Raw genomic sequence first — 122,845 nt, forward strand, 5'->3', positions numbered from 1 at the left:
ATTCGTACACCTTATTCCGAATACTCCTCGCATTGAGGCACAGAGTCTTCAGGCTTGTCTTTTTAACACCTTTTGCCCCTTTAGGATTTTGCTTTACAGTGGCCCTTTTTGCTTTTTGCCTTCCACTTGTACTTTTCTTCTTTCTATCTTTTGCTTCTGCCCCCATTCTACTTCCCTCTGTCTCCCTGCATAGATTCCCATCCCCCTGCCATATTAGTTTAACCCCTCCCCAACAGCACTAGCAAACACTCCCCCTAGGACATTGGTTCCGGTCCTGCCCAGTGCAGACCGTCCGGTTTGTACTGGTCCCACCTTCCCCAGAACTGGTTCCAATGTCCCAGGAATTTGAATCCCTCCCTTCTGCACCACTCCTCAAGCCACGCATTCATCTGAGCTATCCTGCGATTCCTACTCTGACTAGCACGTGGCACTGGTAGCAATCTTGAGATTACTACTTTTGAGGTCCTACTTTTTAATTTAGCTCCTCGCTCCCTAAATTCGTCTTGTAGGACCTCATCCCGTTTTTTACCTATATCGATAGTACCTATATGCACCACGATAACTGGTTGTTTACCCTCCCCCTTCAAAATGTCCTGCACCTCTAGGTGTAGTCTACAGATCACCTAATTATGGAAGGGAAGTGGAGGAAGAAATATGCAGACAAATTAGGGAAATGATTAAAAAACGTAGAATAATAACCATGGGGTACTTCAACTACCCTGATATTAATTGAACAGAAGAGGTAGGTTAACAGGATAAGGGAATGGAGTTCCTATAATGTGTACAGGGCTCATTTCTAACCCAATTTGTAAAAATCCCAACAAAGGGAGGATTCAGTATTAGATCTAGTAATGGGGAATGAAACAGAGCAGATAAGAGAAGTAAAAGTAGGGGAACATCTAGACAATAATGACAATAATATCATAAGCTTTAAGATGATAATTGAGAAGGATGTATGTATGACGAAAACCATGGTAACAGATTGGAGAAAAGCTGATTTTGAGGGCCTGAGAATAGAACTTGGGAAAATAAAATGGGCTAAAATATTGGCAAAACAATGTAGAACAGCAATGGGAAACATTTAAAATGGTGTACAACAGAGTGCAGGAACAATATATTCTGTTAAAAGGAAAGAACAAACTAAACACTAAAGAGACTCCATGATGAATAAAGCCATAAGGGAACAATGGAGGGTAAGGAAAGAGGCATACATTAAGTACATAGACAGCAGGGGAGTGCATGATGAGGGAGAATATGAAAAGATTAGGAAAAATGTAAAAAAAAAAAACAATTGGGAAGGCAAAGAAGAACTATGAAATTAAATTAACAAGGAACATAAAACAAAATAGTAAAATATTTTACTGGCACATCGATAAAAAAAGGAAGGTTGGGATGGAAATAGGACCATTAATGGATAGACAGGATAATACCACAGGTAATGATAGAGAGATGGCAGAAATATTAAATAATTATTTTGCTTCAGTATTTACCAGGGTGATAGAAGAGATGGACATGACATTGGAAGATGAGATTAGTAATGAGATAAGTACATTTAAAATAAATAGAGGGAATATATTAAATAAACTAATCAAACTCAAACAGGATAAAACCCCTGGTCCGGATGAATTGAATCCACGTATTTTAAAAGAATCTAGGGAAGAGATAGCAGAGGCATTACTACACATATTTAATAATTCATTAGACAAAGGTGTAGTGCCAGAGGACTGATGGATAGCTAACGTAATATCTATATTTAAGAAGGGCGATAGAACATGTCCAGGGAATTATAGACCAGTCAGCTTAACATCGGTGGTAGAAAAAATAATAGAATCCCTACTAAAGGAGAAAATAGAAAAACATCTGGAAACTAAAAATATAATAATGAATAGTCAGCGTGGATTTCAAGAGGGAAAGTCTTGCTTGATCAACCTCATTGAATTTTTGAAGCGTTAACAGAGAGATTAGACAATTGTAATGCAGTAGATGTAATTTATCTAGGATTTTCAAAAGGCCTTCGATAAGGTACCCCATAATAGATTGATGAACAAGGTCAGATAATGCAGAGACAGGAGACAAGTAGCAGAATGGATAGCTAGCTGGCTTCAAGACAGAAAGCAGAAAGTAGGGGTAAAAGGTAGCTATTTACAGTGGCAGAATCTGGGTAGTGGTGTTCCACAAGGATCAGTGCTGGGACCACTGTTGTTCACAATTTATATTAACGATTTAGACTTTGGAACCAAAAATACAATTACTAAATTTGCGGATGACACCAAATTGGGGGCGATAGTCAATACTGAGGAGGACTGCAACAAATTACAGGAGGTCATTAATAAACTTACAGAATGAGCATATAATTGGCAAATTAAGTTCAACACAGATAAATGTGAGGTGCTACATTTTGTTGTGAGTCTAGATGGGGTGAGTCTGGGTGAGGTAGAGGAACAAAGGGATTTCGGAGTACAAATACACAAATGACTAAAAGTTGCGACACAGGTTAGCAAGACCATTAAAAGAAAAGGCAAACCAAGCACTAGGGTTTATTTCTAGAGGGATAGAATTGAAAAGTATGGAATTTATGCTAAACACTTAGCAAACCTTAGTTAGACCACAATTAGAGTACTGCGTACAGTTATGGTCACCATATTATAAAAAGGATATAGAGGCACTGCAGTGGGTGCAGAGAAGATTTATAAGGATGATACCAGAAATGCGAGGGTATACCTATCAGGAAAGGATGAAAAGGCTGTGTCTCTTTTCTTTTGAAAAATGAAGGGCTGTGGGGTGACCAAATAGAGGTCTTTAAAATTATGATAGGTTTTGATAGAGTGGATAAAGAACAAATGTTTCCACTTGTGGGGAAGAGCATAACTAGCAGCCATGAATATAAGATAGTCACTAAGAAATCCAATAGGGAATTCAGAAGAAACGTCTTTACCCAAAGAGTGGTGAGAGTGTTGAACTCGCTACCACAGGGAGTGGTTGAAGCGAATAGTATAGATGCATTTAAGGGGATACTTGGCAAGCATATGAGGGAGAAGGGAATAGAGGGTTATGCTGATAGATTTAGATGAGGAAAGACGGGAGGAGGCTCGAGTGGAGCAAAAATGCCGGCATTGACTGGTTGGGCCTGATGGCCCGTTTCTGTGTCATATATCCTATGTAATCCTATGTAACATCATTCGCTGTTATTACCCCTTTGAAACTGACCACAACTTCAGGATGTAGCACAGTGCTTCCTAACGCAGAAATCCTGAAATTGCAGTCATTCACTGCTCCGACACTTGTTGTGCTGTGCCTCCCCCCCGCCCCAACCCCCATACCTGCCAATCAGTGTAATCAGGGAAATCAGTGAAACTGATGAAAGCTTGGGCTTTTCTGCAGTAATATCGCTGTTAAATAGCCCATTAAAAGTTAGACCTTGTTGAATTAGGTGTAACTGGGGTTTTAACAGCGTTTTAACTTCTAAGCAAATGTTATGGCCTTAAAAAAACTAATTTTAATTTTGTGGTGTGTCAAATTTTTCCATTATAATAAAAATTACAATTTTTAATAAATTACATATTTTTAAAGTTTGTTCATGTTTATTTCAGGTTTACCTTTTCCCCATGTGAGAGCCCCAATCTTTGTTTTGCTCTCTGTAACAGTTTTTAAAAGTCAGTATAAAAACAACTTCTTTATTTCCTGCTTCCCTATCTTTGAGAATGCTGCATTGTGATTGGCTGCTTAGACAGCTTGTTGACATCACAGCTGCTCGCATTCGGGATTCCCCATTAACTTACATTGATCTCAACTAAACGAAAAAGGCAAACTTCTCACCACAGAGATTGCAAGATCTTTATGGGCAGCTTTCTTCGGGGCCAGTAGCAAATTACGGGCCCAACTCCGATTCTCTGCGCCATGTTCACCACCGACAAGGCTGAAAACGCAGCATGATCTGTGTTAAAAACACCAGCATAAAGGCTTTTTTTTCAAACTTTTATTGAACCATAAACTGAAAGCTGTTTTCAGTTACACTACATGGTCGATAAGCAAACAAAACAAAACAGCAACATTTCTTTTAAAAAGGAAGCATGTGTTTCCCGTTAGAATAAGTAAAGTTAAGCTTATGTTCAGTCAATGTATATTGATGGCAGAAAGTTTCTCGTTTTCTTATCAATATAAAAATAAACTGATTATTTGAAGGGGTGCTGCCTTCATCATAAAAAAGTTGCCAAACATTTAATGGAAAGCACTGCCGTAACAACATCAAAGTACATGGGGGCGGGGGAGGGGGTGGGGGTGAATTTCTACAGAGGTTCTGTCACTCGTCCACCGTAACTTTGGTGGAAGAGCCATGGAAAGCATCAAAAAAAACGTTTAAACGGCAGAAATTCATCCCATCATCTCGTCACATGCATATAACAGTAAATCCACTAAACCGTAGTGAGGAGCAATGGTCAATGGGAGTATGTGTAGAAGAATCAGGGCGACGGTATTGTAGCTTCTACTCATGCTCTTCCCCAACATGGCTCCCCAATGGGAGCAGCGGATAAGTGAACTTATCCTACAAAGATCGTATTATAGGTTTGTATCTCGTGTGTTGAGGTTTACCCAACAGGAACACATTCCAGGAATTCATGTACAGCTCCCATGATTTTTCCATCCATAATGGACAGTAAACCATGAGGAGTTACACCGAACAAAAGGTCATCGACCTGAAACGTTAACTCTGTTTCTCTCACCACTGATGCTGCCTCACTTGCTGAGTATTTCCAGCATTTTCTGTTTTTATTCTCAGATTTCTAGCATCCGCAGTATTTTGCTTTTGTCCCGATATCGACAGCTCTGCTTCAAAAACACAAAGCTGTAAAATTACCCCTATAATGTCATGGCACACGGCTACTCTGACACTCTCCTCTTAGCAAACAAGTGCCTAAAATCAGGCTGTGTGGTATAAGCAACAAACAAAGTAAATAAATTCATTCAATACCAATATCATACAGTGCAACTTCCAGGCAAAGGTTTGCAAGCTATGTTATCATGAGAATCATATTATTACCTGACTTTTTCACTATTCTGTGTCATACCAGCTCCCATGTCAAACAGCTATTGAATCAGACAGAACTAATAAAAACTTTGAGGAAGAGGCTCAAAGGCAACAAGCCCAGTAGAAATTGAAGTTTGAGTTGCAATGACATTTCTAAAACCCCATCGAAACTTACTTATAAACTTCCCAATAAATATACAAATAACTGAAGCCCAACACTGACACTTGAAGTACAGGCTGCTGTAATCAATACCAAAAACAATGCCAAATAGACTCGCATCATTGCGATTTTACAATAGCATCGTTTTCAAGGACGTTGTAATGGAATCGTCCACTACAGAGTGGTTATTTTTGTTTAGAATGTTGTTTATTGTAAAATTGTGGTGAAATCGATAGCTCTATCACAATTTTCGGTGTCACAATAGTCAGAACCTGAGCCAGTCCTGTTTTCACAATCATTTCTTACTTGTAAGCTAAAAATGTAAATCAACATGGACTTTAAACGAAATAGTATTCCAGTAGAAAAAGTTGTTACACAATTGCATCAAGATTTCTGACTAAGGCTTCATTTAGGAGGATCGAATGTAAACCAGGTTAGTCAATCCAGTCTAATATTTTGTGCAGTGTTTCTTGTTTTTTTAAACACTGATTAATGTTAATAGTGAACCATGATCATTATCCAAGCAGTTTCAGGATGGACATCAGTTCTTAAAAGGTTTTCTGATACTTCGGGCCCAAGTTTCCACACGATAAAAAACGGGCATCCCTCCGAGCTGGGCGCCCGTTTTTCGCGCCGAAAACGGTGCCGGAAAAAAAACGCGTGATTCTGGAGCGCCCTGCAGCTCCATGTCTGCTTGGCGCGGTGCCCAGGGGGGCGGAGCCTACACTCGCGCCGATTTTGTAAGTGGGAGGGAGCCGGTACTATTTAAATTAGTTTTTTTCCTGCCGGCAACGCTGCGCGTGCGCGTTGGAGCGTTCGTGCATGCGCAGTGTGAAGGAAACATTGGCACTCGGCCATTTTTGTAGTTCTTTGTAGCTGTTTAATTTTTGAACATTTTTTAATAAAAGCACATTGCCATCAGCACATCAGCACTGAGGCTTCCTGCAGCAGTGAGAAGGCTGCAGGAAGCCTCAGAAGTTGAGGCAGCCGTTTCCCTCTCCCCCCCCCGCGGGAACGGCTTCCTCCTCCCCCCCCCCCCCCCGCGGGAACGAACAGCTTCCCCCCCCCCCCCGCGGGAACGAACAGCTTCCCCCCCCCCCCCCCCGCGGGAACGAACAGCTTCCCCCCCCCCCGCGGGAACGAACAGCTTCCCCCCCCCCCCCCTGCGGGAACGAACAGCTTCCCCCCCCCCCCCCGCGGGAACGAACAGCTTCCTCCTCCCCCCCCCCTGCGGGAACGAACAGCTTCCCCCCCCCCCCCCCTGCGGGAACGAACAGCTTCCCCCCCCCCCCCCCACGGGAACGAACAGCTTCCCCCCCCCCCCCCGCGGGAACGAACAGCTTCCTCCTCCCCCCCCCCTGCGGGAACGAACAGCTTCCCCCCCCCCCCCCCCTGCGGGAACGAACAGCTTCCCCCCCCCCCTCCCCCCCCCCCGCGGGAACGAACAGCTTCCCCCCCCCCCCCCCCGCGGGAACGAACAGCTTCCCCCCCCCCCCCCCGCGGGAACGAACAGCTTCCCCCCCCCCCCCCGCGGGAACGAACGGCTTCCTCCTCCCCCCCCCTGCGGGAACGAACAGCTTCCTCCTCCCCCCCCCCCGCGGGAACGAACAGCTTCCTCCTCCCCCCCCCCCCCCCGCGGGAACGAACAGCTTCCTCCTCCCCCCCCCCCCGCGGGAACGAACAGCTTCCTCCTCCCCCCCCCCCCGCGGGAACGAACAGCTTCCTCCTCCCCCCCCCCCCGCGGGAACGAACAGCTTCCTCCTCCCCCCCCCCCCGCGGGAACGAACAGCTTCCTCCTCCCCCCCCCCCGCGGGAACGAACGACTTCCCCCCCCCCCCCCCCTGCGGGAACGAACAGCTTCCTCCTCCCCCCCCCCCGCGGGAACGAACAGCTTCCCCCCCCCCCCCCCGCGGGAACGAACAGCTTCCCCCCCCCCCCCCCGCGGGAACGAACGGCTTCCTCCTCCCCCCCCCTGCGGGAACGAACAGCTTCCTCCTCCCCCCCCCCCGCGGGAACGAACAGCTTCCTCCTCCCCCCCCCCCCCCCGCGGGAACGAACAGCTTCCTCCTCCCCCCCCCCCCGCGGGAACGAACAGCTTCCTCCTCCCCCCCCCCCCGCGGGAACGAACAGCTTCCTCCTCCCCCCCCCCCCGCGGGAACGAACAGCTTCCTCCCCCCCCCCGCGGGAACGAACAGCTTCCTCCCCCCCCCCCCCCTGCGGGAACGAACAGCTTCCTCCCCCCCCCCCCCCTGCGGGAACGAACAGCTTCCTCCTCCCCCCCCCCCGCGGGAACGAACAGCTTCCTCCCCCCCCCCCCCGCGGGAACGAACAGCTTCCCCCCCCCCCCGCGGGAACGAACAGCTTCCCCCCCCCCCGCGGGAACGAACAGCTTCCTCCCCCTCCCCCCGCGGGAACGAACAGCTTCCCCCCCCCCCCGCGGGAACGAACGGCTTCCTCCTCCCCCCCCCCCCGCGGGAACGAACAGCTTCCTCCCCCCCCCCCCCGCGGGAACGAACAGCTTCCCCCCCCCCCCGCGGGAACGAACAGCTTCCTCCCCCTCCCCCCGCGGGAACGAACAGCTTCCTCCCCCCCCCCGCGGGAACGAACAGCTTCCTCCCCCTCCCCCCGCGGGAACGAACAGCTTCCTCCCCCCCCCCCCGCGGGAACGAACAGCTTCCTCCCCCTCCCCCCGCGGGAACGAACAGCTTCCTCCCCCCCCCCCGCGGGAACGAACAGCTTCCTCCCCCTCCCCCCGCGGGAACGAACAGCTTCCTCCTCCCCCCCCCGCGGGAACGAACGACTTCCCCCCCCCCCCCCCCGCGGGAACGAACAGCTTCCCCCCCCCCCCCCTGCGGGAACGAACAGCTTCCCCCCCCCCCCCCTGCGGGAACGAACAGCTTCCTCCTCCCCCCCCCCCCGCGGGAACGAACAGCTTCCCCCCCCCCCCCCTGCGGGAACGAACGACTTCCCCCCCCCCCCCCCCCTGCGGGAACGAACAGCTTCCTCCCCCCCCCCCCGCGGGAACGAACGACTTCCCCCCCCCCCCCCCGCGGGAACGAACGACTTCCCCCCCCCCCCCCGCGGGAACGAACAGCTTCCTCCTCCCCCCCCCGCGGGAACGAACGACTTCCCCCCCCCCCCCCCGCGGGAACGAACAGCTTCCTCCCCCCCCCGCGGGAACGAACGACTTCCCCCCCCCCCCCCCGCGGGAACGAACAGCTTCCTCCCCCCCCCCCGCGGGAACGAACAGCTTCCTCCTCCCCCCCCCCCGCGGGAACGAACAGCTTCCTCCTCCCCCCCCCCCGCGGGAACGAACAGCTTCCTCCTCCCCCCCCCCCCGCGGGAACGAACAGCTTCCTCCTCCCCCCCCCCCCCGCGGGAACGAACGACTTCCCCCCCCCCCCCCCGCGGGAACGAACAGCTTCCTCCTCCCCCCCCCGCGGGAACGAACAGCTTCCCCCCCCCCCCCGCGGGAACGAACGACTTCCCCCCCCCCCCCCTGCGGGAACGAACAGCTTCCTCCCCCCCCCCCCGCGGGAACGAACGACTTCCCCCCCCCCCCCCCTGCGGGAACGAACAGCTTCCTCCTCCCCCCCCCCGCGGGAACGAACGACTTCCCCCCCCCCCCCCCTGCGGGAACGAACGACTTCCCCCCCCCCCCCCTGCGGGAACGAACAGCTTCCTCCTCCCCCCCCCCCGCGGGAACGAACAGCTTCCTCCTCCCCCCCCCCCCGCGGGAACGAACGACTTCCCCCCCCCCCCCCCGCGGGAACGAACGACTTCCCCCCCCCCCCCCGCGGGAACGAACGACTTCCCCCCCCCCCCCGCGGGAACGAACGACTTCCCCCCCCCCCCCGCGGGAACGAACGACTTCCCCCCCCCCCCCCCCGCGGGAACGAACGACTTCCCCCCCCCCCCGCGGGAACGAACAGCTTCCTCCTCCCCCCCCCCTGCGGGAACGAACGACTTCCCCCCCCCCCCCGCGGGAACGAACGACTTCCCCCCCCCCCCCCCTGCGGGAACGAACAGCTTCCTCCTCCCCCCCCCCCGCGGGAACGAACGACTTCCCCCCCCCCCCCCCGCGGGAACGAACGACTTCCCCCCCCCCCCCCCGCGGGAACGAACAGCTTCCTCCTCCCCCCCCCCCCCGCGGGAACGAACGACTTCCCCCCCCCCCCCCCGCGGGAACGAACGACTTCCCCCCCCCCCCCGCGGGGAACGAACGACTTCCCCCCCCCCCCCCTGCGGGAACGAACAGCTTCCTCCTCCCCCCCCCCCCGCGGGAACGAACGACTTCCCCCCCCCCCCCCCTGCGGGAACGAACAGCTTCCTCCTCCCCCCCCCCCCGCGGGAACGAACGACTTCCCCCCCCCCCCCCCGCGGGAACGAACGACTTCCCCCCCCCCCCCCGCGGGAACGAACGACTTCCCCCCCCCCCCCCCTGCGGGAACGAACAGCTTCCTCCTCCCCCCCCCTGCGGGAACGAACGACTTCCCCCCCCCCCCCCCGCGGGAACGAACGACTTCCCCCCCCCCCCCCGCGGGAACGAACGACTTCCCCCCCCCCCCCCCTGCGGGAACGAACAGCTTCCTCCTCCCCCCCCCTGCGGGAACGAACGACTTCCCCCCCCCCCCCCCCGCGGGAACGAACGACTTCCCCCCCCCCCCCCGCGGGAACGAACGACTTCCCCCCCCCCCCCCCTGCGGGAACGAACAGCTTCCTCCTCCCCCCCCCTGCGGGAACGAACGACTTCCCCCCCCCCCCCCCGCGGGAACGAACGACTTCCCCCCCCCCCCCGCGGGAACGAACGACTTCCCCCCCCCCCCCCGCGGGAACGAACGGCTTCCTCCTTCCGCCCCACAGAATTCTCCCTGGCTGAAGCACTTTCACACAGGTAGGAAGATGGTTTATTTAATCTTTTCTTTGCTTATAAATGTTTATTCAGGTTGGATTTATTTGTATAATATTTGTAGAAGTATAAATAAGGATTTATTATAGAATTTAATGACTTCCCCCCCCCCCCCCACCCCCACCTCGTTCTGGACGCCTAATTTGTAACCTGCGCCTGATTTTTTAATGTGTAGAACAGGTTTTTTCAGTTCTACAAAAATCTTCACTTGCTCCATTCTAAGTTAGTTTGGAGTACGTTTTCACTGTGGAAACTTTGAAATCAGGCGTCAGTGGCCGGACACGCCCCCTTTTGAAGAAAAAATTCTGTTCCAAAGTAGAACTGTTCTACCTGACTAGAACTGCAGAAAAAAAAATGTGGAGAATTGCGATTTCTAAGATAGTCCGTTCTCCACCAGTTGCTCCTAAAAATCAGGCGCAAATCATGTGGAAACTTGGGCCCTTCATGTGTATAAGACAGTAGAAAAAAACCTACAATGTTTTACTTTTATATAAACACTTGTTACCATTGTGTGTGTCATTATTAACTGTCATTCAAAACAAAATGTCAACTCTGATCATTTTACTTATCTTAATTTGTAAACAGAACAAAGTAGTCGATAAGGTACACAAAAGGCAGCCTTCAAAAAATCTGTGGATTTGTTATAAATGGAGCGTCTGCTGCAGGTGTAGGACAACAGGGTTTATTTATCATTACGCAAGTAGCTGAGACTTATCTTTGGGTATTACCCAGCGTGACTTTGTGCTGACACCTTTATATGCTGGTCTGTGTACTGTCTGCCTTAACACAAATGGCGCACAAGATATTTGTCATTTCCTTTGTTTCTGCAGCTACACAAAAAATAGCAATAAATTGGCACTTTTCAAAAAGCAAAATATGTTATCTATTACAGGCTATAGCACTGATATTTTATGAACTATTTTTAATCAAATTAAAATAAAACTCCAGATTAGCTGGCCATACTGTATTTACATTCCATTACCTAAAACTTAACAGCAGATTTAAAACAAATTATGTTTATAGACACAGAATAAAACCCAGGTTTAAGCAGTCACCAATTAAATGACTTTAACTCTATGTTTACACAATTTTATAGCCAATTTATGAGCTGTGTTTACATTGCACTAGACCCATTTTAGTAGGGCCAGATCCTGACACCCAGGTTTTGTGTAGCCAACTGATATCTTTAATTACTCGGCAGGATTTGCTAAGATTTTCGGCTGGAAAGACCTGGTAAAAATAGGACTAGTGGGTCTAGTGGAAGTTTATTTTTAGATTGAAGCTGGCTGGGCATCAGAAGCCAGCACCTTGCTCAGGTCTTAACACCATAATGTAAAAACAGCTATGAAGCACAACACTGGACCAATGAAAAAGCAAGCTTGTACAATGGTTATGTTGCCTCCAGGGGTGACAATGAAACTCACCTCTTTGAATGTCATGTCAAGTCTGGAAGTAGCAACACCACTTCTTTTACTTTACTGTGAAGTTTAGACAGCTGAATGTTCGAATGCCAATGCTGGGGCAAAGGGAGAGGGAAGTGTACAAGAGGCAAGAGTCAGAGAAACAGAGAGTCCTGGGGGTGGTTGTAGAGCGGGAGAAAGTTACGGTGAAAGGGGAAAAGTCATGAAGGACTTTAAACACATGGATGAGAATTTTATGTTTGAGGCGCGGTAGGACCAAGAACCAATGTACGTCAGCAAGGACAGAAATGATGCATGAGCAAGACCTGGTATGGGGTAAGATTCAGGCAGTAGAGTTTTGAATAAGCTGGTATATACAGAATGGAGAATGGGAGGCTGGCCAGGTGAGCATTTGTATAGTTGAATCTGAAGATGGCAAAGACATGGAAGAGAATTTCATCAGCAGTTGAACTGAGGCAGGGTATAGGCGGGTGATGTTATGGAGGTGATGGAGAGAATATGGGTTGGAAGCTTAGATCAGAGTTGACTAACAGGATGAAGTAACAAACTATTTGTTCAGTCTAAGGCAGTGCCTGGAACGCGGTTTATAATTGGTGGCAAGGGTATAGAGTTTGTCGTAAGGGCCGAAGATGATTTCTTCAGTCTGCCAATGTCCACCTTGTTAGAAATCAGGGGTTCAAAATGTAGAAAACTGACATGAAAAATAAGAATGTTGTGTTTTAATCATTGCTTAGAACTGGAGATGAAGTGTCTACTCAGAATGCTTAGAAATGCTAATGTTTTTGTACCATGCTGAGATGTTATAGCATTCTGCACTATGACAACCATTATCTGTGGTTTTCAAGTTAAAACTTCAGCTTTGTTTATGTATCTTTAAGACAATTTGTTATAGAAAGACTTAGAATGGATGGGAGTTTCAGGAGTTAAAGTAAACATGTTGCTACATCATAAAGTGGATAACAAGCTCCTTTGGAGGTTTAGCCTCATGGGATCAAAGGAGAGAATAAGGACAAGAGAGATTAAATGAATTTCAAAGAACAAACTCTGGAAAGTATAAACAAGAAAGACATGTGGCCAAGAAAATTGTAAGAATCTTTAGGGTGGGTTCTTGAAACAAGAATCGAGACAAAGAACATGATACGGTATTGGATAGCAAGTTTTTAGGGAAACCTCTATAGGTCAAAAGGTCTTGTCAATATCCCAGGTCAGGTCCACCCCTAAAAAGAAAATAAAAGTAACACTTAGAGATCTTTTCAACACAAACGGTGTGAGGGGAGAGTGAAACAAAGTTGAGCTGGTTGAACACTCTTCGAGTGATCCCATGCTTTACCGAAGGAAGTTCTAAACAGAGAAAGAGACTGCAAGCCAGAGAACTGTTCTTTGTCCGATTGGTATTGGTATCAACTATCTGTTATGGTCATATGTTTTTGCTGTATAACTAATGTGTTATATTCTATCTTAAACTCTGATTAAACACTATCATACCTACCAGATTGGTTTACAGTCAATCCTGATTATTAAAGTGACCAGAGATAGCCATAAACTTGGCTACTTCTAACAACCTGGAGGAAATTGCAGCTCATCCAAGATGCCGTAGTGCAATCTCCAGCAAGTTCTGTTCTAAAATAAGGTGGCTGTTTCAACCTGTATTTAAATGTACTTAAAGTGATGACAAGTTTAATTAACCCAGATTAGAAGTTCTGGAGGCTGCAACTCTTTAGCTGTTGGTAAATAAATTGCTCATTGCACCACCTCTAATGATTTTATACTGTAGGATACACCAATTGTATATGTGTAGTCACTAGTCAGCTATTTATAAGCCCAGGTCGCCGTTTAGTGCGTAGGCAGGAACATCAGTGGGGTCCAGGTACAGCAGAGGAGCAGGAAGGTCGGGACGGATGAGCGGCAAAAGATCATGGCGGAGGTGCGGCGAATGATCGTGGTGGAGGTGCGGCGAATGTTTGGTGCAGAGGTGCGGTGAGAGATCATGACGGAGGAGCGGCAAATGAGGGTACAGGGCCCAGAAAAGCCGAGGGCCCAGCGACAGCATGGGCCAGCCCTCACTGCGATATTTGTGTGCACTAGGTCCGTGCAGCAGAGCAGATCGCCAGTCGTCCTGGTTAATTCTTGCCACTGGATAAAGGCCATGTAGTGGCTGATGTGCAATGGTCACCACACATTAAAAAAATCCATGCACAGGCATCTTCCACCCCTGGAGTTCAGGACTGGAATATCAGGTCCTTCATTGAAACATCTGCGAACTCATCCCTTTTGGTGTGGAAGCAAGTCATCCTCGTTCAAGGGACCGCCTATGATGATGATTTATAGCAGTGTGAAATACAGCCTTAACTATTTAATTTAGTTTTCAACTAAATACTTAAAAATCAGATTCGTGGATCTCCCATAATATTCTCATGGTACATGCATGGGTGCCCATGATAAGCTGCTACTATGACCTTCCCCCAGACTCCCACCAACTGGAGGTTCTGGGGGCAGTTTGAAGATGTGGAGTCAAGTCAGAATTTTAAAAAATGTTCCCCCTGCCGCCCCGGATTTCTAACACTCGGGGCCTTCTGAGAGGCCTTCCCCTGTGCTCCAATTTCCTCTCAATTCTTCTACAAACATGGCCCAGGCAGAGGGAGGCCTGTGCCTAACATCCGCCCGCGCCAGTGAAATGTTCACAGAAAAGGACAAATTTGGGCAGTTGTTTTCTCACAGGCACAGCGCACTTGTCAGCTGACCAGTGGGTGACCATAGAGGAAAATCTGCCTTTACTTATTATGCTGCTAAGACAGAGGTTTTGTCACTAGTATATTGTATGCACCTGTGAGCATGCTCACAGGTTTGTAGAGCTGTTGAGTCCCCCAGATCGGGGGGCACTTGATCTAATGTTTATTTTGTTCCCCACCCCAAAAGAGTTGTAGAGCTGTTGAGGGCACTTGAATGAAAGTTTCTGGCATGTGACCCCCCCTTTAATCAGGGGCACTTGATGTAAATTTAAAGTTGATTTACAGGTACAACAAAATTGTTGTAGAGCTGTTGAGTTGTGAGTGGCTCAACCAGTCACGTGATGTTCACAAGACTCAATAAAACCCCAGCCAGTTGGGTTCAGGTGATCAACGATGAGGCAGGTGGTTATGAGCCTGGTGAATGAACTGGTAATTTGTAGTGTGATCGTTGAACCTTTTGCTAATAAATCAATTAAGTTCTTCATAGCAATGTGTTGCTATGAATTCTTAAGCAAATAACCCATGAAGCAAATACATTACAACCGGGGTTTCCTTTCGACAGCACAAAGTATAACATGTTATAAATCAGGACCTCCCAGGGTCAGTTACAGTCTAATTTGTTCTTGGCAAACCCTGATGTCAATTAAAGGCTACTTTTGTTCACAGGATTCTCTGTATTTAGACAAATACCCAAGTCAGAAAAATTTGTCAGCAAATGATTGGGTTTCTTTCTTTTATACTTTTTTAAGTGTGACAGCTAAATGTATATGTGTGAAAAAGTACATGGTCATTTCTGTGTTTCATACATAGCCTTAGAAATCTACAAGAACTTTATAACAGCACATATTAAATTTCTGTATACTTCAAAAATATCAAGTTATATATATTGTAGAATACAAAAGGGTTAACATTTTGTGATTTGTTATGAGAAAATATATGGGGTATCACAAATATTAACTTGGCACATGATCTATAATGTATCAGGAACTTTCTCTTAATTTTACATTTGCCAGTTTTACATTTTCTTCTCCAATGGGTGGACTGTGATTTTCGGGCTCGAGGTGTATTCCAATCATTAGCTGATATACCAGAATACCAAGTACAGAACCAAGGAGTGGGGCAAAAATGGGGATCCAAAACCAGTAGTTTCCAGCACTGGAAAAAATAGAAATATGAAGAAACATTAAAATTGAGGTTAAACATCACATTTAATGCACCGAATCAAAATGAAACTTACCAGTGTTATATACTGTAGTATTATAATTGTATTACTGCAGAAATCTATTGCCAATGGCATGCTGTGTTCTACACACCCTCATCCTACAATTTATAAAATGAATAACTGGTGTACCTAAAACATTGACAAAATCTGAAGGCCATTATATGATTGATTTTACATCCCCTGTTTCCTGCTTCTGCTGCTCACCATGTCACTGCTGCTCACCCAACGAGAACTCAAACCAACATTTGTCAGTTGTCCAATGACCAACAAGTGACTGTACTCTTTGGTGAAGCGGTAAGTGGAGTTTGTTTAAGCTTGAATTAGCTGCAAGGTGACACGCCTGGCAAAGTAATTGGTAAAAGGTTTAGAGGGAATTTGAGGGGACATTTCTTCACGCAGAGGGTGATGGGGGTCTGGAACTCACTGCCTGAAAGGATGGTCAAGGCAGAAACCCTCACCACATTTAAAAAGTACTTGGATGTGCACTTGAAGTGTCGTAGCCAACAGGGCTACGGACCAAGAGCTGGAACATGGGATTAGACTGGATAGTTCTTTGTTGGCCACCACGGACACGATGGGCCAAAATGGCCTCCTTCCGTGCTGTTCATTTCTATGATTCTATGCTTGGAGATTGGCATGGGAGTCAATCCTCTCTGGCAGGCTCGATAATCTGCATCCTCAGTTAGGAAAATCCTCAGAGCTCCAGGTCCCTTGATTGAACCAGACTGGCTGGTCAGTTAATCAAGGGACCTGGAAAAGCAGACTAGTCATTCCCATTCAGCTTCAGCTAATGCTGCAAGCTGATAACAGGTAAGGTAACTGGCTTAGTTGGACAAGTGTTCTGTGCTGATAAATTGTACAGTTTTAGGCAGTTAAACTACAGCAGTGCCTTTGCGTACATTTGGCATTCCTCAAATATTTATTGTTGCCAAACTGCATCTAAGAGTCCAGAAGTTGGGATACTGGGAGAGCAATTTTGGGATAAAAGTTTTACCATTTAGTATGGTAGGACATGGATTCAAAATAATGAAAAACAAATCTAGAACTGATATCAAGTTGTGCTTCGCCATTGTGTGATCAACACATGGAATACATTTTTAGGTAGAGTAGTGGAGGGGGACTTTCATTCCCTGGATGGATAAGATGGACAAAATGGCTTACCTCATCAGAATGGGCCAGAATTTGCGGTTAGTATGCAGTCATACCACCTTTGAAATGGACAGTAAATTCCGGATTTCTGCATTGCTCTGACATTGAAATCCTAATTGCTGCTGCAGAGTCATACTAATTGCTCACCAACTGCCCAGCAATTACATATGAAAATTTTATGGCTGGTGCAAACAGGCGCAGGGCCTGTTTGCACAGTGCAAGGGGATACCTCCTGACAAGATCATTAAGAAATTGCACTCCATTAATTGAAAAGAAAGGTTAAACAGTAATACATTGTGGTGAAAATAGCTTTCCAATTTGTACATGAAAAATAAATGATTTGCTTAGATGATTCTGAAATGCATATTATGGAAGATTGAGCATAGTTCAGAGAGACTATAGGAATTCCACTGTATATAAGAAAGCTGCACTTCAAATTTGCTTTGCAGAGAGAAAACTTCTCCAGCTCTACTTGCAGCTGGGGTCAGTCCTCTCTGGATGGAAGCATTCTAACTGCAGAACACTTGGTTGTGTGTAGCCCAGAAGGGCAGTGGTGATTTTCAATCTAAATTATTGGAAATGTAATTTGTTCTAAATCAGTACTTTTTAAAAAAAGCAAAGTAGTACCACCATATCGAGCTAACATGATTTTTTTAAAACACCCCAGACCCCAAAATCACAGTATAGTATATTTTTGAAGCACTGAAGTGTAAGTGGAGAATAGCCCTATGATCTCTAATTGCTGATTGGAGCGCCGGACCACGTGATCCCAGAAACGCTTCCGTACATGGTGCACCCCTGGGATCCCTGGACCACTACGCTGGCCTCTACTATGCAGCATCTGACAGCAACTTCCCAGAGAGGATTCCCAGCAGGTAATTGCGCATTCAGTTTTCGGAATCCTTCGTTATGCCATCGACCGTGGTTCAGTACAAGATGCTAATGGCAGTGTTCATTGAGTTTTTTTAAGTACATTTTTGATATCCAATGCATCGCTGGTAGCTATAGTAACATTCAAGTTGTCATTATTACATGTACAAAAGGGCCCATAATCTAAATGACTCATGTTAATCTTACTCCCGAGAATCCAGCTGGTCAATCCAAGTAAAAATTAATGGACAGTAAAACTATAATAACTGATAAAAACAACATACATGAAAACCTCAGCTCCCCAGCCAGCCAATGCTGTAAACAAACGAGGTCCAAAGTCTCTGGCAGGGTTCACGGCATACCCAGAGTTGAAACCCATTGACAAGCCAATTACCAGGACGGTAAAGCCAACAGTAAATGCCTCCAGTCCCTTTGGCACCGGGTTATTGAATTTATCCACAATGCTAAGGATGCAAACAATGAGAGCGGCAGTTCCAATCAGCTGCATTTGGAAAAAGGAAAAGCAAATTCAGACTCATAAAATTATCATGCTTATATTCAATACAGGTTGAACGTCTCTTATCCGGCACCCTTGGGACCTGGCCTGTGCCGAATAAGGGATTTTGCCAAATGAGGGGAGGTCAGCATTTCGGCCCCAGCTTCGGTGCCTCCGCGACGCTTGGCCTCCTCCTGCCCCAGCGTGGCTTACCCCATAGGATATACCAGCACGTGCGTCTCCAAGACTCCTAGGACATTCAAAGTAATGAATAGGTCTTTTCCTTTTGTTTGGCAGAGCACCGAGGGCAGCGGGGAGGGGAGGAGCAGCCGGCCCGAGGACGTGGCCCACCGGCCTGACCCCGGAGGGAGCGCCGAGGGCAGTGGGGAGGGGAGGAGCGGCCAGTCCGATCCCGGAGGGAGCGCCGAGGGCAGTGGGGAGGGGAGGAGTGGCCAGTCCGATCCCGGAGGGAGCGGCGAGGGCAGTGGGGAGGGGAGGAGTGGCCAGTCCGATCCCGGAGGGAGCGGCGAGGGCAGTGGGGAGGGGAGGAGCGGCTGGTCCGAGGATGTGGCCCACCAGCCTGACCCCGGAGGGAGCGCCGAGGGCAGTGGGGAGGGGAGGAGCGGCCGGCCCGATCCCGACCAAGGCGCTGGAGTCAGGTCGATGGGACTCAGTGCAATCCGTGTGCTGAGCCGGGATCACCTTAAGAGCAAGCCCGCCCAGCGTAATCGGAGCTATGGCTGCTCTGTGGCTGCAGGACAAGGAGGAGGCAGCCAGTAACCCCGGCATCGAAGAGAAAGATAGCGGCCAAGCTCGGCAAAGCCAGAAACTTGCCAGAGGGTTTAAACATATTTCTTTAAAACAAAAATATAACTTTTATCAAGCTTTTATTTATAATATAATTCAAAATATAATTATTAGTAGTATAGGTTAAACCTCTTCTCCTCCCACAGCATCCCCCCCCCCCCCATCCGACTTGAATACCCACCCTCAAGGCCACTTAGTGCCTTCGAAACCGGACCCAAGGAAGGAGTCTCCGTCTTCTGGAGGGCAGAGAATATTGGTGAGTACAAAATGTTTTTATCTGTGCATGTGCCCCCTGCCCCACTGGGAATGATGCCGGATGAGGGAGGGGGAGAGGTGGTGCCAGATAAAAAGAGTCCCGGATAAGAGCGGTTCAACCTGTATAGCAAATTCACATTTTGAATACGCTGACTGTTAAAAATAAATGTTTCTATGCTGTAGGTTTATATCCTAGAATGTCATTAACATTGGCATTGTGTGTCTTATGAATGAATCTGCCATAGATACTTTCTCGGGTTCAGTGGCATCACTTGCTTCACTCGTCTGAGTATCTTAGTTTTCTAGGAGTTGACACTGCTCTATATCTACTTGTACAGTAGCGTAACCCAGGGATGGAACAATAGCATCCCCTTGTGATCTGGACTAGATAATCATGTCTTCTGCATGTATAATTCTTCAATCTGTCTAAAAGTAGACTGAGTGAACACTTGGTGACACCAGGCTTGATACGATTCACCAGTCTGCTTTATTTCATATCAAGTGAGAATACAGAGCAACAGTTATGATCAAATTCCTTAATTTAATCAGTACAACTGGGGTAACAATATAAAATAATATACCCACCAAGCTTTTGTACACCAGTGGGTCATCCTATTAACAAAAACAGAATAACTCCTTCGTATTCTGGCCTACAGTCCTATGGCAGAACCTTCTTTCCCTGCAGTCTCTTGTCTCTTTCTTTCTGAGCCTGCCTTTTGCTGCCGGACTGCCTGTGCAACATCTTGTTTCAAATCACAGATCTCGTTTCACAGACCGAGATCAAAAGACTTTTCAACACGATGTATTTTGATTACCATGATAAGCTAACAAATTGCTTATTGTTTAGTCTCGATGGAAAATAATTTATTTTAAACTTATGACAATTTGCTTAAAAATATATTAAAAGCTAACCTTTTTCTAAATCCTTCCTATGGAAAAATGATTTTATGATCCTGGAATGTGGCAGTGTATAATGTATTTAAGGAACAGCAGATTAGTGCTGAACAGTAATAGACATCGGGCTGGATTTTCAGGTTTCTGTCATTTTGCCCGTTTCTGGGCGCAAATCACAGGGAAAATCTTTTGTTAGCGTTAGCACCAGAGCGCGCAACTTTCGCCAAATGAAAGTTCGCAACAGGCGGTAGCGCTAACTCTGCCTTTGCTCGACAGAATTTGTGTGTTGGAGCCAAAAGTTGCGAACGGGAAAAAAAAATTGTACGTTCTGCACATGCGCAAATTTTTTTTTCCCCGCATTTAGGCTCTACTGTCCGATTGCAAACGCTAATGCAGGGCGCAGCCGTGCGCATGCGCAGTACATTCAGGGCTGAATCAGCCATTTCACTTTTTGACTTTCATGATGGAGGAGCAGGACAACAGGCAGCGTGCTTGAAGATTCAGCCCAGAGGCAAATGAGGCTCTGGTGGGGGCAGTGGAGAGTAGATGGCCTGAGTTGCACAGGACGGGTGGATCTAGCCCCCTCCCATCAGTATTTAAGAAGATATGGAGGCAAATTGCAGAGGAGGTCTTTGCCTCTGACACTGTGCAAAGGACTGCATCACTGTGCTGGAAAAAAATTCAAGAATCATTCTAGGGTCAGAGTGAGCAAAATTGTTTTTGATGCACTCCTTCATTACTTAAAATATAAATCTGACACACAATTTGTTCACATGCTGTTGCTGTCTGTGAGCACTGTGTGGGTTGCCTCCTAAAATGCATAACACATAGTGATAAGCTCATAATAAAGGATGAAACTGAGTACTATGTACAATGAGCAAGTGTGACCTTAGCTCCTTTAATAAGACTCCAGAGTGCAGGTACCTCATGGGTGGCCTGCTTATATACCGTGCTCCTAAGGGATGCTGGGATCCCTTGGGATTCCAACAGGTAGGCCCTCTGGTGGTAGTGTAATACGAGTTAAATGTAGTCCTTACTACTAGGGGGATCAAGGGGTATGGCGAGAAAGCAGGAATGGGGTACTGAAGTTGCATGTTCAGCCATGAACTCATTGAATGGCGGTGCAGGCTCGAAGGGCCGAATGGCCTACTCCTGCCCCTATTTTCTATGTTTCTATGTTTCTATGTTACAAGGGGTTAAATACATAACATCACTCCCCAGTGGTCAACAGTACACCTTTTTACAAGGTGAGACGATCTGGGGCTTTACGTTCCCTTGTCGATTGTCTCGGTACAAATGAGGGTGTGGGTGGGTTGGTCAGTTCTTCACTGGGCTGTTGGGCAGCTGGCCTTGCTGGGCTGCTGGGGATGGTGAGTTCAGCTTCGTGGTCAACTGTGATGTCAGTTGCCACTTGTGTGTGTGTTGGAGGGTCCAAGTTGGTGGTGTCTTCTTTGGGTTGTTCGTAGCTGTTGGTGAACCGCAATTTGATTTGGTCCAAATGTTTTCTGCACGTTAGTCCATTGGCCAATTTGACCTGAAACACCCTACTCCCCTCTTTGGCTGTGACCATGCCAGCGAGCCATTTGGGACCATGTCCATAATTGAGTACAAACACAGAATCATTGACCTCAATATCACGTGACAAATTTGAGTGATCATGGTACATACTTTGTTGATGCCATCTGCCCGCCACGTGATCATGGAGATCAGGGTGGACAAGAGAGAGCCTTGTTTTGAGCACCCTTTTCATGAGCAGCTCGGCTGGGGGAACTCCGGTGAGTGAGTGGGGTCTGGTGCGGTAGCAGAGTAGCACTCGGGACAGCCGGGTCTACAGGGAGCCTTCTGACACACATTTCAAGCTTTGCTTGATGGTCTGAACTGCCCGTTCTGCCTGGCCGTTGGATGCGGGCTTGAACGGGACAGATGTGACGTGCTTGATCCCACTGCGGGTCATGAATTCCTTGAATTCAGCACTAGTGAAACACGGCCCATTGTCGCTGACCAGGACATCAGGCAGGCCGTGTGTGGCAAACATGGCTCGTAGGCTTTCAATACTGGCCGTGGACATGCTAACAGACATTATCGCACATTCAATCCATTTTGAGTAAGCGTCCATGACAACCAAAAACATCTTACCTAGAAATAGGCCCGCATAGTCCACGTAGATCTTCGACCACGGTTTGGAGGATGACAACTACAAACTTAGCGGTGCCTCTCTGGGTGCATAGCTCAGCTGAGAGCTGGTGTTGTACTGGCGCACGCATGACTAAATCTGAGTCGATGCCGGACCACCATACATGGGATCTAGCTTTGGCTTTCATCATTACAATGCCTGGATGGGTGCTGTGCAGTTCACAAATGAACGTATCTCTGCCTTTCTTGGGCAAGACCACGCGATTGCCCCACAACAGACAGTCCACCTGCAGGGACATTTCGTTTTTGCGCCTGTGGAACGACTGAATCACCTCCTGCATCTCCGTTAGGACGCTGGACCAGCTCCCATGGAGGACACAGTTTTTTTTACCAAGGACAGTAAAAGATCCTGTCTAGTCCAGGTCCTGAACTGGCAGACCGTAATGGGGGACTTTTCGTTTTCGAATGCATCCATTACCATGAGCAAGTCCGCTGGCTGTGCCATTTCCACCCCAGTAATGGGCAATGGCAGCCAACTGAGAGCATCTGCGCAGTTTTCTGTCCCGGTCTTTAGCGGATTACATAGTTGTATGCCGACAGTGTGAGCACCCACCTTTGGATGCGGGCAGAGGCATTGGTGTTAATCCCTTTGCTCTCAGAGAACATCGATATGAGCGGCTTGTGGTCAGTTTCAAGCTCAAACTTAAGGCCAAATAAGTGCTGGTGCATTTTTTTCACCCCGTAAACGCACGTCAGAGCCTCTTTTTCAATCATGCTGTAGCCCTTTCGGCCTTGGACAAACTCCTGGACGCATAAGGGACCGGTTGCAAAATCCCCGATTCGTTAGCCTGTTGTAACACACACTCGACCCCGTATGACGACGCATCACAAGCTAGCACTAATCTTTTACAAGGGTTATACAGGACAAGCAGTTTGTTTGAACACAACAGATTTCTGGCTTTCTTAAAGGCAGCCTCTTGTGAATTCCCCCATACCCAGTCGCCTCCCTTGCGCAGTAGCGCATGTAGGGGTTCTAGCAGGGTGCTTAAACCAGGTAGGAAATTAACGAAATAGTTAAGGAGTCCCAGGAATGACCGCAGCTCCGTCACTTTCTGTGGTCTCGGCGCGTTCTTGATGGCCTCTCTCTTGGCGTCGGTGGGTCTGATGCCGTCTACTGCAATTCTTCTTCCCAAGAACTCGACCTCCTGCACCAGGAAAACGCACTTCGAGCATTTTAACCTGAGCCTCACGTGATCCAACCAACTAAGAACCTCTTCCAGGTTCTGCAAATGTTCAATGGTGTCCCAACCTGTAACCAATATGTCGTCCTGGAAAACCACGGTGCGAGGAACCGACTTTAGCAGGCTCTCCTTGTTCCATTGGAAGATTGCCGCCGCCGACCGAATCCCGAACGGGCATCTGTTATAGATGAACAGACCTTTGTCCGTGTTGATGCCTTTCGAAGACTCCTCCAGCTGCTGTGTCATGTAAGCCGAGGTCAGGTCTAGCATGGTGAACGTCTTCCCTCCAGCCAGGGTCGCAAATAGGTCATCTGCCTTGGGTAGCGGGTACTGGTCCTGTAGCGAAAACCAGTTCATCGTTACTTTATAGTCCCACAAATTCTGACCGTGCCGTCCTCTTTAAGTACCGAGACAATCGGACTAGCCCACTTGTTGAATTCCACTGGCGCGATGATGCCTTCTCGCTGCAGCCTGTCCAGCTCAATTTCCACTTTCTCACGCATCATGTACGGTACCGCCCGTGCCTTGTGGTGGATGGGTCGTGTACCAAATGGAACCAAATGGATCTGCACTTTTGCCCCCGAGAAGCTTCCAATGCCTGGCTTGAACAACAATGGAAACTGTTATGTATTGAATAAAGAATCTGACCAGATACTATGAGCTCAAAGTAAGGTGTGACCGCAGTCCTTTATTACCGGTCTCCAGAATGCCTCTCCAGCCTGTGAGGCCTCCTTATGTACAGGTGCTCCCAAGTGATTGTGGGATCCCTTGGGACTCCAGTGGATGAGCCCTCTGGTGGTTAAATAAGGTATTTACAGGTTTACATAGATAACAGAAAGTTGCCCAGAACCTGGGCACATGAGGCGTCATTGTCGGACGAGAGCGCTCGGATGCCGTCCCAGTTCCAGCGGATTTTTCCCAGCCAGCTTCTGCCAAACAATGTGGGGCCATCCCCTGGCACAATCCACAGCGGGAGTTCATGTACTGCTCCATCATAGGAGACTTTGACTTCTGCACTGTCAATTACAGGGATTAGTTCCTTAGTGTAAGTCTTTAGTTTGGTGTGAATGGGGCTGAGCTTGGGCCTGTGTGCCTTGTAGTGAAGACAGAACCAAATACTTTAGTTCTGTCTTCACTAAGGAAGACACGAATAACATCCAGAAAATACCAGGGACCGAGGGTCTAGCGAGAAGGGGGAACTGAGGGAAATCCTTATTAGTCAAGAAATGGTGTTAGGGAAATTGAAGGGACTGAAGGCCGATAAATCCCCAGGGCCTGATAGTCTGCATCCCAGAGTACTTAAGGAAGTGGCCCTAGAAATAGTAGATGCATTGGTGATCATTTTCCAAAATTCCATGGACTCTGGTTCAGTTCCTATGAATTGGAAGGTAGCTAATGTAACACCACTTTTTAAAAGAGGAGGGAGAGAGAAAACAGGGAATTATAGACTGGTTAGCCTGACATCAGTGGTGAGGAAAATGCTGGAATCAATTATTAAATATGTAATAGCAACGCATTTGGAAAGCAGTGAGAGGATCTATCCAAGTCAGCATGGATTTATGAAAGGGAAATCATGTTTGACAAATCTTCTAGAGTTTTTTGAGGATGTAACTAGTAGAGTGGACAAGGGAGAACCAGTGGATGTGGTGTGTTTGGACTTTCAAAAGGCTTTTGACAAGGTCCCACACAAGAGATTAGTGTGCAAAATCAAAGGCACATGGTATTGGGTAATGTATTGACGTGGATAGAGAACTGGTTGGCAGACAGGAAGCAAAGAGTGGGAATAAACGGGTCCTTTTCAGAATGGCAGGCAGTGACCAGTGGGGTGCCGCAGGGTTCAGTGCTGGGACCCCAGCTCTTTACAATGTACATTAATGATTTAGACAAAGGAATTGAATGTAATATCTTCAAGTTTGCAGATGACACTAAGCTGGGTGGCAGTGCGAGCTGCGAGGAGGATGCTAGCAGGCTTCAGGGGGACTTGGACAGGTTAGGTGAATGGGCAAATGCATGGCAGATGCAGTATAATGTGGATAAGTGTGAGATTTTCCACTTTGGCGGCAAAAACAGGAAGGCAGATTATTATCTGAATGGTGACAGATTAGTAAAAGGGGAGGTGCAACGAGACCTGGGTATCATGGTACATCAGTCATTGAAAGTTGGCATGCAGGTACGGCAGGCAGTAAAGAAAGCAAATGGCATGCTGGCCTTCATAGCGAGGGGATTTGAGTATAGGAGCAGGGAGGTCTTACTGCAGTTGTATAGAGCCTTGGTGGGACCACACCTTGAGTATTGTGTGCAGTTTTGGTCTCCTAATCTGAGGAAGGTCATTGAGGGAGTGCAGCGAAGGTTCACCAGACTGATTCCCGGGATGGCAGGACTGACATATGAAGAAAGACTGGATCGACTAGGTTTATATTCACTGAAATTTAGAAGAATGAGAGGGGATCTTATAGAAACATATAAAATTCTGACGGGATTGGACAGGTTAGATGCAGGAAGAATGTTCCCGATGTTGGGGAATTCCAGAACCAGCAGTCACAGTCTAAGGATAAAGGGGTAATCCATTTAAGACCGAGATGAGGAGAAACTTCTTCACTCAGAACCAGTGGAATTCACTACCACAGAAAGTTTTTGAGGCCAGTTCATTAGATATATTCAAAAGGGAGTTAGATGTGGATCTTACGGCTAAAGGGATCAAGGGGTATGGAGAGGAAGCAGGAATGGGATACTGAAGTTGCATGACCAGCCATGATCATATTGAATGGTAGTGCAGGCTTGAAGGGCCAAATGGCCTACTCCTGCACCTATTTTCTATGTTTCTATGTTGCACCACAGCCTTTTTATTCATTATGGACTGACTCGCATCCGTGTCCAGTTCCATCGATACTGAAATTCTGTTCAGTTCAACTTTCAACATTATTGGTGGACATTTCATGGTGAATGTGTGTGTAGCCTGTATACTTCTGCCTCCTCAGTTCGAGTCTCCAATTCAGTCTGATCCCCAATGGATCGATCTTCCTCTGCAACGTGATGGTTTGCAGGGTTTGCAGCTCGCCTGCACATTCGTTGGAGGTGTACCATTGTTCTGCAACCGTTGCACGCATAGTGCCTGAAGCGGCATTGATGGGGCCGATGATCACCTCCACAGTGCCAACATGGTGTTAACTGCCTCGCATTAACGATTGATGGCGGACTCTGGGTCATCTGAGGTGGGGTAGCAGCAGCCGGCGTGTACGTTCTGCCATGTATATTCCTGCTCGAAAACGACGTTACTTTGTTCACAGTACTGGCCAAAACTTCTTTACTCTGCGAAATTTGTTCGGTGTTGTCACTGGTGGACATAAATGCCTGGGCTATCGTTATGGCTTTGCTTAGATTCGGAGTTTCAACGGTTAACAGTTTGCGAAGGATTGCCTCATGGCCAATGCCCAGTACAAAAAAGTCTCTAAGCATTTGTTCTCGGAATCCCTCAAATTCGCAATGTCCTGCGAGGCGCCTTAGTTCGGCGACATAGCTCGCCACTTCCTGGCCTTCCGACCGTTGACACATGTAGAACCGATATCTCGCCATCAAAACGCTTTCCTTAGGATTTAGGTGCTCCCGGACCAGCGTACATAATTCTTCATATGATTTAGTTCTTTGTTTTGCCGGAGCTATGAGATTCTTCATGAGGCCATAGCTTGTTGCCCCACAGACAGTTAGGAGGATCGCTCTTCGTTTGGTAGCGTTCTCGTCCCCTTCCAGCTCATTGGCCACAAAGTATTGGTTGAGTCTCTCCACGAAGGCCTCCCAATTGTCCCCTTCTAAGAAATTCTCCAGGATACCAACTGTTCTTTGCATTTTTGCACGGTTGTTCGTTACCTCGTCGCCAATTGATAAGCTCATAATAAAGAATGAAACTGAGTACTGTGTACAATGAGCAAGTGTGACTTCAGCTCCTTTCATAAGACCCCAGAGTGCAGGTACCTTGTGGGTGGCCTGCTTATATACCGTGCTCCCAAGTGATGCTGGGATCCCTTGGGACTCCAACAGGTAGGCCCTCTGGTGGTAGTGTAATACATGTTACAAGGAGTTAAATACATAACACATAGGTCATCATCATCAACATCATCAAAACGAGGATGACTTGCTTCCACGTCAAAAAGGGATGAGTTCACAGGTGTTTCAATGAAGCACCTAATGTATCAGGTCCTGAAGGACATGCCTGTGCGTGGATTTTTTTTAACGTGCGGTGGCCATTGCACACCAGCCACCACACGGGCTTGGACAGAGCTTGGTCTTGGTCCAGTGGCAAGGATTAACCAAGACGACTGGAGACCAGCTCTGCTGCACGAATCTAGTGCGCACACATATGGCAGTGTGGGCTGGCCTGTGCTTCCCCTGTGCCCTCTTCTGGGCCCTGAACTCACATCTCTCCTGGGCTCCGATCACATCACACTACGATCTCTTGCCGCTCCTTCGTCCCGACCTCCCCGCTCCTGCTGTACCTGCCTGCACTGCAATCAGCAACCTGGATTTGGATGACATCAAATTGAGTCGCTTCTCTTCGAAGTCGTCACACTCCTGCAGCAGCACACCGACGCACGCTGCTCCCTCTAATGGTCCCGGCCTGCTGATGGTCTTGCAAGCCGGGACTGAGCCGATATCTGGGCCGAGCCGCCGCACGCTGCTCCCTCTAATGGCCCCGGCCTGCTGATGGTGATGCTGTTGGAGAGGGCAGGGCAACAGGCCATCTCTGTAGAGCCACCAAGCAAAGTGCGGCGGTGTGGCCTGGAAATCGACATATCGGTAAGCTTAGTGAGGCACCCTATTTGCCATGAATGATCTTTATACGTTATTAAGATTGCTTTCTGAGATCTCAAAAGATGTTTCCGCACTTCAATATCCTCCTGATGAACCACGCGCAACTTCCAATGCCAGTGGTAAAAAACAGTTGGAGCAGGGTTTGTTGTTTTGTTGCTGTGGTTATTATTTTATAAAAGTTTTCAAAGTTTCCTAATTCTGTTAAGTTATAAAAGTTCACAAGTTTAATAAATGTTATTCCAGTTTCTCAATTACGTTTACAATGTTTAATAACCAGGGGACATAGTCTCAGAATAAGGGGCCGCCCATTTAAAACTGAAATGAGGAGGAATTTCTTCTCTCAGAGTGTTGTAAATCTGTGGAATTCGCTGCTCCAGAGAGCTGTGGAGGCTGGGTCATTGAATATATTTAAGGTGGAGATGGAGAGATTTTTGAGCCATAAGGGAATAAAGGGCAGTGAAGTGGAGCTGAGTCCATGATCAAATCAGCCATGATCGTATTAAATGGCGGAGCAGGCTCGAGGGTCCAAATGGCCTATTCCTGCTCCTATTTCTAATGTTCTTATAAATGTTATTCAAGTTTCTTAATTACGTTTACAATGTTCAATAAATGTTACTCAAGTTTCTCAATTATGTTTACAATCTTTAATACATTATTTTGTTCAAATTAACCATTCCTGTGTATTGTCTCATTTGCAGAATAAGAGGGGGTGTAGTCAACATGATGGGATAGAGTGGCCAGGCAACGGTGAAGCGAGCCGTTCACTCTTCAAGTAAAGCGCTGAATTATGAGCTGCTGACGTAAGGTTTTTGCAGCAGCGAAAGCTCCACGAGGCCTCCCCTGTGGTTGTGATGGTGGTGGTGGCATGGGTTCCTCACCAGGTTCCTCTTCCTCGTCTTCCTCCTCCTCCTCATCCTCCTCCTCTCTTTCTCCCGAGGTAGTCCTGCAATCCACATTGGCAATTCCTGTCCCTCATGATGGCTCAGTTGTGTAGCATGCAGCACACCACAATGAACTCAGAAACCCGCTGAGATGATTATTGCAGGCAGCCTCCAGAGTTGTCCAGGCTACTTGAGCACTCCAATTGTCTGTTCGACGATGTTGCGTGTGGCTGTATGGCTCTCATTATAGCGATGCTCGGCTTCAGGCTGAGGGTTCCGGAGGGGGGTCATGAGCCAGGTGGCAAGGCCATAACCTTTGTTTCCCACCATCCAGCTCTGGCCTTGTGGTTGACACTGGAACATGTCTGAGGCAGTGGTCTCATGCACAATGAAAGCACCATGGATGCTCCCTGGATATTGGATATTGACTGCCATGATGCGCTGAGTATGTTCGCAGACGATCTGTATGTTCATGGAGTGGAATCCCTTTCGGTTTCAGTATACCTCTGGATTGTGTAAAGGTGCTCGCAGGGCAGCGTGCGTACAGTCAATGGCACCCTGAACCTTGGGGAAGCCAGCATATCATCTAAAACCTACAGCCCTCTCATTCTGGGCCTCCTTGGTCATTGGGAAGTTTATGTCCATCCTGCGTGCTTACAGTGCAATAATGATTCCCGGGATGGCAGGACTGACATAGGAAGAAAGACTGGATCGACTAGGCTTATTTTCACTGGAGTTTAGAAGAATGAGAGGGGATCTCATAGAAACATATATAATTCTGATGGGATTGGACAGGTTAGATGCAGGAAGAATGTTCCCGATGTTGGAGAAGTCCAGAACCAGGGGTCACAGTCTAAGGATAAGGGGTAATCCATTTAGGACCGAGATGAGGAGAAACTTCTTCATTCAGAGAATTGTGAACCTGTGAAATTCTCTACCACAGTAAGTTGTTGAGGCCAGTTCATTAGATATATTCAAAAGGGAGTTAGAAGTGGCCTTTACGGTTAAAGGGATCACGGGGTATGGAGAGAAAGCAGGAATAGGGTACTGAAGTTGCATGATCAACCATGATCATATTGAATGGTGGTGCAGGCTCGAAGGGCCAAATGGCTTATCTATGCACCTATTTTCTATGTTTCTATGTTTAATCACCTGGCGTTTCCAAGATGGCCTCTGGGATGGCAGCTCCCTCGGGAGCTCTCCCCGAACAAATTTACCTCCAGTCATCCATTGCCATCTTTCACTCTTTCTCCCCCAATCTCTGCCCCCGCCCCCCACTGTTTAAGTTCCCCCTGGCCCTAATAGTGGGTGCAATTCTTACCCCTAAAGTGCATTTCTTACTCCATGCTGCAAGGGCAGCTTCCTGAGCCCGCTGCCCATCCCCCAACCATGCCTGCTCCTTACCTCCATCGGTGAGTGCCAGATTTACCACCCAGTTCGACCTTTCTGCCTATCAGATCTTGCTGCCGCCAAGTCTTTCGCTTTCCCACTGGATGTGGCCGACTTAGCTGCTCCATTCGATCCCTGATGGAGTCCAGTGAGCCTCCGACCAGCTCCGACCACAGGTTTAGGACCTACCCTCTCCATCCTCACACCTGATCCCGGTGGCATTCCGGATTGTACCCTCTCTCTCCGCACCCGACTCTGGCGATGTTCTGGTCCCACTCAACTGCGGAGTCCCTGACGAGCACGTAGTGCATGCAATGGCAGCGGCTACTCTGACCTCTCCTCCGACGAATTGGAACTCTGGCCATCCCAAAGCCTGCCCTCAGCCGGGAGCTAATACTTGGGACAGGGAAACATTGCCTCAAATCTCTCACCCCCACTCTCCACACCTCGGATCTCTCACCATCTCTCCGAAAGGCGCTGCTCAGTGGCAAGCTTGCGGCTCACATCGCACCGTAGGCAATTAAGCCCATACAATAGTGCCTGGTCTCCAGTCGTCTTGGACCCCCTTGCCACTGGACCAAGAGCTTGCTCAGCTAAGCCCGTGTGGTAGCTGGTGTGCAACAGCCACCCCACGTTAAAAGAACTCACGCACAGGCAATTTCCACCCTTCAAAATGAAGTTCGGGACCTGGAACGTCAGGACCCTCATGGACAACCCCAACAGCGACAGACCGGAAGGCCACACTGCTATCATTGCTCGGGAGCTCAGACGCTTCGACGTTGACATCGCCGCCCTAAGCAAGACCCGGTAGGCAGGGAAGGCCAACTCAAAGAGCAAGGTGGTGGTTACACCTTCTTCTGGAAAGGCAAACCAAAGAAGAACATCGCCTCCACAGAGTGAGCTTCACCATTAAGAATAAGCTGGTGGGGCATCACAGAGACTCCCCTTGCAGGATAAGCGTTCAACTCACCCTAGCCCGGAACCAGTGTGCTACCGTCATCAGCGCGTACGCCCCAACACTGGAAGCTACAGATGAAACCAAAAAGGAATTCTACTCCAGCTTCAAACAATCCTTGTCCAAGTCCCCACGGATGACAAACTGATCTTTCATGGCGACTTCAACGCCAGAGTCGGAAAGGACACAGACCTCTGGGGAGGTGTGATTGGCAGAGAGGGGGTAGGGAAAACCAACTCCAGCGGTATCCTCCTCCTGACGAAATGCCTAGCACATGGTCTTGTCATTACCAACAGCTTGTTCCGTCAGAAGGACAAGTACAAGACATCATGGCAACACCCTCATTCCAGCACTGGCATCTGCTCGACTACATCATCATCCGAGCCAGGGACCGCAAGGATGTGCGCATCACCCGCGCCATGACAGGAGCCGACGACTGCTGGATGGACCACTGCCTAATCATTAACATCAAGTAGCCCCAAAACAGTGATGGCATCAAAAACAATGCCGCAGGAAAATCAACATAGAGGCACTCAAAGACTGTTAAGAAAGCCCTATTCAGCCAGTATCTCACTGCCAATCTGGCGACCCTCGATAAGCCAGAGACACACAGTGCCCACATCACCTGGTCTGCCCTCAAGGCCTCCATAATCAGCACCTGCGAAGAGATGCTTGGTCACTCGACCAGGAAGCATCAAGACTGGTTCGACGAGAATGACCAGGAGATCCAGGAGCTAATTAGCTGCACGCGCAAGGCATTTCTGAACTTAAAACAGCAACCCAACATGAGAGCAAGAAAGTAGCTCTACAGATGGCTGAAGGCCGAGGTCCAACAAAAAAATAGATGGTGGAGAAAGCACAGGAGAGCCAGCAGTTAGCCAACAACCACAACGTGCGAGGATTCTTCAGGCCAAGAATGGTGAGGTACTCAAGGACAGAGAGGCAGTCAGTGCCCGTTGGAAGGAGCATTTTGAATATCTCCTTAACCGAGACTCTGTCCTCGATGCGAGTGTCCTCGACTCCATCCTGCAGCGTGCTACCCGCCACCACCTCAGCACAACCCCAGCCCGGCACGAGGTAGATAAGGCCATCCATCAGCTGAAGAATAACAAGGCAACAGGAGCAGATGGAATTCCCACCGAAGCACTAAAGCTTGGCAGAGAAGCACTTTTGGCATGAATAAATTACCTAATTTCTCTTAGCTGGAAGGAGGAAAACATGCCAGGAGATCTCAGGGACACCGTAATCATGATCTTCTTCAAAAAAGGGGACAGGTCCGACTGCGGTAAATAGAGAGGAATCTCCCTGCTGTTGGCCACTGCGATAATCATCGCAAGAGTCCTCCTCAATCATCTTCTCCCTGTGGCTGAAGAGCTCCTCCCAGAGTCGCAATGCAGATTCTATCCACTAAGGGTTACAACGGACATGATCTTCACAGCGCGAAAACTACAAGAGAAATGCAAAACTACAAGAGAAGTACATGGCCTTCTTTGACCTTACAAAGGCCTTTGACACTGTCAACCATGAGGGAACACGGAGCGTCCTTCTCCGTTTTGGCTGCCCTCAAAAGTTTGTCACCATCCTCCGCCTGCTCCACGATGACATGCAAGTCATGATCCTGACCAATGAATCCACCAAAGAAGACCCAATCCACGTCCGGACCAGGTTCAAGCAAAGCTGTGTCATTGCATCAAAGCTCTTTTCGACCTTCCTTGCTGCAATGCTATCTCACCCTTAGCAAGCTCCCCGCCGGAGTGGAGTTAAATTATAGAACAGATAGGAATCTATTCAACCTCCGCTGCCTCCAGGCCAGATCCAAGGTCGTCCCATCCTCTCTCATTGAATAACAGTATGCAGATGACGCTTGCGTCTACACACACTCGGAGGCCGAACTCCAAGATATCAACAACACCTTCACCGAGGCATATGAGAGCATACGCTTTATGCTAAACATCCGTAAGACAAAGGTCCTCTACCAACCCAATCCCGCCACACAGCACTGTCCCCCCTGATTATCAAAATCAACGATGAGGCCTTGGACAACGTGGACCATTTTCCATACCTCGGGAGCTAGAGCAGACATTGACGACGAAGTCCACCACCGCCTTCACTGCGTCAGCGTAGCCTTCGGTCGCCTGAGGAAGAGAAGACCAGGACCTCAAATCTGGCACCAAGCTCATGGTCTACAGGGCAGTAGTGATATGTGCCCCCCTATATGGCTCAGTGACATGGACCATACACAGCAGGCACCTCAATGTGCTGGAGAAGTACCACCAGCGCTGCCTCCACAAGAACCTGCAAATCCATTGGCAGGATAGATGCACCAACGTCAGTGTTCTCGATCAGGCCAACATCCCCAGCATCGAAGCATTGACCACGCTCGATCAGCTCCGTTGGGCGCACCACATCGTCCGCATGCCTGACACGAGACTCCCAAAGGAAGCGCTCTATGCAGAGCGTTGACACGGCAATCAAGCCCCAGGTGGGCAGAGAAAATGCTTCAAGAACACCCTAAAAGCCTCCTTGACAAAGTGCAATATCCCCACCGACTCCTGGGAATCCCTGGCCCACGACTGCCCAAAGTGGAGGAAGAGCATCCGGGAGGGAGCTGAGCACCTCGAGTCCCATCGCCGAGAACAAGCAGAAACCAAGCGTAAACAGCGGAAGGAGCGTGCATCAACCCAGGTTACCCGACCACCCTTTCCTTCAACCACCATCTACCCCACCTGTGACAGAGGCTGTAGGTCCCGCATTGGATTCCTCAGTCACCTGAGAACTCACTTTTAAAGTGGAAGCAAGACATCTTCAACTCCGAGGGATAACCTATGATGATGAGCCACCTGGTGAATGCTGCAATGTGTAGCGTGCTGCGAGATGGAGTATATAACCCCCGCTGATGCCTGAAAGGAGCCGGAGGCATACAAGACATGTGCCGCAGTCACCTTCACCTCGACAGGCAGTGCAGTCCTGTTGCAGCTAGTAAACATAGAAACATGGAAAATAGGTGCAGGAGTAGGCCATTCTGCCCTTCGAGCCTGCACCACCATTCAATAAGATCATGGTTGATCATTCACCTCAGTACCCCTTTCCTACTTTCTCTCCATACCCCTTGATCCCTTTAGCCGTAAGGGCCACTTCTAACTCCCTCTTGAATATATCTAACAAACTGGCCTCAACAACTTTCTGTGGTAGAGAATTCCACAGGTTCACAATTCTCTAAGTGAAGAAGTTTCTCCTCATCTCGGTCCTAAATGGCTTACCCCTTATCCTTAGACTGTGACCCCTGGTTCTGGACTTCCTCAACATTGGGAACATTCTTCCTGCATCTAACCTGTCCAATCCCGTCAGAATTTTATAAGTTTCTATGAGATCCCCTCTCATTCTTCTAAACTCCAGTGAAAATAAGCCTAGTCAATCCAGTCTTTCTTCCTATGTCAGTCCTGCCATCCCAGGAATCATTATTGCACTGTAAGCACGCAGGATGGACTTCATAAACTTCCCAATGACCAAGGAGGCTCAGAATGAGAGGGCTGCAGGTTTTAGATGATATGCTGGCTTCCCCAAGGTTCAGGGTGCCATTAACTGTACGCACACCGCCCTGCGAGCACCTTTACACAATACAGAGGTATACTGAAACCGAAAGGGATTCCACTCCCTGAATGTACAGATCGTCTGCGATCATACTCAGCGCATCATGGCAGTCAATACCCAATATCCAGGGAGCATCCATGGTGCTTTCATCGTGCATGAGAGCACTGTCTCAGACATGTTCCAGTGTCAACCACAAGGCCAGAGCTGGATGCTGGGAAACAAAGGTTATGGCCTTGCCACCTGGCTCATGACCCCCCTCCGGAACCCTCAGCCTGAAGCCGAGCATCGCTATAATGAGAGCCATATAGCCACACGCAACATCGTCGAACAGACAATTAGAGTGCTCAAGTAACGCTTCCGATGCCTGGACAAATGAGACAATGCACAGGAATGGTTAAGGTGAACAAAATAATGTATTAAAGAATGTAAACATAATTGAGAAACTTGAGTAACATTTATTAAACATTGTAAACGTAATTAAGAAACTTGAATAACATTTATAAGAACATTAGAAATAGGAGCAGGAATAGGCCATTTGGACCCTCGAGCCTGCTCCGCCATTTAATACGATCATGGCTGATTTGATCATGGACTCAGCTCCACTTCACTGCCCTTTATTCCCTTATGGCTCAAAAATCTCTCTATCTCCACCTTAAATATATTCAATGACCCAGCCTCCACAGCTCTCTGGAGCAGCGAATTCCACAGATTTACAACACTCTGAGAGAAGAAATTCCTCCTCATTTCAGTTTTAAATGGGCGGCCCCTTATTCTGAGACTATGTCCCCTCATTATTAAACATTGTAAACGTAATTGAGAAACTGGAATAACATTTATTAAACTTGTGAACTTTTATAACTTAACAGAATTAGGAAACTTTGAAAACTTTTATAAAATAATAACCACAGCAACAAAACAACAAACCCTGCCCCAACTGTTTTTTACCACTGGCATTGGAAGTTGCACGTGGTTCATCAGGAGGATATCGAAGTGCGGAAACATCTTTTGAGATCTCAGAAAGCAATCTTAATAACGTATAAAGATCATTCATGGCAAATAGGGTGCCTCACTAAGCTTACCGATATGTCGATTTCTAGGCCACACCGCCGCACTTTGCTTGGTGGCTCTATAGAGATGGCCTGTTGCCCTGCCCTCTCCAACAGCATCACCATCAGCAGGCCGGGGCCATTAGAGGGAGCAGCGCGTGCTGCTGCAGGAGTGTGATGGCATCGAAGAGAAGCGACTCGATTTGATGTCATCCAAATCCAGGTCGCTGATTGCAGTGCAGGCAGGTACAGCAGGAGCGGGGAGGTTGGGACGATAGAACGGCAAGAGTTTGTAGAGCGATGTGACCGGAGCCCAGGAGAGGCGTGAGTTCAGGGCCCAGGAGAAGCACAGGCCAGCCCACACTGCCATATGTGTGCGCACTAGATCCATGCAGCAGAGCAGGTCTCCAGTCGTCTTGGTTAATCTTTGCAACTGGACCAAGACCAAGCTCTGTCCAAGCCCGTGTGGTGGCTGGTGTGCAACGGCCACCACATCCTAAAAAAAATCCACGCACAGGCATGTAGTTCGGGACCTGATACATTAGGTGCTTCATTGAAACACCTGTGAACTCATCCCTTTTTGACGTGGAAGCAAGTCATCCTCGTTTCGAGGGACTGTCTATGATGATGATGATGATGATGATGACCTATGTGTTATGTATTTAACCCCTTGTAATCTGTATTACACTACCACCAGAGGGCCTACCTGTTGGAGTCCCAAGGGATCCCAGCATCCCTTGAGAGCACGGTATATAAGCAGGCCACCCACAAGGTACCTGCACTCTGGAGTCTTATTAAAGGAGCTAAGGTCAACTTGTTCATTGTACACAGTATTCAGTTTGAAGAAGGCAAATGGCATGTTGGCCTTCATAGCTAGGGGATTTGAGTATAGGAGCAGGGAGGTCTTACTGCAGTTGTACAGGGCCTTGGTGAGGCCTCACCTGGAATATTGTGTTCAGTTTTGGTCTCCTAATCTGAGGGAGGATGTTCTTGTTATTGAGGGTGTGCAGCAAAGGTTCACCAGACTGATTCCCGGGATTGCAGGACTGACATATGAGGAGAGACTGGATCGACTAGGCCTGTAGTCACTGGAGTTTAGAAGGATGAGAGGGGATCTCATAGAAACATATAAAAAATTCTGACGGGACTGGACAGGTTAGATGCAGGAAGAATGTTCCCGATGTTGGGGAAGTCCAGAACCAGGGGACACAGTCTAAGGATAAGGGGTAAGCCATTTAGGACCGAGATGAGGAGAAACTTCTTCACTCAGAGAGTTGTTAACCTGTGAAATTCTCTCCCGCAGAGAGTTGTTGAGGCCAGTTCGTTGGATATATTCAAGAGGGAGTTAGATATGGCCCTTACGGCTAAAGGGTATAGCGAGAAAGCAGGAAAGGTGTACTGAAGTTGCATGATTAGCCATGATCTTATTGAATGGTGGTGCAGGCTCGAAGGGCCGAATGGTCTACTCCTGTACCTATTTTCTATGTTTCATCCTTTATTATGAGCTTATCAATTGGCGACGAGGTAACAAACAACGAACAACTTTCTGTGGTCGAGAATTCCACAGGTTCACCACGCTCTGGGTGAAGAAGTTTCTCCTCATCTCGGTCCTAAATGGCTTGCCCCTTATCCTTAGACTGTGACCCCTGGTTTTGGACTTCCCCAACATCGGGAACATTCTTCCTGCATCTAACCTGTCCAATCCCAACAGAATTTTATATGTTTCTATGAGATCCCCTCTCATTCTTCTAAATTCCAGTGAATATAAGCCTCGTCAATCCAGTCTTTCTTCATACGTCAGTCCGACCATCCCAGGAATCAGTCTGGTGACCCTTCGCTGCGCTCCCTCAATAGCAAGAATGTCCTTCCTCAGATTAGGAGACCAAAACTGTACACAATATTCAAGGTGTGGCCTCACCAAGGCCCTGTACAACTGCAGTAAGACCTCCCTGCTCCTGTACTCAAATCATCTCGCTATGAAGGCCATTTGCCTTCTTCACCGCCTGCTGTACCTGCATGCCAACTTTCAATGACTGATGTACCATGACACCCAGGCCTCATTGCACCTCCCCTTTTCCTTTTCACCATTCAGATAATAATCTGCCTTCCTATTTTTGCCACCAAAGTGGATAACCTCACATTTATTTACATTATACTGCATCTGCCATGCGTTTGCTCACTCACCGAACCTGTCCAAGTTACCCTGCAGCCTCTTCACATCCTTCTCACAGCTCACACTGCCACCCAGCTTAGTGTCTTCTGCAAACTTGGAGATATTACATTCAATTCCTTTGTCTAAATCATTAATGTATAATGTAAATAGCTGGGGTCCGAGCACTGAACCTTGGCGGTACCTCACTAGCCACTGCCTGCCATTCTGAAAAGGACCCATTTATCCCGACTCTCTGCTTCCTGTCTGCCAACCAGTTCTCTATCCACATCAATACATTATCCCCAATACCATGTACTTTAACTTTGCACACGAATCTCTCGTGTGCGACCTTGTCAAAAGCCTTTTGAAAGTCCAAATACACCACATCCACTGGTTCTCCCTTGTCCACTCTACTAGTTACATCCTCAAACAATTCTTGAAGATTTGTCAAGCATGATTTCCCTTTCATAAATCCATGCTGACTTGGACCGATCCTGTCACTGCTTTCCAAATGCGCTGCTATTACATAAGAACATAAGAATTAGGAACAGGAGTAGGCCCTCTAGCCCCTCGAGCCTGCTCCGCCACTCAACAAGATCATGGCTGATCTGTCCATGGACTCAGCTCCACTTACCCGCCCGCTCCCCATATCCCTTAATTCCCTTATTGGTTAAAAATCTATCTATCTATGATTTGAATACATTCAATGAGCTAGCCTCAACTGCTTCCCTGGGCAGAGAATTCCACAGATTCACAATCCACTGGGAGAAGAAATTCCATCTCAACTCAGTTTTAAATTGTCTCCCCCGTATTTTGAGGCTGTGCCCCCTAGTTCTAGTCTCCCCAACCAGTGGAAACAACCTCTCTGCCTCTATCTTGTCGATCCCTTTCATGATTTTAAATGTTTCTATAAGATCACCCCTCATCCTTCTGAACTCCAACGAGTAAAGATCCAGTCTACTCAATCTATCATCATAAGGTAACCCCCTCATCTCCGGAATCAGCCTAGTTAATCGTCTCTGTACCCCCTCCAAAGCTAGTATATCCTTCCTTAAATAAGGTGACCAAAACTGCACGCAGTACTCCAGGTGCGGCCTCACCAATACCCTGTACAGTTGCAGCAGGACCTCCCTTCTTTTGTACTCCAACCCTCTCGCAATGAAGGCCAACATTCCATTCGCCTTCCTGATTACCTGCTGCACCTGCAAACTAACTTTTTGGGATTCATGCACAAGGGCCCCCAGGTCCTTCTGCACCGCAGCATGTTGTAATTTCTCCCCATTCAAATAATATTCCCTTTTACTGTTTTTTTTTCCAAGGTGGATGACCTCGCATTTTCCGACATTGTATTCCATCTGCCAAACCTTAGCCCATTCGCTTAACCTATCTAAATCTCTTTGCATCCTCTCTGTGTCCTCGACACAACCCGCTTTCCCACTAATCTTAGTGTCATCTGCAAGTTTTGTTACACTACACTCTGTCCCCTCTTCCAGGTCATCTATGTATATTGTAAACAGTTGTGGTCCCAGCACCGATCCCTGTGGCACACCACTAACCACCGATTTCCAACCCAAAAAGGACCCATTTATCCCGACTCTCTGCTTTCTGTTAGCCAGCCAATTCTCGATCCATGCTAATACATTTCCTTTGACTCCGCGTACCTTTATCTTCTGTAGTAACCTTTTGTGTGGCACCTTATCGAATGCCTTTTGGAAATCTAAATACACCACATCCATCGATACACCTCTATCCACCCTGCTCGTTATATCCTCAAAGAATTCCAGTAAACTAGTTAAACATGATTTCCCCTTCATGAATCCATGTTGCTTCTGTTTGATTGCATCTTTAATAACTGATTCCAACATTTTCCCCACTACCGATGTCAGGCTAACCGGTCTATAGTTTTCTCTCTCCTTCCTTTTTTAGTCGGCTGTAGGTCTGTCTTTATGAGCTGGCATATCTCTGTCAGCACTTCTTTTAGGAAGCGCAGCCTTCTAACGCACTGTACCTCAGAGGGCTGCAGGTGTGAGCGCTGTTCCCTGTAAACTCGTTGGGGGTAAGGCCTCCTCCCCATATGTCTGCAACCTCTTTGATTACATTCAAAATGATCATCAATAAGCCTTCTTGCACTCGACACCATATAAATATGGCAGCCAGGAATAATGTCTGACATAGTATAGCCCCCATCTTTTAAAATGTCTTTAAATTTCCTTTAAAACGAACTATAAACTCACGTAAAACTTCTGTATGCAAAACACAGCCTTCTGCCAATCCTTTTATGCACTCAACTTCTGCTCCATTTTCAAGATGGCGTCATTAGTGCCGGGTGCGACCTGGGTGTGACTGCTTTTTACTGGCAAGTTCCCGGGCGGACGCTAAATCGGGCGATATACTCGAACGTTCCACCCGGGGCGCTAGCTCAGCGTTGCACACCAATTGATGTCAGTCAAACGGTGAAAACATCGGGCGGGTGCTAAGTTTTAGCGCCGCTGCAAAACCACTGGCAAAAGTTCCGTCTGGGCGCAAAATATTGTGCACCTCGTTTCGCGCCAAAAAAAACATTTTTGCACCCCGCCCAGGCGCTAAACTGGTCGCAAACCCCTCGAAAATCCAGCCATATCGACACAACAGAGTGATACAACTCAACAAATACAGGCATTCCAAAAAATCAATGTAGTTCTGATGTTTTACCTGGTGTTTCTAGCTCATACAATATCTTCATTTTATGATGCTTCTCAGTGGTATGAGACATTATCAAATCTATACAAAATTGATTCTCAGTAGAAAATGTACTTGCACATTTCAGCACCAGCTTAGTGTCAAGTTAATACAATGGGGATAAAATTTATCTTTGGACCTGTTCAATGTAGAAGAAAAATCAGGCGGGATGTAAACGGGCTGTCAATTCGTTATCGCCACTTTGCACAACTGCTGAAGACCAATTTTACCCTGCAATGTACTCCATGCTAAATAGCTACTATAAGAAATCTGTGGAAGTGTACATAAATGAGGACATGTTACATAATTTATGCCACTCTGCAGTTTTTCCAATTGGATGGGCCACAGCTTTGCATTCATGTAAGTTGAGTGCACCTTTTCCCGAGTTTACTTCATCGTGTTTCTGACATGATTGATGTTTTTTTTATGATTCATTATCGGGATATGGGTGGTGCTGACACTGCCCAACACTTATTGCCCATTCTTTCTTCCCCTTGATCTATTATATACATATTATAATGATATGTTTCAGGTCAGAAATAATACATTTTTGTCTGTGAATTATTTTAATGTAATATATCACCATGCTAGTTGTTGATAAAGCTGGAAGAGCTTAGCCAGAGGGTGATACCTCCAATTCCAATTCACAATTAATCTCCAATCTGATAACTCGAGGTATGTCCTTGGCAATTTGATAAAATAATCACTGTCCAATGGGACGAGGTTGCAGTTTTGCATGATACAGCATGCATTTAATTTAACACATTTTTGTTTACTTACCTGATCAAAAAAGCCATTGAGTGGAGTTAAGTGCACAGATGGGTACGTAGCGAATATACCCGCAGTGGCATTGGGGCCATATACTAACAGTTGGTTTTGACCACTAAAGTCCCACAAGGCATCTGGAATGACATACAATCAATTAATAATTATTTAATGGATTCAGGTTCCTGTCTTGTTTGAGATTTAGCAACACAAAAGAGGCTTCCAGTTGAACAAAATTCTGTTTTTGGTAAAAATGTGAAAATACCCATCACTGACAAAGAAAATACACACATCATCACTGTTACTCATTGTATTAAAACAAAACACTAAGAAACACATGGGAATTAGTAAATGTCTGAACTTACAAACTCCTAAATTGTTTACAATAAATTCTTTTCCAAGAATGTTTTGTTACTATTCTAGACATGTCCCCAATAAACAACTTGCTTTTTTCAATTAGTGTATTTTTAGTATCAAAAAGTAATCCTTTAGTTTTAGTTAGGTCACGTTGGGATCTGCTTCAATGGAAAAGCTCAATGACAGTGAGAAAATCCCATGGTCTCACTCATTTTCCCAATTGTAGATGATCTTTGTTAAAAGAGAGGTATTTGTTATCACATTACACTTAACTCCATATTACATAGAATGATATGGAATTTACAGCACAGGAACAGACCATTCGGCCCAACTGGTCTTTGCCGGTGTTTATGCTCCACACGAGACACCTCCCACTCTCCTTCATCTAACTCTATCAACATATCTTTCTTCATTATTTACTTATCTAGCTTCTCTAGATATCTAGCTAGACTTAGCTAGTTTCTAGCAGGAGTGGCGAGGTCGAGGCGAAGGAGCGGCAAGAGTTCGTAGAGGGATGAGATCGGGACCCAGGAGAGGCGAGAGTTCAGGGCCCAGGGGCAGCACGGGCCAGCCCACACGACAATATAGGTCCGTGCAGCAGAGCTGGTCACCAGCCGTCGTGGTTAACCCTTGCCACTAGACCAAGACCTAGCTCTGTCAAGCCCGTGTGGTGGCTGGGGTGCAACGGCCACCACACGTTAAAAAAATCCACGCACAGGCATCTTCCACCCTTCAGGATGTAGTTCGGGACCTGGAATATTAGGTCCTTCATTGAAACACCTGTGAACTCATCACTTTTCGGTGTGGAAGCAAGTCATTCTCGTTTCGAGGGACTGCCTATGATGATGAGCTTCTCCTTAAATGCATCTATGCTATTTGCCTAAACTACTCAATGTGGTAGCAAGGTTTTCCTGAATTTCCTAATGGATGTATTAGTGAATATCTTATATTTATGACCCCTAGTTGTGGACTCACCGACAAGTGGAAATATCTTCTCTACATCTACCCTATCAAACCCCTTCATAATTTTAAAGATTTCTATTAGGTCACCCTTCAGCCTTCTTTTTTCTAAAAAATAGAGCCCAGCCTGTTCAATCTGGTAGTTATAACCTCTCAGTTCTGGAATCATCCTTGTAAAACATTTATGCACCTTCTCCAGTGCCTCTATATCTGTTTTGTAATACAGAGACCAAAAAAGTGCACAATATTCTAAGTGTGGTCTAACCAACATCTTATACAGGTTTAGCATAACATTTCTGCTTTTCAATTCTATTACTCTAGAAATTGCTCCAGTGCTTTGTTTGCATTTTTTGTCCTTATTTACATGCATTACTTCTTTTAATAGAAATTAGTTGCAGGACAGGCCATTTGGCCCTTCGAGCCTGCACCGCCATTCAATAAGATTTGTGTATCTGTACTCCTCGATCCCTTTGCTTCTCTAACCCATTTATATTCTTTTCCAAGGAGTATGTGACCTCCTTATTCCTCCTACCAACATGCACCACCGCATACTTATCTATAATGAAATTAATTTGCCATTTACACGCCCATTCTGCAAGTTTATTAACGTCTTCTTGTATTATGTCGCAGTCTACCTCTGATTTAACTATGCCTGCCCCAATTTGGTGACATCTGCAAATTTTGAAATTGTACTTCCAATTCCTGAGTCCAAATCATTTATATAAATGGTGAACGGCAGTGGTCCCAGCACTGATCCTTGTGGAACACCACTTCCCACCTTTTGCCAGTCTTAGGGCTCAATTTTCCTCAGTGATTTGCACTATTTTTTTGGAGCAGGCTGCTTTTTTTGACCTAAGTTTAAAAAAAACACAGTTTCCCCGATCAATTTGCACCAGCGTAATTCAGTTAGTTACGATTTTTTTAGGTAAGTTTTTTTCAGCCAAAAGGGGCGTAACCTGCCCCCCGTGCCAATTCTGGCCATTTAGGCAAGTTTAGCCAGCTGAGAGTTACTCCAATTCTGCTTAGGCCAGCGTATTTGGCCTCTGCAGAAAAACCTTCTGACGAGTTAAAGAAATCGGCGCAGGTAAGGAAATCGGCTCAGGTAAGTGCAGCATATGCCCGGACAGCAGCAGCAGCAGGAAAAGTAAGAGAGAGGGGGAGAAGAGAGAGAGGTGGAGGGAGGGAGGAAGATGGGGGGGGAAAGCCTTTCGGGTGTAGTTAGGTGCGGGGACCGGAAGGGAGGAGGCCACTCAGCCTGGGATAGGGGCGGGGGAGCGGACTGGCAAGGCACTCGGGGCCAGGGTCGGGCGGGGGAATGGATTCACAAGCCCTTCGGCCAGGGCTAGGGGTGGGAGAGCAGACCGGCTAGGCACTCGGGGCTGGGGGGGTGGGTAGGGGAGATGGAGCTGGACCGGCACCGGCAAAAGGCGCGGGGTGGGCTAGGCAAGCAGACCAGCAAGCCCTTCGGCCAGGGGTGGGGGAACGGGACCAGCTTTAATAATTGGAGGTAAATTGCTGCAATATATTTTAATGTGTTTTCAAGTTGATGCAATGTGTTTTAATGTGTTTTTAATTTGATGCAATGTGTTTTAATGTGTTGGGAGCTGGCTGTATGTTTCACTTTGCAGCCTCAGTCTGCATTGTGTCCCTGGTTACCGTGGCAACCCAATCTTTTTGGCGCAGATCAAGACTCCACCCCCAAAAGTGAAGGACAGGTTAGGCCACTCTAAAATAAAGAAATCCAACAGGGAAATTTAGAACATTTTTTTTTTGCCATACTTGGGCCCCAAAGAAATGGCGTAACTCTTCAAGTACGCCAAAAAAAATTTTGGGGAAAATTGAGCCCTGAGTAACTACCTTTAACCACTATTCTCTGTTTTCTGTTTTCTAGCCAGCTTGCTATCCATTCTGCTCCTCGTCTTCTGATTCCACATGTTCGGACCTTAGTCATGAGTCTACTATGTGGTACCTTATTGAAGACCTTTTGAAAGTATAAAATGAGACAGGCTCATTATTACTTTTGACATTGTAGCTTATCATGATATTGACACAAAATGAACAAAATTCAGGTTATGCTACTATTATACTTCTTTTTTTGATCTATATTTCTCCAAAAACCCGTTGTTCTGGGATCTATTATCTCTATGGTTAGTTTATTAATATCCTACAAGAGGCATAAGAGGGTTCTGGAGTTTGCAAGGATGGAAGGCATCCGCCATTTGTGGCCATCACGAAGTCCAGGGCTTCACTAATCGCACCCACGTTGCCCTTCAGGTTCCTTCAGATGACCCCACGGTCTTCATGAATTGCAAGGGCTTCCACTCCATTAATGAACAACTGGTATGTGATTACCAACAGTGTATCATGCAGGTCTGTTCCCACTTTCCTTGCTGCTACCATGATATTTTTATATCGCGCCAATCCTCCGTTTTCCCCCTGCTCTGGGGTCGGAATTGCCTTGTTTAGCCATGACCATTAGTGCCTCCGGGTGGTGGTAATGGGACGTGTAACAGTTTTCGCCCGGCGGGAGGGGGGGGGGGGGGGAGGGATAGGCGCTACTGGCTCCCATGAAATTGCGCAGGAATTAGCGGAGGCATTGCCACAGTAGTGCCTTGCCCTGCCAGCAGCGTCCTGGGCCACCATGCAACAGGCGATGAAGTCATCACCGTGCCTAGCGACCCGTTAGCGCCGTGCACCGACCCCTTTCCGCCCTGCAGTGGACAATGGCCAGCAACCCGCGAGGCTGCCGCGAGTGGTGTCAGCTCCAGCCTCGCAGGTCGCTAAGTGGACTGATATCCACTCGCGGGTCGGCAGTTAAAGGGGAGATCGGGAGCGCCGTGCACTGCCATCTTGCCGGTTTGGCTGACTCACCAGTCGGCTCGACTTCTTCCTCTGTTGCGTGGTCCAGGTCGCCAGTGTGCAATCCAACACTCTGTTTTGGGTGCCGGGCTGCGGCCTCAGCACCACACTGCCCGCCAGAGAGCACAGCTTTAGCCGAAGGGGAGGGGCGTTGAAACGCGTCAGCCGCGTAGCGCTGACCAATGTGGTCCAATCGCACCCCGGAACCCGCCCCATCAGGAAGTGGAGTGCACAAGATCACGCTCCACCTCCTGTGAGGGGTGGTAACCGCAATTTCGCAGCTGGGACGGGACTCCCACACCGTGCGTAGGAAGTCCCACCCCGAGTCGGTTATCACCCCCAAATGGGGAGCTGGGGATTTTCGCCCCCTTTGATCCTGCACAGCAAGTGAGAGGCTGGCTGCTTGGCAAAAGAGTTATTCATTGCACACTTGACTCATGCTCAAACTGCACTTCAATCAGAACAATGGCTCAACTTCAGCTCTCATCAAACAGACCATTGGTGTCCTCATGTAACCATTCTCCTGCCTGGACAGGACTGGTGGCTTCCTGCAATACAGCCCACAAAGAGTGTCCCTTATGCTTTGCTGTACAATACATAACTTTGCATTGCAATGTGAAAGTGGGACCGCTCCAACACCTGCCTACAGCCTGCAGCCACAGCTCTTTAGTACAAGCTCATTGAAGAGCACTTCAGATTAATTTTCAGGGGTTCTTGCATTAACAGTCATGCCAACATCTCTCCCAGTCCTTTCACTCTCAAATAAATCTCTTTGCACACAAAGATTTCAAAAATGTTTATCATTTTACCGTCTTACATAAATGTCTATATACTAATTATCACCCTGGCGTGACCATAGTGCCTGTCTTAAGGGCTCTCTTATCTATGCTAGTGCTCCTACAAGGTGCTCCCAAAGCAGTTGCTACATAGGAGGTGGAAGGCTACAGTCAAGGGGTAGAAATTCATCCCTGACGGAAACCTGGCAGACCTACCATTTTCAAAGTGTTTTTACCATCGCGTCAGACGAGATGGACTCTTGATCAATTTTCAGCTCTTTGGCAATGTTTTTGGAGTGGACCAGAAGTCGGTCATAATGGGGGTGGAGTGCGGCGGTAAGGACTCTAGAGGGACAGAAGTGGGAGCGGGATGGAGACTCCGCCACTGTCAGTCAGCGGTAGAGCGATGGTGAGGTCAGTGCGTGTGCGTCACCATGTCTCTCCCCTCATTTAAAGGGAAGAGAAGCAGCGATTCTGTAAGTTGGGCCACTGGGCCACCATTAAGGGTTTTGTATGGGCCAGCGCCCTGGCACCGAAGAGGGGGTGCCAGGTTGCCTGTTGGTGACCTGGCCGAACCCAGGGCCATAATTTTCCGGCCAATCGGGAAGTCAGCCTGCAAATAAAAATATGACGGCCACCGCAGTGCGCCCTCCCCTTGAAGGGCCGCTGTGCTGCCATGGCTCACGCAGTGAAAGGAAGGTGCACAGACAGAAAAAGCTGTCGAGGGCACCGCGCGGCGGATCTTATGATTTTTCCAGCTAGATTTCGTGAGGGGTGCCATGGAGATATGGGAGATCGGCGGTGCGCCCTTTGATGACACACTTCGGACGGTCGGCAGCAGTGGGGCGGAAGTGGGGACCGTCAGAAAAATCCCCGAACTGAATTTCGCTGACGGCGGCCATGGGACAGGAAGTCGGTGGCCGTTCGACTCCGCCACCTGGTCGCTGAATTCTGGCGGTAAGTAGCCTTTTTGGGAGGCTGAATTTCGGCCCCAAGGGCTCTTGTGATATCTCCAAAGCTCGGGTCTGAGAGCGCCCAACTGCATACTGCAGCAACTTGGAGGCTGTTGGAGCAGTTAGGCGCAACTGGTCATCTGGCACAAGGGTGAGCACTGGTTGATGGGGTTGCGAGGGTCCAGATGTGTTGTCATGCTGAGAGAGGGCAACATGTACGACTACACCTGCTATCAGGCTGTGGCTCAGCACTCCTGCTGATATACAGGATATTTGTGATCTGACTGAAGCCCCTATCCATTCGCTCCCCTAGCTTGTCTAAGGTGGAGGATATAGCGGAGCCCAGAGCCTGCGTGGCTCCCTTAAGAAGTACCTGGGATGGGGGGATTGTCCTATGAAGAGAGATTGAGTAGACTAGGCCTATATTCTCTAGAGTTTAGAAGAATGAGAGGTGATCTCATTGAAACATACAAAATTCTTCCAGGGCTTGACATGGTAGATGCAGGGAGGATGTTTCCCCCAGCTGGGGAGTCTAGTATCAGGGGTCACAGTCTCAGAATGAGGAGTTGGCCATTTAGGACTGAGATGAGGAGAAATTTCTTCACTCAGAAGTTGGTGAATCTTTGGAATTCTCTACTCCAGAGGACAGTGGACGCTCAGTCATTCAGTATATTCAAGACCGAGGTCGATAGATTTTTGGATATTAAAGGAATCAAGGAATATGAGGATAGCACAGGAAAGTGGAGTTGAGGTAGAAGATAAGCCATGATCTTATTGAATGGCGGAGCAGGCTCAAGCGACCAAATGGCCTACTCCTGCTCCTATTTCTTATGTTCTTATGTTCTTATACAACTACTGATGTCACAAGACTCTTGCAAGATGGGCCCAGCTGCAGTATCCATTGAGGTGCTGCATGGATGACTCCAGAGTGTTGATGCCATGCACCGAAACCCCACATTGGTTGGTAGTAGACACTCAACACTCTCCACCATGTTGCAGAAGCACCCTGGCAGGCAGTTCAATTGCAGGTGTACAAAAAGCATCTTTCTTTTGTTGCCCTTTCACAGTACAACAGTGACTACACTCCAAAAGTACTTCATTGGCTGTAAGGCGCTTTGAGACATCCAGCGGTCATGAAAAGCGCTATATAAATCCAAGTCTTTCTTCTCTTAAAGGCTGACACCTAAAGTCTGCATCTCTGTCCTTTTCAGCAAAACAAGCTTGTCTTCCAGGGAACTGTTTCCTAGGTTGCCTTTTCCACCTGCATCTGCTCCTCTTCACTTTGCTCGGTGAATCACCCAGTGCAAATCCCTCCAACTGACAGGTGCGATAGAATCTGTTTTACATCTCTTCCAATTTTTATTTCCATCGGCTATCCACCCTCCCAATCAGCGAGCTTTCAATAAGGAATGTGATTAATGCTGGCAGCGTATGGATTTAATTCAAATGAGGCCTGACCACGAAAATTGCTCGGGCCTCCTGCTGACTGTATCTGACGGGTTGAGCAGATGGCCCACCCACTGCCTGCCTGATACACAAACTGAAAATCTCCTCCGCATATTAAAGAGGGCTGAGCTGAGCTCATTTGCAATTTTCTTTAAACTGGATGCCATGACTGAGGTTATTACTTTTGTGATCATTTGTAAAAATGCTTTATTTCTGGGACTGTAATTTAGGAGATTTCCGAAACAGAACTCAACACCTCTGGAGAAGGATTCAAAGCTTTCTCACAGATGATAAAGGAGCTTTGTGTCTTAATCACCAATAAACTCAACCATTACTACTTTTGTAATAAATCTATTACATAAAAACATGAAATAAACTTCTGGATGAGTGCATGTGACTAACCTGAAAATTAACTCGGTTTCTGACTCCACAGATACTGTCTGACCAGCTGAGTGTTTCCAGCATTTTCTGTTTCGATTTATGATGTATTCCTCTTGCAAGGAAAATGACTATGCACAACAATTTAATTAAAGGAAGAAAATAGCTTTGTTACTTACCAAAATACAAACCGAAAATGATACCAGATCCAAGGAAACTGCCCAGTATTTGTGCCACAGAATAAAGGGGAAATTTTATCCAGGGTTCGCGAGCAAGTAAGCACATAGCAAAGGTCACGGCAGGATTCAAGTGAGCTCCTGTACAAGGAACAAAAAAATCACAATGAATAAACAAACCTTTGTGCTTTGAAATTGGACGCTGCAAAATTAGTATTGAACCTGTTAAATAGATTATCTTAAAAAATGTGTTCATGGAATGTGTGCGTCGCCGGCAAGACCAGAATTTAGTGCCCATCCCTAATTGCCCTTGAGAAGATGGTGGTAAAACAACGGAGTGGCTTGCTAGGCCATTTCAGAGGGCAGGTAAGAGTCAACCACATTGCTGTGGGTCTGGAGTCACATATAGGCCAGACCAGGTAAGCCAGACATAGGCCAGACCAGGAAAGGACGGCAGATTTTCTTCCCTAAAGGACATTAGATATGAAATTGTTTTGTCTGCTATTTTATTACAGACATTACGCTATTTATTTTAAAAGGGCAATTCATTTGTTACTCATCGTACAGCATGATTTCACGGCATGGATTGACTCTACATGGAAACATAGGCTGAGAATTTCCTTGGAGCTGCTCCCGCTCCACCAAGTGTGGCAGAAATTCCGGTGAAGTTATGGTGACAGACCAGGAGGTCCAAGGAAATCCCGGCCACAGACATTTTAGCACCATTCAGCTGTTCTTGCCTGTGTTGACATTGGGCCTGTCTCAGGGATGCTTTTCCATAGTCCTATTTTCCTGCTTTCTCCCCAAACTAATCTAATTTTCCTGATTTCTCCTCACGCTGTTTTATATTCTTCTTCTGTAATAACCCAATACCTTTTTGAATGTTACAATCAATTTAGCATTAATTACTACTTGTGGCAAAGCATTTTCTAGTCTGATAACTCTGTGTGAAAAAGGTTGTTCGAATCTACCCTTTATGTATCTAGTACTTGGGATTATGGTCTCAAATCTTCAATTTATGTACCAATGAAAATAATCTATGGTTACCTTATTCCTTATATCATTTTCAACACCTTTATCCAATGTTCCCTTAAAACTTCTCCGTTCAAGAGCTTAGACTTAATTGCTCCATCCTGTCCTTGCAGCTCAGACTGCCTATCTCTGGTATAATCCTAGTGAATTTGTACTTCACTTTCCCCAGGGCTATTAAAGCGAAGAGCCAAAACTGTGCACATATCCCAATTGTGGGAGAAATATTGTCTTGTATTGAACTCTCATGACCCTAGAGAACTCCACTAACCATACCCTGCCCATCAGAGCAACCCTTTGCTGCCTGCATCGTTCTCTCCCTCTATCCATACTGCCACTTATGGCACTGATCTTAATTTTCACAATCAATTTATTATGCAGAATTTCATCAAATGTTTTTTGGAAGTTCATATAAACAGCACCTACCCTGTTGTCATACTTTCCATTATTCTTTTAGCTGCCAAAGTCCCATGCTCCGGAATTCACTCCCTAAATCCCACCGCCTCTCTAACTCACTCTTCTCCTTTAATATCCTCCTTAAAACATACCTTTTTGGCCAAGTTTATAGCCCTAATATTTCCTTCTTTGGCTTGGTGTCCATTTTTTTGATTATGCCTCTGTGAAGCTTCTTGCAATGTTTTTCTATTTTAAAAGGCAGTCAATGGAACTGAATATCAGATGCTGTGTATAATGGGCGGCGATCCGATACCACCGCTCGAGACAAATTTCTGGGCCAGTACATAAATGCAAATTATTGTTGTTCTAGTAATTTTCATTCTGACATAATCCTCTTTAGATATGGGAGTGGTGGCAGAGGACTGGAGGGTTACAAATGTTACACCCCTGTTCAAAAAAAGGAAAGGGACCTAGACTTGGGTATAAAAGGCATAATTTCAAAGTTTGCATAAAACTTGGAAAAGTAGTAAACAGTGAGAGGAATAATAGCAGACTTCAGGAGAAGATAGACAGACTGGTGAAATGGGCAGACAAATGGCAGATGAAATTTAACGCAGTCACTCTGCCACATCCAATCTTTGCTTTATGTTCATCATCATCATAAGCAGTCCCTCGGAATCGAGGAAGACTTGCTTCCATTCTAAAAATGAGTCCTTAAGTGGCTGAACAGTCCAATACGAGAACGACAGTCGCTGTCACAGGTGGGACAGATAGTTGTTCAGGGTAAGGGGGGGTGGGACTGGTTTGCCGCACGCTCTTTCCGCTGCCTGCGCTTAATTCCTGCATGCTCTTGGCAATGGGATTTGAGGTGCTCGGCGCCCTCCCGGATGCACTTCCTCCACTTAGAATGGCCTTTGGCCAGGGACTCCCAGGTGTCAGTGGGGATGTTGCACTTTTTCAGGGAGGCTTTCAGGGTGTCCTTGTAACGTTTCCTCTGTCCACCGTTGGCTCGTTTGTCGTGAAGGAGTTCCAAGTAAAGCGATTACTTTGAGAGTCTCGTGTCTGGCATGCGGACTATGTGGCCTGCCCAGCGGAGCTGATCCAGTGTGGTCAGTGCTTCAATGCTGGGGATGTTGGCCTGGTCGACGATGCTAATGTTGGTGCGTCTGTCCTCCCAGGGGATTTGTAGGATCTTGCGGAGGCATTGTTGGTGGTATTTCTCCAGCGACTTGAGGTGTCTACTGTACATGGTCCATGTCTCTGAGCCATACAGGAGGGCAGGTATTACTACAGCCCTGTAGACCATGAGCTTGGTGGAAGTTTTGAGGACCTGGTCTTCAAACACTCTTTTCCTCAGGCGGCTGAAGGCTGCACTGGCGCACTGGAGGCAGTGTTGAATCTCAAGATTATTATCAACAAGAGCAGACATTGCTTTATGTTCACAGCGATAGTGTATCCCATCCAACTTCCTACCCTTTCATAGAGAGTCTCTCCTCCTTCAAACTTCCCAGTTCATCTGGCACTAGAATCATAGAATCATAGGGGGAGAAATTCGCGAGCCCTCCGATTAGGGCGCTAACTTTTAAAAGTTGAAAGAATTAGCGGCATGTGCTAATGTTTTTAACATTTGGGGTTTGCGCTCCAGGAAGGAAGTGGAGCGCTAACTCAAAGCGAGCCACTTCTTTCCTGAAGCGCAAGGGGCAGCAGGCGGGGCGGTAGGTGTGCAGCGCTGCCGCGTTGGAAGGCTCCTTCCCTCTCTTAAAGGGAAGGGCCATCGCTGCAGGCTCTGCAAGGAAAAAATGTACCTGGTCCCCGACGGCAGCCGCGATCTGGCCCAATCAGCCCAATGCACTGCAGCAGAGTGCAGGCTGATCAATCGGGAGCGAAGATGATTTAAAAAATTTGACTGAGAACATTCCAGAAATGTTTTTATATACCTTGGCCTCATCGCCTTTAAGCATCGACCCCGAAGTGTCCGGCCTCCTGATGAATGCTTCCTGCAGCTGACAGTGTTTTCGCCCGGCGATGCTGCAGGGGGCGGAACCAAAGTTCAGGTCTGGGGCGATGCACACGGCGATGATGTCATGATCTCCGGGCGAAGGAGATCGGGGGGCAACGCCATACCACCGCCGCAAATCTCCCACCGAATATAGCGGGAGTCGATCTTCTTGCCGCGCCTGGTCGGTAAATGCTTAACACCCCGTTATTGCCCCCTCCCCCGCCCGCCCCCGCCTAGAGGTAATAACAGAAGGCATTAAGGAAGCCAATTTCAAGGCCTTGGAATCATAGATTGATGCAGCACAGAAGGAGGCCATTTAGTCCATCGTACCTGTGCCAGCTCTTTGAAAGAGCTATCCAATTAGTCCCACTCCCTTGCTCTTTTCACATAGCCCTGCAAATATTTCCATGGAACTAGATTTAAACTCATTTTATTCTTGATCACTGCAGAGGGAGTAGACTTCATCCCATTAGTCCAAGCTGGATTCCAATGAAAGGTGAGGTTTCCAACCCATTGTACCACCCAGTTGCCAAGATTTTCTGTTGCCCTCTGCCTGATTTTGTAGTGCTATTTGGGAAGGCAGAGAGAAATAGGACGGTGATCCATGTCTCCTTAAATGCCACAAATTGACAAAATGTTAAAAAAGGTTAAGGAGGCCAGATAACCATTCTGATGTGAAATTTTATAGAATCAACATGGGAAAAATCATGAGGTGTAGCAGTTTATCACTGAGCTTTTCAGGGAAATATTGCACATTCACAGTCGCTAATCTCACGGTGACATTTTCTCTGATACAAAAGGTAATTATTTTTCTATAAAAGGCTGCACTACCCAGAATTACATGTGAAATGTCTTTCAAGCTGTTTAGTACTGCATGCGTATATACAGAGAGATATATATGTAGATATACCTGACACTTGGCCAGCTATGAGTACACCGAGCATCACTGCAAATCCGAAGGCAAAATTAACAGTCAAAAACTGTCCATGTGTACCCCTGCTGAGGGTAATTTGTGCCAATGCTCCACAGCCAAACAACTGTAAGGAAAAGAAATGGCAAGAATAAATACATTTTATATTTGTCACTAATATTTTTGCTTCCCATATTTTTCTCTTGACCTCCTTCCAGCATGAGAATGGAAGAGTCCAGATCATGGTTTAAGGTATATTTTATGGTACTAATATACTGTCAACACAGGACTGCATACGTAACTTAATGTCACTGCAATGGTATTATCGCTCCTTGTTTATGCAAATAGAATCCAAAAGTCTTGGTGGCAAGCACTGGACTCAGCATTAAAGAGACAGAGCTTAAACCCCAGCTTCAACTCATAGTGATCTCAGCTGTTCCTCATTGATTGAGATTTTCTCACCATCTCAAATCTCTCAATGGAGCATTGGGCAGTCCCCGAGTGCTCCAACTCAGCAAGAATTCAGAATTAATCCTGCCCAGCAAGAGTAAATTTAAGCCTAGATTTTCTGCCTGACCTGCTGAGTGTTTCCAGAATTTTCTGTTTTTATCACACTCACTTGGCAGCACCCCACACCAGAATACATAGGCAGAGGCACTGATACCTGATTTTGACCAAGCAGTAATGTCTAAATCTTTCCAAAGGAAACCATCCCAGAGTATACCACATGCTGCAGAACACTGCTCTAACAATAGCCATTCTACTGGATCTATCTGGAGTGTGCTGTAATTCAGTCCAGCTATGGTCTTAAGGATCATAGTGGTGTGCTGCACAATGCACACTTTGCCTTCCGAAGAGGTCTCCTCATGGAGAAACCAAGGACAAAGCTGCCATTGGCAACAAGGGGTTGAGGAAGAAGAGCAGTAGTAGTAGCCTGGGATATTGCAGAGGACAACTCATTGCCAGCTATAAGAAACCATCTTCTCTAGACTGCCACGTCTGGCCGTTGCATCAATGGTCTTCCCTGTCCCACTACTTACATACCATCATCAACAGACCTTTCTCTGTACATAGTAACTCACATGATGCAATTCATGGCACCTGATGAAAGCAACCTTAAATGTTGCCAAAAACAATATTGGCACACGCAGCAACTTTAGTGCCAAGATAATTTTAATGAAAACCCATACTGAGTGTGTACCTTATGCTTCATACCACTGTACTTCCCCTTGATGCCAGTGTGTGATGTGTGAACTAATATTTTTAGCCTTGTGCTTTTTCTAGGCGCTACTTGAATGGCCGGAGTGCATTCCACTCGGTGCCTCTGAATTGAGGTGGCCTTATTTCACAGCAGCTAAATCCGAAGAGGGATATTGCAGGCTGGACCTCGTGCTGCTGACTAGGCAACCTGGTCCTGCATCCTTTCTGCCTCATAAGCAGGCATTGGAAGGGACTGATGAGAGAGTACGCATCTGCTGCCATCTTGAAATATTTTACACATGTCCATTCCTGCCATGTCACACAAATATTGGCCACTGATTTGTGGGGAAAAGAGATCAGTGAAGCTCATCTGTAGCACAGTCCCAGGCTGGAAGAGACAGCTGCCTCCAATCTAAACCCCACACCTCTATGACAGCAGTCTGTGCTTTGATGAATGAGGGTGTGATATATTGGGCCTAAAATTCCGATGTCCCAGGTCCGTACGAAGTTTCTACGAACCCGGGAAGGCATCTGAAAAGCCGGTTTTCAGCACGCAATGCGCATGCGCTGAAAACCGGCTTTTCCGATCTGTCAAGTTTCTGGCTTGACAGATCTCACGCATATCGGGAGCGAGGACACTTGCAGGGCAAGATTTGCAATATTTACGCATATCTTGCCTAGTAAATGTCCTCAAAATTCTTGCGCCTGAAAAAGCAGGCGTATAGCCTACTTTTACAGGCGCAAGTGTTTAAAAACATACATAAACATTAAAATTAAAATAAATAAACATATATGAAAACATATTTTATTGTTAAAAACCTTCCTCACTACAGTAAGTTTGTTTTAAGGCATAATTTTAAAAACTTTTTAAAAAGTCGGGAAAATATTTTTTTTATAAGAACTTTAATTTAAATGAATCTTAAATATATAGTGTATTTTACTATTTTTTATTAGTGTTTTGTGTGTTGGGGGGGTTTCTCATTCATAATAATGGGAACTCCAACTTACGGAGTTCGCATTATTATGAGTGACAAAATACTGTACCTTGATTGGCTGCCCAGAGCCATGTGACTCCAGCTCCAGCATACGGACATCCCAATGTGCACGCTCTCAAATGCGTAGGAAGTGAAGGCCTCGGGATCGGAAGTTCGAGCGGAAGCAGCAGGAACAAGTAGGTGAGCATCTTTTTAAACTTTTTCAGTCGATTGCCCGCGGAAAGATTTCTAGGCCATTCTTTACGACCTCACAAACACACAGAATCCAAGATGGCTATTAACTCAGGAACTTGTCAGATGACCTGTCACCTGATGTCTTTATTGCATTTACAGCAATGGCTGCATTACCACAGTAGTCCACTAGCTGGAGCAGTAATCCACTAGGTGGAACTATATGTTACACTTCTCCCTCCTTAATGAAGAAGTAATTATAACAAACAATCATCATACAAAACTTGCATGGTTATACATAACAAAAGATATGGACACATTTTGTCCATATTTAGAAATCAAACTTAACCACTTGTTTTCTGTTTCGAAGAGGATACCTTCACTCTCGAACAGAACATCCCAAACATGATGTCAAACTTAGACTCATTCTAGATTGATCCTGAGGAAAGTTTTCCTCCAAGGGATACCTTTGATCTACATTTAAACTCTACAACTTCAGATTGTTTGTCTGCCTGACTCGGACTCAGACTTAAATTCTGATTTTCTCTTGGACTTGTTTCTAGTACATTTGATGTAGGATATGCTACTGGTACTGTACTTGCAATAAGACTATCTGATGAGTCAGAAATAATCGAATCATTCCAACTTTCAACTCCTTCCACATCTTTAGGTAAATATGATCAATGTAAACAAATCTAACCTGTCCAGGGGTATTCAATCTTTAGGAAGGATAGACAGAAAGGAAAAGGAGGTGGGGTAGCGTTGCTGGTTAAAGAGGAGATTAATGCAATAGTAAGGAAGGACATTAGCTTGGGTGGTGTTGAATCTGTATGGGTGGAGCTGCAGAACACCAAAGGGCAGAAAACGCTAGTGAGGTTTGTGTACAGACCACCAAATAATAGTAGTGAGGTTGGGGATGGCATCAAACAGGAAATTATGGATGTGTACAATAAAGGTACAGCAGTTATCATGGACGACTTTAATCTACATATAGATTGGGCTAACCAAACTGGTAGGAATATGGTGGAAGAGGATTTCCTGGAGTGCATAAGGGATGGTTTTCTAGACTAATAAGTCGAGGAACCAACTAGAGAGCTGGCTATCCTAGACTGGGTGTTGTGTAATGAGAGAGGATTAATTAGCAATCTTGTTGTGCGAGGCCCTTTGGGGAAGAGTGATCATAATATGGTAGAATTCTTCATTAAGATGGAGAGTGCCACAGTTAATTCACAGACTAGGGTCCTGACCTTAAACAAAGGTAATTTTGATGGCATGAGACATGAATTAGCTAGGATAGACTGGCGAATGATACTTAAAGGGTTGACAGTGGATAGGCAATGGCAGACATTTAAAGATCACATGGATGAACTTCAACAATTGTACATCCCTGTCAGGCATAAAAATAAAACGGGGAAGGTGGCTCAACCGTGGCTACCAAGGGAAATTAGGGATAGTGTTAAATCCAAGGAAGAGGCATATAAATTGGCCAGAAAAAGCAGCAAACCTGAGGACTGGGAGAAATTTAGAATTCAGCAGAGGAGGACAAAGGGTTTAATTAGGAGGGGGAAAATAGAGTATGAGAGGAAGCTTGCAGTGAACATAAAAACTGACTGCAAAAGCTTCTATAGATATATGAAGAGAAAAAGATTAGTGAAGACAAATGTAGGTCCTTGCATCAGAATCAGGTGAATTTATAATGGGGAACAAGGAAATGGCAGACCAATTGAACAAATACTTTGGTTTTGTCTTCACTAAGGAAGACACAAATAACCTTCCGGAAATACTAGGTGACCAAGGGTCTAGCGAGAAGGAGGAACTGAAGAAAATCCTTATTAGTCAGGAAATTGTGTTAGGGAAATTGATGCAATTGAAGGCCGATAAATCCCCAGGGCCTGATAGTCTGCATCCCAGATTATTTAAGGAAGTGGCCCTAGAAATAGTGGATGCATTGGTGGTCATTTTCCAACATTCTATAGACTCTGGGTCAGCTCCTATGGATTGGAGGATAGCTAATGTAACCCCACTTTTTAAAAAAAGAGGGAGAGAAAACAGGGAATTATAGACCGGTTAGCCTGACATCGGTAGTGGGGAAAATGTTGGAATCAATTATTAAAGATGTAATAGCAGCGCATTTGGAAAGCAGTGACAGGATTTCTATTGTCTTTTTCCTAAAATACACTATTTTACATCTATGCTACACTGCATTTGCTGCATATCTTCCCACTTCAGAGTTGCTATTAATTTTCCTAACATTTTGCCATGTCCCCTAATTTAGTGCTGTCAGCTAATTTTTATATCAGTGCTCTGTGCCCATGTTCAAGTCAGCATGGATTTAGGAAAAGGAAATCATGCTTGACAATTCTTCTAGAATTTTTTAAGGATGTAACTAGTAGAGTGGACAAGGGAGAACCAGTGGATGTGGTGTATTTGGACTTTCAAAAGGCTTTTGACAAGGTCCCACACAAGAGATTGGTGTGCAAAATTAAAGCACATGGTATTGGAGGTAATGTACTGACATGGAAAGAGAACTGGTTGGCAGACAGGAAGCAAAGAGTAGGAATAAACGGGTCTTTTTCAGAATGGCAGGCAGTGACTAGTGGGGTACCGCAAGGTTCAGTGCTGGGCTCCCAGATATTTACATTATACATTAATGATTTGGACGAAGGAATTGAATGTAGTATCTCCAAGTTTGCAGATGACACTAAGCTGGGTGGCAGTGTGAGCAGTGAGGAAGATGCTAACAGGGTGACTTGGACAGGTTAGGTGAGTGGGCAAATGCATGGCAGATGCAGTATAATGTAGATAAATGTGAGGTTATGCACTTTGGTGGCAAAAACAGGAGGGCAGAATATTATCTGAATGGTGACAGATTAGGAAAAGGGAAGGTGCAACGAGACCTGGGTGTCCTGGTACATCAGTCATTGAAAGTTGGCATGCAGGTACAGCAGGGGGTGAATATGGCAAATGGCATGTTTGCCTTCATAGTGAGAGGATTTGAGTATAGGAGCAGGGAGGTCTTACTGCAGTTGTATAGGGTCTTGGTGAGGTCACACCTTGAATATTGTGTTCAGTTTTGTTCTCCTAATCTGAGGAAGGATAGTCTTGCTATTGAGGGGGTGCAGCGAAGGTTCACCAGACTGATTCCCGGGATGGCAGGACTGACATATGAAGAAAGACTGGATCGACTAGGCTATTCACTGGAATTTAGAAGAATGAGAGGGGATCTCAGAGAAACATATAAAATTCTGATGGGATTGGACAGGTTAGATACAGGAAGAATGTTCCCGATGTTGGGGAAGTCCAGAACCAGGAGCCACAGGTTAAGGATAAGGGGTAAGCCATTTAGGACCGAGATGAGGAGAAACCTCTTCACTCAGAGAATTGTGAACCTGTGGAATTCTCTACCACAGAAAGTTGTTGAGGCCAGTTTGTTAGATATTTTCAAAAGGGAGTTAGATGTGGCCCTTACGACTAAAGGGATCAAGGGGTATGGAGAGAAAGCAGGAATGGGGTACTGCAGTTGCATGATCAGCCATGATCATATTGAGTGGTGGTGCAGGCTCGAAGGGACAAATGGCCTACTCCTGCACCTATTTTCTATGTTTCTATGATCAAACATCTTAACCAAATATGTGCGAGGAGCACATATTTTCACTACTCTTCCTCGTAACCATTTTAACCATTTATGGCGATGGTTCTTCACTCTCACCTCCTGATTTAATTTCACTTTTCCCTCTTACTTTACCTCCATCATGATTCTCTTTAGATACGTCATAATGAACTAACATGGTGCTCCCTACCAATTGGCTTTTACACTCCTTGAATGCTGCATTGCATTCTTCTGACCACTTCCAATGGACCTGTTTTTTCAACAGCTCATTCAGTGGATGTAACACTGTAGCCAAATTTGGTGGGAACTTCTCATAATAGTTCAAAAGACCCAAAAATGATCGAAGTTCCGTGACATTCTTGGGAGTGGGTGCATTTCTGATTGCATCCAGCTTTCCCTTGGTTGGATGTAAACCATCTTTGTTTACTCTGTGCTCTAAGTACTCCACAGAGTTTTGAAATAGCTCACACTTGCGAGCAGCCATTCGTACTCTGCGCTTCTCTAGCCGTTTGAGCACTTCATTCAATAAGTTATTATGGATTTGTCTGTTTGGTGCTAAAATGAGCATGTCATCTAAATAACATACTACCCCTTCAATACCTTGTAAAATCTGGTTCATCACCCCTTGGAATATGGCGGGGGAGGAAGACACTCCAAATGGTAGCCTATTAAATTGATATAGGCCTAGATGAATACTTATAGTCAAGCATGACGTGGACTCCTCATCTAGCTGCAATTGTAAGTAGGCATTTGTAAGATCCAACTTTGAGAAGATCGGACCACCGGTCAGTGTTGTGAACAAATCATCTGCATTTGGCAATGTATTGGGGGGATTACCCTCTAGAACCTGGTTTACGGTTACTTTATAATCACCATCTGACTTAGATACAACAACAATGGGTGTAGCCTAATTACATAGATCTATCTTAAAGATAATGTTCTCAGTCTCTTGTCGTTTGAGTTCTTGCTCAACTTTCTCCTTGAGTGCATATGGTACGGGACATGGCTTACAGTAAATTGGTCTAGCGTCCTTCTGTACACTGACATTCGCCTTGAAACATTGGATCAGACTGCCTGTTTCGCAGAACACCTTCAGATACTTCTTGATTACATCATCCTTCAATGCAAATCTCATTTCAACATGAAAAATCTCATTCCAATCCAGCTTCAGTGATCCCAACCAATTTCTTCCGAGTAAGGCAGGCTTGTCTCCTGCCACTACTAAGAGAGGCAAGCTCGGAAATTGATCCTTGTATTTCACCTGTATGGTGATACGTCCTCCTACAGGAATGTTCTCTCCTGAATAGCCTCGCAGCTCTACCTTCAACTTTTCCAGTGGCAAAATCACTTAACTTGTCGAGATATAGCGATTCCGGTACTACGCTCATGGATGCACCAGTGTTAATTTCCATGGGTATCTTGGTTCACGCAACATCTACTTGGATGATGATACTTTTTGAATCATTGTTAGATACCCTCTTGTTCCTGATGACGTGTATCTCTTCACCCTGTTGCTTTTCTTCCATGCTATGTAGTCTCTGGGGATTTCTACTTATAGCCTTGAAAGTTGGTTTACTCTTCAGTTGACATGCCTTTGCAAGATGCCTAGTTTTCCTGCAGAAGATACACTATGCCTCCACATAAGGATAACTTTGAACAATGTGTTGTCTCAGGCACCGACAGGATGACTTCAATGCTCTGTTACCTTGGCCAGTTGCTGAGGCCTTGGGGTCCAACTGCCTTTTACTTTTAACCTGCAGGCGATTTATCTCGGTTGTCTGACGACGGGAAATGGTACGAAATTTTCAGGAATATTGGTTGGCCATATCCATTGACATAGCTGTCTGACAAGCTAAATCAAAAGTCAAGTTCGGAGTTGTCAACAACTTTCTTCTGATCGCTTCACTTTTCATCCCACAAACAAAGCGGTCACGTAATGCTCGATCCTGAAAGTTTCCAAAATGACAGTGAAAGATAGCTTCTTTAATACTACAATGTACTCACTGATACTTTCGTCAATTAACTGATCTCGTATTCCAAAACAATAACTTTCAGCAATTTCCAGGGGCTCAGGACTGTAGAGCTGTTTTAACTTAGTTAGAATCACCGTAAGTGATGTGTTCTTTGGCTTGATGGGAACAAGCAAATTTTTCAGGGTTTCATACACCTCGGGGCCTGTTTCTGTCAAGATAATAGCCCGTTTTCTTTCCAACACTACCCGGTTATGGTTTTCATCATCGGGGACTTCAATGATACTATTTGTGGTTAAAAAAAACATTTCTAGCTGCTCCACATACGCTCCAAAATTCTCGCAGTCGCGTTGAAACTCCCCCAAGCACCCTATTATTTCCAATGGTGCGGCCATCTGGACTCTTCAGTTCAGCCAAGTGTGCTTGTAATTTATCTTGGATTTTTAGCTGTTCTGCAACACAAATGATGTGTCTAGTCTCTCTGTTGTTTGGTTGAAATCATCCACCAACAAAAATTTCAGCTAGGGTCACACACACCAGGGTGAACAACCAGAATGCTGCTGTGCTCCACCAGTGCTGAAGATGTAACTTTACCCCTTTAAATGTAAAATCTAGCGCTGTGAAATCTCTGCTGCATAAGAAATAGGGGAGATTTTCTCATTAGCTCCGCCTCTTACTCAGTCAAAAAATGGGCATAGGGGATTAGAAAATTGGATGAGCATATTTTATGAATCTTCCAGTAGAGACCTTCTGTCCAGCTGCATCCTATGCACTGGAGTGCTTTGCTACAACCACGAGTCTTTACACATCAACAATGATAAGCCCAGAAGAGGAAAAGGAATCATTGTACAGCGAACTCCATGAGCTGATTACTGCAACCTCCATTTCTAATAAGCTAATTAGTATGGGAGACTTTAATGCACACATAGGAAGGGATTCTGCAAGCTGGCAATATGATTTAGGTAGGTATGGGATTAGTGATGTAAATAGGAATGGTTCTCTCGTCCTCGATTTGTATGCTGGGAGTGGACTGGTTATTACAAACACTGTTTCGCGACAGCCAAATAACAAGAATGCATTGTGGTGCACCCAAAGTCCTGGCAATGACACCTGATAGACTATGTCAATCTGCAACAAAGGGACCATTGTAATGTCAAGATAATCTCTGCCATGTGAGAATATGACAGCTAAACTGATCATTGAATGATACGCTCAAAGCTGTCCTTGCTGGTGGTGCCAAGAGGCCGAATGGTAACAGCGAAGCTGATAAAGAGATTGAATGTTGAAAGATGGAAGAATTATGATGTTCAAGCAGAACTCTGAGAAAATCGTGGAAGCCCTTTTGAATTCCAGTACGTCTCTGAATAACACTGATATCGACATGCAATGGTTGGAAATCTGGAATGTGGTATACCAGATGACCGAGTGGACTTTTGGATTCATATCTAGAGACCATCAAGATTGGTTTAGTGAAAATGACAATCCATCCAACTTCTGCTTGATAGAAAGAGGAGAACGCATAAAAATTTACTTGCTGACCATGGTTCAATAATTCAATGGCAAAGAAGGCTACATTTCGAGACTTTAAAAAAAATGCAGATCAAACTACACCAAATTTGCAGGGGTATAATGACAGGCATCACATGAGACAGCTGTACATTGAATTGAAGGCTGTCTATGATCCATGGCACGATGTGATGGTGTCAGTGAAGAGCAGAGATGGTGGGTCACTGATAATAGATCGAGAGGTAATAGACCAACAATGGGTTCTAGACTTTGAGCAGTTGCTCAACACTGAGTTGTCTATTGCTGAGGAAGTCTTGGACCACATTTTGAAAGAGGCCGATGATGGCATCTTAGTTGCTCCACCAACCATCTGGAAAATGGAGGCAGCCACGAGGACTATGAAGAATGGCAAAGCATTAGACCTTATGGCTTTCATAGAGAGATTTACAAGATTGGATGTAGAGCTCTTATTGAGCACTTGCACAAGCTGTTCTGCCTAATATGGAGAAAGCAGAAATTTCCACAAAATCTAAAGAATGCAATCGTCATCAAGATATACAAGAACACAGGAGAGAAACTGCAGTATCTATCAATAGCTTGCAACATTCCGAGTCGGATTCTTCTTGATCACCTGTTCCTGAATATAGTGGGCAAGAGGCTTGTGGAATCGCAATGCAGCTTCAGGGCTAGCTGAGGGACCATGGAAATGATCTTCATTGTTCGCCAAAATTCAGAAGTTCAGGGAGCAAAACCAAGACCTATTGATAGAGAATTCAAACAGGCTGCATTTAGACAGGTTGAGAAAACACAGACTCCCATGTCTACGTGTGACTGAGCACATTGCATTAAGTCATCAATCAACTTGACATTTTAGGACCTTTGGGTAGCGAGCCAATTAAAGGTTAAAAGACTATCAAATGAGCCAATAAGGTCAAAGAAGGCGAGTTCTTTTCTGTAAATTGAAACAGGTATAAGTACAGCCATTTTGACCATGTGGTCTCAGAAGGACAAAGGCCTGGCTTAAAGCCAGAAGCTTGTTGCTGCTGCCAAAATAAAGTTACATTAAAACTACAACCGGAGTTCGTATTTCATTGGAAATTAAGAGATCTAACACCTATGTATGGCATTTGTTGACTTGACCAAAGCTTTCAAAGCAATCAGTCAGCCTGAAGATTGGACACTTTTGAAGAAATTTGGTTGTCTGGAGAAGTTGTTGTCGGTTCTAAAATAACTCCATGATGGGATGCATGGTAGAGTGCATAGTGTTGGTACTCTGTCCAAATCATTCCTTGTTTTTGTTATGTATTGTCCAGGTACATTAAATGTATAAGCACAATGGTGCGCCACAGAGGGCGCTGTGGTGGGAGACCTGAAAGTACCTGCAAGACAGAGTATAAAAGGCTGCCCACCACACCTGAGAGGCACTCTGGAGTCAGACAATAAAGGACGAAGGTCACAGCAGTTACTACAACACCAGACTGCGTGTAGTCAGTGATTTGAGTGTTACATAAGAACATAAGAACATAAGAATTAGGAACAGGAGTAGGCCATCTAGCCCCTCGAGCCTGCTCCGCCACTCAACAAGATCATGGCTGATCTTGCCGTGGACTCAGCTCCACTTACCCGCCCGCTCCCCATAACCCTTAATTCCCTTATTGGTTAAAAATCTTTCTATTTGTGATTTGAATACATTCAATGAGCTAGCCTCAACTGCTTCCCTGGGCAGAGAATTCCACAGATTCACAACCCTCTGGGAGAAGAAATTCCATCTCAACTCGGTTTTAAATTGGCTCCCCCGTATTTTGAGGCTGTGCACCCTAGTTCTAGTCTCCCCGACCAGTGGAAACAACCTCTCTGCCTCTATCTTCTCTATCACTTTCATTATTTTAAATGTTTCTATAAGATCACCCCTCATCCTTCTGAACTCCAACGAGTAAAGACCCAGTCTACTCAATCTATCATCATAAGGTAACCCCCTCATCTCTGGAATCAGCCTAGTGAATCGTCTCTGTACCCCCTCCAAAGCCAGTATATCCTTCCTTAAGTAAGGTGACCAAAACTGCACGCAGTACTCCAGGTGCGGCCTTACCAATACCCTATACAGTTGCAGCAGGACCTCCCTGCTTTTGTACTCCATCCCTCTCGCAATGAAGGCCAACATTCCATTCGCTTTCCTGATTACCTGCTGCACCTGCAAACTAACTTTTTGGGATTCATGCACAAGGACCCCCAGGTCCCTCTGCACCGCAGCATGTTGTAATTTCTCCCCATTCAAATAATATTCCCTTTTACTGTTTTTTTTCCCCAAGGTGGATGACCTCACACTTTCCGACATTGTATTCCATCTGCCAAACCTTAGCCCATTCGCTTAACCTATCCAAATCTCTTTGCAGCCTCTCTGTGTCCTCTACACAACCCGCTTTCCCACTAATCTTAGTGTCATCTGCAAGTTTTGTTACACGACACTCTGTCCCCTCTTCCAGGTCATCTATGTATATTGTAAACAGTTGTGGTCCCAGCACCGATCCCTGTGGCACACCACTAACCACCGATTTCCAACCCGAAAAAGACCCATTTATCCCGACTCTCTGCTTTCTGTTCGCCAGCCAATTCTCTATCCATGCTAATACATTTCCTCTGACTCCGCGTACCTCTATCTTCTGCAGTAACCTTTTGTGTGGCACCTTATCGAATGCCTTTTGGAAATCTAAATACACCACATCCATCGGTACACCTCTATCCACCATGCTCGTTATATCCTCAAAGAATTCCAGTAAATTAGTTAAACATGATTTCCCCTTCATGAATCCATGCTGCGTCTGCCTGATTGCACTATTCCTATCTAGATGTCCCGCTATTTCTTCCTTAATGATAGTTACATACATCACATTGGTGACAAGGACACGGACGAACTTTATGCATCATGCAACTATGGCTACTCTGGGCTCGTTAAAGGATTTTATGGTGGGAAATGATTGGGAGGCCTTTACGGAAAAGCTCGAGTACTACTTTATGGCAAACGACCTGATGGGGCACACAGACGCACTGAGAGAGAAGCGTAAGGCGATATTACTTTCCAGCTGTGGCGATGAGGTTTACTGTCTCGTCAGGGATTTTCTGGCACCCGGGAGCGCCAGGGACAAGTCATATGAGGAGCTGGTCGTACTCATTCATGACCAACTGAAACCGAAAGAGAGCATCCTCATGGCCCGGTACAAATTCTACCACTACTGCAGACCTGAAGGCCAGGATGTTAGCAAATATGCTACGGACCTCAGGAGACTTGCGGCGCCGTGTGATTTTGGCACACACCTTGAAGACGCGTTGCGAGACGTTTTTGTTATGGGGATTGGCCATGAGGGTCTCCTTCACAAGCTGTTATACACGGAACCTACAGTCACCCTGAAGCAAGCCATCACCACCAACAGGGCATCGACTTGTAGCACCAAGCAGATGATCCACGCAGTCTCGAACCCGGCAGGCACTGTCCACAGGATAGCACACCATGGACAAAACTGCAGAACGTGGCTCTGCCCAGGGCAGAGAGCACAGGCCTCGGGATCCTGGAACTCAGAGTCCGCCGAGGGGGGCTAATCGAGTAGCACCATGCTGGCGCTGCGGAGGAAGCCATGGGGCTCACCGGTGCAGGTTTGCGGAGTATACGTGCAATACCTGCCACACGAAAGGCCACCTTCAGCGTATGTGTAAAAGACACCTGACTCACCGTGTGGCTGAGGACATGGCAGAGGGTCCAGAGGGTCCATTTTCCAGCGAGGAGCAGGCAGAAGAAGATGAGGCGTTGTTTGGACTATATACTGTACCGACGGTTCGGCCCCAGTGATTATGGAGGTCAAGATTAACGGAGTCCCTGTGAGTATGGAAGTAGATACTGGCTCGGGTCCGTCGTTGATGAGTCAGGAAACTTTTGATAAACTGTGGGGTAACCCGGCCGCACGACCCAAGCTGGTCCCGGTCACGGCAAAGCTGCGTACCTACACCAAGGAACTGATACCTGTTCTCGGCAGAGCGGATGTGCAGGTATCTCACGGGGGCGAGACGCACGGTTTACCTTTGTGGGTCATTGCAGGCGATGGGCCGACGCTTCTCGTCAGAAGATGGATGGGAAAGGTCTGTGGGAGCTGGGAAGACTTCTTCACTCCCCCACAGACCGCTGTCCCCCGGGTCCCCAAAGAGTAGCGCCGAGCTGGAGAAGAAATAAGCCGTTCATCAGCAGTCTCAATTCCAAAGGCCACAGCAACCCTGCAGCCCCAAACCTGGAAGAGCAGCTTTTCAACCCGGCTGCAGGAGCAGCTGCAGGTGCTGGAGCAGGAGCAGAGGCCACAGGAGAGGCGGCACCAGCGGCAGGAACGGAGGCTACGGAGGCGGCAGGTACGACTCGGGAGAACGCGATTTCTCGGACAGATGCAGGAGCCAGAACAGAGGATTTGGCCAGATCATGTTTTGGCTGTTTTCTTTCCTTCTTTCTTCGTTATTTCTTCTTTTCCAGAGAGCAAAACGGCAGGCCAGCGAGCTCAAGATGGCGGCAGCAGAGCTCTGCAAAGAACAAAGGCAAGCAGTACAACTAAAATGGCGGCGCCCAAGCCTCGTGGGAACCACAAGATGGCGTCTTAAAAGGGAAATGCACCCAGGAGTCTTAAAAGGGCCTTACACCGTTGGCGGTCCCCACAAAGAGACTTTTGTAAGGCAAGAGCGAGTCTAAATGAGCAATGTGAATGTAGGATGACGGATTTATGATAAGAATTAATATTTTAATGCTGAATGGTTACTGTGTTTAAAATAATGGATATGAATTACAATTTATGATAAGAGTTAATATTTTAATGCAGAATGGTTACTGTGTTTAAAATTATGGATATGAATTACGAAAAGAGTTAATACCACGAGGTTCAAGTAAAAGGAATATGGACCCATGACTAACATTACCAACGGGCTAATGCGATTTTAGATTTAGGTGATTCATGCAATGGTTCAGCGGCTGCTAAGGCAACTACTTCATGAGAACAGAGGCAACGCACCAGTTGCGATACCCTGTCTCAGCACAGCCCATTACCTCGGGCAAAAAGGGGGCTGTGTACCACCACCGTACCTCACCCAGAGGAGCTGGGATTAAATAACTGTTCAGTGTACCTGCAACCTTTTGACATAACATCTGTACCACATATTATATGTACCATACAAATGTACCGTCTATGTATACCTGCTTTCTGTTGGAGGTTATGCTCATGTGCTTTATCACCCATGTAAGGACTGCAAATACCACATGTGTGCACCGGTCCTCTGCATGGGGGAAAAGAGGGAAGTGGATGGTCATGGACTCACACTCACAAATCAACCAGGACGAACAAGGCCGAGGTCACCGGCAATGGCTTTTGAAACTGGGGGGGGGGGAGTGAGATGTTATGTATTGTCCAGGTACATTAAATGTATAAGTACAATGGTGCGCCACAGAGAGCGCTGTGGTGGGAGACCTGAAAGTACCTGCAAGACAGAGTATAAAAGGCTGCCCACCACACCTGAGAGGCACTCTGGAATCAGACAATAAAGAACTAAGGTCACAGCAGTTACCACAACACCAGACTGTGTGGAGTCAGTGATTTGAGTGCTACATACATCACAGTTTTGAATGGTGTAAAGCGAGTAATCAACGAAAAGTCCAATCCTCATAACTCCCACTACAGGTACTAAACTATAGCTTGCTGTGCTCCACAGACAACATTAAAGCTTTCCTTATACACGATGATCACTAAGGGTAGAATCTAGTAGCTACAAAGTCAGAGATATTGTTACCTAAAGTTATGATAATGAGGAAAATAAATAAAGGTAGGTTACTTCTGTGAAAAGGGACAGTTAAAAACATTAGGGTCATTCACATTCATTGAGGAGGGTCCTCTAATGCTTCATAACTGCATGGGACAGGGTGGATAGACCAGTAGGTCTTTTCCTGGCCTGTCATTTTCATATGTTCTATGGTATAGCTGCAAATTCCATCCCTGCCCCTGGTGCCAGGGCACCAGCAAACTTCCCTTCCCAATCCCAGTAATTCCGGGGACTCTGAAACAGTCAGTTAATATTGCATCTTCAGCCTGTTGGGTTCAGTGATGTTAAAGCATTAAAAGATTTTGTAGTTCTGGAAATGCCAGAGTCACAAGACTTTTTTAAATTGAGAAACCGAGGTAGTGGCCATGACCCTTAGTATTAGAACCGCCAAGGTTGAAGGAATAAAAAAGGAAGAAATAGTAAGTAGGTGACACTAAGTCAAGAGTGGGGAGAAGATACAGTTAAAATAAAGTTCAAGGGGTAATTATAAGAACAAAAAACAACAGAGGCATAGATGAATAGGGATGAAAAATAAAGACACATTTGGTACTATCCTAGGGCACAGGAATATCTTTATCGGACTTAGCAGAGCCTTGATAGAGATCATGATGGTACTACTTCTATGGAAGGGATTGTGCAAGATTGCGATGTGGCTAACAGCCAAATATTATGCCAACACTATCTGTCTAGGTTCACACATGAAAAGTTGGCACTTGAACAAGGTACTGGAAGATGGCTGGTAGCTATGGAACTCAAATTGCAAGGCTCCACAGTTTTTGCAGGGCCTTGACATGAGTGAGTGGGGTCATAATTGTGGGTTTGCACAGATGCACAAAAAAAATCAAAGTAAACTGGGCTGCAAATCACCATCAGCCTGTCTGTGAAGGACCAACGTCCCAGGCCAAAATTCCCAATGTTTGGATAAGCTATGTGTTACGTTCAGAATAACTCCACAAGACTGTATTGTAAGCTCAAACTGTTGTGACCTTGATCTCTTTAATGTGACTCCAGAGTGAGGAAGCAGCATGGTAGATTATCTTTTATACCTGCTTGCCCAGGGTGCATAGGTGACCCTTAGGTCTCCCACTGGTGTGCCTCCTGGTGGCAAGTCTGAGGTTTACATACATACATAACATCACTCCCCCCCCCCAAAGTCTTATGTACAAGTTATTTACAAGTTGAGGCGATCTGGCGCTCTGCATTCCCAAGTTGATCGCCTGAGTTGAAGTCCTGGCATGGGTGAGTTGGTCAGATCATTGCTGCACGGCCACGCGGCTGGTCTGATCGGACTGTTGGGCATGGTGGGTTCATCCTCGTGGTTGGCAGCGAGGTCGATTGTGTTAGTGGGTCGCTGGGGGCCAGGTCCTTTCACAATGGTTCCTGGTTATCTGTAGTTCACAGTTTGGTCTGGGCCAAATGCTTTCTGCGTTTGCCCATTACATGGTTTCACAACAAACACTCCATTTTCATCACAAACACTCCATTCACCTCTTTGGCTAATACAGTGCTAGCAGCCCATTTTGGGCCATGATCATGGTCTACATCATTCATTCTGATGTCGCATGGAGGAGCCGTGCAATCATGGTGCATTCTCTGCTGATACCATACGGAAAGCTCGGTTCTGAGTGATTCTGTCCAGTGACTGCGTAGCACCCGGGATAGCCGGGTCTGTAGGGAGTCTACCGTGACACGTGTGGTGCTTGGCTTTATGATTTGGGCAGCCCGCTCCGGACTATTGTCGCTGAATCTAAGGTCTGGCAAGCCAAGGATGGCCGATATGGTCTTGAGACTTTCAGTAGTGGCAGGAGGCTGCGTGGTCCCCGAGAATCCTGGTCCATGGGTATGGAAGCCCCGGACCACCGACTGTGTGTAGCCTCCCTGCCTTTCTTTGCAACATTGCAGGGTTGCCCCATAGGGGGAAATCTGATGGGATAAGCATTTCGTCTTTGCGACGGATAAGTTGCAACATCCCATCTAGCGGTTCGCCGTTAGCAGGCGGTAACGTGGGATCCTGGCTGGTCCAGGTCCTAAACTGGGGAGCCGTTATGGTTGACCCCTTGCTTATGGGGATTGGCCATGAGGGTCTCCTTCACAAGCTGTTATACACGGAACCTAACAACAAGCAGGTCTGCGGGCTGTGCCGTTTCCACCCCGGTGGTGGGCAACGGTAGCCAACTGAGGGCATCAGCGCTGTTCTCAGTGCCTGGCCTGTGGCAGATCATGTTATAGTGCACAGACAGTATTAGACATATTTGAAACAAAGCATCGATAATAGAGTATCTGCTCTCCAAAAACTGTGAAATTGGCTGCTTGTCTGACTCGAGCAAATATTGGGACACTCTTTGGTACATCTCTTTTGTCCCGTGAACGCAGGCTACTGCCTTGGTTAACTTATTGGATACATGTACAACCGGTTGGGGCTGTGATAACACATCACTTGCTACAAGTACTTTGTCGGATACATATACGACCGGTTGGTGTTCGCCCGCTACTTTGGCTTGTTGTACCCATACGATAATACATCATTAGCTGCGAAAGAGTGCTCACATGGGTTACAAAGTGCAAACAACTTATTGGAACGTAGTGGGTTCTTGGCCATCTCAGCGTCCGTCCCTTTACCTTTGCACCAAGCCCAGTCATCTTCCTTGCTGGGCAACACATACCTCTGTTTCGTTGCGGCGACATCCCGTGGTCTGGACGCTCTCTCATCCTGTGGTCTGGATGCACTCTCGTCCCGTGGTCTGGATGCTCTTTCATTTCGTGGTCTAGATGCACTCTCGTCCGTGTCCGTGATACCGACTGCCGCGATCTTCCTCCCCAGGGATTTTGCCTCTGGCGTCGGGAAGACGCATTCGGATCGTTTCGGCCAGAGTCCCACTCTGCTTGATCGACCTGGAGTCTCTTCCATCGTCGCGAAGAGGTCATCGGTTTTGGCTGGTGGGTACCGCGCCTGTACCACTGCTCAGTTGATCTTTACCTCCTCGTGGTCGTGATGAGTGGACTGTGCCTCGGGGATCTGCAAATGGATCTGCACTTCAATGCCTGGTTCAGCTGAAGGTGGGGGCTTGTTCAGTCTTTGAGCAAGGGAGACATCGTTCGCTGGAGAAGGTACACAAAGGTCTTCCCAGTTCCATCGAATCTACCCCATCCCACCTTCTACCAAGCAGCGTCGGCCCATCACCTGAAACAATCCACAGTGGTAAGTCGTGCACCACTCCTTCATGGGATACTCTTATGTCCGCACTACCAATAACTGGCAACAGTTCCTTGGTATAGGTGCGCAACTTTGCCTGAAATCGGGGTCAGCTTGGGTCGTAGTGCTCTATCGCCCCACAGCCTCTCGAATGCCTTCTGGCTCATTATTGATTGACTCGCCCCCGTGTCCAATTCCATGGAGACTGGCATGCCGTTGAGTTTAACTTTTAATATTATTGGAGGGCTTTTGGTAGTGAAGGTCTGTATCCCATATACTTCCTCTTCATCCTCAGGTTGAGTTGCCTCTCCTGCTCGTTCAGCGTGATCCTCGCTGGATCAGTCATCCTTTCCTGACTCTGCCACGTGGTGAGTCACAGGTCTTTTTCACATTCGCTGGAGGTGCCCCATTGTTCCACAGCCCTTGCACACATAGAGCTTAAATCGACATTGATGGGCTCTATGACTGTCCCCGCAGCGCCAACATGGTGTTAATGGATATGCTTTCACGCCCACGGCAGACTCTGAGTCACCCTAGGTCTGGCCTCTGCAGTCGTGTAGGCCCTGCCATGTACAGTTCTGCCTGCTGAAAACATTATTTTGTGCACAGTACTTGCCGGTGAGCTTTGATTCTGTGAAGATATCTGTTTCGTGTTGTCGCTCATGGATATGAAAGCCTGGGCTATCATGATGGCCTTGCTCAGATCTAGGGATTCGGCAGACAGGAATTTGCGAAGAATGACCTCGTGGCCGATTCCAAGCACAAAAAAGACCCGCAAAATTTCCCTCAAAGATCCAGCAAATTCGCACTGTCCCGCGAGGCGTCTTAGGTCGGTGACAAAGCTCGCCACGTTCTGGCCCTTGGAGCGATGGTGCGTGTAAAAAGCGTTACCTGGCCATTACAATGCTCTCCTTCGGCTTCAGGTGTTCCCAAACCAGCATGCACAACTCTGTGTAAGTCTTGTCCGTTGGTTTGTCCGGTGCCAGCAGATTTTTGAGGAGGCCATATATCGAAGACCCACATATGGTGAAGAGAATCGCCCTGCGCTTGACCACCATCTCAGCCTTGTCCAGTTCATTGGCCACGAAGTACTGGTCGAGATGCTCAACGAAGGCTTCCCAATCATCACCCTCAACAAATCTCTCAAGAATACCAACAGCAGCCATTACCTCATGAAAGTTCGTGATCTGTTACTTGTCGCCAATTGTTATGTTCAGAATAACTCCACAAGACTTTATTGTAAGCTCAAACTGTTGTGATCTTAGTCTCTTTAATGTGACTCCAGAGTGAGGAAGCAGCATGATAGATTACCTTTTATACCTGCTTGCCCAGGCTGCACAGATGACTCTTAGGTCTCCCACAGGTGTGCCCCCTGGTGGCAAGTCTTACATATTGGTGAGGTTTACATACATACATAACACTTTGTCCAGCACATCACTAGTGCCCTGGCTTGGTCTACTAAAGTAGATTTCTTAAAGCTAGTTTACTGTCCCCAAAGTTGACTAAAAGCTTGTGTTCTTTTGGAAGAAGCATTGATATTTAATTGCATCTAACTCCCATACCTGGTATGGAGGGTGCTAATTGTGCGTATTAACATCATGGAGCCAAAATTCCACTAAGGCGTCACCATTTCCCTGTGGTAACTCCAGTGTCAGACCGACAGAACCACACACCAGCCTCCACCCCCCCTCCCCCCAACCCACCCCCTCACCCCTCCCGGAAAACAGCAGAAACCCAGCTGTGCTTGGTCTCCACTGTTTCTGAGAGTTTCCGCTTTACCTTACCCGCTTACCCGCAAGGGATCCCACAGAATTACCCTGACCCTGGAAAATCAGCTAAGGGCAGAGGTATATCCTTGTGGCAAGTGGAACTCCCTTAACACCAATGATACTTCCATCTTCTGCAAAAGCGGCAAACCCAGACTCCTATATTTATGATCAGCAAGGTAGCTGAATAAACTTGGAATCATGCTTCTTAAGAGTCTCCAATCCAATGTGCTGAAAAATCCACAAAGATATTGTTCACCCAATATGGAATAAGACGGACTGCAAAAGTTTCTATAGATATGTAAAGAGAAAAAGGTTAGTAAAGACAAACGTAGATCCCCTGCAGTCAGAATCAGGGTAAGTCATAACGGGGAACAAAGAAATGGCAGACCAATTGAATAAGTACTTTGGTTCGGTATTCACTAAGGAGGACACAAACAACCTTCCGGATATAAAAGGGGTCAGAGGGTCTAGTAAGGAGGAGGAACTGAGGGAAATCCTTATTGGTCGGGAAATTGTGTTGGGGAAATGGATAGGATTGAAGGCCGATAAATCCCCAGGGCCTGATGGACTGCATCCCAGAGTACTTGAGGAGGTGGCCTTGGAAATAATGGATGCATTGACAGTCATTTTCCAACATTCCATAGACTCTGGATCAGTTCCTATCGAGTGGAGGGTAGCCAATGTAATCCCACTTTTTTAAAAAGAAGGGAGAGAGAAAACAGGGAATTATAGACCGGTCAGCCTGACCTCAGTAGTGGGTAAAATGATGGAATCAATTATTAAGGATGTCATAGCAGTGCATTTGGAAAATGGTGACATGATAGGTCCAAGTCAGCATGGATTTGTGAAAGGGAAATCATGCTTGACAAATCTTCTGGAATTTTTTGAGGATGTTTCCAGTAGAGTGGACAAGGGAGAACCAGTTGATGTGGTATATTTGGACTTTCAGAAGGCTTTCGACAAGGTCCCACACAAGAGATTAATGTGCAAAGTTAAAGCACATGGGATTGGGGGTAGTGTGCTGACATGGATGGAGAACTGGTTGTCAGACAGGAAGCAAAGAGTAGGAGTAAATGGGTACTTTTCAGAATGGCAGGCAGTGACTAGTGGGGTACCGCAAGGTTCTGTGCTGGGGCCCCAGCTGTTTACATTGTACATTAATGATTTAGACGAGGGGATTAAATGTAGTATCTCCAAATTTGCGGATGACACTAAGTTGGGTGGCAGTGTGAGCTGCGAGGAGGATGCTATGAAGCTGCAGAGTGACTTGGATAGGTTAGGTGAGTAGGCAAATGCATGGCAGATGAAGTATAATGTGGATAAATGTGAGGTTATCCACTTTGGTGGTAAAAACAGAGAGACAGACTATTATCTGAATGGTGACAGATTAGGAAAAGGGGAGGTGCAACGAGACCTGGGTGTCATGGTACATCAGTCATTGAAGGTTGGCATGCAGGTACAGCAGGCGGTTAAGAAAGCAAATGGCATGTTGGCCTTCATAGCGAGGGGATTTGAGTACAGGGGCAGGGAGGTGTTGCTACGGTTGTACAGGGCCTTGGTGAGGTCACACCTGGAGTATTGTGTACAGTTCTGGTCTTCTAACTTGAGGAAGGACATTCTTGCTATTGAGGGAGTGCAGCGAAGGTTCACCAGACTGATTCCTGGGATGGCGGGACTGACATATCAAGAAAGACTGGAGCAACTGGGCTTGTATTCACTGGAGTTCAGAAGAATGAGAGGGGATCTCATAGAAACGTTTAAAATTCTGATGGGTTTAGACAGGTTCGATGCAGGAAGAATGTTCCCAATGTTGGGGAAGTCCAGAACCAGGGGTCACAGTCTAAGGATAAGGGGTAAGCCATTTAGGACCGAGATGAGGAGAAACTTCTTCACCCAGTGAGTGGTGAACCTGTGGAATTCTCTACCACAGAAAGTTGTTGAGGCCAATTCACTAAATATATTCAAAAATGAGTTAGATGTAGTCCTTATTACGAGGGGGATCAAGGGGTATGGCGAGAAAGCAGGAATGGGTTACTGAAGTTGCATGTTCAGCCATGAACTCATTGAATGGTAGTGCAGACTCGAAGGGCCAAATGGCCTACTCCTGCACCTATTTTCTATGTTTCTATGTTTCTATGAATGCAGACTGTCTCATGTATGAACCTCCACCCACCACCCAAGGCTAGATAGCTCAGGTACAGGTTGGCAACAAAACTAGGAGCCTAAACTTTCCTGTGCAGCGAGCTTCTCGCTAGAAGTGATTCAGGGCGATATTTTCCCTACCCATCTCTCTCAGTTCTGATCTCGGAGGTCCTTCCATGGTTAAACTTTTGCCAAGAGCCACCACGAACATACTAATATTTCTGCTGCCATAAAGTCGCTCACCTCAGTGGGCTAGTTGGAAAATGACAGCCGTGCCTGTCACAATATAATGTGGCTGGTAGTCCCAGCTGTAAGAAAATTCCAACACTCTTATTTTGCATACTACACTTTCATTTTAAATCCTGCTCGGCCATTTTAGCAAAGCTGGACGCCAGGAATTCCACTATATTCCTAACGCTGAACATTCCTAAGATTAACAACAGGAAATACGGCAGTTGACATAATCTTGTCATTAATTTTGCATTTGATCTACACGTCCAAACACTTCCTGCTCCTGTCCATAAATTGCCTGAAAATAGCCATTAATTTTGAGTAAAATGTTGCCCAAAGGTAGAGATGTAATTTAATCAGCAAAACCTTGCAGTTACCAACAGAGAACACTCATAAGCTTCCTGCAGCTAGGACAACCATTCCCTTTGGGGGATTGACTTGCAAGGATATCTGCAGCTGAGTGGAAAGAGTCTTGGTGCTTGTGACAAATCTACCCTACCAGGCACCATTAATGAGCCCAGCTGGCTAGACCTGCCTACTGCAGCGTCCGTTTTAGTGGAACCATCTGAGGGGAATCAGGTACTGTTTTAAAGTTTACATTTTGGAGTCATTGAGTGCTACAAATAGTTGGCCCCTTAAAGTTTATTTCCAATACAGAAAAAGGCCTTGCATAACTCAAGTAACTCTATTGCCACCTATGGACCACTCTACAGGAATGTTATAGTGCCTGTCATGACAACAACTTGCATTTATAATGCCTTTAATGTAGAAAAACATCTCACGACATTTCACAGAGATGTAAGGAAAGGGTGGACGCTGGGCTGAAGAAGGAGATATAAGGAGAGGGATAACCAAAAACTTTGTTAAAGAGGTGGGTTTTAAAGTCTGTCTTAAAGGAGAAGAGGGAAGTACAGAGGTGGAATCGTTAAGGGAGAGAATTGTAGAGCATGGGGACAAGGCGGCTGCAATAGCGGGGTAAAGGGAGGGGTTACACAATGGACTGGAGTCAGAGTAATAGAAAAATGTTGACATTTGTAAGGACAAGTGAGGCCATGGAGATAAAGATGTGGCTTCAACTTGACAGACATCTGCATCATCATCCCAGTCCCTGCTATTGGCCATGCTGCTGGGCATTCACCCAGCATGATGGTCGCTGATGATTGTACAGGGATCAGTTCCATTTGCAACCCCTCAGATAATGAAGCAGTCTATGCCCACATGCAACAAGACCTGGACGACATTCAAGCTTGGGCTGATAAGTTGCAAGTAATATTTGTGCCACACAAGTGCCAGGCAATGACTATCTCCGACAAGCGAGAGCCTAACCACCGCCCCTTGATATTCAACAGCATTACTATCGCCGAATCCCCTACCATCAGCATCCTGGGGGTCACCATTGACCAGAAACTTAACTGGACCAGACACATAAATACTGTGGTGACAAGGGCAGGTCAGAGGCTGGGTATTCTGTGGTGCGTGTCTCACCTCCTGACTTCCCAAAGCCTTTCCACCATCTACAAGACACAAGTCAGGAGTGTGATGGAATATTCTCCACTTGCATGGATGAGTGCAGCTCCAACAACACAAGAAACTCGACACCATCCAGGATAAAGTAGCCTTCTTGATTGGCAACCCATGCCCGACCTTAAACATTCACTCCCTCCACCACCGGCGCACCATGGCTGCAGTGTGTACCATGTACAAGATGCACTGCAGCAACTCACCAAGGCATCTTCGGCAACACCTCCCAAACCTATGACCTCTACCACCTTGAAGGACCAAGGCAGCAGGCACATGGGAACACTATCACCTGCAAGTTCCCCTCCAAGTTACACACCATCCCTGATTTGGTCCACCCATTCCTTCATCATCGCTGGGCCAAAATCCTGGAACTCCCTCCCCAACAGTACTGTGAGAGTACCTTCACCATACGGACTGCAGCGGTTCAAGAATGCGGCTCAGGGGCAATTAGGGATGGGCAATAAATGCTGGCCTTACCAGTGACGCCCACATCCCATGAACAAATTTTTTTTAAACTATAGGTTGGTGTGGGAGCAGGCTGCTTTGCATTAATGAGGCAATATCTAGAAGTAGAAGTGCAACCTTTAGCTGCGGAAAGTTTCTTTCCAGGATTTCTGCATTAGCTCTAAAGTTGCTTCATTGAGTGGAATAGTTACATTTCAGTGCCTTGCTCCAGTGATTTACCCATCTGTTCAGAAGCATTTGTAAGATCTGCTGCATCCGATTTGAAATTGCCTTACATGGTGACATGCCAGCACATCAAGTGCTGTTTGTCAGGAGTGTTAACGAGCTGACTTTGCATGATGGCATTATTTAAGCTCAGTGCACTGCCGGTGCACATAGCGTCTGAAGAGCAGCAATTCCATAGCTGCGGTGCCTAGACCTGCATTATTAATGCTATTGTGTATGCAATAACTGTTAGACTGAGTACTGTTTAACTCCAAGAGGTATGACCTTGGCTCTGCTTTATTAAGGCCCAAAGTGACTAATACACAAAATGGCTGACCTTTTATACTTGGGCTGCACACACGTGCGTGCAGCCCAATGGCCTCCAACAGTGACGCCATCTAGTGGCTAGTGATCCAAAAAGTACATACATGACATTACTCCCCTCTGAGATATTAACACAGTTTTTTACAAATTGAGACGGTCCGGTGGTTTACGCTCCTGGGTTGACCGTCTCAGTTCAACTCCAGCCTTGGGTGAGTGTTCAGAGTCTGTTGTGACTGGTGGCTGGGTGGCTGACCTCGTGGGAGTGGCAATGGCCATGTCAGGGATTGAAAGTCCATTTTCATTGAACATGACAGTGAATGAAAGTCCCGATTCACTGATGACCACTGAGTCCACTGATGACTAGGGGTAGGTTGGTTGGTCGTCAATTGTCTCTTCCTCCGACTGTTTCGGTTTGTCTGTGTGCCAAAGCTTTGTCTGATCCATATGTTTCCTGCACGTTTGCCCATTTTTGAGCTTGACAATAAATACTCTGTTGCCCTCCTTGGCCATGACAGTACCAGCGATCCACTTGGGATCCTGACAATAATTCAGAACATATACAGGATCATTTACAGAAACATCGCGTGACACAGCTGCATGATTATGATAGAAACATAGAAACATAGAAAATAGGTGCGGGAGTAGGCCATTCGGCCCTTCTAGCCTGCACCGCCATTCAATGAGTTCATGGCTGAACATTCAACTTCAGTACCCCATTCCTGCTTTCTCGCCATACCCCTTGATCCCCCTAGTAGTAAGGACCTCATCTAACTCCTTTTTGAATATATTTAGTGAATTGGCCTCAACAACTTTCTGTGGTAGAGAATTCCACAGGTTCACCACTCTCTGGGTGAAGAAGTTCCTCCGCATCTCGGTCCTAAATGGCTTACCCCTTATCCTTAGACTGTGACCTCTGGTTCTGGACTTCCCCAACATTGGGAACATTCTTCCTGCATCTAACCTGTCTAACCCCGTCAGAATTTTAAATGTTTCTATGAGGTCCCCTCTCATTCTTCTGAACTCCAGTGAATACAAGCCCAGTTGATCCAGTCTTTCTTGATAGGTCAGTCCCGCCATCCCGGGAATCAGTCTGGTGAACCTTCGCTGCACTCCCTCAATAGCAAGAATGTCCTTCCTCAGGTTAGGAGACCAAAACTGTACACAATACTCCAGGTGTGGCCTCACCAATGCCCTGTACAACTGTAGCAACACCTCCCTGCCCCTGTACTCAAATCCCCTTGCTATGAAGGCCAACATGCCATTTGCTTTCTTAACCGCCTGCTGCACCTGCATGCCAACCTTCAATGACTGATGTACCATGACACCCAGGTCTCTTTGCACCTCCCCTTTTCCTAATCTGTCACCATTCAGATAATAGTCTGTCTCTCTGTTTTTACCACCAAAGTGGATAACCTCACATTTATCCACATTATACTTCATCTGCCATGCATTTGCCCACTCACCTAACCTATCCAAGTCGCTCTGCAGCCTCACAGCATCCTCCTCGCAGCTCACACTGCCACCCAACTTAGTGTCATCCGCAAATTTGGAGATACTACATTTAATCCCCTCATCTAAATCATTAATGTACAGTGTAAACAGCTGGGGCCCCAGCACAGAACCTTGCGGTACCCCACTAGTCACTGCCTGCCATTCTGAAAAGTACCCATTTACTCCTACTCTTTGCTTCCTGTCTGACAACCAGTTCTCAATCCATGTCAGTACACTACCCCCAATCCCATGTGCTCTAACTTTGCACATCAATCTCTTGTGTGGGACCTTGTCGAACGCCTTCTGAAAGTCCAAATATACCACATCAACTGGTTCTCCCTTATCCACTCTACTGGAAACATCCTCAAAAAATTCCAGAAGATTTGTCAAGCATGATTTCCCTTTCACAAATCCATGCTGACTTGGACCTATCATGTCACCTCTTTCCAAATGCACTGCTATGACATCCTTAATAATTGATTCCATCATTTTACCCACTACCGATGTCAGACTGACCGGTCTATAATTCCCTGTTTTCTCTCTCCCTCCTTTTTTAAAAAGTGGGGTTACATTGGCTACCCTCCACTCCATAGGAACTGATCCAGAGTCAATGGAATGTTGGAAAATGACTGTCAACGCATCCACTATTTCCAAGGCCACCTCCTTGATACCCTTGCTGACTTTGTCTTCTATATTCAACATGATTATTCAAGTCAGGGTGTACAAGAGATAGCTTGGTCTGAAGACCTCTCTTCATCATTAGTTCAGCAGGCGAGACCCCGGTAAGCATGTGTGCATCAGTGCAACACTTGCATGCAGCTCAGCAAAACACCAGTGGAAGCACCACTGAGTCTGTGGTCGTGGCCGTGGCCTGTAACTCAGCAGTATGCATGACAAGCGGGTCTGCAGTGACCCTTGGGTTACTCGCTTTATACCCTGCTTTATGATTTGGACAGCACGTTCTGCTTGCCCATTGGATGCAGGTTTGAACGGTGCTGACCATACATGTTTGATACCATTGAGTTTCATGAACTCTTGCAACTCCTGACTGGTGAAACACGATCCGTTGTCGCTACCAACGATGTCAGGCAGACCAAGTGTCGTGAACATGACACAGAGATTCTCTCAATGGTAGCTGTAGATATGCTAGATGACGTGATTATACACTCTATCCATTTCGAATATGCATCCACCACAACTAAAAACATCTTCCCCAGGAAGGGACCTGCAAAGTCTATGTGGATCCTGGACCATGGTTTGGACGGCCATGACCACAGACTCAGCGGTGGTTCCGCTGGTGCTTTGCTGAGCTGCATGCAAGTGTTGCACTGATGCACACATGATTCCAGCTCAGAGTCAATTCCCGGCCACCATACATGAGACCTGGCGATGGCTTTCATCATTACAATGCCGGGATGTGTACTATGAAGCAAATGTACAAATTTCTCTCTCACTTTCTAGGGCATAACAACACGATTGCCTCACACTATGCGACAAATGTAAGGTTTGGTCTCCTTGCACATTTGCTTGGGTATGGCAGACCAATCACCTTTGAGGATGCAACTCTTCACCACTAATAAAATCGGGTCCTGACTGGTCCAGATCTTCACTTGTTGAGCTGTGACAGGAGTTCCTTCACTCTCAAAAGCATCCATAACTAATAATAGGTCCGCCGGTTGTGGCGTTTCCACTTCCGGTGTGGGCAACGGCAGACGGCTCAAAGCATTGGCACAATTCTCGGTGCCAGGTCTATGGCGAATGACATAATCATAAGTGGATAATGTCAGCGCCCACCTCTGGATGCAGGTTGAAGCATTGGTATTGATACCTTTGTTTTCAGAGAACACTGAAATGAGCGGCTTATGATCTGTCTCCAATTCAAACCGAAGACCAAACAGGTACTGATGCATCTTTTAAACCCACTACACACAGGCTAGTGCTTCTTTCTCTACCATGTTGTAGGCTCTTTCTGCTTTAGACAAACTTTTTGAAGCATACGCGGCTGGATGAAGTTTACCCGACTCATTAGCTTGTTGGAGTAGGCAATCAATTCCATATGATGAAGCATCTCAGGCCAATACTAAATGTTTACATAGAAATATAGAAACATAGAAAATAGGTGCAGGAGTAGGTCATTTGGCCCTTCAAGTCTTCACCACCATTCAATAAGATCATGGCTGATCATTACCTCAATACCTCTTTCCTGCTTTCTCTCCATCCCCTTGATCCCTTTAGCCATATCTAACTCCCTCTTGAATATATCCAATGAACTGGCATCAACAACTCTCTACAGTAGGGAATTCCACAGGTTAACAACTCTCTGAGTGAAGAAGTTTCTCCTCATCTCAGTCCTAAATAGCCTACCCCTTATCCTAAGACAGTGTCCCCTGGTTCTGGACTTCCCCATCATCGGGAACATTCTTCCCGCATCTAACCTGTCCAGTCCCGTCAGAATCTTGCAAGTTTCTATGAGATCCCCTCTCATCCTTCTCAGCTCCAGTGTATAAAGGCCCAGTTGATCCAGTCTCTCCTCATATGTCAGTCCCGCCATCCCGGGAATCAGTCTGGTGAACCCTCGCTGCACTCGCTCAATAGCAAGAACGTCCTTCCTCAGATTAGGAGACCAAAACTGAACACAATATTCCAGGTGAGGCCTCACCAAGGCCCTGTACAACTGCAGTAAGACCTCCCTGCTCCTATACTCAAATCCCCTAGCTATGAAGGCCAACATACCATTTTTCTTCTTCACTGCCCGCTGTACCTACATGGCAACTTTCAATGACTGATGAACCATGACACCTAGGTCTCGTTGCACCTCCCCCTTTCCTAATCTGCTGCCATTCAGATAATATTCTGCCTTCGTGTTTTTGCCCCCAAAGTGGATAACCTCACATTTATCCACATTATACTGCATCTGCCATGCATTTGCCCACTCACTTAACCTGTTCAAGTCATCCTGTAGCCTTTTAGCATCCTCCTCGCAGCTTACACCGCCACCCAGCTTAGTGTCATCCGCAAACTTGGAGATGTTACACTCAATTCCTTCATCTAAATTATTAATGTATATTGTAAAGAGCTGGGGTTCCAGCACTGAGCCCTGCGGTACTCCACTGGTCACTGCCTGCCATTCGGAAAAGGACCCGTTTATCCCGACTCTCTGCTTCCTGTCTGCCAACCAATTCTCTATCCACGTCAGTACATTACCCCTAATACCATGTGCTTTAATTTTGCACACCAATCTCTTGTGTGGGACCTTGTCAAAAGCCTTTTGAAAGTCCAAATACACCACATCCACTGGTTCTCCCTTGTCCACTCTACTAGTTGCATCCTCAAAAAATACCAGAAGATTTGTCAAGCATGATTTCCCTTTCATAAATCCATGCTGACTTGGACCGATCCTGTCACTGCTTTCCAAATGTGCTGCTATTTCATCTTTAATAATTGATTCCAACATTTTCCCCACTACTGATGTCAGGCTAACCAGTCTATAATTACCCGTTTTCCCTCTCCCTCCTTTTTTAAAAAGTGGTGTTATATTAGCTACCCTCCAGTTCATAGGAACTGATCCAGAGTCGATAGACTGTTGGAAAATGATCACCAATGCATCCACTATTTTTATGGCCACTTCCTTAATACTCTGGGATGCAGACTATCAGGCCCCGGCTATTTATCGGCATTCAATCTCATCAATTTCCCCTACACAATTTTCCGCTTTATAAGGATACCCTTCAGTTCCTCTTTCTCACTAGACTCTTGGTCCCCTAGTATTTCCGGAAGGTTAGTTGTGTCTTCCTTCGTGAAAACAGAACCAAAGTATTTGTTTAACTGGTCCGCCATTTCTTTGTTCCCCCATTATAAATTCACCTGAATCTGACTGCAAGGGACCTACTTTTGTTTTCACTAATCTTTTTCTCTTCACATATCTATAGAAGCTTTTGCAGTCAGTTTTTATGTTCCCAGCAAGCTTCCTCTCATACTCTATTGTTCCCCTCCTAATTAAACCATTTGTCCTCCTCTGCTATATTACAACATTCTCCCAGTCCTCAGGTTTGCTGCTTTTTCTGGCCAATTTACATGCATCTTCCTTGGATTTAACACGATCCTTAAATCCCCTTGTTAGCCATGGTTGAGCCACCTTCCCCGTTTTATTTTTACTCCAGACAGGGATGTACAATTGTTGAAGTTCATCCATGTGATCTTTAAATGTTTGCCATTGCCTATCCACCGTCAACCTTTTAAGTATCACTCGCCAGTCTATTCTAGTCAGGTCACATCTCATACCATCGAAGTTACCTTTCCCCAAGTTAAGGACCTAGTCTCTGAATTAACTGTGTCACTCTCCATCTTAATAAAGAATTTTACCATATTATGGTCACTTTTCCCCAAGGGGCCATGCACAACAAGATTGTTAATTAGTCCTTTCTCATTACACATCACCCAGGGGTCATAAAGTACCAGCAGCTTGTTAGAGCAAAGCAGATTAGTGGCTTTCTCAAAAGCTCTGTCTTGAGACGCACCCCACACCCAGTTGTCGCCTTTTCTTAGCAACATGTGCAGTGGTTCTAATAAGGCGCTCAATTTAAGTAGGATATTGCCGAAGTAGTTGAGTAGACCCAGGAACGAATGCAGCTCCGTCACATTCTACGGCTTGGGTGCATTATTGATGGCCTTGGTATTTATTGTGGTCCTAACACAGATGAGGCTGCACACAGGGAGGTTAAAGTAACAGTGACCTCAGTCTTTATTAAGACACTCCAGAGTGAGGAACAGGCTTATATAGAGTGCTCCCAAGAGATGCTGGGATCCCTTGGGACTTCAGGGGATGCGCTCCCTGGTGACGGAACATGGGAGTGCATGCTTTACAGATACACAACATGTCTCCCCCCCAAAGTCAAAGTGAAAACTATTTACAAGGTGAGGCGGTCGGGAGCTTTTCTTTCCCTGGTGGACCGTCTCGGTACAAATGTCTGTTCTGGTGTGTTGGCTGTGCCCTCGTTGGGCTGGCGTATTGTTGGCCCTGCAGGGCTGCTAGGTGAGCCTGGCCTTGCTGGGCTGTTGGACATGATGGGTTCAATTTCCTGGTCTGGAGTGGTGTCGTTGATCCTTTGGGTCTGTGTTGTGGGCTCGAAAAAGGTGGTGTCTGCTGTGGGTTGTTCAGGGCAGTCTGTGAACTGCAGCCTCGTTTGGTCCAGGTGCTTTCTGCAAATTTGTCCATTGTCTAGTTTGACTACAAACACCCTACTCCCTTCTTTAGCTATCACCGTGCCCGCGATCCACTTGGGACCATGTCCATAGTTTAGCACATACACAGGGTCATTCAGATCAATTTCCCGTGACACAGTGGCGCGACCATCGTTTACATTTTGTTGCGACCGCCTGCTCTCTACCTGATCATGCAGGTTGGGGTGAACCAGCGAGAGTCTGGTTTTAAGTGTCCTTTTCATGAGTAGCTCAGCCGGGGGCACCCCTGTGAGCGAGTGGTGTCTCATGCGGTAGCTGAGCAGTACTCGGGACAGGCGGGTTTGGAGTGAGCCTTCTGTGACTCGTTTAAGGCTCTGTTTGATTGCACTGCCCGCTTTGCCTGCCCATTGGAAGCTGGTTTAAATGGGGCCGAGGTGACATTTTTGATCCCATTGCGGGTTCTTTAAATTCGGCATTGGTGAAATATGGCCCGTTGTCACTGACCAGTATGTCAGGCAGGCCTTGGGTGGCAAACATGGCCCTCAGGCTTTCAATGCTGATGGTGGCGGTGCTTCCCGACATTATTTCACATTTAATCCATTTTGAAAAAGCATCCACCACCACCAGGAACATTTTACTGAGAAATGGGCCCGCATAGTCGACATGGATCCTTGACCATGGTCTGGAGGGCCAGGACCACATACTTAGTGGTGCCTCTCTGGGCGCGTTGCTCAACTGAGCACACACGCGGCATTGCCGTACACAGGACTCTAAGTCAGAGTCGATACCGGGCCACCACACGTGGGATCTGGCTATCGCTTTCAACATTACTATATCCGGGTGTGTACTGTGGAGATCCGAGATGAACGTGTCCCTGCCCTTTCTGGGTACACTACGCGGTTACCCCACAACAGGCAGTCTGCCTGAATGAACAGCTCGTCCTTTCGCCGCTGGAATGGCTTGATTAGCTCTTGCATTTCAATGGGGATGCTGGCCCAGCTCCCATGCAGTACACAGTTTTTTACTCGGGACAGCAGAGGATCTTGGCTTGTCCAAGTCCAAATCTGGCGGGCCGTGACAGGTGATTTATCATTTTCAAATGCTTCCATGACCATCAACAAGTCTGCGGGCTGCGCCACCATCAACAAGTTTGCAGGCTGTGCCATTTCCACCCCCGTGGTGGGCAATGGTAGCCGACTGAGAGCATCCGCACAGTTCTCGGTGCCTGGCTTGTGGTGGATGGTATAGTTATACGCTGATAGCGCAAGTGCCCACCTTTGTATGCGGGCTGAGGCATTAGTATTTATCCCCTTGTTTTCAGCGAACAGGGATATGAGGGGCTTATGATCGGTTTCCAGCTCAAATTTGAGGCCAAACAGGTACTGATGCATTTTCTTTACCCCGAACACACACGCTAATGCCTCTTTCTCAATCATGCTGTAGGCCCTCTCGGCCTTAGACAAGCTCCTGGAGGAATAGGCGACAGGTTGCAACTTCCCCGCATCGTTAGCTTGTTGTAATACACACCCGACTCCATACAACGACGCATCACATGCTAGCACAAGTCTTTTACATGGGTTATACAATACAAGCAGCTTGTTGGAGCATAAAATGTTTCTGGCTTTCTCAAAAGCAATTACTTGTTTTTTTTTCCCATACCCAGTTCTCACCTTTACGCAATAACACATGTAGGAGCTCTAAGAGGGTGCTTAACCCCGGTAGGAAGTTACCAAAATAGTTGAGGAGTCCCAGGAACGACCGCAGCTCCGTGACATTCTGTGGTCTGGGCACGTTCCTGATCGCCTCTGTCTTGGCGTCTGTGGGCTGAATGCCACCCGCCGCGATCTTTCTCCCCAAAAACTCCACTTCTGTTGCCATGAAGACGCATTTCAACCTCTTCAGCCGCAGCCCTATGCGATCCAGTCGCTTGAGGACCTCCTCCAGGTTTTGTAGGTGCTTGGCGGTGTCCCGACCCGTGACCAATATTTCGTCCTGAAAAACACCGGGCGTGGTACCGACTTGAGTAGGCTCTCCATGTTTCTCTGGAAGATCGCTGCAGCCGACCGAATTCCAAATGGGCATCTGTTGTAGATGAACAGTCCCTTGTGCGTGTTGATGCAGGTGAGGCCCTTCGAAGACTCCTCCAGCTCCTGTGTCATATAGGCCCAAGGTCCGGTCGAGCTTGGTGAATGTCTTGCCTCCTGCCAGCATCGCAAATAGGTCATCTGCCTTAGGTAGTGGGTATTGGTCCTGTAGCGAGAAAGGATTAATAGTTACTTTATAATCGCTGCAAATCCTGACCGTGCCATCACTTTTGAGTACTGGAACAATCGGGTTGGCCCACTTGCTGAATTCCACTGGGGAGATGATGCCCTCGCATTGCAGCCTGTCCAGCTCGATTTCCACTCTCTCCCTCATCATGTGAGGTACCGCTCACGCCTTGTGGTGAATGGGTCATGCCTCTGGGACCAGGTGGATCCGCACCTTCGCCCCGGAAAAGTTTCCAATGCCTGGCTCAAAAAGGGAAGGAAATTTGTTAAGAACCTGGGTATATGAGGCCTCATCGACATGTGATAGCGCTCGGATGTCATCCTAGTTCCAACGGATTTTGCCCAGCCAGCTCCTTCCAAACGGTGTGGGGCCATCGCCCGGGCCAATCCAGAGTGGCAGTTCGTGCACCGTGCCCTCGTAGGTGACCTTGACCATGGTGCTGCCCAGGACAGTGATGAGCTCTTTGGTGTACGTTCTCAGTTTCATGTGGATGGGGCTCAGGGCTGGTCTGAGTGCCCTGTTGCACCACAGTCTCTCAAACATCTTTTTACTCATGATGGATTGGCTAGCGCCAGTATCCAGTTCCATGGCTACGGGTAAGCCATTCAATTTTACATTTAGCATTATAGGTGGACATTTCGTCAAAAATATGTGCACCCCATGTACTTCAGCATCTGTCTCCTCTCTCTGAGGCTCGAAATTGCTTTGATTCACCATGGACCGATCTTCCTCTGTCACGTGGTGGTTAGCAGGTTTTGCAGAACTTGCAGTTCGTCTGCAAGCTTGTTGGAGGTGCCCCATTGTTCCACAGCTCTTGCAAACATACCCTTTGAAGTGGCAAAAATAGGCTGAATGGAAGCCTCCACAACGCCAACAAGGTGTGAATTGCCTTGCATTCATCCTTTGTTGCGGACTCTGAGTCAGCTGGCAGTTGCAGACTTGTGGTTTCTGCCCTGTACATTTCTGCTCGCAAACACAATTCCAGTTAATTTATGAACATTGCTAGCACTTGTGTGCTGAGAGATTTGTTTGGTGTTATCACTGGTGGACATAAACGTCTGTGCTATCGCAATGGCCTTACTGAGGGCCGGTGTCTCTACAGTCAAAAGTTTTCGTAGAGTGGTCTCTTGGCCAATGTCCAGTATAAAAAAGTCTCTGAGCATCTGCTCCAGGTAGCCATCAAATTCACATTGTCCTGCAAGTCGCCTTAGCTCGGCGACATAGCTCGCCACTTCCTGACCTTCAGATCGCTGGCACGTGTAGAACCGATACCTCGCCATCAGCACGCTCTCCCTCGGGTTAAGATGCTCCCGAACCAGTGTACACAGCTCCTCATACAACTTATCTGTGAGTTTCACCGGAGCCAGAAGATTCTTCATGAGGCTGTAGGTCGGTGCCCCGCAGACTGTGAGGATGACTGCTCTCCTTTTTGCAGCGCTTCCTTCTCCGTCCAGCTCGTTGGCTACAAAGTATTGGTCTAACCGTTCGACATAGACTTCCCAGTCCTCACCCTCCGAGAACTACTCCAGGATGCCTACAGTTTGCTGCATCTTTGCGTTGGATTCGTATACTCGTTGCCAGTTATTGTGTTCCTAACACAGATGAAACTGCACACAGGGAGGTTAAAGTAACAGTGACCTCAGTCTTTATTAAGACACTCCAGAGTGAGGAACAGGCCTTAGGGGCCGGCTTATATACAGTGCTCCCAAGGGATGCTGGGATCCCTTGGGACTTCAGGGTATGCGCTCCCTGGTGGCGGAACATGGGAGTGCATGCTTTACAGATACAGAACAGTTTTCGCGTCCGTGGGCCTGATGGCGTCAGCAGCAATTTTCCTCCCCAGGAATTCGACCTCTGGTGCCCTTCGTTTCAGTCTGAGTCCCACTTTGTCCAGACGATGTAGAATCACTTCCAGGTTGTTCAGATGTTCCTCGGAGTCACGACCTGTGATCAGGATGTCATCTTGGAACATGATGGTTCTGGGAACGGACTTCAGTAGAACTCTCCATGTTCCTCTGAAATATTGCTGCAGCCGAGCGAATTCCAAAAGGGTACCTGTGATAAATAAATAGCCCTTTATGCGTGTTAATGCACATAAGTCTCTTCGACGTCTCGACCAGCTCCTGTGTCATGTAGGCCGACGTCAAGTCCAGTTTGGTGAACGACTTCCTCCCGGCTAGCGTTGCAAACAAGTCACCAGCCTTCAGTAACGGGTACTGATCCAGTTTCGAAACCCTGTTGATCGTAGCCTTGTAGTCTCCACAGATTCTGACTGTGCCATCACTTTTCAGCACAGGAACAATGGGGCTGGCCCATTCATTAAATTCAACCGGTGATATGATCCCTTCACGCTGATGTCTGTCCAGATCGATTTCGACCTTCTCCCTCATCGTATACAGAATTGCCCGAGCTTTATGATGGACGGGTCTTGCATCCGAGTCCACGTGGATCTGCACCTTGACTCCCGTGAAGTTGCCGATGCCTGGTTCAAACAGCAAGGGGAACTTGCTCAGTACTTGGGCACATGTATCTTTCTCTGACGACAACGCCTTGATGTCATTCCAATCGCATCTGATTTTTTCAAGCCAGTTCCTGCCAAACAGCGCTGGGCCATTGCCTGGGACAATCCATAGCGGTAACTCGTGAACCGCACTGTCATACGACACTTTAATTGTGGCACTGTCAATCACCATTATGAGTTCTTTGGTGTACATGCGCAACTTGGCGTTGATTGGACTCAGCCTGGGCCTCACAGCTTAGTATCCCACAGCTTGTCGAACACCCTCTGGCTCATTATCAATCGACTCACCCCCATGTCCAGTTCCATCGATACCAGCACCCCATTAAATTTCCAGTTGATCATTATCAGTTTGCTCTTAGGAATGAGTACAGTCCATACACTTTCTCCTCTGGTATCTTGGATTGCCTATCTGGATCCGCGCTAGTCTGATCATCATCCTCCACGTGGTGTGTCGCAGCACGCTTGCTCATCTGCGGACACTTGCACTGGAGATGCCCCACTCTCAGACAGCCTTTGCAACTATATTGCTTAAATCGGCACGTGCATGTAAAATCTGTATCCCGAGATGATGATGCCTTCGTCTGGCTTAAGATGGTCCTGTACCAGTGTACACAAGTCTTCATACATCTTCTCTGTTAGACTCACAGGCAGGAATAGATTCTTTATCAGAACATACATTTTTGGACCGCAAACCGTGAAGAACACAGCCCTGCCGATCTGTGTCGCCGACCTCCTCCATTTTGTTGGCCACGAAGATCTGGCTCAAACAGCTCACAAAAGTCTGCCCAATCTTCTCCTTCCACAAATCGTTCCAATAATCCAATTGTGCTCATTTTTACATGCAAAGGTTCTTGTTGCCTTGTCGCCAATGTTGTGTATGCAATAACTGTTAGACTGAGTACTGTTTATCTCCAAGAGGTATGACCTTGGCTCTGCTTTATTAAGGCCCAAAGTGACTAATATACAAAATGGCTGACCTTTTATACTTGGGCTGCACACACGTGCATGCAGCCCAATGGCCTCCAACAGTGACGCCATCTAGTGGCTAGTGATCCCAAAAGTACATACATGACAAACGCCATAAGAACATGAAATGAGCAAAGGAAACTTTCAGCCCATCAAGCCTAGTCTTTCCACAGACAATGTATAATCTTCTCTACCTTGGCCTCTCACATTCACTCGGAATCTACTGTGCGAAAGTTCTTTAAAAATGGTTATCAGGACAGACTATTTCTACTGGAGCAGATATTTCTACTGGAACCAGAGATTTAACAGCGTTTTTTTAAATTATGAAGGAATTTAATAAAATTCATTTTTCCTCAGGTTGGAGAGTCAATGATGAGGAGTTAAAATCATCATTAAGAGAGTGAGGAGAGAGGTTGGAAGATATTTCTTTACACTGAAGGTTATTGGAGCATGGAATGATTAGTCACACGGAGTGGTTGAGGTGGAAACCATTGCATCTTTTTTAAAGAAAAATTGGATAAATATTTGAAGCAGAGGAAGATTTTGGGCTGTGGTGAGAGAACGGGGAGTGGGATTAGTTTTGGATTGCTCCAGCAAACAGCCAGCACATTTAATGGGCTGCTGGCCCCCTTCTGTGCTGTCAGAGAAATGAGCAAATCACATCAAAGAAACTTTTTACAATAGGTCCGCATTTAATAAATGAACGGTAATTTGTTAGAAACAATGATTCTTTTTTAAGTTCAACTAACTATGAATAGAATAAGTATTCAGACCATGTTAACCCAGAGATTTGCCCGCCCTAAAAGACAAATATTTGTACAGGGGGTTTGTGAAACAGGTTATCAGATACAGTTAGAATTATAATTTGTTTGCAATGCTAGAGAATATTACTTTATTTTAAACATTTCCCAAATCTTTCATTAGTGACATTGCATTTATATGTGAAAACTGAAGACGTACTTTTAAAGCATTAAGGTATCAGATGATGTTTCATAGTCCTTGAACTTATTTTAACAAAATGTGTTTCAGATTGGATTCAATGAGGTGAAATATAATCTGAGGAAGATGTTAGTGCAAGGTTTTAAGAGGAAGTCACAACGTGGTGATATTTGTGAAGACCTTCCAAAAATGTTCAACTGTGTAATAAATGTACCTTGTTACTGATACCTTTCTCAAGCAGTTGAGGTGGCATGTCTTACAGATACACAGAAGACCAAAAATCAGATAAGTGCTATTCAAAATCTGCTCTCCCTTCACTGGCTGCCTTGTATTTTTCCACACACAGTTTAACACAAATCTCTTTTCAATTTGAATTATAATGATCACAATCCCAATGACAGACTTTAAGCTATTCAAATCTATTCCAAATCTTAATAAACTTTTTCACAAATAATGGGACTTAAATAGTGCAAAAGCTGAGATCAAATTTTAAGAAACATTTTTATTTTAAGAACAGATTGTTAATAATCTGGAGAAGTAAGAAAGTGATGATAAGCATAAACTGATCATAAACTTTAAGGAGACATTAAACATTTTTCAGTGTTTCACATAACAAATAAATAGTTGCTGCATACATTTTTCAAATTAAAACTTGCTTGTGGGCATTTGAAATAAAGACAGGTTACACAATAAAAATTGTTTTCTACAATAAAATTGTTTCTACATTACCTTTTAATCTCCATTTATCGGCATTTTTACTTTACAGCACAGTATCAAATCATATTTAGCAAATGTATGTACATAAAGTGCTTGACAGTTGTAAGATATAAAACTTAAAATGAAATACTTACCACAAGAATCAATGTTCCTAAACATTCAGCAAGACATTGTCTTACCAACAGATTTCTTATTCTGAATAAATCTTCAATTTTTCTGATTATTGCTTTTTGTTTTCCCATTTTGAATTGAAGAATTGAGGTTTTGATGGATTAATGTTGCTGAAGCCCTTGATTCAGTGCAATTGCAAATTACTGGAGCTCTGCTTATGCCCTTATATTCCCGCAAAGTCCTGAGGACAGCCTGAGGCATCACCAGACAAACTCAGTTTTTAAAGCAAGAAGGTATGGAAATTACATAACATAAAACCAAACTGACAAATAATATTTATTTCACTACACAGTTTGTTCATAACATATTAGTGCAATCACATCTTTTCAAGTTGCTATAGTGTTTTCTAGACTTCAGAGTATTTATGTTTATGGTCTATAGACTGAAATTGTAATTCCAAAGGAAGCAGCTGTTTTTCAAAGATCGAAGCATTGATGAATCTCACAGCTATGTCATCAATATTTGTACATAGACTGGTTTACAAGCGGTCACTTCCACCATTCCGAGAACAGTCCCTTAAAAGAACGCTTTACTGTTATGAGATATATTAAAATAATAAAAACACAGCATGGAAGAACAGAACATCAGAAGTCCCAATGAGCCTATCAACATCAGTCTTTCGTAGGCTTATATCTTCCATTTCCCCTGTGGTAAGCTTCATTTCCAAGTTCTATCTATGTGATTTTATTTGTGATCCAAATACCACAATTTTCATAAAAAGTCGTCGAGACAGTACAAATTCAGGTTTCTGATTGGCTGTAATAGAGACAAATCACATCCCCCGGTCATAAGCTTATCCCCAAGAAAGGGAACCAGAAGGGGAGTCAGCTTAGGTCACTTTTGCGTATTTGCACCTCCCACTGGTACGGTCACTGGCGCCTGACAAATAAATCTTAGAGTCAGAGAATCATAATACAGGAGGTCATCCGACCCGTCGAGCCCGTGCCGGCTCTCTGCAAGAGCACTTCAGCGAGTCCCATTCCCCCGCCCCTTCCCCTGCATATATTTTTCCTTCAGGTACTTATCCAATTCCCTTTTGAAAGCCATGATTGAATATCCCCCACCACCCTTTCAGGCAGAGCATTCCAAATCATAACCACTGGCTGAGTAAAGAGGTTTGTCCTCACGTCGCCTTTGGTTCTTCTGCCAATCACCTTACATCTGTGTCCTCTGGTTCTCGACCCTTCCGCCAATGGGAACAGTTTCTCTCTATCTACTCTGTCCAGACCCCTCATGATTTTGAACACCTCTATCAAATATCCTCTCAACCTTCGCTGCTTTAAGGAGAACAAACCCAGCTTTTTCAGTCTATCCACGTAACTGAAGTCCCTCATCCCTGGAATTATTCTCGTAAATCTTTTCTGCACCCTCTCTAATGCCTTCACATCCTTCCTAAAGTGCGGTGCCCAGAATTGGACACGATACTCAATTTGTGGCCAAACTAGTGTTTTATAAAGGTTCATCGTAACTTCCTTTCTTTTGTACTCTATGCCTCTATTTATGAAGCCCAGGATCCCATCTGCTTTTATAACTGTTTTCTCAACTTGCCCTGCCATCTTCAACGATTTGTACCCCCAGGGTCTCTCTGTTCATGTACCTGCTTTAGAATTGTACTCTTTACTTTATATTGCCGCTCCTCATTCTTCCTACCAAAATGTATCACTTTGCACTTTTCTACATTAAATGAGCAGGTTATCTAACTATTTTCCCAGCATAATGTGCGCTGCAAGGATAACAAACGAGGGAAGGGGAAAAACACAAAAATCTTCCAGAAATCATAAAAACAAATACCAAGTTTATGTTAGTCCGACATCCAATGTTGGCAAGACTGAATCCATTGTCTTCGGTCCCCGACATAAGCTCCGTTCCCTAGCCTTCGACTCCATCCTCCTCCTTGGCCACTCACTCAGTCTGAACTGGACTGCTCACAAACTTGTCATCATATTTGAGCCTGAGCTGAGCATCCAATCCCCCCCCCAACCTCTCCATCACCAAGACCAACTACTTCCACCTTCATAGTATCATCTTTGCTCCTGCCTCAGCTCATCTGCTGCTGAAATCCTCATCAATGCCTTTGTTACTTCCAGACATGACTATTTCAATGCTCTCTTGGCCAGACTCCCACCTTCCCCCCTCCATAAACTTGAGTTCATCAAAATTCTGTTCCCATGTCCTAACTCGCACCAAGTCCCATTCATCCATCACGCCTGTGCTTGCTGATCTACATTGGCTCCCGGTCCGGCAATGCCTTGATTTAAAAATTCTCATTCTTTTGTTCAATTTTCTCCTTGGCCTCGTGCCCCACATCTCCATAACCTCCTCAAGCCCCATAACCCTCCATGATCTCTGCGCTACTCCAATTCTGGCCTCTATGCATCCCAAATTGCACCCTCTATGCATCCCCAATGTGCCTTTAGCTGCCTAGGCCTTAAGCTCTAGACTTCCCTCACTAAATCTCTCCACCTCGCGACCTCTCTGTCCTTTAAAGCACTCCTTAAATCCTACCTCTTTGGCCAAGCTTTTGGTCAACTATCCTAATATGTCTTTGTGTGGCTCGGTGTCAAATTTTGTTTGATAACGCTCCTGTGAAGTGCCTTGGGATGTATTTACTACTTTAAAGGTGCTAAACAAATGCAAATTGTTGTTGTTGTGTTTGATCCTATGTGTTCTGGGTAAATGACAGTATTTTAATGTATATTTTCAAATTGGCGAAGTTCAGGTACAAATGTTTAGTGTGTTCATACTACGTAACTCGGGGATTTGTTTTTAGGCCAGAATTTTTTTATATTGAATGAGAATTAAGTGTTTGCACCTGAAATTTGCCAATCAGAACATAAAAACTCTTTTAAGTTTGCACAGAGTATACAGATAAAGGAAGTGAGAGAGTTCAGAAATTGCCTGGTTTTTTTAAACAGAATTTATTGCAGCACCTCAGTGTATTAGTAATTCTGTTTTGATATATGGTCCACGCCCAGAATGTTAATTTCTCTGTTCTCTCTATTGATACTGCCTGACCTGCTGAGGGTCTCCAGCATGTTCTGATTTTGTTACTTTGAGTTCAAAATTGTCTCATGCTGATTTTTGGCGCACTCACCCGAGTTGCGCAGCTTTTCTACGTTTCCAAGCACGCCGAAAAAAGACATCCCGACTTTGGCCGCTGCCCGGCCTCTCCCGGGTCTTCGCGCAGCATGGCCAGTCGAGTCGGGGGCGGAGCCAGCGTCCCGCGCTGAAAACAGTGCCGGCACGTCTGCACATGCGCGTTGGAGCGTGCGCGCATGCCCAGTAGCTCCTTGCTCCCAGCATCCCTGTCCCAGGCCGAGTGGCCAAATATTAAACCGACCCAACTCTCCTGCCTTGTCATGGGCTTTTACCCTCGTGATACCGAAGTCACCTTCCTGAGAAATTGCGAGCCTATCATGGACACAGAATCCAGTGGCATCCTGTCCAACCAGCTGACGAGATGGGCTGAGATGGAATCCGAGGATGGAGCCACTTATTCCTGTCAGTATGAGCAGAGTGACAACACAGGAGTGAAGAACTGAGACTGGGACAGGACATTCCGAGTGACTCCAGGATCTCCAAAGGGAACAAGTCTCGATTTGATTGTTGGAATTGAGATTGCTGCCATCGCCCTGATTGCTCTGGTCATCGGTGGCGTTATGTGGAAGAAGAGAGGAGGAGAGAAGAAATCTGGTTACAGCCCAGCAAACCCTGCTGAAAAAGGAGAATCATCCTCAAACTCATCAGCCTAGACCTGAAGCTGATCCCAAAGTGAAGATCCCTGGGACTGGAATCTGGACTTGCTGCGTGCTGGGAGGATTCATTCAGAAGCAATCCCCATTCTGGATCTTCATTTGGTTTGATTGATTGTCATTGGCTGCTGTAAGTGTTTATAGTAATCTGTAATGTTTCTATCATCAAATTGATTTTGGGGCTTATTTTCTTTTTGGTGATTGGGTAGAAATCTGCAGTTGGTTTTTTTTATGTTTAATGTAAATTAGATGTTTCTAATTCATCTTGGGCTCGATGGGCCGAATGGCCTTCCGTGTGGTAACCTCTCAGTGTGCGTGCTGCAGCGTGGGACCGATCGTCATCATACCGATTGCTGGTGCGTCCCGCCCCTATCCCAGGCCAAGTGGCCTACTGCACAGGCCGGCCCTCTGCCTTCCCGGGCTGAAGATGGTACCCTGCAGTCAGAATCAGGGGAAGTCATAACTGGGAACAAAGAAATGGCGGACCAATTGAACAAGTACTTTGGTTCGGTATTCACTAAGGAGGACACAAACAACCTTCCGGATATAAAAGGGGTCGGAGGGTCTAGTAAGGAGGAGGAATTGAGGGAAATCCGTATTAGTCGGTAAATTGTGTTGGGGAAATTGATGGGATTGAAGGCCGATAAATCCCCAGGGCCTGATGGACTGCATCCCAGAGTACTTAAGGAGGTGGCCTTGGAAATAGTGGATGCATTGACAGTCATTTTCCAACATTCCATTGATTCTGGATCAGTTCCTATGGAGAGGAGAGTAGCCAATGTAACCCCACTTTTTAAAAAAGGAGGGTGAGAGAAAACAGGGAATTATAGACCGGTCAGCCTGACATCGGTAATGGGTAAAATGATGGAATCAATTATTAAGGATGTCATAGCAGTGCATTTGGAAAGAGGTGATATGATAGGTCCAAGTCAGTATGGATTTGTGAAAGGGAAATCATGCTTGACAAATCTTCTGGAATTTTTTGAGGATGTTTCCAGTAGAGTGGACAAGGGAGAACCAGTTGACGTGGTATATTTGGACTTTCAGAAGGCTTTCGACAAGATCCCACACAAGAGATTAATGTGCAAAGTTAAAGCACATGGGATTGGGGGTAGTGTGCTGACATGGATTGAGAACTGGTTGTCAGACAGGAAGCAACGAGTAGGAGTAAATGGGGACTTTTCAGAATGGCAGGCAGTGACTAGTGGGGTACCGCAAGGTTCTGTGCTGGGGCCCCAGCTGTTTACACTGTACATTAATGATTTAGACGAGGGGATTAAATGTAGTATCTCCAAATTTGCGGATGACACTAAGTTGGGTGGCAGTGTGAGCTGCGAGGAGGATGCTATGAGGCTGCAGAGTGACTTGGATAGGTTAGGTGAGTGGGCAAATACATGGCAGATGAAGTATAATGTGGATAAATGTGAGGTTATCCACTTTGGTGGTAAAAACAGAGACAGACTATTATCTGAATGGTGACAGATTAGGAAAAGGGGAGGTGCAACGAGACCTGGGTGTCATGGTACATCAGTCATTGAAGGTTGGCATGCAGGTACAGCAGGCGGTTAAGAAAGCAAATGGCATGTTGGCCTTCATAGCGAGGGGATTTGAGTACAGGGGCAGGGAGGTGTTGCTACAATTGTACAGGGCCTTGGTGAGGCCACACCTGGAGTATTGTGTACAGTTTTGGTCTCCTAACCTGAGGAAGGACATTCTTGCTATTGAGGGAGTGCAGCGAAGGTTCACCAGAGTGATTCCCGGGATGGCGGGACTGACCTATCAAGAAAGACTGGATCAACTGGGCTTCTATTCACTGGAGTTCAGAAGAATGAGAGGGGACCTCAGAAACGTTTAAAATTCTGACGGGGTTAGACAGGTTAGATGCAGGAAGAATGTTCCCAATGTTGGGGAAGTCCAGAACCAGGGGACACAGTCTAAGGATAAGGGGTAAGCCATTTAGGACCGAGATGAGGAGGAATTTCTTCACCCAGAGAGTGGTGAACCTGTGGAATTCTCTACCACAGAAAGTTGTTGAGGCCAATTCACTAAATATATTCAAAAAGGAGTTAGATGAAGTCCTTACTACTAGGGGGATCAAGGGGTATGGTGAGAAAGCAGGAATGGGGTACTGAAGTTGCATGTTCAGCCATGAACTCATTGAATGGCGGTGCAGGCTAGAAGGGCCGAATGGCCTACTCCTGCACCTACTTTCTATGTTTCTATGTTTCTATGTTTCTATGTTTCTATGTTTCTATGAAGGTAGGGTAGGACTTACTTACATCTATTTTTTATTTGGATATTTTGAAAAAATTATGTAAATATGTTTTGTCTCTTGTGAATAGTGGTGACCATTTGTCAAGCCTATTCACCTGGTGCTATTGTGAAAGAAGAACATAAGTGACAGAAGAACATTGAGAGAATATCTTATTTATTGAAGTAGACCTTATTTAGATAATATGGGCTCAATTTTGGCCCAGTATAATCATTGCAAACAAATAGTTGTTTAAATTAGTTGTGAGATTAGGGCAATTTAATTCAACTATCTTTTACTTCTTTTATTTTTGTAGTTTAAGCTTCCATAAATGCTTCTGTTGTATAATAAATTAACTTTGCGAAGTTTGTCATATGATGTCCTGTATAGCTGTTTGATCCTATTCACATTCTTTAGTCAAGTCATCAAGTTCTGCTGGCCTCCTATGTACCTACCTGTGCTGATTTCTTAACACTCCGCAAAGGTTTTCTGTGCGGTCACAAGTGGCCACATACGCTGGCCTAAGTTAGTTTGGAGTAACTATTAGCTGGCCAAAGAGGCCTAAATGACCAAAATGGGCATGGTAACGCGCCCTTTTGAAAAAAAAACTTAACTAAAAAAATCCTAACTAACTCACTTGCACTGGCGCAAATTTAATGTGCAAAATGTGGATTTTTAAGATACTCCAGAAAAATCAAGTTGCTCCAAAAAAACGGAACAACTCCTGGCCAATTTTGAGCCCTTTGTGTCTAACTGTACTATACCTGCTAGGAATCCTTGATGCTGACACTGATTCCCAAAATGGCAAGTACAGGTTGAACTTCTCCAGAACTCCTTTACCCTGAACCACCCCTCGTCCAGAACTATTCCCGGCCACCGGGTGGCATATGCGCAGAACTCCAACACGAACAAATTGAAGTTCTTCCTCGCTGCCGACTCCTGCAATCGCTGTCCTGATCCCGCAATCCACCTCCCCATAATCTCTCTGCCGCACTCCCAACCCCAAGCCAGCTGGCCCCGTTATCCCCTTGCTCAGTACCTGTACCATCCAATTTAACGTGACCACCCCCTCGTCCGGAAAAATTCCTTATCCAGAACAGGCCAGGTCCCGAGGGTTCTGGATAAGGGAGGTTCAACCTATACTGCAATTCCTAGTATTAAAATTTCTTACTTTGATGATCACACAAAAATCTGTGAACATTATTATACAATCCAGCTTAAAAAAAATTAGCAGTCAGTCGAATAGAAATTGGATTTTAAGTTTTTTAGCTCCTGAATGCCCAAAGTACACATTCTTGATTAGTCAAAGTCAAATCCTTCAGACCACAAGAGGCACATTTGGAATGCACGGTCATCAGATCGTGAGGAACTGAAAATCCACAATTAAAAAACGTTCTCCTCACTAATACACCAGAAGTAAATATTAATGTGTACTCCAGGATTAAGGAATTAGATTCATACCACAAGGAATAGGAAAACCTCCAGGACCCACGGAGAACCCTTCAAATATAAATTTGTAAGAAAATAAATATAGTTTGAAATGATATGGGACACTGTAGTTACATTCTCATTTAATGATTGAGCACCATTACTTTTCTCTAATCCCGTCTGTCATGTAGGGCACCATATTGCAAGTCTTAACTTGCTAGCAGTGAGCTTGTTTTGAAAAAAATTAACACACAGTGTAGCCCTGACCCCACTAAAATGTTAGTCACTACTGAAGTCTCTGTCAGCCTTGGCTCAGTGGTTAATGTAATATATTCTTATGACATCACTAAAGCACACGCACTCAAGATGGCTTCAATCTGGAACTTCCTTTATTGTACAAACAGCAGTGGTGGCATTACCACAGTAGTCCACTAGGTGGAGCAATAGTCCACTAAGTGGAGCTCTATGGGCTCAATTTTCCCCAAACCTGTTTTTTGGCATAATTGAAGAGTTATGCCCGTTTTTTGGGGGCCCAAGTGCACCAAAAAAAATCTTCCAAGCTTCTCATTTGATTTCTTCATGTTGCCGCTGGCTAGCCTGTCGTTTAGTTTTGGGGGTGGAGCCCAAGATCTGCGCCAAAAAGATCAGGTTGCCACGGCAACCAGGGACACAATGCAGGCTGAGGCTGTAAAGTGACACTTACAGCCAACTCACAGCAACCAAGCACAAGCACATTGCAGCAACTTACCTCCATTAAATTATTAAATTCACACAACCCTCCTTTCCAGTGCCTGTCCCCACTCCTATCCCAGGCCAAAGAGCCTCCCCATGCCGGTCCCAGTTCCCGCACATATGCCTGGTTGAATGGCCTCCCGGTCCTGTTTCCCGCACCTATCCCTGGTTGAATGGCCTCCCGGTCCTGGTCCCCACACCTATCTCTGGTTGAATGGCCTCCTCCCTCCCGGTCCCTACACCTAACTATACCTGAAAGGCTTCACTCCCCACTCTCTCTTACCTCTCCTGCTGCTGTTGTCCAGGCATCTGCTGCGCTGATTTACTTATCTGCGTCAATTTTCTTAACTCACCAGAAGGTTTTTCTACAGAGGCCGCATACGTCGGCCGAAGAACTGGAGTAACTCTGAGCTGACCAAACTTGACGAACTGGCCAGAATTGGTGTGGATGGCAGGTTACGTCCCCTTTGACTCAAAAAAAACTAAGCGAAAAAAAATCGTAACTAACTGAGTTACGCTGGTGCAAATTGATTGGGGAAACTTGTATTTTTTTTTTAACTTGGCGCACCAAAAAAACAGTGCAAATCACTGGGGAAAATTGAGCCCAATATTGCAGTTAACCCTCTTGCCCCTGAGTCATGAGGGATATGAGTTCAAGCCCCACTCTAGTGGGAGTGCTGCATTGCTTGAGTTGCTGTCTTTCAGACAGCAGAGGCTCTCTAACAGAGATCCTAACTGCCTGGTGTCCTGGCCAATATTTATCCTTCAATCAAAATTACATAAAATTTACAGCATAGAAACAAGCCATTTGGCCCAAGTGGTCGATGCCGGTGTTTATGCTCCCCATGAGCCTCCTCCCACCCTACTTTATCTAAATATGAGTGCGGATCCTTCTTTGCTTTCTCCCTCATCACTAAAACTGATGAAGTGTTTACTTACTCTGTTGCTATTTGTGGGACCTTGCTGTGTGCAGTTTGGTTGCTGTGTTTACTAACATGACAATGACTACATTCAAAAAATACTTCATTGGTTGTAAAGTGCTTTAGGACAGCCTGAAGATGTGGTAAGGCGCAATGTAAAACATGTTTGTTCTGTTATTTGTGCTGGCAGCAAAACTTTGAAAGAATACCCCATAGTATTTGTTTGACAGTATACTCACAGAGTGCATTCAGATAACAAAGCAGTTAAACTTTAACTTCTCTAAATTATGATTAACATTGATTTTCTGTCATTTCAACTTACACTTATACTTTCACACAAAGAAGCCCGAAATGAACAGAATAAACATTGTGATGGCGCCACCAAGTGGTCAGACATCACAGGGAAAATCTCCAGCTACTAATCTGCGGTCTATCAAAATCTTGCTTTGCAATCATTTCGTACATTTTCTATTATTCACAACAGATTACAAAGGACTAAAGGTAAATGCAGAACAGGAAAGAACATGTAGTGCATGTGGCCACTCCCAAAAACTAATGGCCCTGAAATTATGGTTGGCGGTATAGCTAAGGGGAGCACCGTCGACCTCCGAATGAAGTCCGCAATTACCTAGCGCGAGGTGCCAAACGAAAACTTGTTCTGAAACGCTGGGGAGTTATGCACTGCGTAGTGGCCCACGGATCCCAGGGGTGCACCTTTTCAGTGCTCCTTCCACTCAGCTGATCTGGAAACAGAAATCTCCAATGCCTGACAACAATCAAATTTTAAATTAAACGGCGTGAATATTTATTTGACATGTGCAGTACCTGGCTTTAAAAAGCACAGAGAATACTTTGGAGTAAGTACAGTTATTTAATGGAAGACTCTGTAAGATTAAAAAAAAGATTTAAATATCTCATCCCTCAAACCAAGCCTTTACTGCTTGGTAGGTTGACACACGTGCTTTTATGTGTTCGTTATTAATTATTTGTACATTTTTTTTCATCTCCCTTCCCATGCTATACAAACAGGTTCCTGTGCCTGTTTGCACCTGCAGTAACATTTTCCAGTGTACTTGCTGCACAGCTGATGGGCAATTAACCCAACTTCTCACCAGCAATGAGGATTTGACAGTCACAGGATGATCTGATTAGTCGGAACAAATCACAAGTTCAGGATTTAAAGTGGTATGACGGCATAATCTGAAAGCTATCCAATTCTCTTTAATTTTTTGACAATATCGGCCTTCACTACCTCCCTAGGCAGTCTCCTCCACACAGTCACCATCTTCTGTGTAAAGTAGCTAAGTCTAAACTGTGCACTTTTCTACATCTAAGTTTGAGCCCATCTTCCCTGATTAAAGAATTAGTAACACTCTCAGACATATTAGGGGAGATTTTCCAAGCACTGGATTGCATGGGTGTAGCGAAGATCAGTAAATCAGGTGGGTTGAAGCTCAGGCCTGAAAAGGAACTCACCCAATTTTCCATCCATTCATTTAAAAGGGAAGGAAACCTCCACTTTTATCAAGAGTTCAGATGATTTAATCTCTTAAGAATCTTAAATATTTGATCAATATGTTCCCTGAACCTTCTCTTTGAGTAAACAATCCCAGGTTCTTCAATCCCTCCTCATATGCCTTAACCTAGGAATCAGTTTGTTTGCCTTTTTCTGCATTGCCTCTAAAACCTAGATACCATTCCAGTGGTACAGCAACTAGATTTTTATGCAGTACTCCAGGTGTGACTATACCAGCGCTTTGTACACATTCATTACCATTTTCTGGGAGTTGAGCACTATTCCCCGGGCAGCTCAAGATCGATTAGCGTTACGTCCTGCTGCTGCACATGGTGCTGTCAGCTCTCACCAAAAAACAAAGTCCCTCTCTTGTGTTGCGTCCTGTAGACTGGGGCCATTTAGTTCATATTTCCATTGCTTATTTTCCTCCCCAGTCTTATTACCTTTGCCCACAATAAGTGTCAGCTCTCGAAGGTGCTGTTGAAGAAATTTTAGTAATTTGCTCCACTTTATCTGTGGATAGTACAGACCCTCAGTACAGCCGTGGTGAAGGAGATTAATATTGGGGGGAAAATTGCGTTCGGAGGCTTCCTTCGGACGAATATCTCCGACCCAAAAAAAATTTTGCGAAAATACCTGGTGGTCCTGGAGCTGCCTTCGATTCTGGTCGGAGGCCTTCATTTGACGTGCAGCTTACGGGGAGATGATTTCCCTGTATATACGGAAATGTTGGAGGCACATGGGCCTGGACCACCAATCACTCTGCAGTATTTTCATTGATAATAATGGGAACGCCGTTTTTACGAGTTCCAATTACTATCAATGAGAATAAATCCCTAAAACAAATAATAAACCCCTCGAAGGCCCAGAATCCACTACCCTGAGATGCGGCAGGGGTTACGACGATGAATTCCATAGACCTGTATGCAATATCTGACCGGGCTAACAACTTAATGGCGTAGTCTTGAGGGGTTTACTGGGGAGGGACTTGGATAACCAAGCCCTACATGCGCGGTGGGGAGATGGCGCGGAAGGGGAACTGTTACAGGTGGCCCATATGATGTAACAAAGGGAGACCCCTTATACCAGATCGATAATATCGGTGAAGTAAGAAACCAAACTCGGTTGCGTTACCATCAGCCTGCCAGACTGGTGATTAAAGTTAACAATAGTACCAGAGGCATTGCCATAACCGACTGTTATAAAAAATAACCAAGTGGTTTTATGTCGAGGTACGCCACGAATGACGAATGATGATTGCGGATTCCACCAGATAAACGGATGTATGCTGAGTATTACTCCTCTTGAACACGATCTGGAGACCATCGCTGCCCCGCAAGGGAACGGAGAGTGGGGCGTGAGCACGGGGGCAGCCAACTTAACCATATACATCCCGAGACAACAGAAATCATCCACGGAACAATACCGGAATTAAATGAGGAACAATTACGTCTGGTGCAAGGAATCCAGAATCAAAGATGATAGTATGTCTGGCTGATGGAAGAAATAGACAACTTACAGAGAGACACTAACGCAGTGCTGGCTGATCAGCCCTGGTACTCAAAGCTGTGGGTCATTGGACTTGATAATCAAATTAACCCATGGATACAAATAATATCACATGTACTTATAGTAATACAGGGCCTGGTTCTGATGGTCATGATGGGATTAACATGTGCACAAATTAAACAGGCCAAACGATAAGTCAGGACACGCACTATGATTAAGGCCATAAAGGATGAAAATTTAAGCAGTCCTACAGGAAGGACTTACCTTATATAACTCTGTGGGAAGGTTTCAAGAGGTCCCGAAGCTTGGGAGATGGCCACCCAGGTGAACGAACCTATCTGGAACTTGCCTACAGGGAGATAGTTATCGGGAAATATGGCCAGCTTGGCGTATAGCCAAGGGCCAAAAGGGGGGAATTGTAAGAGAAATTTGGCATTAGAGGTACCAGCGGGACAAGGGTTAAAGTGCTGGTTCCTGCAATGGCCCATAAGGAGGTAAAAGGCCTCTCTTCAACCTTGTACCAAGGCTCCAGAAGTTATCAATTCAATAATATTCCGACAGGATACGATGTGAGAACCTAAACAGACATTGATAAGACCTTGCGAAGAGGCTCGAGGCGACTCACAGGCACCAAGGAAATGTATAACAAATTCCGACCTAATGAAGTCATTCTAGTCACGGCCTAAAGCGGTCACGAGGGTCTTGGCCTGTCAATCCAAAGTAGCACTAATAAGGTAGTCCAATTAGAGAAGTAGCACTAATAAGGTAGTTCAATTAGAAATCTAGGGAGGTCTTGTCCGGGAACAGAGGGGTTTTGAAATGTATAAAAGTTGTATGATTGTGCTGTTCGGAGAGCATCTCCACTCACAGGCGACTGTGATAAGAGGTGTTCCCGGACGATCGTAATAAAGATCGTTATACTTTGCCATCCGTCTCTGTCTGCTAACTTCGAGAATTGCTACGTGGGCTGGGGCGAGCGTCGACCCTCTATATCAGTGGGCCCGCTCGTGGGAGAGGAAGCCTTCCCATCTCCCCCTTACAACCCCAATATTCTCCACCTGGTATACCGGTGTGGGTCGGGCTGTCCCACCCATGACCGGCATCCTCATTACTATACCCATGATAGTGTGATTGGAACTTCTACAGTCCACTGGGACAGGGTAGGCTTCCGAAGCTAGACGGAGTTGACATGGGCTCAGCGAATTACTAAACGGGTGGAGGGCTGCGAGGTCCTTGTTGCTGATCCAGGAGGGGACTAAACCTTGTTTTAAATCCTCCAGGTTGCTGTGACCCTCACCCAGCAACCATGCCCCGTACAGCTCGCACACCTTGTTCTGTGCAGCCTGATCTGAAGCATTCCTGTCCTCCCGTATGAGTGCATTTACTGTTTTAGCGTCTCTTTCTAATTCTTCTATGATTTCTTTTAAATGAACTGTCATGGCCTGATCCTAATGTAGTTCCTAGCCCACCACTGTGTTTTGAGGATGTTTCCAGTAGAGTGGACAAGGGAGAAGCAGTTGATGTGGTATATTTGGACTTTCAGAAGGCTTTCGACAAGGTCCCACACAAGAGATTAATGTGCAAAGTTAAAGCACATGAGATTGGGGGTAGTGTGCTGACATGGATTGAGAACTGGTTGTCAGACAGGAAGCAAAGAGTAGGAGTAAATGGGGACTTTTCAGAATGGCAGGCAGTGACTAGTGGGGTACCGCAAGGTTCTGTGCTGGGGCCCCAGCTGTTTACACTGTCCATTATTGATTTAGACGAGGGGATTAAATGTAGTATCTCCAAATTTGCGGATGACACTAAGTTGGGTGGCAGTGTGAGCTGCGAGGAAGATGCTATGAGGCTGCAGAGCGACTTGGATAAGTTAGGTGAGTGGGCAAATGCATGGCAGATGAAGTATAATGTGGATAACTGTGAGGTTATCCACTTTGGTGGTAAAAACAGAGAGACACCTATTATCTGAATGGTGACAGATTAGGAAAAGGGGAGGTGCAACGAGACCTGGGTGTCATGGTACATCAGTCATTGAAGGTTGGCATGCAGGTACAGCAGGCGGTTAAGAAAGCAAATGGCATGTTGGCCTTCATAGCGAGGCGATTTGAGTACAGGAGCAGGGAGGTGTTGCTACAGTTGTACAGGGCCTTGGTGAGGCCACACTTGGAGTATTGTGTACAGTTTTGGTCTCCTAACCTGAGGAAGGACATTCTTGCTATTGAGGGAGTGCAGTGAAGGTTCACCAGACTGATTCCCAGGATGGCGGGACTGATCTATCAAGAAAGACTGGATCAACTGGGCTTGTATTCACTGGAGTTCAGAAGAATGAGAGGGGACCTCAGAAACGTTTAAAATTCTGACGGGTTTGGACAGGTTAGATGCAGGAAGAATGTTCCCAATGTTGGGGAAGTCCAGAACCAGGGGTCACAGTCTAAGAATAAGGAGTAAACCATTTAGGACCGAGATGAGGAGAAACTTCTTCACCCAGAGAGTGGTGAACCTGTGGAATTCTCTACCACAGAAAGTTGTTGAGGCCAATTCACTAAATATATTCAAAAAGGAGTTAGATGAAGTCCTTACTACTAGGGGGAATCAAGGGGTATGGCGAGAAAGCAGGAATGGGGTACTGAAGTTGCATGTTCAGCCATGAACTCATTGAATGGCGGTGCAGGCTAGAAGGGCCGAATGGCCTACTCCTGCACCTATTTTCTATGTTTCTATGTTTCTATGTTTTCCTCTTTTAGGATTTTATGTAGCTGCTTCTTTAGAGTATTTATTTGTAGTTGTAGTTCCATGTCATCTAGACTATTCACCACAGAGGATCCCGTGTTATATGCTGTGAAAATGTCATTCCAAGTTCCCCTCCTATGTCTCCCGGTACCCTTGTTGGTTTTGGTGTAGAATGTATATAAGTCTGCTTTGTCTACGTTACCAAAGTCTAACTCATAAAATGTTTTAAACATGTCTCGTAGCAATGCTTGGTATAATAGTTTTGTTTCCTTGGGGCACCATCCAGGTAAGTGCACCTCAGTTAGGTTTAGGATGACTGAAGCTATGACGTAGTGTACCCCCTGGTAGAGTATCTTGTCGGTTGGTATGAGGACTAGCCCATTCCCTGGTCCCTCGGTGGTGGTAGGACACCTATCAGTTACTGTACGTCCAGTCGGAATTGTAGGCAGGGGATTTTTGGGACGTGCTAGCAGTTCAGTGGCGTTAACTGGGACCGGGGCGTATAGGACCTCACATGCAAGCAGACTTGCGTCCCATCACATCCCTTCCCCGTTATCTTGCCATCTTCTGGCAAAGGCAATCGACAGACCCTCTCTAACCCCCACATGCAGACATGGATCCCTTGTTCCGATTCCCACCACTTATCCCAACACACGCTTACCCCTCCCTGTGTCCCCGTGATAGTCCGGTAGGTATCGTTCCCCAGCCGTTCCTAATTCGCTGTGAAGTCTCCCATGTCACTGCTCAGTTTTCTGAGCCACCACCACCTATCCAGAGGAATCTGCCCTTTACAGGTAAGGCATACCCGTTTTCCCTCGGTCACACTAACCCGCGACGCAACTATCATGTATTCAACTATCAGACCTACTGCGTCCAAAACGGAAGCGATCCAGAGAGCGACCCAGACCCCGTAACACGACGGAGCTGCGTTCATTTCTGGGGCTCCTGAACTATTTTGGTAACGTTCTTCCCAACTTGAGCATGTTGTTAGAGCCGCTACACATACTCCTACGCAAAGGTCGCGATTAGGTCTGGGGGGACAGCCAGGAAAGGGCTTTTGATAGAGCACGCAATTTGGCATGCTACAACAAACTGTTAACGTTATATGACCCGTGTAAGAAACTTGTTTTAACGTGCGATGCGTCGTCCTATAGGGTCGGGTGTGTGTTGCAGCATGTGAATGCCAATGGTCAGTTACAGCCGGTAGCTTATGCCTCTAGATGTCTGTCCCAGGCAGAAAGGGGCTACGGGATGGTAGAAAATGAAGCGCTAGCATGTGTATATGCAGTAAAAAAAAATGCACCAGTACCTGTTTGGCAGGAAATTTGAGCTGGAGACAGATCATAAACCCCTAACGTCCCTTTTGGCCAACAACAAGGCCATAAATGCGAATGCATCAGCCCGCATTCAGAGGTAGGCACTCACGTTAGCCACCTATGACTATGCAATTTGGCACAGACCGGGCACTGAAAACTGCGCCGATGCACTCAGCAGGCTCCCACTAGCCACCACCGAGGGGGCAACTGAGCATGATGCTGAGATGGTCATGGCTGTTGAAGCTTTCGAAAGCGAAGGCTCACCTGTGACAGCCCGTCAGATTAAAGTCTGGACAAATAAAGACCCGCTACTGTCTTTAGTTAAGAAATGTGTCCTGAATGGGGACTGGGCAGCCACGTATGGGGCATGCCCTGAGGAATTTGAACCGTTTCATAGGCGCAAGGATGAACTCTCAATTCAGGCCGATTGCCTACTGTGGGGAAACCGAGTAGTCATGTCCCAGATGGGCAGAGAGGTGTTTATCAGAGAACTTCACAATGAGCACCCGGGCATTGTCATGATGAAGGCAATTGCCAGGTCACACGTTTGGTGGCCAGGGATAGATGCAGACCTGGAACTTTGTGTTCGCAGGTGCAACACGTGTGCTCAGCTGGGCAACGCACCCAGGTAAGCCCCCCTTAGCCCCTGGTCCTGGCCCGCCAAGCCATGGTCACGCATCCATGTGGACTACGCAGGTCCTTTCATGGGAAAAGTATTTTTGGTTGTAGTAGACGCCTACTCCAAATGGATTGAGTGTACCATTTTAAATTCAAGCATATCCCCTGCCACGGTAGAAATTCTACAGGCAATGTTCACCGCCCATGGTCTACCGGATGTCTTGGTCAGCAACAATGCCCGTGCTTCACAAGCACTGAATTCCACGACTTCATGGCAGGCAATGGAATCAACCATGTCAGAACGGCACCATTCAAGCTGGCCTCAAACGGCCAGACGGAACAAGCAGTGCAGATAATCAACCAGGGGATGCTCAGAATCCAAGGGGGTTCCCTACAAAGCCGCTTATCATGCATCCTGTTGGCCAATAGATCCCGACCACACTCCACACAGGGGTTCCACCCGCAGAGCTGCTAATGAAAAGGATGCTCAAAACCAGGTTATCCCTTATACACCCTACTGTGAAAGAAATTGTTGAGAGCAGGCATCAGTCACAATGTGACTACCATGACAGGAATGCAAGGGCGCAGTGTATTGATGTCAATGACCCTGTTTTTGTCCTTAATTACGCTGCAGGGCCCAAATGGCTTGCAGGCATTGTGATTGCCAAAGAGGGGAATAGGGTTTTGGTAGTTAAACTTACCAATGGACAAATCTGCCGCAAATACGTGGATCAAACTAAAAGGAGGTTCAGCAACCCCATAGAAGAAGCAGATGAAGAACACGACGTAGAGTTTATTCCACCACAGGTGACCGAACACCGGAACCAAGTGGAGGAGAGCCCAGTCACTGTGGGCAGTCTGGACAGGCCTGAGGCACCGCAAACAGCAGACACTTAGGCCAGCGCCCAACAACCGGAGCCCCAACTCAGGCGCTCTACAAGGGAGCATTAACCACCAAAGAGACTTAACCTGTGATCCCAATAAGACTTTGGGGGGGAGGTGATGTCATGTATTCAACTATCATTGTAACCCATGTATAAGCTGACCTAAGTTGTACACCTTGAGAACATTGACCACAGGGGGCGAATTTGTGGGAGACACTCCTAACCTGGACTTTCAGGCATAAAAGGGGAAGCTCCACCCACCTTCATCACTTGAGATCTTGGTAATAAAGGTAACTGGTCACAGAGTGACCTTCTCTCAAGTATGGGCCTAGTATTCATTTATACTGTATAGTAAGGACTTATCAGCAACAACCTGTACCCTGGGGCATGGGATGGAAGCCTCCCCGCAGGTGAACCCATCCTGGATGGAGTATCGGGTGGAGTTAGACCCCAGCCACCCTGGCCACCGTCCCTCGTGGGAATAAACAGCAATCTCCTCCACCCCCTGTGTGCCACCTCCGGTAGTCACCATTGGTGCTCTCCCTCCCCAGCATCCATAAATGCGGGATTCCTCCACGTCGCCTCGGTCCCCGATGCTTACCCCTGCCAGGGCAAGCAGACACAGGATCCTTCTCATCTTGGTTTCTTCCCTCCTTTCCATTCCTGTAAAACACACAGAACATACCGCCCTGCCCTTGAGAACTGCTCTCAGGCTGGCTGACACATAAGACAAACTCAAAACAATCACCTAAACATTACTGCAACATTAACCTTAATTCTAAACTAAACTTATAATGTAAAACGATGCAGTCGATGCCTTAAACTAAAAATTACAGCGATGTACAACCGCCACGCGTCTCTGGGTGGCCTGATTAGTCCCTGTCAGGCCCATGCCTTGTGCGGCCTGATAGCCGCCTGGATGCTAGGGTTTCCCCACAGCCGGTGAGCTGGAGACCATTGTCTCTGGGACAGCTCGTTACTACTGCTCCTGTGAGTCCCTCACCGCTGGAGGCGGCTGGCTGGGGGTCCCTACTCTGAGCGACCTCTGTACTTCTGACCTTTGGCCTTTCCTGTCGTTCTCCTAGGGTAGAATCATTGAGGCTCAGATGCCAGTAACCATGGTATCTTTGGCCGTGGTGTACGGAGGGTCCTTCTCAGGGCTTCAGTTACTGGGGGTGCGTCCGAATCCCAAACGATGGGTGGGATAGCCCCTATAGGCACGGTTTCTGAGCCTGCCACATTCCCTGTGCACCCTCCACTGTCGGGGGCGGCCAATGGAGGGTCCCTGTCCTGAGGACGGTTCACCCCTCCCGCTGCCCTCTGTGCTTGGCTGTCCCTGGGTTGTACAGCTTGCACTGGTTGATGTGGAACCACTTAGTATGGCGGGGCAGCTTTATGGCGTAGACCATCGGGCTTGCCTTGTCGACTATGCTGTATGACCCCATATATAATGCTTCAAAAACCCCTACCCGAGCATAGTTCCTCACCATGACCTGGTCCCCTATCTCCCCTTCGTGGTGTTTGCTGGGTTCTAGCAGCAATCGGTTACTCCGATGCTGTCTGCCCATGTTACTAGCAGCCTGCCAGTGAATCTGTTTGAGGTGTTCAAACAGGTTCCTGACAAACCGGTCCCAGTTAACCTCTCTGAGCTGACCTTCTGTGAGCACCGGGGCTAGGACATGGGTGGGGGTCCGCATGATCCGGCCAGTCATGAGCTCGTATGGGGGAATACCCGTGCTCTTTGACTGACTGGCTCGGATCCCCATTAGGACCAACGGTAAGATCTCCACCCACTTTTGGGGTGAGTCTCCCGTCTCCTTCCGCAGCCTTTCTTTAATGGTGCGGTTTAAACGCTCCACAATACCCGATGATGGTGGGTTGTGGGCATTTCCCCTCAATGCCGAGCACCTTAAAGGTTGCCTGCATTACCTGCCCGGTAAAATGGCTCCCCTGGTCCGACTCCACATGCTGTGGGAGTCCCCACCGGGAGAACACTTCCCTCAATCGAATCTTAGCTGAGCCTAGTGCGGTGGCTGTTTGGCAGGGGAAGGCTTCAACCCATTTTGAAAACATGTCCACCAGGACTAGGCAGTATTTGTAGCCTCCCTGGGCGGTGGGTAGGGGCCCGATGTAGTCAATTTGGATTGACTGCCATGGTCCCTCTACCCTCCTGACGTGTCCTAGGGACACCTTCCTTTTCTGGGGGTCAGGGTTGTTTGGAGCACACACCAGGCAGTTCACACAGAACTCGCGGATGTCCTCCCTGAGTCCCGGCCACCATCCTGCCTGTTCCACCCGTTGCCAGGTGGTCTCAGGCCCGGGGTGTCCTGCTCCTGGACCCTCATGGGCCAGTTTTAGGAATTCCCTCTGGTGCTGCTGTGGCACAACCCATTGTCCCTCTTTAAACAGCATGCCTTCCTTAACGGTAATGGCTGCTGTGCCGTACGGGCCTTCTACTCTCTCTCCTCTAGCTAGCGCGCTCAGGACAGCTTTCAGGGCTGGGTCCTGTGCCTGAACTGTTTTTAAGTCTGGGGCCAAAGCTATCCCTGTACTCTCTGCTGCCCTGTACTTATTCTTGACCGCTGCTGTTGTGTCCTTACACACTACAGCAAATCAACATGAGGCTCATACTGGGGACAAGGTCACTCTGTGACCTGTACCTTTATTCACAGGTCCAAGAAGTGATGACCCTGCGTGGGACCTCCCTTTATATACCTGGATGTCCAGGTGAGGAGTGTCTCCCACAAGTTCACCTCCTATGGTCAAGGTGTGCATTTCTCAGGTGTATACAGTGTACAATGTTGTTACATAAAGGTTACAGTTATGTGAAGGTTACAAACATGACATCACCTCCCCCCAACGTCTTTGGGTCAAAGATTAAGTCTTTCAGACGGTCGACATTCTCTAGTGGAGCGCCGCAGTTGGGGCTCTGGTTGTTGAGCCTTGGCATGCGTCTTTGTCACCTGTGGTGATTCCGGCTCGTCCGGGCTGACTGCAGGGACTGTGCATGCTGCTGACGGTTCTTGTTGCTCGTTCACTGGCGGTGGTGTGGGCAGCATCTCATGATCTTCTTCAGGTTCCTCAGTGTCCATGCTGAATCTTTTTTTTACTTGGTCCAGATGCTTGCGGCATATCTGCCCATTGTTGAGTCTGACCACTATGACCCTATTCCCCTCTTTACCAATTACAGTACCCTCAAGCCACTTGGGCCCCACAGTGTGATTAAGAACAAATACAGGGTCATCGGTTTCTATCCATCTCCCCTTTGAGTTACAGTCGTGGCACTCATTTTGGGACTGGCGCTTGCCCTCAACAATGTCTGATAAGACTGGATGAATGAGGGACAGCAGAGTTTTTAGTGTACGTTTCATGAGTAGTTCTGCTGGCGGGACCCCTGTGAGCGAGTGCAGTCGGGATCTGTAGGCCAGCAGGAGGCGCGATAGATGGTATTGAAGGGCGGGTCCTTGAATCCGGAGCATGCCTTGTTTTATGATTTGGACCGCACGTTCCGCCTGGCCATTGGAAGCCGGCTTCAACGGCGCTGTCCTGACATGTTTGATGCCATTACCCGACATGAACTCCCGGAATTCATAGCGAGTGAAACACGGGCCGTTGTCGCTGACTAGGATGTCCGGCAAGCCATGGGTCACAAAAGTCGCACGCAGACTCTCCACTGTGGTGGATGTCGTGCACGAATTCAATATGATGCACTTGATCCATTTCGAGTACGCATCAACAACAATGAGGATCATTTTTCCCATGAACGGGCCGGCGCAGTCTACGTGACTACGTGACCATGGCTTGGTGGGCCAGGGCCACGGGCTGAGTGGGGCCTCCCTGGGGGCATTGCCCAGCTGGGCACACATTGTCCACCTGCGAACGCAGTGTTCCAGGTCTGCATCAATTCCCGGCCACCATATATGTGACTGGGCAATGGCCTTCATAGCACGATGCCTGGTGCTCGCTGTGGAGTTCCCTGATGAATGCTTCCTTACCCCTCTGGGGCATGACTACCCGGCTGCCCCATAATAGACAGTCGGCTTGGATGGAGAGCTCATCCATCCGTTTGTGAAACGGCCTGACCTCTTCAGGGCATGCTCCGTGTGCGGGCGCCCAAACCCCAGTCAGGACACATTTCTTAATCAGTGATAGGAGGGAATCTCTGTTTGTCCAGGTTTTGATCTGGTGGGCTCTGATGGGGGAGCCTGCGCTGTCAAAGGCATCGACAGCCATGACCATCTCCGCGCTTTGCTCCGCTGCCCCCTCAGTGGTGGCCAGTGGAAGCCTGATGAGCACGTCAGCGCAATTTTCGGTGCCTGGCCGGTGCCGTATGGTGTAGTCATACGCAGCCAGCATGAGAGCACATCGCTGTATGTGAACTGACGCATTGGCATTGACAGCTTTGCTGTCGGACAATAGGGATGTTAACGACTTGTGGTCCGTTTCTAACTCGAACCTTCTGCCAAAAAGGTACTGGTGTATCTTTTTCACCCCGTAGACACATGCGAGTGCTTCCTTTTCAACCATCCCATATCCCCGTTCTGCTTGGGAGAGCGACCTGGAGGCATAAGGCACAGGTTGGAGTTGGCCCTCATCATTACTCTGCTGCAACACGTACCCAACCCCATAGGATGATACATCACATGTCAAAACCAATTTCTTACAGGGGTCGTACAGGGTCAATAACTTATTAGAACAAAGCAGATTCCGCGCCCGATTGAAAGCCCGTTCCTGACAGTCCCCCCAAAACCAATCGCAACCCTTACGCAGGAGCACGTGTAGCGGCTCCAGCAATGTGCTTAAGTTCGGTAGGAAATTCCCGAAATAGTCCAATAGTCCCAGAAATGAACGCAACTCCAATGTGTTGCCGGGCCTGGGCGCACGACGAATCGCCTCCGTTTTGGATTCGGTAGGCTGGATCCCATCTGCGGCAACCCTCCTGTCCAAAAACTCGACCTCTGGGGCCAAAAACACACACTTGGAATTCTTTAGTCGCAGGCCTACCCGGTCCAGTCGGCGTAGCACCTCCTCCAGGTTGTGGACGTGTTCCTCGGTGTCTCGACCCGTGATAAGGATGTCATCCTGAAATACGATTGTTCCGGGGATGGATTTGAACAGGCTTTCCATGTTCCTTTGAAAGATAGCGGCTGCTGACCGAATGCCAAATGGACACCTGTTGTAGACAAACAGCCCCTTGTGCGTGGTGATGGTGGTTAGTAGCTTGGATTCTTCGGCCAGTTCCTGGGTCATGTAGGTCGAAGTGAGGTCCAACTTGGGAACAGCTTGCCGCCTGCCAGCCTGGCAAAAATATCCTCCGCTCTCGGAAGCGGGTATTGGTCCTGAAGGGACACTCGGTTGATGGTGGCCTTGTAGTCGCCACAGATCCTGACCGAGCCATCCGTTTTTAGAACAGGGACGATGGGGCTTGCCCAGTCGCTGAATTCAACGGGTGAAATTATGCCCTCTCTTAGCAACCTGTCCAACTCACTCTCAATTTTCTCCCACATCACATACGGCGCAGCTCTGGCTTTGTGGTGCACTGGTCTGGCATCCGGGGTGATGCGTATCTTTACTTTGGTCCCTTTGAAAGTCCCAACACCAGGTTGAAATAATGACTCGAATTTTTGTAGGACCTGTGAGCATGAACTTCGCTCCACAGATGAAATGGCATGCACATCCCCCCATTTCCAGTTCATCTCAGCTTGCCAGATCCTCCCCAAAAAGCGCGGGACCATTTCCCGGGACAATCCAGAGTGGCAGCCGGTTCTGAGATCCATTATGTGTGACCACCAACATTGCACTGCCTAGCACTGGGATGATCTCTTTGGTGTATGTCTGTAGTTGCGTGTCGATGCGTTCTAGTTTGGGTCTGCTAGCTCTGAGTGGCCACAGTTTCTCGAATTGTTGGACACTCATAAGTGACTGGCTGGCTCCTGTGTCCAGCTCCATGCATACCGGGATGTCGTTTAACAGTACTCTCATCATCATAGGTGCCGTTTTGGTGTATGAGCTGTGGATGTTTGCTACCTGGACCCGCTGAACTTCAGCGGCCATTGCTGTGTCCCAGGCATACCCCTGCCTTGCAGACCCCTCTTGTGGTTCATCCACTTCGTAAACCAGCCTCGCTGCGGGCTTCCTGCACATGCTGGTTAAATGTCCACTCAATTTACAATTTCTGCAGATGAATTGTTGAAACCAGCAGGTCTTCGCAGCATGTTTGCCCCCGCACCTCCAGCATGAGCTGAGATTGTTGTGAACAAAAGAGCTGTTACCAGGCATTCCTCTCTGATTGTCTCTTTGATTACTCTTGAGCACTCTGTTTGTGGGTGTCAATGGTCCCATCCCGGGACGTATTGTCCCTTGTGATGGTGTAAATGTCCGTTCAACCTGCCATTGACTCTGTTGAGGACCCACCCTATAGTCTGTTACTGCCTGGTTGGTGTCGAATTGCCCTTGCCTGCCTGCGGGGTTCTGAGTCGTGTTTACCATGTTAACTCCATGCTCCATCGCCACGTTGGGAGCAGAGTTCGCGTATATGATCTTGGTTTCCTCCTCCCCCGCCATGAACCAAGTGGAGGAGAGCCCAGTCACTGTGGGCAGTCTGGACAGGCCTGAGGCACCGCAAACAGCAGACACTCAGGCCAGCGCCCAACAACCGGAGCCCCAACTCAGGTGCTCTACAAGGGAGCGTAAACTACCAGAGCGACTTAACCTGTGATCCCAATAAGACTTTGGGGTGGAGGTGATGTCATGTATTCAACTGTCATTGTAGCCCATGTATAAGCTGACCTAAGTTGTACACCTTGAGAACACTGACCACAGGGGGCGAACTTGTGGGAGACACTCCTAACCTGGACTTTCCGGTATAAAAGGGGAAGCTCCACCCACCGTCTGTCTCTTGAGGTCTTGGTGACAAAGGCAACTGGTCACAAAGTGATCTTCTCTCAAGTATGGGCCGCGTGTGCATTTATACTGTATAGTAAGGACATATTAGTACATACGCCTGGTGTGTTACTGACCGGTAATTCCAAGTCGTAACCCTCCTTTAGCTTCACGATACACAACGTTCCCTTGGCCCCTTTTTCTGGGATCACCGCCACCTCACTTTCCCTGTCTGTCCCTATGGCTCCCCATAGACGGTGGTTCGTGAGATCCACTAGGATCTGGTGGCCAATGATAAAATCAGCCCCCAGGATCCCTCTTCCCTTCTGCTCCCATTTCATCAGGACACACTTCCATTTGGTTTTGAGTGTCACTACATGAATGGTGAGCAGGAAGGAAAACGAACCACTTTGCTCATTGCCTGTGAACCTCACTAGACTGTACGGGACCCCTTTCAATAGAGGTGAGGTAGCTGGGTTATCTGCATATACAAGGGTGCTGGAAGCACCAGTATCTAGCAGGTAGGTCCCTTTCACTTTCTCCACCTCCATCGTAACGCACGGTCTCTTCCAGGCATCATACTCTAGGGAACACAGGTACACAGGCTGCGCTGGCTCTAGTCATGCATCTAGGTGGGTTGGAGCAGAGGGTTTTACCGTACCGGCTACTGTACCGGTTGCGGTAGCTACTGCTCCCTGTCCGTTTATAAGTGTCAGTAGGGCGACTACGAGTGTCTCATATGAGTCGGGTGTTCCTGCCCTGGCCTTACGGGCTGGGGCTGGAGTGGCCTTTCCCTTAGTCCCTTTCCAGAGGTTCCTACAGTCCTTCCTCCAGTGCCCACTTCTCCCATACCCAAAACACTCGCCCCCTTTGTGGGGAGGGTTCCCACCTTCCTGATGCCACTCTCTCTTGCCTTGGCTAGGTTTAATCTCTTCGACCTTCCCTTTGGAGAAGGGCTCCTCTGTCCCTCTTCCGTTCCGGTAAGCCAGGGTCAGCTGTCTGACCACTGTCTCCTCGGTGATTCTGGAATCCCTTGGATCGAACCAAACCTCAGCTTTTGCCTTTACTCCAGGTAAGCTGTTTGCCAGCAGGCTGCGGAGCCAGTGAGCCAGTGAGCCAGCTCGTTAGGGGTCAGGTGGGCCCGGTCAAGAACCCCACTACAGGCCCTTTCGTAGACCGGCCACAACCTGTCGGCGAAAGCCTGTGGAGTCTCCCCATAGAGCTGCACTGTCTTCTCCACTCGGGAGAAAGGACTCCCGTCGTTCATGGCCTCTAGAACCTCCTCCTTAACTGCAGCGTACGTGTTTCGCCCCTTTCTGCTGTGTGCAGAGAGGGAATGGCACAGCTTGGTGTCTAGCGAGAAGAGAAACAGCTTAGCCTGCTCTGAATCATCGCACCCATTAATATCCCCTGTGTGTTCCACTTCCAGGAAGTGTACCGAGGGATCCCCCTGTTGGGTGAGCTTACTTAGGTGGCCTATCATAGCCCTCAGTTTTTGGGGGTCATGGGGGACTACGAAGTTGCTTTCTAGGGGTCCTGCTGCCCTATCAGTGCCAGGCGGGCCAAACTTTTGCTGCTGGACCGGGTGCATTGGCCCTGGTTCCGGCCCTTCTTGTATTGGCTCACCCTCTTCCCCCTGCTGCCAAGCCGAGTTAAAAACTCGGGGCCGCCGCCATCCTTGCCTGCCCCGCACTCTGGCTGACACCCCTGCTGCTCCGGGCCGTTCCCGGGAGCTGCAGGTGGTGACTGAGGAGTTTCTCCTTGTTCTACCAGGTGTTCCTGGGCTAAACCCGGGTTTACCAGGCACACCATGCCTTTAGCCCGGGATAGAGCAAGGTTCAAGCTTTGGATCTGCTGCTGGCAGGGGCCGTGGTCTCCTGCCTCAAATTCCCTGGTACTGGCTACATTATAGGCTACCTAAATGTCTCTCACCCTCTCCCCATACTCTTTAACTTGATTGGCGAGGCAGGAATTCTCTTCCCGCAATGCCAGTTCGCTATTCTTAGCTTCAATAATCTGACACTGTAAAAGGTCCAGTTGGGTTTTGTGCCTTTCTTTAGTGAGCTCTCTACTTTCCTTTAACTATCCCACCTCTGTCCACAGCCTTTCCCCGATTGTGGCCCTTGCGCTGGACCTCTCTTCTGCCTGCCTCAATACTCCCTTTAATTTCTCATTCTCCTCATCTGGAAGCCGGAACTGTCGTTGAAGGCAAACTAGCCAAATGGCCTTCTCTATTGACCTTTTATGGTCCTTGCTCTTGGTCCATTGAGCTGCAGTGTCTTCTGGACGCTCAGCATATAATAAATCGAGTACCAACTCCTTAGCCACATTTACCCTCTTAAACATATACGAGGAAATCCCCTCTTCCATTTTGCTTCTGTTCCTGAAACCAGTCTCTCTCTTATCACATCCCTTGCCCCAGAGTCCCTTCATGGTTGCCATTATCTATAAGGGGTGGTTTTCAGGGGGTCAGCTTTCCCTTCTGACCTTATATGAGCGGTTTTGAAACTCTGGAATTATGAGGGGACTGTGACAGACTTGGACAGACAATCGGTTAAAAGTGTTTAAAAAAAAGAAGTAAAAGGCACACCTTTAATAACACACACAGAATCGTGATACCAATATACACTGAGGGGTACAACACATTGAATAAATTGTCAAAAATACAGCCTGTGGGGAAAAGAATACAGCTTAAACTCTAAATGGGGTAAAGAGGAGAATGCAGATACATTTACACAAGTTATCCCAGCCTCCCCCTCTCAATTCTCCTAACTAACTAAGTTATAGCTCTGGGGGTTCAGGGGCTATGCTCACCAATCCCTTTTGACAGTTGCCGGTGAATCGTGGTTTCGGGGTTCGCTGCACTTTGCCTTCTAGGCGAGCCGTACCCCGGACGGAGGAGAGGACTTCGAACTGCGTAGTCTTCAGTTGGGGTGAATCCGCTGATGTGGTAAGTTACATTTTGGATGTATGGGGTAAGTACCCATTTTCTTTGGTTGGGAATGGTTTTAGTTAGTCCTTTTAGGTAATTTCTCACCTGTTAGTCATTCAGAAGTAGATTGTAGAGTGGAAATAAATGTCGATTCTTTGGTTTTTGCTGAGTTGGTTTTGGTTGGTTGTTTCACTGGTTGTGATGGCCTGGGTTGTCAATTTGGTTGCTGACAACCTTCCATTTCGTGGGCCTCTTGCTGTCAGCGTGCTCAGTCGATCCTTGATGGTTTCTTGTAGTTTTCTCCACTACTCCATTTCTTCACTCCCCATCTCTTGCTGCTTTTTTTCCCTTGTAAAACTGGGAATAGATATACCCCAAAAAGGCTTCCTTATCTCCTGCCAAATCTGGCCCAGCTCTTTGTATCAATGGAGCTGCTCATTAGTTTTGAGCTCTCTTCTTTGTCAGAATTTGGCGGGCTCGTTCAGCAGTCATTTGATTATGATGTGGTAATGTGGAAAATCACCGATTGGCATTGTTGAAGCAGTGTTTAAACTCTTGGGCCGTTTGGCTGGGCCCGTGATTTCTATAGGTCTATTTGCACATGCATGCCAATAATGGTCTCCGGTGATTAGCCTGATAACTCTTGATGTGTTTATGTCCTCGGGAGCGAATTTTTATGCCTCACAGTTCTTGTTAGTTATCGATTGACACATTCTCCCAGACAAATTGAATCAGCTCCAATACCCAATTCCTGAGTGAAGTCCCACCCTCCGTTCTGGCAGTCAGTTCCAACATGTTTCTTTAGCGATCTTAAATTTGTAAAGCTCTTAGGTATCTTCCTCAGAGTTTTTCCTAGGATATCAAAATGTTAATCGAGTTCCAAATTAAATTCCCATTCCTATGAGTCCAAACACTGGGGGGGTCTCCATGAATGCATCCCCTTTTATCCCCTGCAGGCCTCGTCTGCCCTTTAAACTCATTTGTGTCCCGAAGTTTTTCCTTCCATTTTAAAAGTCCAAAAAGGGATTCTTCTCCTCTGCATGGGGAAAGTTACAAGGAATCTTTGCGGAATATTGGTAAATTCTACAGTCCCCCCTGTGATACCATACCACTTATGGTATCATCTTCCAGGTGAGCAAAATTCTTGACTCCCAAGAGACAACCTTCCCCGTAAATTAACTAAACTAATACCCAAAATATGCATTACACTTATGCAACATCACTATAGATACACACTTTTCCCTTTACAGGTACAAACTTTTTACATTTACACCCTCCCAGCTTGGAGGGGGTTCAATCACTACAATTGCATTTCAACACAGTTAGATTTCATTTCAATTACATTATATTTACCAGCATGTAGGCAACGTACAACCACATTAAAGAAGGAAGAACATAGATAAACTTAAACAACATCAATTGGTCTCCTGAGGTTTGTCCACCAGCCGGTAATGTCTGGATCGACGCTTTTGTTTTCTTCCCTTACGCTTAGAACACCATAAATACAGATGCTGGACCAGCTCCCATGGAGGACACAGTTTTTTACCAAGAACAGTAAAGGATCCTGGCTGGTCCAGATCCTCATCTGGCGGGCTGTAACGGGGGACATTTTGTTTTCGAATGCATCCATTACCATGAGCAAGTCTGCAGGCTGTGCCATTTCCACCCCGGTGGTGGGCAATGGCAGCCGACTGAGAGCATCAGCGCAGTTCTCTGTGCCCAGTCAGTGGCAGATTACATAGTTGTATGCCGACAGCGTGGGCGACCATCTTTGGATGCGGGCAGAGGCATTGGTGTTAATCCCTTTGTTCTCAGAGAACAATGATATGAGCAGATTGTGGTCAGTTTCAAGCTCAAACTTGAGGCCAAATAAGTACTGATGCATTTTCTTCACTCCGTAAACGCACGCCAGAGCCTCTTTTTCAATCATGCTGTAGGCCCTTTCGGCCTTGGACAAACTCCTGGACGCATATGCGACTGGTTGCAAAATCCCCGATTCGTTAGCCTGTTGTAACACACACCCGACCCCGTATGACAACGCATCGCAAGCTAGAACTAATCGTTTACAAGGGTTATACAAGACAAGCAGTTTGTTTGAACACAACAGATTCCTGGCCTTCTTAAA

At 46.8% G+C, this 122,845-nt stretch overlaps 1 protein-coding gene across 1 annotated transcript; it reads right to left on the reverse strand.

Annotated features, from left to right (window-relative positions):
- Positions 1-15,188: 15,188 nt before the first annotated feature.
- LOC139230822 (aquaporin-3-like) lies at positions 15,189-93,321 on the reverse strand. The gene is made up of 6 exons (XM_070862473.1): positions 93,214-93,321; positions 53,855-53,981; positions 49,524-49,661; positions 41,631-41,752; positions 17,771-17,988; positions 15,189-15,400 (listed from the first exon to the last, which is right to left on the reverse strand). Exons 1-6 carry the CDS (start codon positions 93,319-93,321, stop codon positions 15,226-15,228), a joined length of 888 nt encoding a protein of 295 aa, XP_070718574.1. The 3' UTR covers positions 15,189-15,225.
- Between the last annotated feature and the right edge of the window lie 29,524 nt (positions 93,322-122,845).

The sequence above is a fragment of the Pristiophorus japonicus genome, chromosome 2, assembly GCF_044704955.1.
Source record: "Pristiophorus japonicus isolate sPriJap1 chromosome 2, sPriJap1.hap1, whole genome shotgun sequence".
Lineage (NCBI taxonomy): Eukaryota > Metazoa > Chordata > Chondrichthyes > Pristiophoridae > Pristiophorus > Pristiophorus japonicus.

Excerpts from the sequence above, each read along its gene's own strand:
- LOC139230822 (XM_070862473.1), bottom strand. The coding sequence starts at position 93,321 with ATGGGAAAACAAAAAGCAATAATCAGAAAAATTGAAGATTTATTCAGA. Across the intron at positions 49,662-53,854 it reads CATAGCTGGCCAAGTGTCAG|GAGCTCACTTGAATCCTGCC; the intron begins GTATATCTACAT and ends TTCCTTGTACAG. Across the intron at positions 15,401-17,770 it reads TGGGGAGCTGAGGTTTTCAT|TGCTGGAAACTACTGGTTTT; the intron begins GTATGTTGTTTT and ends TATTTTTTCCAG.